The following is a 142905-nucleotide window of genomic DNA, read 5'->3' as shown; positions in this document are numbered from 1 at the left end:
AAGAGAGCTGCCAAGGCACCATCATTCCATGTAGTAAGGACCGCCCACTTTCGGAATCTTTGACAGTATAACTCTGCAGAATCCTGACCCTGGTTTAAAGCCAACAGGGTTCTCTCAGCTTGATCAACAGCATTAGGTTCATCATACAACAACCCCAAGGCTTGAAAAAATGCATCCACATTAGTCAGAATAGGATTTTCAGGTGTCAGATAAAAAGCCCAATCCTGGGGATCGCCGCGCAGCAAGGAAATGACAATTTTAACCTGCTGCGCAGAGCTCCCCAATGAGTTAGGCTTCAAGGCAAGAAATAATTTACAATTATTCTTAAAATTCAGAAATTTAGACGGATCCCCAGAAAACACATCAGGAGTAGGGATCTTAATAATAATAATAAATTTTATTTTTATAGCGCCGACATATTCCGCAGCACTTTACATTTCAGAGGTTCAGCAGCATGTGGCTGAATGAGGTAGGTGGAAATTCCCTGCACTTCAGCAGCAAGTTGCTCCACACGATCAGACAATTGCTTAATCTCCATTAGGGAGAAAAAAAAATCCTCCTACGGCCCCAGAGAAAAAGAGGAAAAAATACAAAAAAAAATTCTGATACTTTTTTTTTTTAAACAACTTTTTCCTGCTTTTGAGTACCCTAGAATCTGCGGTATTGCTGGTGATTCTGTTATGAATGGGTCACTGAGGAGGAAAAAACCTCTGAGACAGAGCAAAAAGAGGCCAGTCTAATAAGGGACAAAAAGCAAATTGGCAAATACAAATAAATTAGAGTGGAAATTCAGCACAGCCCCAGCCGGGGCTGGCTGACCACACAAAAAACTGAATAGAACAACAAAATCAAGTGTGAACATTAGCAGAAAAACTTAGCTTGAGCTGACTGGAACAGAGCTGAGAACCAAGACCTGACAAGCAGAAGGAATCACCAGCACCAGAGTAGGGCGTCGGCTGTCTTAAATCCAATCTGAGATTCCTGAGGTCCAATCGTCATCCTCATTATCAGGTGGCAGATCTCTACTGATTAAATCAGCCTCACTACCTCCTGTTACCATCAGAGGGAGCCTGGAAGGAGAACTCACAACTGGTAGACCAGAAAATGAACTCACAACAGGTGTCTGTGTATGTAGTGATGTTTGTGCCTCTGTGGTGACCTGTGTATGTGTGCATTCATGTATATGGTAACGTGCGGGTGTCTGTGTACATGGTGATGTTTGTGCCTCTGTGGTGACGTGTGTATGTGTGAATTCATGTATATGGTAACGTGCGTGTGTCTGTGTATGTGGGGATGTTTGTGCCTCTGTAGTGACCTGTGTATGTGTGCATCCATGTATATGGTAACGTGCGTGTGTCTGTGTATATGGTGATGTTTGTGCCTCTGTGGTGACGTGTCTATGTGTGCATCCGTGTATATGGTAACCTGCGTGTGTCTGTGTACGTGGGGATGTGTAGTTGCAGATCTCTGTATCCCTGTTAATGTGCAGTAAGCTGGGTGTATGCACACCAAATTTATGAACGCACTTTGTGTTCACAGTAAAGCAGCGGTGACACACGACTCTGTCAGCCATTAGCGCCAACTTTGAAAATCTGACATTTGGCAGTGTCCTACATCACTGCTACCTCACCCGTGGACATGTGTGGCGCCCCTGAGGCTCAGTCGCCACAGAGGTACTGCACCTTCTCCTAAGGTGTAGTGCCCCACCACCTAGGTAAGTTGGGAGCTCCTTTCCACACTCCAACACTCGCATCCCACACAACAGGGTAGTTCTGCACAACCACATTGCGGCTCAGTGCTTAGAGAGTCGCAGAGCACCTCTGGTGGTTCCCTGCATGGAACACTGGATGTGCTGGGAGGTGGGTGGAGTTGAGATTCATATAAAAGGTTGGGAAGGTTTAGAATTACAGATCAGTCAGAAGTCAGTCTGAAGTCAGTCTGAGGGGAGTCTGGACAGTCAGTCACGAGAGTCTGAGGACGGGTCCGAGAGGAAGGAGATCCCTAGAAGAGGGAGAGAAGAAGGAGTGCTGCAGCTGCCTCAGTGATCTGAGCCAGCTGGCACGGGAAAGGAACAAGAGAGAGAAAGACGTAGAACTGCAACCTAAGCTTCCATAGGAAAGAGAGACAAGTATGGAACGAAGGAGTAGAGAGAACAGAGAGGAGTTGTGGGTTGGAAGAGGAACCCTGCCTATAGGTTCTCAGCGCAAGGCCGGGGCCCGGTCCCCGAGGTTGTATGGACACTTATGGTTCTGCAGCAGACACCGGTGGAGTAGTTGGCTGTAAATGCACTACTCCCAACTTAGACTCGGGGCACAACAGCAACTGAATAGAGAGCCAGGACTCCGGAGAAAGGGATCCCCGACAGAGGCTACAGCTGTCTGCCAAGTAGAATTGCTAGGAACATCTGAAAGGAGGAACTCCAGAGTACCACGGTACTGGAGAGCTTCACACTAAAAGGCGCATTGGCGGAGTCGTTCAGGAAAGGTACATGTTGGCGGAGTGTTGGAGAGGAGAGCCCTGTCTTGCCCGGGAGGTTGGCTGAGTCTCTGCCTCGGAGGACACGGCATGGAAACGGGCACCAGTGTGTACCACAAACTGTGAGAAAAGCTTTGAAACTGCAAGCCCTGGTGTCCTCCATTCATTTGCGCACTAACATCTTCAGCACCGCTACACCTGGGTACCAATCCCCTCACCGCTCGTGCCTCTCCTCTAATCTTACATCCCCACTGCCCTGGGACTACAGCTCCACCTGTGGGGAGCTACACCATCTTTGCTGCACCATCTCATCAGTCCCAGTGGATCTGCGTGCAGCGTTGGCTTAACATCTTACTTGCCAAACACCACAGGTGGCGTCTTGAACTGTTCACATAAACTATATCACAAACCACCATTGATTTGGGCGCCCAGGGCCACGGACCGGGTCACCGCTGCTGTGACACATTTCCCCCTGACACCGGCCCGGTACCAAGTACCCTACGGCCCTGGGAGGGAGACCCAATTTTTGGCGTCACGAACAGGATGACGAGACCCGATACCATCGGGTTCTGTGCGCCTGAAATTTGTGAGACTTTGAACTTTTGGAAATGTGCAGAAGACACAATTTAATAGACTTTAAAATGGACATTAGAAATCGCTGCTGGCGCGGAGAAGAAGGGCGTGAAGAGATGGGAGGTCCTAGGAAACGACCGCGAAGAGTATTGGGCCTTCCCTGCCTGAATTACTATGTGACAGCGACATGGCCCACCCCCCGAGGGGTTCGTATACTGGCTTGGTATTGAGGCGCTGGAAGAAGACGCCGCCCCCGGAAGGAGGGGCAAAAGAAGCCAGTGGCGGGAAAGGGGCTGAGGCAGGAAGATTACCTGAAAGCTATTTTGGAGAGAGAGGGAAGGAGGCCTGCGGAGCGCGGGGAAACGGATCTCCCTGGCACCATGGCTGAAGGCTCCAACCCGATCTCCGGGATGAATCACCAACAGCTGGAGGACGAGATTATCCAGCTGACGCGCCGCCTGCGACTGATGCGAGAAGCGATATGGACATTGAACCTGCAGCGCGCCCAGGAGGGGCCTACACCTGTGGTACCCGCGACACCGGTACCCGCCGCTGCTGCATCGGACCTTTTCCCGGCAGACCCTGTGGAGCCTGGAGCCGCTGCCATACCACCGGCAGCGTACTCTGTCCCCCCTTTGCCGCTACCACCGGAGGAGTTGTACACAGCCCAGGGAGCTGAAGCGGAGGAAGAGAAGCCCTTGCCCGGACCTGACGTGGCTGCGTAGGTCCCGCCAGCAACCCACATGTGCAGGGCGACAATGAAGCCGGGGTGCATGCCTACAGCTCCACTGCGTATTTGGAGGGTGGTGGTAGAAGCTGTACTACTATCTCCGCCCTTTACCACCTCTTGTTTCACAGTTAGAAGATGTGATGGGCAGAGATAGAAGCACATCTCCCACAGACTATGGTTACAAGGCATCTTAAGAGGCTCCTCTTAAAGGGAATCTGTCAACAGAAAAAATTCTATCAACCTGCAGATATGGGGTTAATCTAAAGGTTAATAGCGTTCCTAACATGCCAGGCGCCTGCACTTAGCCAAACACTGCAGTGAGAAAATTTACTTTATTCTCCATGTGCCGTTCATGTTTTATTCACGGAGATGGTGCAGACACAGGTTCAGTCACCGCTCTGCAACCGCACCCTCGCATTGACTGATCCCCTGCATTGGGGAGGGCTGTCAGTCAGGGCTGGGGGCGCAGTTATAGCTATCACTCTGTATACTCAGAGCGGTGACTGAACCTGCGCCGGCACTTCCCCCACCCCGTGACTGACTGCGTTCGGCTAAGTGAGGACGCTGGGCAGGTTAGTAACACTATTAATCTGCAGATCATTCCCATATCTGCAGGTTAATAGCGTATTTCTGCAATCAGGTTCCCTTTAAACAAAACGCCACCGGAAACGGAGTAAAAAAACTACTTTTAGACTATGTACCCACGCATGCAGAAATAAACTTCTTCCCAGGAAAAACATGCGTTTTTTAAGCGTTTTTTGCACAATTTTTGCTTGTTTTTGTTTGCGTTTTTTACAGGAGCATCCTCCTGCTAATAGACTATACTTGGAAATGCGTTTTTTTCCGCAAAATTAATGAACTTGCTGCGTTTTTTTCTGCGATGCATTTTTTTTGCAGAAATTAACACATCATGTGCACAAAAATTGCGGAATTCATTACAAAGAATGGGATGCTTCTTGTATGCGATTTTGAAGCGTTTTTACCAGGAAAAACGTTTAAAAAATGCAAAAAAAACGCTTACGTGGGTACACAGCCTTAGAGATTAGATAGGTAGTGAGAAATGTAGGGTGTTGTGTAATAAAGCTCATTACGCAGTGGTTAGGGTGTAAGGATAGAAATTTACAGAGGACATTATAGGTACCTGACCATCCCACTAATGTTGACAGTGCAGGTGTAAGATTCATTAAGAGGCACACTGATCACGTAATGAATTAGGCACATCTTACCACTGGTGTGCGCCTTGCCAAAAGTCTACATTTCAGGATTAAGTTAGGCCACTAAAGTATTGTAACTTTTGAAGAATTTGGTTTACAGGCTTCGCCATACCACTTGCCGCCCATATTCTTCCTACTTTGGTGTGTCTGACTAAGACTGGGTGAAAATGGCAAAAGCCACAACTTTAACAACTTTGAGATGTTCAAAAATTTTCTGATTTTTCAAAGTGTATTATGCCAGAATTCTAGCAAAAATACTTTGATGAATTGTGGCCTAAGTGTATTAGTGGATTCAGTACACAAGTAAAAGTAAAGTGTCTTAGGCATTTGTCATGTCTGTATATCAATCTTACATTATATGTGACTGTGCATACTGGGGTGTTACTGCAAGGACGCATGTGATTATAAGCATAAACAGGTTAAGGCTGACATCCCAGGTAGCATTTGTTGTATGTAACACTTTACGGTATGGCTGTTAAGTAGTAGGGTTGAGCAAATATGTTCGGAATCGATCACCGAATCTGAGTTTGCCATATTCGTGCCATAATAGTACCAACATATTCAGTCATTTCTACTCCCATTGACTCCAATGACGTTTGGCTGTGTTCAGCGAATATTGCAAATACAATATTTGCCGCTGATCATAATCGGAACCGAATTTTGATATATTCGATCAACTCTACTAAGACAATTTAAGTTTAGTATGTATGAAATGGTTTCTTATCAGTTGCACCTTGGATGCCCACTGCTCATGCTGAATGGTATGTGAGACCTTAGACTCTTTAACAAAAAGATGGGCCACCACTCCTGGGCCAGTGCTTTGTGTTTGCCCCCCAGGCTAAAATTTGCCAACCAGCCCCTGGTGGGGGCTGGGGGGATTAGACAGCTAGTATTAAGGGGAGAGGATATTCTGAAAAATGATGAGCAGTGTGATGGGGGACCATATTAAAATATTGAGTTGGAATGTAAGAGGCCTATCAGATAGGACCAGACGATCAGCGGTTTTACAGTATGCTCGAGATCAGAGGGCCTCAATGATATGCCTGCTTGAGACACACTTGGTACGTGAGAGGGTTGACATTTTACATAGGAACTGGATACAAAAAGCATATCATTCTACCTTTTCTACGTATTCGAGGGGAGTGTCAGTACTGATCTCTGCGGGGGCACGTTATGAGGAAGTGGAGGTGCATGTAGATGTGAACGGACAATATGTGGTGGTAAATTTAGAGTGTTTGGTGTGTTGAGGTGTTTGGCAGCCATGTACATTCCACCTCCCTATTCCAGCAGGAAAATTAGGGAAGTGTTAGAGTTGGTTGGACGTGGGGGGGTCGATGCCACTCTTAATTATTTGGGACCTTAATAATATTTGTGATGATTTTTGGGACAAGAACAAAAACACGGAGATTAGGACCAAATGTCACGCTACTGCATTCGGTACATATGTTCGGGAAATTGGCATGATTGATTTATTGAGAGTGCGACATGTTGGAGAGAGGGGATATTCTTGTTATTCACCTCCCCATGATACCCTATCTAGAATAGATATGGCGCTCGGCAACGTAATGATGGACACGATGGCGGGGGATGTGAGGTACCTGCCACGGGCTGTTTCGCATAACAGTCAGACAGAGGTGGAGCTGCAGCCGGCTGGGACACATGCCATGTGCAGGGGAGAGTGGAAAATACACCCCAATTGGTTGCATAGTGTAGATTTAGAGAGTATGGAGGAGTTTTTTTTATTTAATAATGGGAGTGCAGATATATCCACTATATGAGAGGCCATGAAAGCGTATTTGAGGGGTTTACTGTTTAGAGATATCAGTAGGTGTAAGAGGCGGGCAAAACAGGCAGAGAAGGTAGTGGCGGAAAGGCTGAGAGTAGCGGAAGATGAGAGAGATGGCTTTACTTGGTACCCCAGAGGCCGGGAAACGGTTAAAGGAAGCTCGGAATAATATGGATCAAACTCTTTTGGAAAGGGCGTAGAGGAAAGAGAGTTTCAGCAACTGGCTTATTACCAGGAAGGGGAGAAGGTGGGCCACATGCTGTTGCTGATTGCTTCTGCCCAGAGGGCTACCTCGTTTGTGCATTCATTGGTTTCAGGAAATGGCACGAAGGTGTCGGAGACCCTTGACATTTTAGGGGTCTTCATGGACTTTTATGCAGATTTATACTCCTCTCGGGAGGGAGTGGGTCGCCCTCCCAGGGCTGCGGGGTACTCGGTACCGGGCCAGTGTCAGTGGGATGTGTCACAGCAGCGGTGACCCGGTGCGTGGCCCTGAACGCCCAAATCAATGGGGAATGTAAATGTGGCATGTAGTTAATGGAATAGTTTGTGACGTCACCTGTGGTGTTCGGCAAGTAGGATGTTAGGCCGACGCTGCATGCAGATCCTCTGGGGCTGGTGGTGTGTTGCAGCCTAGATGGTGTAGCTCCCCCCACAGGTGAAGCTGGAGCCCCAGGGCAGCGTGGATGCAATGGAAGAGGAGAGGTGCAGGCGGTGTGGAGAATGGTACCCAGCTGTAGCGGTGCTGAATGTGTTAGTGGGTCGCCCTCCCAGGGCCGTGGGGTACTCGTTACCGGGCCGGCGTCAGGGGAATGTGTCACAGCAGCAGTGATCCGGTCCGTGGCCCTGGGTGCCCAAATCAATGGGGGATTGTAGTTAATGGAATGGATTAGTTTGTGACGCCACCTGTGGTGTTCGGCAAAGGAGGTGTTAAGCCGACGCTGCAAACAGATCCTCCGGGACAGATGGTGTGGTGCAGAAATGATGGTATAGCCCTCCACGTGCAGGGCTGTTGTCCCAGGGCAGTGTAGATGTGGGGACACTTAGGTGGTGTAGTGTCCGGCGCAGGGGATGTAGCAGTGTCAGGCAGACGGACGCAGGAAGGAATGGAGGACACCAGGGCATGTAGTTCCAACGCTTTAATCACAGTCAGTAGTGCCCGCTTCTGTGCCGTGTCCTCTGGGTGAGGGACCCAGTCAACCTCCAGGCAAGATGGAAAGTTCCCCTCCAACATTCCGCCAACCTATGTGCCCTTCCTGAACGTCTCCTCTATAGCGCCTTTAAGTGTGAAGATCTCCAGTACCGTGGTACGCTGGAGTTCCTCCTGACAGATGTTCCCAAGAACTCTACTCGTACTGCAGACAGCTGTAGCCTGCTTCGGGGACTCCCTTCTCCTGAGTCCCGGCTCTCTATCCAATTGCTGTTGTGCCCCAAGTCTTAGATAGTAGTGCATTTACAGCCAACTACTCCACCGGTGTCTGCTGCAGAACCATAAGTGTCCATACAACCTCGGGGACCGTACCCCGGCCTTGCGCTGAGAACCTATAGGCAGGGTTCCTCTTCTAACCCACGTCCTCTCTGTTCTCTCTCCTCCTTCGTTCCGTACTTGTCTCTCTTTCTTATGGAAGCTTAGGTTTCAGTTCTACGTCTTTCTCCCTCTCTTCCTTTCCTGTGCCAGTTGGCTCAGATCACTGAGGCAGCTGCAGCAATCCTTCCTCCATCCCTTCTTCCAGGGATCCTCACTCCTGTCTGGGTTACTTCCTACCCGACTGACCTTCTGTCAGACTGAAGCACTTAAGAAGCATCATTGTCAGAAGCTCCCTGTCCTCTCCAACAGCTGCAGGAACCTTTCCTTGCAACCAGAAAAAATGTAAAACCTGTCCATTTATAATGACCACGGACAAGATAAAGATCCCCAACTCACATCAGGACTACAAGATCCCAGGTACTTTCACCTGCATTACATCTAATGTGGTGTACTTAATTATTTGTACTAAATGTCCAACTGGGGGTCTGTATGTGGGGGAGACAGGGCAAAAGCTTAGAACAAGGATGAATGCTCATCGTCACACAATAAGAGAAAAAAGAATGGATCTACCTGTGGCAAAACATTTCTGTATCCCTGATCACAGCAGCGTAGATATGAAATTACTGGTATTGAAAGGTAACTTCAATTCTCAGAGAGAGAGACGAGTTTGGGAGTACAAATTTATGACGAACTTTGACACTCTCAGTGCTGAAATGAATGTGTCGCATGGATTTATGTCTTTTTACATCAATTAAGGAATTTCCTTTTAAAACCGTGTGGGGGCATCACAACACAGAACTAGACCCCAATCAGAGGACCATAAAACATCCGGACTCCTAATCTATGAACTGGTCCAATGTTTATATTTATGTTTCTCCCTCTCCCATATTGATAGTTCTGCTTCACGTCACTTGTCTTATCTATTGCATTTTTTCTGTGCTGTATTGTGCATAAATATGTGACTTCAGATTTTGTATTAGTCTAGCCTGATGAAGAGACCTGAGTAGTCTCGAAAGCTTGCAATGTATTAACATCTTTTCAGTTAGCCATTAAAAGGTATCAACTACTGAGGACTCTCAATCCTGAATATTTTTAGATGCTCATAAGGCTTTTGATAGCGTGGAGTGGGGATATTTGTGGCAAGTTCTACGCTGTTTGGGCTTTGGTCCACAATTTCTGTCATGGGTTCAACTGCTGTATGTGCAACCGTTAGTAAAAATCAGGGTGAATGGGGAGCTATCCCAAACTATAAAGTTGCACAGAGGGATGAGACAGGGGTGTCCACTCTCCCCTCTTTTGTTTGCTTTTGTGGTGAAACTGCTGGCAGTGGCCGCAAAGATTCGACAGTCTACCGGGGTGTCTGGGTTCAGATATGGGTCAATAGAGGAAAAGATAGCGCTCAATGCGGACGATATACTATTGTTCTTGGGTGATCCACACACTTCTCTGGGGAATGCCATGCGGCTTATTGAGGAATTTGGATCCTTGTCGGGGCTGGTGATAAACTGGAATAAATTAATTCTGTTTAAGGTCGATGATGTAGTGGATGAGGTGAGGGACGCCACAGGCGGGGGCAGACTTAAAGTGGCAGATCAATTTAAATATTTAGGGATATGGGTCTCTATGCCGGTTACAGACTATTTGCATAAGAATCTGACTCCTGTACTGGGCGTTCTTAAGGCGAAGGTGGGGGCCTGGACTAAGCTACACTTGTTGGAAGTTGGACGGGTCAATCTCATCAAAATTATTCTGATGCCTAAGATAATATACACTCACTGGCCACTTTATTAGGTACACCTGTCCAACTGTGTGTTAAGACTTAATTTCTAATCTGCCAATCACATGGCGGCAACTCAGTGCATTTAGGCATGTAGACATGGTCAAGACAATCTCCTGCAGTTCAAACCGAGCATCAGTATGGGGAAGAAAGGTGATTTGAGTGCCTTTGAACGTGGCATGATTGTTGGTGCCAGAAGGGCTGGTCTGAGTATTTCAGAAACTGCTGATCTACTGGGATTTTCACGCACAACCATCTCTAGGGTTTACAGAGAATGGTCCGAAAAAGAAAAAAAATCCAGTGAGCGGCAGTTCTGTGGCCGGAAATGCCTTGTTGATGCCAGAGGTCAGAGGAGAATGGGCAGACTGGTTCGAGCTGATAGAAAGGCAACAGTGACTCAAATTGCCACCCGTTACAACCAAGGTAGGCAGAAGAGCATCTCTGAACGCACAGTGCGTCGAACTTTGAGGCAGATGGGCTACAGCAGCAGAAGACCACACCGGGTACCACTCCTCTCAGCTAAGAACAGGAAACTGAGGCTACAATTTGCACAAGCTCATCGAAATTGGACAGTAGAAGATTGGAAAAACGTTGCCTGGTCTGATGAGTCTCGATTTCTGCTGCGACATTCGGATGGTAGGGTCAGAATTTGGCGTAAACAACATGAAAGCATGAATCCATCCTGCCTTGTATCAACGGTTCAGGCTGGTGGTGGTGGTGTCATGGTGTGGGGAATTTTTTCTTGGCACTCTTTGGGCCCCTTGGTACCAATTGAGCATCGTTGCAACGCCACAGCCTACCTGAGTATTGTTGCTGACCATGTCCATCCCTTTATGACCACAATGTACCCAACATCTGATGGCTACTTTCAGGAGGATAATGCGCCATGTCATAAAGCTCGAATCATCTCAGATTGGTTTCTTGAACATGACAATGAGTTCACTGTACTCAAATGGCCTCCTCAGTCACCAGATCTCAATCCAATAGAGCATCTTTGGGATGTGGTGGAACGGGAGATTCGCATCAGGGATGTGCAGCCGACAAATCTGCGCCAACTGTGTGATGCCATCATGTCAATATGGTCCAAAATCTCTGAGGAATGCTTCCAGCACCTTGTTGAATCTCTGCCACGAAGAATTGAGGCAGTTCTGAAGGCAAAAGGGGGTCCAACCCGTTACTAGCATGGTGTACCTAATAAAGTGGCCAGTGAGTGTATGTACTTCACAATGCACCTATTTGGATACCACGTGGGAAATTTAAACAGATCAACTCTTTATTTATGAGTTTGGTATGGGGGAAGCAGCATCCCCGTATTAGGTTGGAGGCTGTTGTGAATTCTCTTTCTGGGCTCCCTCTGTTGGTTATTGAAGGTAGTGGAGCTGGTCAGATTGACAGATGTGTTGCGAGTTCTCTTTCTGGGCTCCCTCCAGTGGTTACTGGAGGTAGTGGAGCTGGTCAGAGTGACAGGGACTTGCCACCTGATAATGATGACGACGATTGGAGATCTGGGGTTTCTGACTGGAGTATTTAAGACAGCTGACTTCCTTCAATCCCTGCTGGTGATTTTCTTCCTGTGCCTTCTGAGGTCTGATGTCTCCTGCTCTGTTCCTGCATGGTTCAGCTAAGTGGTTCATTTGCTAATCTTTTTGCATTTTATCTGGTTTTGTCTATCTCTGCTTTGTGTGGGTCAGCTTGCTCCTGCTGGGGCTGTGCTGGATCACCGCCCATATGTTACTGCTTGTGTCAGTTTGTTCTGTCCCCTGTTATATTGGTCTGTTTGCTTTGCTTTCAGTATACCCCAGAGTGCTGATATAGTGGGGGCGAAGTCGTGTGACTTCAGTGTTTTTTGTGCATCAGACGTGTTGGTTTTTTCAGGGTTTTTTGGTGATTGCAGACAGTGTCTTTCCTTTCCTGTCCTGTCTAGTCAGTTTGGGCCCCATCATTTGCTCAGTCTATTTTTCTGCCTGCGTTTGTGTTTTCATCTTGTCTCACCGACAATATATGTTTGGGGGCTATCTATTCCTTTGGGGTCTGCTCCGGGGCAGTTTAGATTTCACCTTTCTTGCTTTAGGCTGAGTTAGCTCTCCAGCTGTGCAGAGGCGTCTAGGGCATCGTAGGTACGCTCCACGGCTACTGCTAGTTGTGTGTATAGGATCAGGGGTCTGCAATCCGCTTAGTTACCAACCTCTCTGGTTTTCTGGTGGCTTAGCCTGGTCCTGCTATCCTCCTCGGTGACCCATTCATAACAGGAGACACTTCAGCGGCCTAAGGAAGAGGTGGTATTGGCTTTGCCTAACCCTGAAATATTTTTTATTGCGGCACAGTGCCAGCATCTCGGGGTTGGGCGGGTGAGGAGACCTCCAGCGTGGTACAGCATTTGATAGAGGGGCTGACGAAGGGAAGACCGGCGGTTCAGTGCTTGGCGGATGGGTTACTGGGGGCACTTGGGAAAATCTACCCAACACTATTTCTGATACATAAAATATGGGGAGGATCAAACAAATTTGGGGGTCACCTGTCTAACTAGGTTTTTGTCCGTAATGGCAATCTTCCGGAGTTTATGAAGTTGGGATGTTTGTCGGAATGACTGGCCAGGGGGATACGGTATGTCTTTCAGATATTAGAGCAGCGGGAGTTGAAATCTTTTTCCAACCTGCAGCTGGAATATAGTCTTAAGGCCTCCGGGGAATATCAATATGCTTAGATGAGGCATGTGTACAGAGCTCAAAACAGAGATGATTGCCTTAAAATTCAGGGTGACCTAGTGCTGGAGTATGTGTGTGTGTGGGGGTCTACGAGGGGGGTCATCTCCTCTATATATAGAGATCTAATACATACTAATTTACTTGGATATCCAATCAATGCGAGGGCTAAGTGGGAAAGAGAGCTGGGTCACTTGGACGATGAAACGTGGGAGTCGATTCTGGAGTGGATACCAAAACTGTCACTCAGTGAGCCGTATAGACTCTCTCAGTTTTATATTTTGCATAGAGTATATAGGGCTCCGGAAGTTATGTATAGGGCTGGATTACGGTCTAACTCTGAGTGTTCTTGGTGTAAGGCTGGTTTCACACTTGCGTTTTTTTGCGCTGTATTTTAGCGCTAAAAAATACATGCGCTTTTTTTCCCTATATTTTGCATGGGATGCGCTTATGTGCGCATACACATGCGTTTGTATGCATTTTTACGCACATGCGTTTTTTTGTGGTGTGCGCTCGGGCGCACAAAATGCATCCTGTTGCATTTTTTGGGCGTCCGACTTGCCTCAAAAAAACGCATGCGCACGCAATGCGTTTTTTTACAGCAAGACACCAATTATAAGTCTATGGGTGCGCATATGTGCGCATTGGAATGCTCATGTATGCGGTTTTTTACGCATGCGTTTTTTTGTTGACCATTGGTTAGACAATGGAAATTAGGGGTTTGGGTTAGAGTTAGGGTTAGTTAAGGGGGTTTAGGGTTAGGGTTTGGGTCAGGGCCGGACTGGGACTAAGATTCAGCCCTGGCATTTGAAGTTACACAGGCCCACTAGTCACATGGTGACTGTATAATATCTTTGTACACTTGTAGTTTACAAGAAGTGAGAGGAGATTAACACGACTATATAACATGTAGTCATAGCTGTGCCCAGTATTTCAGCTCAGTCCTATTTATTGCTTTTAGGTACAGTACTCCTCCCAAATCTCTGTCCCCTTTTGTATGCATGATTACAGAATTCCTGGCAGAACTGCTCCCTATTGGGCAACCAGACCCCCTGGTCATAGCCGCTCCTATCATACCTCCCAACTTTTGAAGAAGGGAAAGATGGACAAAGACTGCGGCGCGCGCAGCGTGCCGCTGCAAATTTTGGCCACGCCCAGCCACACCCATTTCACAACTAGTCACACCCATGTGCACACCTAATCGCACCCATTTAGCACTGCTGATCACACTGACTGGTACTGAGGGCACAGTGGCTGGCATTATGGGCACACTGACTGGCACTAAGGAAGAGAGAAAACAGAGAGAGAGAGAAAAAAGAAAACAGAGAGAGCGAGAAAGAAAGGGGAAAGAAAGAAAGAACAGTGAGAGACAAAGAAAGAACAGAGAGAGACAGAGAAAGAACAGAGAGAGAAAGAAAGAGGTGAAAGAAAGAACAGAGAGAGACAGAGAAAGAACAGAGAGAGAAAGAAAGAAGTAAAGAAAAGAAAGAAAGAACAGAGAGAAAAAGAGGAAAGAAAAAGAAAGAAAGAGGGGAAGAAAGAACAGAGAGAAAGAAAGAACAGAGAGAGAAAGAAAAAGAGAGAAAGAAATAAAGAAAGATTCTACAAAGATACTATAGCAGCCCGGCTCCCATTGTAGTGCCCACCTGAGCCTCCCGGTGCACGACCTATCATGATCCGCTCACATGGCCGGCATCCCCGATTCCTAGGCGATCCTGCTGTCTGCGCTGTCGGAGGAGGACACGGTGATGGATCTGAAGCATTCCTAGTTCCGTCACAATCTCCTCAAGAAATTATCTCATTTCCGGTCAGCTTCCAGCACATCACTTCAGGTGGAACGTCATGTGTGTGTTTTAAAATGCTCCTCGGGGCTCCGCCGTGTACTCCTGTGTCCGTGGGAAAAGCACACTTTGTATGCTTTGTACACACTTGGCTCCGCTCCGTACATCCCGTACACATATGGCTCCACTCCATACACACGGCTCCACTCTGTCCACCTCGTACACGCGTGGCTCCTCTCCGTACACCTCGTACACACGGCTCCTCTCCGTACACCTCATACACACACGGCTCCTCTCCGTACACCTTGTACACGCGCGGCTCCTCTCCGTACACCTCGCACACACGCGGCTCCTCTCCGTACACCTCGTACACGCGCGGCTCCTCTCCGTACACCTCGCACACACGCGGCTCCTCTCCGTACACCTCGTACACACGGCTCCTCTCCGTACACTTCGTACACACACGGCTCCGTTCCGTACACCTCATACACACACGGCTCCTCTCCGTACACCTCGTACACACGACTCCTCTCCGTACACTTCGTACACACACGGCTCTGCTCCGTACACCTCATACACACACGGCTCCTCTCCGTACACCTCGTACACGCGCGGCTCCTCTCCGTACACCTCGTACACACGCGGCTCCTCTCCGTACACCTCGTACACACGCGGCTCCTCTCCGTACACCTCGTACACACGGCTCCTCTCCGTACACCTCGTACACACGGCTCCGCTCCGTACACATCGTACACACACGGCTCCGCTCCGTACACATCGTACACACACGGCTCCGCTCCGTACACCTCGTACACACACGGCTCCGCTCCATACACCTCGTACACACGGCTCCGCTCCATACACCTCATACACACGGCTCCGCTCCGTACACCTCGTACACACACGGCTCTGCTCCGTACACCTCATACACACACGGCTCTGCTCCGTACACCTCTCACACACGCGGCTCCTCTCCGTACACCTCGTACACACGGCTCCTCTCCGTACACTTCGTACACACACGGCTCTGTTCCGTACACCTCATACACACACGGCTCCTCTCCGTACACCTCGTACACACGACTCCTCTCCGTACACTTCGTACACACACGGCTCTGCTCCGTACACCTCGTACACACACGGCTCCTCTCCGTACACCTCGTACACGCGCGGCTCCTCTCCGTACACCTCGTACACACGCGGCTCCTCTCCGTACACCTCGTACACACGCGGCTCCTCTCCGTACACCTCGTACACACGGCTCCTCTCCGTACACCTCGTACACACGGCTCCACTCTGTACACATCGTACACACACGGCTCCGCTCCGTACACCTCGTACACACACGGCTCCGCTCCATACACCTCGTACACACGGCTCCGCTCCATACACCTCATACACACGGCTCCGCTCCGTACACCTCGTACACACACGGCTCTGCTCCGTACACCTCATACACACACGGCTCCGCTCCGTACACATCGTACACACACGGCTCCGCTCCGTACACCTCGTACACACACGGCTCCGCTCCATACACCTCGTACACACGGCTCTGCTCCATACACCTCATACACACGGCTCCGCTCCGTACACCTCGTACACACACGGCTCCGCTCCGTACACCTCGTACACACACGGCTCTGCTCCGTACACCTCATACACACACGGCTCTGCTCCGTACACCTCGCACACACGCGGCTCCGCTCCGTACACCTCGCACACACGCGGCTCCGCTCCGTACACCTCATACACAAGCGGCTCCGCTCCGTACACCTCGTACACCCACGGCTCCGCTCCGTACACCTCGTACACACACGGCTCCGCTCCGTACACCTCGTACACACACGGCTCCGCTCCGTACACCTCATACACACACAGCTCTGCTACATCCACACTGTAAATCCTGACCCCACACATACTTACCTCAACCAGCACCATGACAACAGCAAAGCAGAGTCTTGCAGATGGTAGAGGCAAGGCTGAGCGCACAGGACCTGTGATGAGGTCACAGGAGGGGCGGAGTCAGGGGTGACATGATCGGGGGTATGGACAAAGGCTCCTGATCATGTGACCCCCTGACTCCTCCCCTCCTGTGACCTCATCACAGGTCCTGCGAACAGAGCGAGCAGGCAAGCGAGTGCGACGCTGTGAGTGGCTGCGGGGGAGAGGGGGTCTCATGCTAAGGCGAGGATGGGGTGCGAGGGGGGGTGTGGCGGCTTATCTCCCTGCAGTGCGGGAGGAACTTGGAAACTATCACCGCCGTGCCCACAGAGGGCTGGCAGCAGGAGCAACAGTGGCCGCAGCAGCTGGCAAGCGGCCAGATGATTGGGCGGTGCCGCCCGCGGCCCACGTGACAGCGGCCCAGCGGGAAAATGCCCGGTTGGTTATATTGCCAATCCGGGCCTGGTTTGGGTTAGGGTTAGTATGGTTTGGTTAAGGGTTAGGGTTTAGGGTTAGTTAGGGGTTAGGGTTTGGGTTAGGGTTAGTAGGGTTTGGTTAAGGGTTAGGGTTAGGGTCAGGGATAGGGTTAGGGTATGGTTTGGTTAAGGGTTAGGGTTAGGGTATGGTTTGGTTAAGGGTTAGGGTTAGAGTTAGTAAAGTCATGGTTTGGGTTATTGTGAGGGGCTAAGTAATGTTGGAAAAAAACGCAAATGCGGTAAAAACGCACTAAAATCGCATCCAAACGCATAAAAACGCTGCGTTTTTTTCATGGATGCTCATAAAAATGCTTGAAAAAAACGCGTCATTTGTATCCGTTTGTATGCGTTTTTTCCATGCGTTTTCTTGCGGGAAAAACGCCCTGCAAAACAAAGCAAGTGTGAAAGTAGCCTCATATTGAAAATGCTGGATTATTTCATATGCTGTGGACGTGTCCAAGATTGGCTGCTTTTTGGTTAGTGATCCTGAGTCGTGTGGAGGTGGCTTATAGGTGTGTGGTCCCAAGAAAGGCAGTGGTTTTCTTGCTGGGATATGTGGAGGAGATAAAAGTCGAAAACAATCTGAAAGTGGCAATTGCTAGATTACTATATATGGCTTGAAAGGTATTAGCGAGGAATTGGATAAAGGAGGATCCACCTTCAAGGGGAGAATACCTTGCCTATGTGAAGCAAGTCCTTAAGCTGGAGAAGGGGGTCTACAAGAAAAGGGGAAAACTGGTGATGTATGACAAACTGTGGACGCCTTGGATGGAATTGGGATGAGAGGATAGGTGAATGAACGGTCTCGGGGGTATGTATATGCGGGTTGTTTGTCTACACTGCTATAACAGATGATGTTGTATAATGCAATTCTATATACATGTACAGGTGGTGTTAAAGGGATAATACGAGCTGTCTAAAGGGGGAAGGGCTGGGGGTGGGGTGAGTTTGCATTGTTGAGGGGGGTTTATGGGAAAATTAAAAATGGTTGTACTACTGTTGTATGAATACTGTGATGTTCTTCTTAATAAAAATCTATTTGAGTTAAAAAATAAATAAATAAAAAATGGTGATATTCCCAGGCCTCAGCGATGCTCCCATCAACTCCCGTTCCCAGTGATGCCTTGCGACAATGACCTTTGATGCAGTCGCGTTCTCACGATACCGTAGCGGTCATCACAGGTCATTGTCGCAAGGCATCACTGGGAACGAGAGTTGCCTGGAGCATCGCTGAGGGCGGGAACGCTGCGTGGGACGCCAGAAAGTGAGAATATCACCATTTTTTTAAAAATTATTTTTAACATTTATCTTTTACTACTGATGCTGCATAGGCAGCCTCAATAGTAAAAAGTTGGTCACACTAGTCAAACACTATGTTTGACAAGTGTGACCAACCTGTCAATCAGTTTCCCAAGCGATGCTACAGATCACTTAGAAAATGCTAGCATTCTGCAAGTTTATTACGCTTGCAAAATGCTAGTTTAACAGGGAAATCCGCGGGAATTATGCATGAGGAATTCTATCACATTTCCCGCAGCAGGGAGTTGCACAATTCCCGCTGAAATTTCCACTGCAATTCTGCAACGTGTGCACATAGCCTTAAAACTCAAGATCTACCTAAAAATAAAAGTAATTTGAAGGAAACATGTGAGTGTTTTGAAGAAATCAGAGCACTTAAAGGCTGACAGAGTCTAAAAAGCTAGAATGAATCTGCTAAAATGCAAAGAAAATGTGTACACTGCTAAACATGAAGAAATCCATCTTCTGGATTGACAGTGTTAAACTGATTGAAATGATACCTGGGGTGAAGAAATCCGTCTTGTGGTTCTTGTGTAATCAATATTAGAAGTTTGCAGCTAATGATATGCTTGTGCTCCAGGGCGGGATTGTAGGCAGAGTCTTGTATTCCTGCTTTAGTCTGCTCTAAGCCAGAGAAACCAAGGAAAGACCTGCCCACAGACCACCCTGAAGCACAAACAGTCTCTCTCTATGTCTGTAAGATGAGGAACATGTTTATGAAGACAACAAAGGATGCATTAAACGTGCATGCAGTGAGAACCAAACACATTGACGTTAAACGTCATCACCTACGTGAGTTTATAGAACATGCTATAATTGAATTTGTTTATTGGGAAACTGACCAGATGATAGCTGTTGTTATGACAAAGCCACTTCCAAGAGCCAAGTTTGAAGTACTCAGAACCACTATGGGACTAACAGCATAAGTAGTACTTCAGTGGGGGTGTTGGAACAATGCTTATTATTGTATAAATTGCATAAGCAACTATTTACTACTGTTTAATAGTACAGAGTTTCTGTCTCCGGAAATAATGTTTTATTACCAATAATACATGGTTAAAAAAAAGCAAGAAGTTCCTGTTCACTCACTGTGTGTAACTGGAGCACACTATTTGCAAGCTGTGTTTGGAGCACCGGCGTCTCTGCCTGCTGCCCATTTTCCCTGGCAGAGACTTACTCACCGTTGCTCCCGTCCCTCACTTCTTTCTGACACCTGGGGTGCATGCAGATCCCTGCTTCGAGCGCTCATGGTCTCGTCCTCTTAAAGGGACAGCATACGCTTTCCTAAAGTATCCCCATCCAATGGCTGGAATACACTCATTTAAGGCACCTCCACCTTAAGGGAGGTGCACGTGTAATGTAAGTTTGTTGCTAAACAAACAATACCTGCCTATCAGCCGTGCCCACCTGCCTGTCTTCCAGCTGGTCCAGCCTGCACCTGCCAGTTCTCATATCTACATTATTCGGTCCAGCCGCACTTGCTAGAGCTTATCTTTATGCCAGCTTGTCCAGCCACACTTGCTACTGCTTATCTCTACGTCAGCCAGTCCAGGCAAACTTGCTATTGCTCATCTCTACATCGGCAGGTCCAGCCGCACTTGTTAGCGCTTATCTCTATGTTAGCTGGTCCAGCCACACTTGCCAGTGCTCATCTAAGCATCAGCTGGTCCAGAGGCACTTGCTAGAGTTTATCTCTAGGTCGCACTTTCTAGTGCTCATCTGTAGGTCAGCCGGTCCCTTCTGCATCTGTGGGTTCTGTGTTCTTACAGCGCCTGTCTGCATCTACTGGACCTTCCTTCAGGCCATCCCAGCTACCCATCCCTAGGGCATCAGCTGCCATCTTCCCAAGGTCGGTCCTGGAGTAGCACCTGGTCCACTTTCTTAGTCTTTTCTGATATCACGGCATTGTATGTCGCTGTGTATCCAAGGTCAGAATTTGTGAGGCTCCTAGTTACGCCCCTCCAGGCTTTCCTTAGTTCCCGGCTCAATGGTTTCACCACCCAACCTTTTACAGTGTTATAGTCATGACTCGGTTGGCAGGTGACCCAAGACTATGGGCTCCTATTCTGTTCCTAACACTAGGGGCACCTAGCTCACCCTATTCCCCGGGTTACTTCTGAATGTAAAGATGCCGGGGCCACCAACCTTGCCTTGTCTCCTGTATCTGCCCTCCATCTGTTCCGTTCCCCCACCCAGGAAGAGGGGAGCTACTGTGCACTGCAGTACTCCAACCAGATGAACAAGGCAACACGAACAAGGGCAACTGAAAATACCAGGCATTCAAATATTCACTCACATATAACAGAGGAATACTCCGGGAAGTGGAGGATGGGAAAAAAGCAAAGTAAGAGGAGGAAAGGGAATTATCACACTTACAAACCCAAGCAACAGTCAAAGATAAATCCACCAAACTCCTTCTCATATAACCTCAAAACAACTCTCCATAACCTAGCTCTGACAATATGTTTCAAATAGCACTCAGATTATAGGGCATAGGAGTGGTTAACCGTGCAGAGTTGAGAGCTCAGACTCCCAGAGCTCCCAACATGGCCGATTAACCCCTGTACTGCCAAAAGAAATTAACACCATTTAAAAAAGGTGAAGTCCTTCTTTTCAGTGCAGGAGTAGGAGCAATCAGACGCTGCAGTCTTCTGGCTCCTCTTTGTTGCGGTAACCCCATGATAGTTATCTTTGTTCCTGAATAAATATATTGTATATTCACTGTTGAACAGCTGGAAAGTGCAGAGATTAATCCACTGCCAACACTACTCTACTACTATTACTTTTGAAAGTTAGATATAAGCATGAATATTTAGCTTCTGGATGTAAACAAGATTGTCGCCATCAATTGAAAGCAAGCACAGATTTTGAATATTATGGAAAAGCAGGTTTACAAAATGAACACATAAACACACCTTATAATACTCAGGCTGTATTTGCACAATGGCAAATTAAGTCATCAACATGGTGTTCGCACCACTTTTTTTGGAATTCCCCCAGACTATTAATTACTGGAGATTATTATTTTCAGTGCGTTCTGGCAGCTTCTGACCTGACTAATTTACCTTTTAAATCCTTGGTGTCTGCATTTACCATATAAGAAGTGATTTTCCTACTTTATTTCGCTTCTCCTGGGATTATAGGTTTCCGTATAAATGAGTCAGGTAAGCTCATTACTAGATTTGAATTTTTTTCCTGTGGGCAGAAAATAGCAAGTGATGCACTGTTTTAGTTTGTCACGTGTGTAATAAATATTCTGCTGTAAGAAAAGTCACATTGAGTTGTTGATCAGATGCATATAGTTTATAAACGACCATTTGCGGGGGCGACATAGAAATACCTGGCTCATTAAGAAGATAGGTCAGAAGTTAGAATCCATGAAGAAATCAATACTTAAGACAAAAGGAACCACAACTGGAATCTTCATGACCTTCGTTATGATCCTGTTAGTACAAGGTGAGACTTTTACAGAACCATGAATAACATGCTGTTAGCTAGAAACACGAGTACCTGGAATTCTGAAATTTGAATAAGTACATCCTTGCATGAAGGTGTGAGCGCAGTTAAAGAGGTGTCACGCTTAGGCTACGTTCCCACATTGAGCTTTCAGTGAGTTTTTTATCGTGCAGATTTTCTGCAACATTTCTGCACCCATTAAATAAATTAGGTTACTTGCATTTTTTTAAATTGCCTTTTTGAGTGTTTTTGTTAAATGCATTTTTAGCGTGTTTTTGCCTCTTGTTGGTATATCATATTTTAAACTGCTGCTTTGTTTTTGTGCTTCCTGGTATTTGACTTTGACAAAACTTTATTGATACAGTAATGTGTAGTGGATTACATGCGTTTTTGGTGCGTTTCCATGGCGGAAAAGCACTAAAAACATATTTGTGCTTTTTACCTGCGGATTTTCCACATCTAATGGAAGTTTATGGGAAATAATCTGCACATAAAACTTAGTGTATACACAATACAGGAAAGATGTATATCTTTGTACCGTATACGCAATAGAAATTGATTTGAAACATGCAACACGGATCAATTTATACTGAGTTAGAAAAAAGTGGGCATGGGATTTCTATAAATCCCATCCACTTTGCTGGAACTGTAAGACACTGCGTTTTTGATGCAGTGAAAACTGACAGCATAGAATTTTTTTTTTACCAAAAACACGTTGTGGGCACACAGCCTTGGGGCTAGTGCAAACGAACATATTTTCCGTCCCAGTACAATCCGACAAAACATTGGATGAAGCTTGGACCAAGGTTATTCTATCAAAAATGGTGGATCCGGTGCTCGAAAAAGCAAGTTTTTTTTATTTTAAAATTTAAAAACTTTTTTTTATTGAATACATATTAAAAAATTCTGGTGTGCAGATGACCATAACTAACATTAGTTAGCCGCATGTTGCATAGGCGATCCTACGCGTTTCAGCATAGCGCCTTAGGGTCCCATTTCACTTAACGACGCACCAGCGATCCCGACAACGATATGACCTGGTAAGGATCGCTGGTGCGTCGCTAAATGGTCGCTAGTAAGCTGCCAATCAGATCTCTTCAGCGACGCATCCTCGGTGGTCGTTGGTACCTTGTCACACAGCAGCTTTTCTGACGATTCCCTAAGTTCTGCGTCGCCAACGAGGTCGCTCGTCGGGGTCAAACACAGCAATGTGTGCTGGCCAGCGGGACGCCGACTATGAAAAGATGGCCCAGGTCATTCGAGCATGATCAGCGATATCCAGCAGGGGGGCCGGTCGCCGCTGCGTGTCACATGTAGCAAGATCGCTGGCGAGGTCGCTGTTGCGTCACAAAATCAGTGACACTTCAGCGATCTCGCTATGTGAGACGGGGGCTTTACTCATGGATACAAAGTGAATGCCACAGTATGCTTTAAAAAGAAATGTGATAGCGTAGAGTTCAGAGAAAATTGCCTGAGGAATACACCCGAACTAGTTCTTGAAAAAACATACCCATAGTTAAAAGCTGCTAAACTGCTGACATTTAATATACAAATGCAATATGTGCACCAGAGGAAAAACTGTCAACTATGAATGGAGAAAAAAAACCCACCCAAAAAAACACTGTAATCCGTAGACTCAAATATACATTCGCATTAAAAATATTGTTTTCTTTGAAGAATCAATTATATTGGAGAATAATGTCCTGTCTTATATTAAGGCCCTTTGGGGCACGTGTACCCAGCTTAAAGATCCAGAACGATTCACGGTTCAGGATCTTTCTCCTGAAATCGCCTCACCTGGATGTTTTAAAAACCTTCTCAATGCCCCAAAACTTGAGGGCACTAATGTCTGTGTTGTGTATAGAGACAAAGTGTTCAGAGACTGCAGATAGATTTAATGCTCTTGGGTTTAATAACTGATATCCAAAAATTTGATTGGGATTCTAAAACATTTTCTTGCTTAGCATACGATATTATTGCGCTTTATCCTTCTATACCACACAATGTAGCGCTAGAATGCTTGAAAATATTTTTGTCCAAATATAGTTCTTATCTTCTCAACACACATAATTTTGTAGTTTCAGCAGTTCACTTTTTATTAACGCACACTCCACCCTATCAAATTTCTTTTTAAATCATGCTATGGCATTCACTTTGTATCCATGAGTTTGTGCTACATGCGGCTAACTAATGTTAGTTCTGGGCGTCTGCACACTAGAATTTTTTAATATGTATTCAATAAAACATTCTTTGAAATTTTAAAATGAAAATTTTTTTTTCGAGCTCTGGATCCACCATTTTTTATTCCATATTTCTGCCTGGGCCTGGGCAGCTACGTGAGCTGGGTGTGGACCCATAGGTTTTCCTCAGAACAAGGCAAGTAATGAGCAAAGCTGGATGAAGTTGCGTGGAGCATTTCCTTACATCTCTCAGGAATAAGGTAATCCCAACTAAGCTACACTGGGTTAGGTCGGGATCACACTACAGTGTGTAATGCGAGAAACTCGCAAGAGTCTCTCGCATCAACACCCGGCGCTGCAGCTACATAAGAAATACATGCCTGAGAGTTGGCGGCAGCGCCAGGTGTTGATGCAAGAGACTCGTGCGAGTTTGTCGCATCACACACGGTAGTGTGATCCCGGCCTTAGGCCGGGGTCACACTAGCGATTAAAACGGTCGAATGCAATGCGATAAAAAATCGCATTGCATTCGAACCCATGTTATTCTATGGGCAGCTCACATCATGCGATTTTTTATCGCATCCGATCCTCAGACCGAGACAATCGCAGCATGCTGCGATTGTGACTGATTTTCGGATCGGATTCCCCAATGCAAGTCTATGGATGCGATAAAAAAACACATGGAAAACGCACCAAATGTGTGACTTGCGATTAAATCGCACAACTTCTCCAGGTCTACAGGATAGGGCATCAGGCATTGGCATTGGATGTCAATTTGATGCTTAGATGCGATTAAAATTGGTTCCTTGCCGGAAAATGGGATGACAGACGGATATCTGGCCAAGAATTCTTTGTGCGATTTCGTACCGTTAAAATGGGACGGATTTTTTAATGGTTGTGTGTGACTCCAGCCTTACAGTCTAATATGGAACAAGCAGCCAGGAGACCATCTTTACACTGATGGGATAACTCCAGGATCTGCAGCATAACTGGTTTCCCTACCGAGGATTGCACAGAAAAGAATTTTACAAGGATTTACCACACTGTGGTGCCCATGCCTGCTATCTGGTTTTCCAGCAGACTGCTTTGAAATATACAAGTTGCCATAGAGGATCCTCTGAATGGGTGAGCTGAAATTTTTATTTTCTCTAATGTTATTCTATGGGGACATGCACATGTCAGTCTGTCGAAGGAGAAAAAAAATCGCAGTATGCACAATTTGCATCTTTTAAATTGAATCACACTTGACCATGCAAGTCAATGGGTCCATCAAAAAAATCAGTTGGAGTCCAATTTTCACAGACAGAATGGAGAAGATCAGAGTGTGATTAGCATATTCGGACAGATTTTTTCTCAAATGAAAGAAATATGGTCTTGTGACCCTAGCTGCGAAGAGATTCTCCAGATGAACTTTTCTCTTTGAAGAAGTTAAAGGGAACCTGTCATCAGTTTTAGCCTATACAAGATAAGGCCATCACTTTTCAGGGCTGATATACAGCATTTAGAATGCTGAATACGTGCCCTCAACCCGACCTGTAAGAGAAGAACAATAACTCGCTTGGTCCAGCGCCTCCCATCTTTATGCGATGCCATCCTCCTGCTTGCTTCATGTGGATGACGCAGTGTCCTAAGCACCACGCTCCTGCGCAGGCGTACTTCTCTGCCCTGTTGAGTGCACAGGTGCTGGGAAAAGTCAGAGAGGCCCAGCGCCTGCTCACTGCAGTACTTTCCTCTGCCCTCAATGGGGCAGAGAAGTACGCCTGCCCAGGAGCTCGATGCCGGGAGACTATCAAAACCAAAGTCAAAGTTTCCAGTTTGTGTTTTTATTTTACTCCCTCTGCTTCCTTCTTCAGTACTCTATTTTTTCTGCTAGTGCTAGTTTTTATGGTCTTTATTAAGGGGGCAGTGCTCGCATTGTAATAATGTAGAACAATCTAAAGGCACACCCCTAAATAATTTTGTTAGCCATGCCCCCATAAAACTAGCATATTGGCTGCAATAAATAAGCAAAGCAATAACATAGATTAAAAAAAGAATACTCAGGTGGAGCAGTGGGAATAAATTCAGAGCACAAGTCGGCCACCTATGACCAGACAAAAAGTCCTCTTTAAACAGTAAGGAAATTAAATCTAGGTCTGCTATCAATATAAGCATAGTTTTTTTTCTAACATTTACACTATTTTCATGCTGAATGAATAATCATTCCCTTTTTTGGTGAATTTTTAAATTTGTTCACTTAAAGGCATTGTCGCGCAAGACATATTTTTATCACCTATTTATAAGATAAGTAACAAATACAAAAGCACAGAATCCGCCAGCACGCCCTATTCCATGATAGTTAATCCTTGGCACGGAGAGATACGCACTCCTGCTTGACTCATGATACAACCATAATACTCACTACTGCTATCGCTATTCCCACTTTAGGACCACTAGGTCCTCTATTGTGGCTTTGGCCAGCCATTCTGCTGATTTTTCCTGAGATTTATAGCAGGAGTCTAAACTTTCAGGGTCGCTCTATCAGTGCCAGGTCATCAGCTCCAGTGTCAACAGATCCGAAGAAATTTTCAGTCTGCTGCAATAAATCATCCTATACCTCAGTGCGACCAAAAAACACAATACATAATTCAGCACTGGACTCTATGATACCCCCACCGAGAATTTTTCCACACACAAAGTATGATCACCCTATTGTACCCCACCTTTACTCCCCTGGCAAAGAATGGTGACCCCAACACTCTATGATCCCCCCAGCTGTGACACCCAAACAACCATCCATGCAGTATAATGTGCATTCATACAGTATAATGGCCCCACACCTCACCACACTGTAATAGTCACCACTAGTCCTCCAAACAGTATAATGGCCCCACACAGCCATCCACACAATATGATGGACTCAACACAAACCAGTAGGTTTAAAAAAAGAAATCAAAAAAGCGACATTCATAGGTAACTAATTAGTTTCTATATACTTATGTGTGACCACCATTACTCAAGACATACATTTTTATCAAGAGAATAGAAAAGCACAGCGTACCTTGCTTACTACACCTCGGAAAAAGTATACTCTGTTTAAAGCTAGTCGCACATTAGTATAGGTGTGCTACTGACTACTACGATTCAACTCTCTGCAGAGCGCTACCTTTCAGTGCCTTTTTTAACATCTGCTCATTTGGCTGATGCTTAGATTGTAATGAAGATAACCACCTTAAGGTAAGTGCGCACGTTTAGAGATGAGCAAACATCGTCAGCTCCCTGTTTATTTGGAAAGCTATAGCGCTTACCAAATAGCTCCATCAGGAACCCGGATACCTGGAGCGCTCCCGATGATCAGCTGTTTGGCGCCGCAGCTGCATGTGTCGTGGCTGTTTCACTGTCAAAACACATGCATGGAGAGCCTGTTTGTTGTGACTGTCACACAGCCATGACACATGCAGCTGCGACGCCAAACAACGGATCAGCCGGCGCGCTCCAGGTATCCACTATCCAGGTTTCTGATGCAGCTTCTTCGGTAAGCGGTATAGCTTGCCGAATAAGGAGGGAGCAGACGAAGTTCGCTCATCTCTACACACATTGCATTTTTGCTGCACTTTCCCCAAGTTTTTGCTGCAATAAAATGCAGCAGTTTTACAGTACCAGCAAAGTGAATGAGATACATGAAATGTCATGCACTTTTTAATTGTATATTTGAAGCAAATCAAATCTGCAGCATGTTAATTATTTCAGCTCTTTTTTTTTGCACATTCCAATGAGTGGGGGAAAAACACAGAAAAAAGCTGCATTAAAAACGCATGTATTTTGTGCAGCATTTTTCCTGCCATGCCTCATTTTTTACATTTATTTTTGTTTAGTGTTTTTCCCCACTAATAGTATGGGTTAAAAATGCTTCAAGAATTGACATGCAGATCTAAATATGCAAGGAAAAAAATAAGAGACGTGTGCATTCACTTTGCTGAGACAACAAAACACTATATTTTCTGTGCAAAATTTGTGCTGAAGAAAATGCGTCAAAACTGCAACATGTGCACACAGCCTTCAACAAGATTTTCATCACATTTTTGAATGCATACAGGGTTACTGCAATGAAGGTGGCTGGGAACCTCACGTGCCTCCTCTCCACTCGACACTGTTCACTCGATTACCTGAGGCACCTCATTGTTATTAATGTGTAGTGTAATGTTTATGTACTGTGATGTCTTGTATATGTTTAGGATTAGGGATAGAAGTTAGCATAGAGTTCAGGGGCCTTTACACATAGCGATATCGCTAAAGCATCACCGATTTTGTGACACAGCAGCGATATCGCTATATGTGATACTTACCTCCGACCGGCTCCCCCACTGATTATCGCTGATTGCGCGAGATCGTCCAGTTCCATTTCTCGTCGGGCGCTTCCTGCTGTGCTTTCTGCTGGCGCCGATGAGCAACGCGATCGCCGCGTCTGAAAGGTAAGTAACTAACGACCGCTGCTGTGTCGCTACATCGCTGTGAGATCTGTCTCTGTGACAGCTCACTAGTGACCATTTAGCGATGCACCAGCGATCCTGACCGGGTCGTATCGTTGTCGAGATCGCTGGTGCATCGCTAAATGTAAAGGGGCCTTTATACGGGGTTAGAATAGAGGGGGCACATTAGAGATAGAGAATAGGATAGATAATGGTGTTAGTTTAGGCACAGGCAGCAAGGGGTTATTTAGAGGTGAGGAGTTAGAGCAGAGCAGCATAGAGCAGGCGGATATAGGAATGGCACTTCCTGTTTAGGATCAGATGCCTCGGCGGTCTGCCCAAGGGCAGGATGTATGCAGTGGTCAGTAGCAAGCTGTGGGAATAATTCTGTGGATGGCAGTAAAGTGCCCCCAGCTGAAGAATAGTGTAAATGGGCACCAGCTTAAAGGAATCATCCCCAGGAAGGATTTGGGGTCTAAGACTGGGGCGGGAGTAGCTGTGATGGCATTCCCGGCACCTTTCCCTATTGGAACCGGACAAGGGGCTTACAGGGACCTGGTGATGCTGAAGGTACAGATGGGTGATGGACTGTCCAATGGGACTAGAAAAAATTGAACCAGCTCACCTGAGGCTGCATGTGGTGTGAGGAAGCACTGACTTCGTGTCGTTTCCACAGACAAGCATGAACAAAAAAAAAGTGTTTCTCCAGCTTCCAAAACAGTCCAAAATTTATTGAAACATGAATAAAATCAAGTCAGGGCCAAAGAGAGTTCACATAAGTGTATGTGGCAGCTACATGTTTCGAACACAATAAAATGTTCTTTCTCAAAGCTACAAATAGACAACATCAGTATGGTAATATACCAACAACAACAATGGAAACATCACATATGGTCACATGGAAATAGTAATAATTAAAACCACACTTTACAAAAAAAAAAATGCAAAAAAATATATATATGAATAAAAAATTGAATACGCATACACATAGCTGATCACTAGTAATGAAACATAATTTCCTTGTGGACATGAAGTCTAGCGGGATAGCAGGTTCCCAAACAGAAGATAAAATAAGCCTCCCGCGTCATCAAGCGTCTCTTCATGTCTCCTCCCCTCCGTGACGTCATGAGTCTCTCAATACTGGTAACTCTCAAAGTTGACGTACTCCTATGATGGTGAGTCCAAAGTGCTTGGAAGCAAAGGACATCGTGCGACTTGTACTACTAGCAGGAGAAACAATATCAGTGATATGTTCTGAAATCCTTATCTTAAGATTGCGAGTTGTACAACCTACAAAACTCAAATTGCATTCCATATATTTAATCAAATAAGCGATATTCTCAATAGTTACAGTTTAGAGAATGTTGGATTCTATATTGTTGAACATTGCTACTGTCAGAGAATGAATGAGTTACTACAGGGTGTACATTTTATCATGAATCATAATTAGCAAACAGGCCAGTAAAAGCGATACATCACTGGAATTAGGGTTTCTTACTCCATATTATGTTGCTCTTAGATTTCAATGCAAAAACTTGCTGACAGATTCCCTTTAAATTTTCTATTCTTTAATTCTTAGTTCAGCCCCATTATATCTTTTACAATCAGTATGTCAATGTATTGCATGGTTTGGCTTTTAATATTTGTATAATTCCGACTTCTACTATGAAACTCCAGACACCTAATGAATATGTAATGCCATATAGATTTTTATGATTCATAGATGTCAGTTACTCATCAACTGATGAGATCGGAGAACATATTGCTTGGGCGAGGAGAAGAATGGTGATGGTCAGTGGGATAAAATTAAGCTTGAGTAATAAAATGACTCAATGTTTTCCTAGAATGTAATTAATGTATGTGAACTTAGGCTGTTTGCTTTATCTGGGCTGTATTATCTGGCCTAAATATGTGTAAGATAAAGGAAATTCTGCAGAATTGACATTTTTGTAAATTGATATTGTTTTAAATAGGTCTTTATAATTAATTATTGTGCACCAGTGATCTGACTAGAAAGTGTGATCTACAAGTAATAAATTAAAACCCAGGGCTGTGGAGTCGGTAAGCCACAGTTGCGACTCCGACTCCGACTCCTGAATTTTATCAGGCTCCGGCTCCGACTCCGACTCCGGCTCCGACTCCGACTCCTTCATAAATGGCCAATTCATAACAACAAATTTACTGTTGTAAAATATTAAACATCGTGCTTATTCAGTTTCTCACCATCATATAAGTAATCAGACCACTTAGAGCAAAAACTACATTTATTAGAATACAATTAGAATATAGCAAATAACTTTTATAAACTTTTCTAAACTGTAAGTAAATATGCAATAAACACTTTTATGCAGTTAATAAGAAGAAATCTATAAATTTGTCCTCAGAAAAAGTATTGCCTCTGTCAGATCCTCCTTCATGGATGCCCTCAAATCTGATCTAATTATTTTGAGAGCAGAGAACAACCTCTCTACACTAACTTGTGTTGGTGGCAAAGCAGTAACCACTCGGGCAACATCTCTGACAATGTCAGGATACAGAGGAATCGCTTGTTGCACTGTTATTTTTGATGAACGGTCAAATTTCTCAATTTCTTTTAGTGCACATGAAAAATTCTGCTGAAATGTACTGGCTGTGTTCCTTGATGGGGATGACTCTTCTTCTATGCGCGAACGCTTTGCACGGTCCTTGTGATCCAAATATTTTTCGAAATTAAATTCTTCATCAGTTGATGATGAGGGTGAAGATGTGGCAGGACGACCAAATTCTTCTTGTTCCTCCTGACTGTTCTGCAACCCTTTCATCCTTACTGCTATTTCAAACAGAGCTTCTTTTCCTTTACTTAGCTGTTGATCATCTAGAAGAATCCGATGCATTGGGTCTACATAAACAGCTGCCAAAAGAATGTTATTTTGTAATAGTAGCTCCTCTCTCCATTTCATTGATGCAGCAATGCCACTTGCAATTAACCCTCCTCTTTGGGACAGGCAAAACATCAGGTTCTTCCACTCCTTTAAGAAAATACCTGGAGTTAAGTCCTCTGCTTGTAATTTTTTAGTCACTGTAAATGGGTGCTCTAGCAATTTTTCCAGCTCAGTCACCTGATTCCACTGACTTTCATTTAGCGTCAGTTGAGGGTTAGCCATGTCTACAAGAAAGGTTTTCAGTTCAACCAAGCGCTGAATCATTAAGTAAGTACTGCCCCATCGTGTTGCTTGATCAATAATTGCCCCTTTTCCAGCACGTCTCTTCAAAATTGAGTCAACTTTAGGGGTTCTGGCAACAGTAGCCAATTTTCTCACCTTGCCAATAAGTGCAGCAGCATGTCCTTCTTGCAGACTGTCTCTTATAGCCAGCTGTAGCGTATGCACAACACAGCGCATGTGATGAATGAAAGAACATATTGACACAGTTTCAACAAGATCATCTAAACTATCATGTTGCTGTTCATCTGAAGCAACTTCAGTTTGCTCCTCAGTTACAATACTGTGTTCCTCTATTTCAAACATTTCTGTGTCTGTGGACCCAGAATGTTCTTCTAGCTGCTGGTCACCATCATTACTCTCATTCATTAGCTTAATAGTACTTATCATATTTGAAGCATTGTCAGTTACGACAGAAAGAACTTGCTCTTTTTTAAGTTCATAGTCTTGCAGAACCTTTTCCACCAAGACCTGGAGAAACTCACTGGTGTGATGAGCTTTGGTGTCTTTTACTGCCAATGTCTTGGTAACTATTTCATTTTTGTCACAAACAAATCGGACATTGATGGCAAAATAGTTCACTCTGTGACGTGTGCAGGCATCCATTTTAAGAAACAGAAAGCGTCCCTTGAGAGTTTTTTTAAGTTCTTCCTTTTGTTTAAAAGCTTCTTCGATTACTAATTTTCTAATACTCTCTCTCCAGAGAAACACCAAGCTTGCGGGCCATTTCCCCATTCAGACACATAAAAGCTGGTCGTGAAAATAATGAAATAGGCACACTATCCTTTACAACAAGCTCTATGATCTGTTTTTTAAATGTATCTACTGTCATTGTCACAGTAACTTTGTCACTGACAAAATATCTTGCAACTGATGGCTGCAAAGTTCTCTGCTCCTTTGTTTGGCTGGAAGAGCTGGGCACTGGTTCATTGGTTTGGATGCAGTCTTTCTCATCCACTGCTTTCAGTACTTCTGGATGAAAGCGCTGTAAATGTCTCTTTAGATTAGAAGCTCTGGTAGGAGCATTTTTATCTTTGCCTGAATATGCACTCATCTTGGCTTCACAGCATTTGTTTTCATCTGGATCATTTGTCATACACTGACAGACATAATGTTTTCTATCTTGAGTGATGGTGAAATGTTCAAATACAGCTGATTTAATGTGATGCTTCTTTTACATTCTCAGGTTTTTAATTCTGCATTCACAATCCAAATGACAATTGTTTTTCCTAAAAACAATTGTACAAAATTATTGCCAGGTCGTACAACTGATATAGTGGTCAGTAATACTGTTATTATTCCTCATGTACTCACAGTTAACTGATGCAAAGTTTGTTGAAAGGATAATACTTCTTACAGTCTTCCTCTTCTGAGTAGCAGGCAGCTGTGAGATGCTTGGAAGACACACACCTAGTATGATCTAGTCTAGAGGAGGAGCTTTACTACTAAGAATTTGCAACACATTTTCACTTTCAGTTTCATACATTGTAAGTAGGGGGGTTGGGGCAGCATGAGGTTAACCAAGTATAAGATTAGATAAGGGCAGTGGAGAACAGTGACACACAAGCAGTAAGAAATGTCTCTATCTCCAGCAGAACTGCTTATCACTGTTGTTCATAGTTTGATAGAACATATATATTTGAGTATCATTTATAAAATTCATATGAAAGTTCAATTATGAAATATTAATACATTTTTTTTAAAGCTGGAGTCGGAGTCGGTACATTTCTACCGACTCCGACTCCGACTCCAACCAAAACTATCTCCGACTCCGACTCCACGACTCCGACTCCACAGCCCTGGATGGTATGCATACAATTTGTAGGAGCATGCTCACACTGGCCATTAAGCAGACTTTCAAGGAGAACAGCCAGGGGGGGTTGCGCAGATCCCACCTCATCCACTAATATGTCACAGGTAACATCAGGCAGATCCCACTGCAGTCACCAGTTTGTAAGGTAGACATCTCTGCTGCCTCCAATCATCAGAACTAATTACGCAATTGACTGACGAGTGATGGACGAAGCCACAACTGCTTCCACTAGTAAGCCGGTTATTGGATAACTCACAGTGAACGAGTGGTATAAAAACCTCAGATTTCAATGCATGGAATATATACAGTGTGTCCGTAAAGTCATGGTGCACTTTTGACCAATCACAGGAAAGTAAACAAGTATACCACGATCCCCGGATCTGACGCCCTTAGACTTTTACTTTTGGGGTTATGTGAAGCAACATGTGTACATTGAACGTATAAACGACATTAATCACTTAAAACTGAGAGTCACAGACGTTATTCACTCTGTTACACCAGACGTTCTTACTCATGTGTGGCAAGAACTTCACTATCGTTTGGATGTGTGTAGGGCAACAAATGGAGCCACATCGAACTGCACTGAATAGGTATGAAGCTGGGAGAGTTTTTGTTTTATTTGGAGCAGATTTCACAATTCTATAGTTTTTTGTTGCTTTGCAGTGACTGGTCAAAAGTGCACCATGACTTTACGGACACACTGTATATACTCTATACTCTACCTCAGTACGGTCACTGACAACTCAACAAAATGAACTTGTAGTTGCCACCACCAATCATTTATACAATTTATACAGGCTGTTTGGACACCAATTACAGGTAGCGAATTGCTTCAGTGATGTGGTTTACAGAGCAAGATGAACACAGCTGTTAAATTTTACATATTTAAGCAGGAAAGGTGGGCAGTGTTTATAACAAATATATAAAGATGTTACAAAATGGGAACAAAACAATTCTGTATATACAATTACATACAGTAGATTAAAAAGGAATAAAGAAAGAGAAGTACTAAACCTGCTGTTGCAGGAATAGCTGTTTTATCTAGTTTGTGAACTTGAACAGGAAACCGAACATACAGTAAAAAGTCCATGTTCAGGGTTTGGTACCGAATACTAAGTGTCCGGTATGGACCCTGAACTTTACCATTAGGGTTCGCTCATCCCTACTCTTATCTTTATGGATGGAACATTTATCTGGAAATGGAACACTCTCACGACAAAATATGTCTTCAAGAATGAACAATGACAGACACCCAAACTCTCATTTTCATTACTGTAGATCAAGGTTACGCCCACACAATTTTCCTGGGTGAACTCATATGAGGGCTGCTTGTGTGATGTGCTAGGTCTGTTAAAATATTATGAGATCACTAACTGTCAGGATATCTTCACCCCTGCAGGTCCTAGGCGGTAGATATTGCCGTCATGTTTCCTATTGCAATTTTACTTTTCTATAGAGATTAATCATGATATGGATAGCATCATCCATCTGAACAATAGTAAGTTGGAGGGGATAGAATGGTCTTATGATCATGTGAGTGAATGTGTTATGTTTGTGCCTTCACTACAATGCCAAAAATATATCTCGCATAAACATCAGATTAATGCAAACCCCAAAATTCATCACTGACCACTGGCTACAAAGTGTCTTAGACAATTCTGTGAAGGAAGGAAGTTGAGTCCTTTGAACAGAGGAAGTCCCTGTACATCTCTGCCTATGTTTCTATAATAATAATAATAATAATAATTTTTATTTATATAGCGCCAACATATTCCGCAGCACTTTACAATTAAGCGGGGACATGTACAGACAATAAATTCAATACAAGTTAAGACAATTCAAACAATGACATTAGGAGTGAGGTCCCTGCTCGCAAGCTTACAATCTACAAGGAAATGGGGGGACACAGTAGGTGAGTAGGATTCTATGAATCCTAGCTTTTTTTGTCTGGTTCTCATCAGATTCATTTTTGTAATTACCTGGTCACTGTAGGAGTCTCCGACTCCAATGAAGGGTGAAGTGTCAGATCTCATTTCCCCAGTTAAAATTAGTTTCTCACTTCCCCGTTATAATTAGTTTCTCACTTTCCCAGTTATAATTAATCTGTAGCACACATGGCAGTGGAAGCACTTTGCCGTGGACCGATAAGAGCCTGGAGGGGCATGACTAGGCAAACACCTGACACCACTGATGGTCTGGTTAGACTTGGCTCCAGATGAATGCCAGATGCTACTCCAGGTCAGACCTCGGACACACGGCAGCTGACCCCCCGAAAGGAGTAGGAAGCTGGAACGGCCTGGAATGGATGGCGCAGCAGGCGCTGGATGGTACTGGCAGACGCGGCTGGCTTACAAGTGGTCATGGCAGGCACTTCTGGTATAGAAGTGGACGAGTCAGCAGGCACAGCTAGTATACAGGCAGGCACGTCAGGTGCTGGCAAACACTGCTTGTATACAGGCAGATGTAACGATAATGTAAAATATGACGTAAGATTCCCCTGATTATGACATGGCAGAATCTTCTATTCGCAGACTAAACACTGCTATGTCAGTGGTGGGGGCTTGACCCCCCTTCCTTTCCTTAGTCTGTCACAGCTGCAGCTTTTTCTTTCTCTGTCTGACCGTAATGTGAAACTCCAGTGTGTGAGCCACTCACTCTTTCCTGTCCCTCCTCCTCCCTCAGGAATGTCTTAATTAGCAGAAAGAATTTTCTTTGTCCTCCAAAATGTACTTAGCTACTCTCACAGACAATAATGAGAATATAATCATTTGGTCATAAAAAGCTGCCAGATTATTATAGAACTATGAAAATTACAGATTGGGACGTGCTATGATCGAGCTTCACTACAGTGATTCTTGCTAAATTCTAGCACCAACAGAAACAGAAAAAAGAATTTCTCCTGAACAGAGCGGAATAGACAGCTAGTGTTTGATGTCATTACAAAGCTAATTTCAATATAAGATGAATGATGGTTCTGCTGATATTCTGCTAGGTTCTCAAGCCAGATATGATGGTTAGAAGTTTTCAGAACGCAAATCTGTACTTTGAGAAAGGGGAGGACTGTCACAAGTCAACCCCTTTAGTGATGTCACAAAGCCAAAGGTATAAGGTATTTTCCCCTACCCCTCCCTCATTCTAGCCTGGGATGCGGTGACAATAAGATCTCAAATGAATGGTGACGTTTGGCTCCCCCCCACATGGTTCTGCCTGAAATGACCTAAGCAATATGTAAGTTTATCGCTGTTTTTTTAAATCCCTTTTGTTTGCAGTTGCATTGTACAGACTGTTATTGTCTCATATCGTAAAACCGTTTTATTTTCTGTAAACACTGCCCATCTTTTGGGAATAAACTATAAAATTTATTAGTTCTGTCTCTTTGCTCTCTGACAAATTCACGTGTCTGTAAGCTAATTACGCTACTGATTTGGGTTTGCTTCGTACCCCTCTATTAATTTTACATATTAATAAGAGAAATCTGAAGCTGGTGGCAGCGAAGTGTGCTCTGGGCTAGGTGGGTAGCGCTGGCAGTGACTGAGCGGGTTTTATAAGCTGATTTGTCTGGCTGCAGCCAGGACTAGTTATAACTCCCTCACTGCAAGTGGGCCTAATAGCCATTGCACAACAAGTAGCCCATCCGGCGACTAATTATCCTAGAGGCATTTCTCTGACTGACCTGAGGGTAAGGGGGGCGCCGGCGAGCTGCGAGTTCCAAAGTGGAACTGAAAGTGGGATATTCATAAATCCCATCAGCTTGTAACATATTGTGGCAGTGGTGGGATAATTAAAATAAACCCCCCTGCGGTAAATTGTTAGGGCAAGACTAGCTTGCTGTTTTCGTCACATGGTTGGCAGCGGTGGGATAACTAGGATAAGCCTCCTGCACATGTGATAGCCGTGTGCGGCCAAAGGTCACTCCCCCTGATCGTGACAGCAGACATGGCTGGTATACAGGCAGATTCTGATAGACACAGCTGGTTGTAATGAATGGAAGCGGAGGCAGAGATGGTGAAGTTCACATTCGTTTTTATTTTTTAAGTGGAACCTCGGGACCACGGTCCGGGGGGCTCCGAAGAGGGTGTGACTAGTGAGCCCCGGGTACCCGTAGTAAAGCCCCTCAGGCAGGGCCAGAATGGAATACCCGGAGGACACAGCTGCTACCTCCAGTTAGACCCCGAACACGTGGAGCTGTCCCAGCGGGACCAAAAGGGATAACAAAGGTTACAGCAGAGTCCATAATGAGACGGGTCCTGGATCTGGGTAATTGGAAAGGAGTCGGTTCCAGTGACCTTCACACAGTCCTTGGACTCGGAAGGCTGTTGGCGGAACTGGATGGCTTAGGCCCAGATGGTTGCAGATATAACCAGGTAACACAGGATACTGATATGCTGTGGAGACAGAGAGCATTAGACAATGCACAGAGACTGCAGATGCAGCGCAGACAGGTTAGCATGAGAACCGGATGTAGCAATGATAAGATACTCGCTGCTCCGATGCTCCCCCTATGGAGAGGCCAGAAATAGCAGCCAGTGCACTGCCATTGGTTAATTGTATTTTTTGAATAATGCGCGCCACCCCTTTAAGAAGGCAAGAGAGCGGGCAGGCGTGCCCTAATAGCCTTAGCTACAGATCTCCTCACAGGACGCCAGGAGGAGGAGGCAGGAGGGAGGCCAGAACAAAGAGCAGCAGCATGAGAGGCTCGAGGTGAGTGCCCAGAACGGAGAGCAGCGGCAGGCCTGGACGCAGCGCCAGGACGGGGGCCAGGTGTAACAATGGTAGACCTGGGCGCAGCGCCAGGACGGGTACCAGGTGTAACACTGGTAAACAGAAAGGCAAGGCAGGTGCTGGCGGACACGGCTGATATACACGGATACAAGCACATGGGACCTGACAACTTGCAAGCATCCAGACAAACTGTCAAATCCATTGCTCAGACACCTCCCAACAGTTGGAGGTGCCTTAAATAGTAAGTGTCTCCCAGCTATTGGCTGTGGACACTATAGGACAGTGCATGTTGTCTTTTCAAGAGACTTGGAGTGCTCATGCCCTAAGCTCAGTGTCTGGGTATCTGCCAGACGTGCAGACATGGGAGACTGCAGCAGCAGGAAGAAGCACAGGTTGAGTACCAGAGTGGTGAGTGAGTTGGAGTCCCTGCCGGGGAAGAGGAGGATGGTAATCGTGCAGGGATGCCGGCGCTACATAATCCCATATGTTCACTGTGAGGGTGATATGTCGCCTCTCTGAAGATGTCTTTTATTGTAAAGTGAGATTTATAAGTAATAAATTAAGCCTCATTCAGACATCTATTGTTCAAGTATGCGTTCAATCTATGATTTTCATTATAATCTATGGGGATGTTCACCTGTTCATGTGTTTCTGAGGACCATGTCTCCGCAAAAAAAAATCACCGAGACATGTCTGTTTTTTATCAGCACAACAGTTGAAAATTACACTTACAAGACAATGGGTCTGTGAAAATCACGGTCAGCGCACAGATGCCATCTGTGTGCTGTCCGTAATTAACACTGAAATATATAGGAGGTGTGTAAATCATTTATTTATCAATACATGAAAATCACTGATGGCAAAAACTGACACACTGACCAAACACTGATGAAAGCCACATCAAAAAAACAATGATGACACTCGTATAATTTTTTTTTTGCTTACTTGAAAAATTACTTATGTCTGAATGAGGTCTGGATGTCTTCAAAATCTAAAATGTATCTGCATTTTTACATCTTTTCCTTTTTAAGCTTATTAACCATATTGTGATTTTTCAAGTTCAGAAAAATACAGTGCCAGTGTCAGCAGTTTGATTTAGTCCCAAGTTTTTCATCAGTGTTTGGTCAGTGTGTTAGTTCTTTACCATCAGTGTTTCATCAGTGACTTTAACATCTGGAACATGAACATCTGAATGAGGCCTAAGGAAAAATTAATTTAAACAGATTTTCTTCAGAGTGTAATGAGATTTTCATCAGTTTTTTTCACTGGCGAGAAATTTTTTTTCCACTTTCTTCTATTAGGCAGTGAAAAATAGACATCACATGGAAGGCATCTGAATGCTGATTTTTTTTTCACTGACCCGTACACTGGCATTGCTGATTTTGATCAATATTGAACATATCGCTGCGATTTTGCACAGGCCACTTAGGCCACATTCTCACTTTAAGTATTTGGTCAGTATTTTACATCATCATTTGTAAGCCCAAACCAGGAGTGGGTGATAAATCCAGAAGTGGTGGCGTGTTTCTATTATACTTTTCCTCTGATTGTTCCTCTCCTGGTTTTGGTTTACACATACTGAGATAAAATACTGACAAAATACTGAACGTGATATTGAGGCCTTTGTCCGAGGAGAAAAATTCTTACATGTGAACAGCCCCACAGACTGTCATAGGCATGTGTTCTGTCCATGAAAAACATGTATAGCACTTGTACGTGAAGAATTGACGTGTGAATGAGGTCTTAGAGTTTGTTTTTGCTTTCTATACTGACTTCATTTATGGGGAATGCATTTGTTGTCTACCAGGCACTGAAGTTGTGGGTCTGTTTCATTGTGCTGATCGCACTGCAGAAGCCTTCCATGATACATTCCAGCAAGTGTTTTTAAAGAAGGCTTTCCGTCCATCGGGAGATGCTAATTCCCCAACGTCGGTAAACCTTTCCATCACACTGTACGCCATCTTAGGAGTGGTATGTATGATGCGTGTAAATATTTGCTGTTCTGTTTTACAATACTCATACAGTGGGTACAGAAAGTATTCAGACCCTTTTACATTTTTCGCTCTTTTATTGCAGCCATTTGGTAAATTCAAAAAAGTTCATTTTTTTCTCATTAATGAACACTCTGCATCCCATCTTGACAGAAAAAAAAAACTGAAAATTTTTGCAAATTTATTAAAAAAGAAAAACTGAAATATCACATGGCCATAAGTATTCAGACCATTTGCTCAGTATTGAGTAGAAGCACCCTTCTGAGCTAGTACAGCTATGAGTCTTCTTGGGAATGATGCAAAAGGTTTTTCACACCTGGATTTGGGGATCCTCTGCCATTCTTCCTTGCAGATCCTCTCCAGTCCCGTCAGGTTGGATGGTGAACGTTGGTGGACAGCCATTTTCAGGTCTCTCCAGAGATGCTCAGTTGGGTTTAGCTCAGTTTTGCCTAACTACAATTATCAGAAAAATTTTGTGACATTTTACGCCAGAAAACTGCCAAAAACGTCTTGATGAGTGGGGTCCATTATGATTTCATCTGCGTGTTCTGACCTGACTTAGACTGTCTGACAATTTTTACTGCAGTGGAATATCAAACTTGGTTTATAAATTTGGAACATGCTTGTGACACAGTGATACTAGGGAAACCTTTCAAAACTAGCGGCAGGTATTTTATAGATAGAACATCATTATTGTTACTCATATAAGCTGTCTGATAGTTTACATATGCCCCATTTAGTGATGGAAACAGGTTTGATAGACCCTTATTACAAATATTAAGATTAGGCCACCATTCTGGCGCTGAGCTCAGGAATATACAGATTTGTAACATTTGTGGCTTGTAATGATGCAGAAGCTTTTCAAATCCAGAGCGTGCCCTATCAGATTTTTGCAGGTGATTTTATCATTGTTAAACCAAATCTTCACACTCACATCCAAGTCATCATCAAAGGCCACAACAAAGTGAACATGTAAAAAATGCTTATTTTCATTGCAGATGTCTTACGCTTTGCTATTATACACTGCATGTGTGATCCCAGACCTCTTTCTAAGGCTACATTCATACAACCATATTTTTTTTTATCTGAGTGCTGGTCATGGAAATTACAGACAGCACTTGTCCAAAGTTATTGAATAGGGCTGTTCAGATGACTGCCATTTTTTATCATGTACTATATAACCACACGGAAATAATCGGAGCCTGCACTGTACCTTTTAAAATCTTGGATGAGACTTGCCTATTCAAGTTTATAGACGTTGAAAAAAAAAAAAATTGGATCCCATACATCAGGGTTCCCCAACTCCAGTCCTCAAGGCCCACCAACAGATCATGTTTTTAGGATTTCCTTGGTATTGCTCAGGTGATAATTGCATCACCTGTGCAATACAAAGGAAATCCTGAAAACATGATCTGTTGGTGGGCCTTGAGGACTGGAGTTGGGGACCCCTGCCATACATCAACAGTTTAAAGACGAATACCACACGGATGCCATACAAATAGCATGTAGCTAGCATTCGGATGAGAATACAGATGAAAAAAATCATCTGTTAAAAGAACAATTAGCCAAGTTAAGACAAGTGTATGTAAAATTATCTTTTTTATTCATATTGTCATCCGTATGTGGAACGCTCGCCAGGGCAGTGGGGTTACTCGGTACTGGGCCGGTGTCTCAGAGGGATGTGTCATGGTGGCGGTGACCCAGTCCGTGGCCCTGGACGTCCATGCAAAAAGGGTGAAACGTGGCTGAATAAAGTTTATAGGTGGATGATACGTGACACCACCTGTGGTGCTCGGCAATGAAGGGGTTAAGCCGACGCTACAGGCAGATCCTCTGGGACAGATGGTATAAGGCAGCAAGATGTAAGAGCTCCCCACAGGTAGAGCTGTAGTCCCAGGGCAGTAGTAATAGGTGTTGAGGAAGAGGGTGTAGTCTTAGGCACAGAGATGTAGCAGTACTGAAGGGGTTGCAGGAAGAAGGCAATGACACAACAGGGTGCAGTTTCCTTTACCTTTACTGTGCTTTGTAAGTGCAGTCCAGGATCCAGTTTACAGATGGAACAGAAGTTGATCAGCCTGGGAGCAACTTAGGAATCTCTCTATGCAGATGGGTTGTGTAGTCTGCTTATCTGAGGCACTTGCGGTACTGAGTTACACTGAAGTTCCTCTTGCTTGCTCTCTTTAGAACTCCGCTCGTATGGCAGATAGTCGTAGCCTACTTTTTCTGGATCACACACACGTTGCTGCTGTGCCTCCGAGTCTTATGTGGGAACAGAGCACTTACAGCCTTCTGTTCCTCCGGTTTCTGTTGCTGGAACATCAGCATCCATACAACCTCGGACACTGGACTCCGGACCAGGCGCTACAGCTAGAAGTGAGCCTGAATTCTTCTCAATCCTCCAGCTTCTCTCTCCACCTCTGCACTCTTTTCCCTCTCAACAGGAACTGAACTAACTTCCCTTTCCTGGCCCCAGAGAACAGCTCCTCCCCCAGTTTGGTTCAGAGCTCCCTCTGCTGGCCTGGAGTGGGAACTGTGCTGTGTACTGGATTTACCTGACAGAGAGATCCTTCATTGCTTCCAAGCATGACATCACACTCCCTAGGAGGAAGGTAATGCCACTGTGGCGACCATACTCATGGGGGCGCCACATATGCAGTCTGTGTGTCTGTTTTTATATTTGTATGGCATTCACTTTTTACATGAATAATTTAATAATAAAAGGTCAAATACAGTTTCCTATATTAAAAGGAATCTGTCAGCAGGTTTTTGCTACCTTATCTGAGAGCAGGATGATGTAGGAAAAATGATCCTGATTTCAACGATGTATCACTTAGTTTACTGCTTGCAGCAGTTTGGACACATCAAAGTTTTTAGATTTAGCAAGAAACAGAGCTGAGAACGCTAACCCAGCCCGCACCAGGCTCTATGTACATTGTGGCAACACAGTGGCTCAGTGGTTAAAACTGCTGCCTTGCAGCGCTGGGGGTCATGGAGTTCAAATCCCACCAAGGACAACATCCTCAAGAAGTTTGTATGTTCTCCCCGTGTTTATCGTGTCCCCCGATAATATCCTAGTGATAAAACCTTCATTGTAAGTAAACAACAGCTTGATAAGTGACACATCGATGAAATCTGTGTTTCAGCCCCTATCTCCTACTGTCTGTAGAGTGCATAACAAAAATTTGTTCACAGATTCCCTTTAATAATTGTAATAGAAAACACATGACATATGGAGAGTAACTTGTATGTGAACCATTTTTGCCCACCCATTGACATATAACGGACGTATCTTTACCAGAATAGTAGTGAATGTAGTAGTGCATTCTGCGATAATTTACATGCAGACCATCAGTCTGTGTGTAAGACCGGGATCACACATGCGAGAAACACGGACGAGTCTCACATGTTAATACCCGGCACTGCCGCCGGCACTCAGGAGAGGAGCGTGCGGCTGCATGTATTGCTATGCGACCTCACACTCCGATCCGAGTGCCGGGTATTAACATGCGAGACTCGGCCCTGTTTCTCGCATGTGTGATCCCGTCCTAAAAATGTTCATGTGAACTACCATATAAACTTCCATTGGTCAATGTGCTTTCCCTATGGAAATAGTTTTGCATACAGACAGATTACGTGCTCGTCTGAGCAAGCCAGTAAACGCATGGAGCTCCTTGTCAAAGGAAATGCATCCAATGCAGAATTCCGGCAGTAGAAAATCTGCAGTGAAACCTGTGGGTTGCAGAATTGCTGCAGATTTGCCATGCATTATACCGGTACTTTTACGCTGTAGATATTGTTGCAGAAATTTCACTAACTGAAAATCATTTCCTTTTGTCTGAATAGGGTTATTTCAGATGAAAACAACAAAATTACAACTTTCTACAACAAATTCTGCAGAAAATATGCAATGTGTAAACTTACCGCATTTCAAAGGCTGAAATCCACGGTGAAGTCGACAGAATAAATTGCCATGCTGCGGATTAAAATTTTTCAAAATGTATTGGGGATTCACAACATTGCGACTGTAGTACGCAAAGGATTTTCCGTCCTGAAAATCTGGATGAAAAATCCTCTGTCTAGACTACCAGTGTACACATACCCTAATAATTAGAAACATTTCTAGTCATCACTAGCAATATTGAACAGAAGTCTCTCATGTGCAGATTATCTCATGCTAAAACTATTTTATTTCTCTTTTTTAGAATGAGAAAGAACAACTACTAACAACCTTTCTATCAATACGTATGGTAAGTGAGCAGAAAAATCTTGAAAAGGGATTCTGTCATCCCCAAAACTTGATTTAAACTACTTCTACAGCCCTATAGGGGACCCCCTATAAAACTCGTTCCAGCAGTATAGATTTCCATTGATTGTATAAAAAACTGTTTTTTTCCTTATGCTCCTTGGTGCACCCTTGGTGTGGCAAAGGGTTCAGTGCTCCATTCTGTCCCTCCAATCATCATGCCACTCACCTCCCCTCAGCTTCATTGATTGATAGGGATCAACTGTGTAATGAGAGCTGCCTGATTTCGGTCCACAAACCTACACTGAGCACTGGCACCATAGGATCCCAACAAAAGCACCCACACAGTATCAATGCTGGTGCCCTCTCTTCACTATCCCTGTCTGTAATGTCTGCTCGCAGCACACTACTGTGTGATCCTGTGTGTAACGCACACAGCTCACAAGATCATGCAGCGGCAAAGACATACTAATTCCTCTTATGTTCATTACCCGAACCCAATATTTAGCCTTATCAAAAATGAATCCTTTGAGATGTTTCACCATCGCCTAACAATATTTTATATCTTTTTTTCAGCTGTGGTTTAATGATTTTGCAAAATGGGATCCAGAAGAGTGTGGTGCTATAAAGGAGATCACAGTGCCCATTGAAAAGATGTGGGTTCCAGATATATTTATCCAACAGTTGTGAGTATCCAAAGTATAAGGGCTCATACTCACTTGCAAGAGACTCGCACGATTCTCGTGCGAGTCTCTCGCATGAAAACCTGGGACTGCCGCCGGCACTCGGACCGGAGCGTGCGGCTGCATGAAAATACATGTAGCCGCACGTTCCGGTCCGAGTGCCAGCGGCAGTGCCAGGTTTTCATGCAAGAGACTCACACGAGAATCGTGGCCGAAACGTTTTATTCTGGCTGCATTAAAAAATCATCAAAACTCATCTTAAAGTTGAGTGCCTAGGTTATGATAACTCATATATGGTGTGGAAACCTACTAAGGCACCTACTCTAGTAGTGCACACGGTATTTTTTCACATATAATTTTCATGTCCTACAATATTATTCTTAATTGCCCTCCTGATATTTTCATCTTTCAGTGTTGATGAAGACAGATATGAACATCTCTCTTATCTGACAGTGGATCACACCGGACTAGTTAGATACTTGAAGCCAATGAGAGTTGTTAGTTCTTGCAATCTTAACATATTTCAGTTTCCCTTTGATATTCAAAATTGTTCCTTGACATTTGGATCATCATTGAACACAGGTGTGTACAATTTGACAGACAAGTCTATCATTTGATAAGGCTATGTTCACACTTCATATGTCCGTATTTTCAATCTGAGTGTTGTTCATGGGAAAACTGACGGAGAAAGCACAAGGACCATTGTTGTTCAATGGGGCTGTTCATATGGTGGTAGCATGCACTAGTGTCTTCCATATTTTGGATCACGCTCACCTATTCAAGTCTATGCGTCTGCAAAGTATAATGTATCCCAGATGTATTAACCGGATAACATCCTGTTTTATATTGCCATTACCTAATATAGGAACTGTTTTTAACCTTAGAAATTTTATTCACTGCTCATATATAAAAATGAATGTCATAGAGATGCCATAAGGCTTCCAATCCATATACTGTATGCACAGTTGTGTGAAAAAGTGTTTGCCCCCTTCCTGATTTCCTATTCTTTTGCATGTTTGTCACACTTAAATGTTTTAGATCACCAAACAAATTTAAATATCAGACAAAAATGACACAAGTAAACATAAAATGCAGTTTTTAAATTAAGGTCTTTATTATTAAGGAAAAAAGCAATCCAAACCTAAAGTGATTGCCTCTCCCCTCCCTTAAAACATAAATGAACTGTGGCTTTGCCATGCCTCAGGATTCAATCCTGCAGTCTTGTGTTTGTCTGCTGGCATCTCTATCCGCTGAGCCACTGGAGATACAGTTGCTATCTGGGTGCTGATTACTCTTTGTCTTTTCATCCACTCCTTTCTTACTACAGGTGTTTTCTGTCTGCTATTTGGCCTATCCTATCACTCCGCAGGGGCTTATATTTACACCTCACTGCTTCCTCTATTCCCTACTGGTAATAGCTTACTACTACCCAGTTTGGTTGGTGGTGAAGGAGTAGTTCTTTTTCGTGTCAATTAGTTGTTAACTCTAGGGGATATCTGCGTGATTTTGGTTGTGTGTATTTCCTTTTCCTCTCCCATTTGGTTGGTCACTCCTATTGTTCCCTTGTTCTCCACGTTGTGGTTTCATGAGCTTTTTTATGTCATTGCAGTTACCTTTTATTCCCATCTATCTGGTTTATGCTCTCCGTTTCACGTCTGTCCCATACCTCCCTGTCACGCAGTAACAGTCTTTGGAAAGGAAGAGGGGCCTCAAACTGTCCCTAGAACTGGGTCCCTAACTATCTCTGTCCCGGGGATACTCTTGACGGTATAGAGGCTCCAGCCTCTGACCTTACTATACTCCTTTCTTTTAGATGTCTTGTTCCTTATGACACTTTTTTGTGGTCACCATCTGTTCTGTGGAGGTCCAATATTTTACATCATGACATCTGCGTAAACCAATATCCTGCACCTAAAAGTTGGGAGACTGACTTCAATCAATTTGTGAAATGAAAATTATTTGTTTTCCCTGCTTTTAGGGCTTGATCAACCTACGAGTACTCCGTGGATCTCGTTGAGCAATGGACGTGTGGGCTGTTTGGGTGTTTTTTACATTTTGTTGGCACCCTTGGCCATTAGATATATGATGTGATTTTTTTATTAATATATATATATATATTTTTTATGTATTGGTATAATTATTTGCTGATATATTCTTTTTGGTGATATGGTATGGTGGGTTGCTATAATTTGTCCTTTGAATATTTTTGGTAATTATATTATATGGGCAATCCACCATTAAGAGGATGAAACTTAAAACTTCTATCCGCCGTTATTTTGTAATTTATGATCTACGTCTATACTGAATGTCTGCGGAGGTTATATCTATATTAATAACCCACCATTTTGAGGATTCAATTGGGTGTTTTTCATCCGGCGTTACTTTAATGCAAATTTTTTGCCATTATATATATAAATAAATACATTAAAAATTTTCTGGCCATGTTGTATACAACTATTGTATGCCCACGTTCTATATTTATATTATTTTTTTCTTATTTTTCTCGTAATTTTTCTCCCTAACTTCTGCCCTCTTTCATTATGGCCGTTTTTGCATCTTTGTTCTGCGCACGCGCGTAGTCGGTCGCCATGACCACGCTTTCCGTCTCTTTATGATGCCAGATCACGTGGGGCCCGCGTGTTTCCGGCGTTCACTGGAGCGGAGGCGTGGTCTTGGTTTGACTGACTACAGACGCGTCTGCGGGACTTCCGGTTGGCGCGCTATATAAACTCATACAATGCGCCTTCTGGACACGCCCCCTGAGGAAGGAGCATAGCGCTCCAAAACGCACGTCGGGGTGACGCTGGTACATCTTCTCATCTCCTCTCCCTATTGCCGTCTGGCTAAACTAGGTATGTTTAATTATACATGTACTGAGAGCTAATAGAGTGCCTCTGCATGTCAGCACCGCCCTGTGCTATTTCATCTAATATTATGATCTATTTATTAATGACATGGGGGTGCTTAGGTGTTTGTTTAAACACTATATTTTTTCGCTGTGATTTACACTCTATTAGAGATGTTTGAAGTATGTGTCAGCGTCTTGGGCTTTTAGCCAATTTTCACATTGTGGTGATTTGCTCTTTTCATCTGTATGCTTTTTATAATAAAGAATCTTTTTATGTATATTTCATAATAATTTTGGACTTGTTGTCGCTCTTTTTTCTGTGTGGTTTGTGCTTACTATACTCCTGTTAAACCCTGATCTGTCCCATCCTGAACCCCATGAGCCATAGGGCAGAAATGTAAGGTAAAAAAGGCACAAAGACAAAACAGGGATAACAGAAAACCTATATCATATAAAAACACTAACCAACAATAGGGAGGAAGATAGGGACAGGGAGGAATAAACAAGTGAACTACAGCGAAACACAGAAGCCTACTACAACAACTCTACTCCAACCACTTAGCTTTAGGACACCGTACAGGAAGAACAATCTTTTACCGGTAGGCATAAGAAGGTCTGACCATTTTTAATAGGAAGAAGTAATGACCAGATCAGAAGCAGCTGAAATGGAGCTGCATGTTTCTGACCAGCATAGAAAGGGTCGTTAACCTCTTTAACACCAAAGGAAACCAAATCCATTTAATATGGGACACAACATACCATCTCTAAAGAAGACCTGTGATTCATTACTGGACATGACCATCTAACTCCAGATCTTCCAGGGAGACATGACACCCTCGTGACAGTCCCTAGGTGGGGGAGGTAATAGTCTCAAGGTGCATTCAGGAGCATAGAAAAGTTGGAGACCCAGGCCACTTTACCTTTAAGAATACCCCTGGTACAGGGACAGTGAGGGCCCTAGCTCCAAGGAGAGATGCACCGCCTCTCTCCCTTACTTGTAACTGGCATATCGAGACAGACTTATCATATCTTTGGGAAACTGAGTTAAAATTCCCTAGGCACACCTAGGCCTGATTACTGCCTCACCTGTTCTCAATCAAGAAACCACTTAAATAGTACCTGCCTGACAAAGTGAATTAGACCAAAAGTTCCTCAAAAGCAAGACATCATTCTGCTATCCAAAGAAATACTGGAACAAATGAGAAACAAAGTAATTGAGTCTGGAAAAGTTTATAAAGATGTTTCTAAAGCTTTGGGATGCCAGCAAAGCACAGTGATAGCCATTATCCACAAATGGCGAAAACATGGAACAGGTGAACCTTCCAGGATTGGCCGACTGACCAAAATTACTGCAAGGGCGCAGTAACAACTGATCCAAGAGATCAAAAAGACACAACAACAACATCCAAAGAACTGGAGACCTCACTTGACTCAGTTAAGATCAGTGCTCATGACTCCACCATAAGAAAGAGACTGGGCAAAAATGGCCTGCATGGCAGAGTTCCAAGATGAACTCACTGCTGAGCAATAAGAACATAAAGGCTCATTTCAGTTTTGCAAGAAAACATTTTGACGATACCCAAGACTTTTGGGAGAATACTCTGTGGACTGATGAGATAAAAGTTGATCTTTTTGCAAGGTGTATGTCCCATTACATCTGACGTAGAAGTAACACAGCATTTCAGAATCGGAACATCATGCCAACAGTAAAATATGGTGGTGTTAGTGTGATGGTCTGTGGATGTTTTGCTGCTTTAGGACCTGCAAGACTTGCTGTGGTAAATAGAACCATAAATTCTGCTGTCTACCAAAAAATCCTGAAGGAGAATGTCCGGCTATCTGTTCATGACCTCAAGCTAAAGCACACTTGAGTTATGCAGCAGGCAATGATCCAAAACACATCAGCAAGTCCACCTCTGAATGGCTTAAGAAAAACAAAATGAAGATTTTGAAGTGGCCTAGTCAAAGTACTGACCTTAATGCGATTGAGATGCTGTGGCATGACCTTAAAAAGGCGGTTCATTCTCGGAAACTTTCCAATGTGGCTGAATTGCAACAGTTCTGCAAAGATGAGTGAACCAAAATTCCTCCAGAGTGTTGTAAAGAACTCATTGCCAGTTATCGCAAACACTTGATAGAAGTTGTTGCTGCTAAGGGTGGCCCACCTAGTTATTAGGTTCAGGAGGCAATCATTTCTTCACACAGTACCCTGTAGGTTTGGATTTCTTTTTTCCCTTAATAATAAAAACCTTCATTTAATTAACTGCATTTTGTTTTTACTTGTGTTATCGTTATGTAATATTTAAATTTGTTTGGTGATCAGAAACATTTAAGTGTGACAAACATGGAAAAGAATAGGAAATCAGGAAGGGGCAAACACTTTTTCACACAACTGTATATGGATGACAACACCAATTAAAAATCATTTGTTGTTTTTGGATGAAATTCGGATCATCCATCTACACTCATGTAAACTAGGCCTAACAATCACATACAGTGGCATGTAATAGTTTAGGCAGTCCTGGTCAGAATTACTGTTTTTGTGAACAGCTAAGCAAGTTGAAGATGAAATGATCTCTAAAACACCTAAAGTTAAAGATGACATATTTCCTTTGTATTTTAGGCACAAATATACATATTTTCATCTTTTACATTTTAAAAATTGTGAAAAGGAAAATGGGCCTATGCAAAAGTTTAGGCACCCTGCATGGATAGTACCTATTAGCACCCCCTTTTGCAAGTATCACAGCTTGAATACTCTGTTTGTAGCCAGCCAAGAGTTCTTGTTTGAGAGATTTCATCTCTTCTCTCTTGGAAAATTCTTCCAGTTCAGTGATATTTGTGGATCATCTTGCATGCACTGCTATGTTGAGGTCTAGCCCCAGAGGCGTATCCAGGGGGGGAAGCCGGAGCATTTGCCCCGGGCGCAGCTGGCAGAGGGGAGCAGCGGGCCACCTAATGCGGCGGTCCGCACTGTCTTCCCCCCGCGGCTGCATTCTGCCACCCCCCGTCCTGTGAGTCAGCGGTTTTCTGTGTCAGCTGTCAAGCTGACAGCCGGCACACAAAGGCTGTGCGCGCCGGCTCACAGGGAGCAATTGTACTGGCGTCTATACAGACGCCAGTACAATTGAAGCTCTGACCGCCGGGTCAGAGCGACGTCAGCAGTGTGATCATGTCATGTGATCACGCTGCTGATGTCATTCCCTGGCGCCCAGAGCGAACGCTGGTGGTAAGTGTGCTCCACTGTGGAGCTGAAGAACCACCGAAGATGGGAGGAGGGGGGAATTTGGATAAGAGGAGGAGGATGACGAGGAGGAGGGGGGATTTGGATAAGAGGAGGAGGGGGATTTTGATAAGAGGAGGAGAAGGATTTGGAGAGGAGGAGGAGGATTTGGAGAGGAGGAGGGGGGATTTGGAGAAGAGGAGGAGGGGGATTTGGAGAAGAGGAGTAGGTGGAGGGGGATTTGGAGAAGAGGAAGGGGATTTGGAGAAGAGGAGGAGGAGGGGGATTTGGAGAAGAGGATGAGGGGGGGATTTGGATAAGGGGGGGATTTGAAGAAGAGGAGGAGGAGGGGAGGATTTGGATAAGAGGAGGAGGGGGATTTTGATAAGAGGACGAGGGGGATTTGGAGAGGACAAGGGGGATTTGGAGAGGAGGAGGGGGGACTTGGAGAAGAGGAGGAGGAGGGATTTGGAGAGGAGGGGGGTGTACATAATGTATGGGGGGATTTGGAGTGGGGGGTGTACATAATATTTGGGGAATTTGGAGTGGGGATGACGGGTTACTTTATGTGTGGGGGGATTTGGAGTGGGGGGGTGTTCATAATGTGTGGTGGGATTTGGAGTGGGGATGGGGGATACTTAATGTGTGGGGGGATTTGGAGTGGGGGGTGTACATAATGTGTGGTGGGATTTGGAGTGGGGATGGGGGATACTTAATGTGTGGGGAGATTCGGAGTAGGGACAGGGGTTATTTAATGTGTGTGGGTATTTGGAGTGGGGATGGGGGGATTTAATGTGTGGGGGATTTGTAGTGGGGATGGGATTTAATGTGTGGGGGATTTGGAGTGGGGATGGGGGGATTTAATATGTGTGGGGAGATTTGAGGAGACAAAATGAAGAGTATGCATGTATGAGGGCATGTATGAGGAAACAGTATGGGAGATGGGTGCAGACAGTATGGGGAGCGAACGGGTGAATATATGTGGGCACAATATAGGGAGTGAGGGTGATGGGATGTGTGCAGACACAGTATGGGGAGTCGGGTATGTGTGAGCAGACAGTATAGAGAGTGAGGGGGTAAATATATGAGGAGACAGTATGGTGAAAAGGTGGAATGTTAGAGGAGACCGTATGAGGAGGGAGTGGAATAGTGTGAGGTGACAGTATATTGCAGATATTTTTATTTAGGTGCATTATAATGACACTTCTATCTTTAAGGGCATCGTGTGGAGATTTGTTGCAGAAGACCGGAGAAGATGGAAGTCTGCAGAGACGAGATGTGGGTGAGAAAACTCATCATGGGGTCTGGACAAGAAGAAGAAAAGAAGAACGACTCCAGAAACAACGTCATCTATAAGGTACCTGGATGTAAATTTTATTTGATACTGACTTATTCTCATGTTTTTATTTATGTTAGGAACATTAAAGGTGTTGTCCAGGTTTGTGCGGAGTCTGCAGTCATTCTATGTGACTGCAGACTTCTGAATTCTCACAGTGCTCACTGAACACTGTTAGGATTCTCTCGTGCCAGTAATTTACATACATGCGGTCACATGCTGACTAGACATGTGTGGCCTCATTCAATGAAAATGAATAGAGCGAGGCCGGACACATCTAGTCGGAATGTGACCAGAAGTATACAAATCACATGCTTGTGCTGACATGACTGTACATCAGCAAGGGAGAATCCTAAATGTGTGCAGTGCATTAGTTGTGAGAATTCAGAAGCCTGCAATGTCAGGATTCAGCTCTGCAGGTTCCAGTAGTCATCATATGGACACTTCAGTCATATGCGATTTTCATACTTATGGTCCTGTGACAACGAGCTTCTCTTCCTGCTTCTTTTCAGTTTTTCACTGAACATTGAGAGCATTAGGAAGAGCAGCTCCTGGGTACATGACTAAGTGTGCAAATTGCATGTGTGCTGGGGGGGGCGCCAAACCGAATTCTTACCCCGGGTGCCAGAAAGCCTAGATACACCTCTGTCTAGCCCCACATATTTTCAATGATGTTCAGATCAGCGGACCGTGAGGGCCATTGTAAAACCTTCAGCTTGTACCTTTTGCGGCAGTCTATTGTGGGTTTTGGCATTTGTTTAGGATCATTTTTTTACTGATGGTGTTATGTTTGCATCATGAATTTGATGAATTTTCATTGAATCCATTTTTCAATCTACCCATGAAATGTTCCCCGTGCCGTTGGCTGGAACATATCCGCAAAGCATGATTCATGCATTCCTATGCTTAATGGTTGGTGAGATGTTATTTTCCTGAAATTCTGTGCCCTTTTTTCTCCACACATACTTTTGATCATTGTTGCCAAAAAGTTCTACTTTAGCCTCATCTGTTCACAGGACTTGTTTCCAATATGCATGAGTCTTGTTTACATGTTCTTTTGAATACTTCTGATGCTAATTTTATGGTGAGGATGCAGGAGAGGTTTTCTTCTGATGACTCTTCCATGATGGCCATGTTTGTGCAGGTGTCTCTGAACAGTAGAACAATGTACTACAACTCCAGAGTCTGCTAAATCTTTCTTAAGGTCCTTTGCAGTCAAATGGGGGTTCTGATTTGCCGCTCTAGCAATCCTACGAGCAGCTCTCACTGAAATTTTGCTTGGTCTTCCAGATATTATCTTGACTTCCACTGTTACTGTTAACTGCCATTTCTTAATTACATTTCAAACTGAGGAAAGAGCAACTTTAAAAATCCTTGCTATTTTCTTATAGCCTTCTGCTTTGTGGACCTCCACCATTTTCATTTTCAGAGTGCTATGCAGCTACTTGAAAGAACCCATGGCTGCTGTTTTTTGGCACAAGGTTAGAGGAGGATGGGTTTTTATAAAGCTGGGACATTTGCATCACCTGGCCTTTCCAAACGTTGATACTGAACAAACCATAACTTTAACAGGTTAATTGAGGTCTGAAACCTGGGTTATTATCTGAGCACACAACTCTCCAAGGGTGCTCAAACTTTGCATCTACTCATATTACTTTTTGTAATTTTTTAAATGTAAATTTTTTTTTTGGCCTAAAATACAGATGAAATATATCTTCTTTAACTTTAGGATTTTAGAGACCTTTTTATCGCCAACTTGCTTAACTGATCACAATAACAGTTATTTTGTCCAGGGGTGCATAAACTTTAACATGCCACTGTATATATGCAATCTGAGTAAGATTATGGCATAGTTTTATTTACTTTAAAATCTGCTTGCCTATTTAATTTGCCAATACTAATATACGAATATTAAGGATCTTAAATAACAATATCCCTTTTTCCAAGCAATTGTAGAACACTAAGATCTCCTCATTCTTGACACTTACTAACATTATTAGCATCGGAAGAGGAGGAGAGTTGCGCATAAATGACATTACATAACTCGGATAGATCCAGAATGTGAAATCTAGGAATAATACCTGTATACCTGGAATAGTTCCAGAACTTTATATCTGACATGCTGCTCACACAATCATGTTCATCACTGCTCGCCCTTGCAGCTCTTTTCGTCTCAAAGGGCTGTCTTGTCATTACAGCAGTCTCTCTTCAACATAACAAGAGTCCATCTTGACAGCCACCATTATTATAGTGTATTTCCTAGGCAATTCAGCATGTCCCCTAGCATGACTAATTAAAAGTGTAAAAAAAATTCAAAATAATTCAAAACGATTTAAAAGAAAAAACAAATACTGCTTTTTTTCAGTCACTATATTTCCCCCCAAAAATGCAATTAAAAGTGATGAAAACAACATATCAACCCCAAAAATGGTAACAATAAAAACTATAGGTAAATATGCAAAAATCAATCCCTCACCTAGGCCTTCCTACAGAAAAAAATGTAAAAGTTGCAGCTCGAAATAAAATGGCAATATAAACCACATATGGTACTTTTTTTTACATTTGTACATTTTATTTACCCACTAAAATAGATGTATAAAAAAACTATATGTATGGTATCAATGCAATAGTACTGACCTGAAAGAATCATGCTGTCAGGATATTATTGCCGCACAATAAAAACCATAAAAACAAAACTCCAAAAACTATAGCAGAATTACGTTTTTTTCACCACACTTGCAATTTGTCTTTGTGTACATTATATGGGAAAATGAATGGTGTTATTCAAAACTGTAACCGGTCCCGTAAAATAAAAAAGCTTAAATACAGCAATGTCGAAAACATTTTTTGAAAACATTACAGCTCTTGGAAGAACGGGAGAAAACAACAGGAATGCAAAAATTAATAACTGACAGACTTTAAAGGGTTTGTCCAGATTTGGCACAAAAGTCTACAGTCACTATGTGTGACTGCAAACTTGTGAATACTCACAACTCGCATAGCGCTCTCTGTCAGGAATCTACATTGCCAACTTCCTAGACCAGGGGTCCCCAACCTGTAGCTCGGGAGCCACATGTGGCTCACGGTCCTATGACTTGTGGCTCGCAACTGTCTGCCAGCTTGGTGCATTAGCTCCAGGTCTAGCAAACGGGTATGAAGAGAACATCTCAAAATGGTGGATTTTGTGTGTAGCCCAGCACAGAAGAGCAGATCTGGATGCACATACAGTATACTGTCTTGGGGTTTAGAGATGTTTTAGGTATGGTACGCTGGAGGATGGTACTACCTGTTAGAGGAGGTGCTCAAAGCTGGATGTGACAGTATGCTAGGAGTACTTGATGGGAGAATACTGAATGGGGCTTTTGTGGGAACCCCTGGATCTCAGTGTACTGCTTTGGAGTGATTTATGTGGAAAAGCTTTGGTTATGATTACACCTGTAATGGGGCTCTGGTTGATACTACTTTGAGGGGGATGGGAGCTGGATGTGGCTCATGGCCCTCTCCAAGTCCTGAATGTGGCTCGCGACCCTCTCTCTAAGCTGAATGTGGCTCTCAAGGTCAGAAAGGTTGGGGACCACTGCCTAGACAATAAATCGTCTACCATTTTATTCTAATGAGCAGGGGCGGACACTGACAGCTTGGGGCCCCTGTGCAAGAAACGTGTCTGGGCCCCCCTCCTTTTATGGCATCAAAGCTACATACAGTATATATAGCCACACACACATACATGTGTATATATATTACATAGTCTCCTTTATTATGTATATTGCTGTCCCTTACACAGTGCCCTCTCTTGCTATGTACAGTACCGTCCCTTACAAATTGAATTATATAGAGCCCTGTTTTTTATTACATACCATCCTGTCTTGTTAGCTGTGTAATGCAATGATGGCTGATGAAGCATGGTAAAGCTTCCTTTCTAATGGAGGAGCTGATGGACTAGTAGTTTGGTCACCGGCTCCTCGATCAGCAGTTATTCTTCCTTCAGGCACGCTGACACGATGTGCAATCCAGCATACAGTATAAACCATAGCTCTGTCTTCCAAAATAAGCTGACTGTTCTCTGTAGTCTAACTTGTTTATGTGTGAAGAGTATAGAACATGCGCGGTAAAACAGATATGCTTTAGCCGGGAAGTGACTCAAGTAGAGAAGTTGCAGGAAAAACAAAGCTTACACAGGAGGACAAAATAACATGCGCATCCTATGAGATCCACAGAAGCAAAATGGCCCTTTTTCATCCCAGAATACATTGCTTCCTTCCCACAAAGCACTGCTTTAATCCCATAGTGCATTGCTTCTGTTAAAGTCACAGGCTTTATAATGCTATTGAAGACACTGCTATAAATTCAGCCACCACTAGATGGTGCTATAATTAACCCAGCAATAATAAAACATTCTTTGCCCTATTAAGAGGGCAGAACAGCAGTCATTTTATATCTAAAAAGAGAGGGGACTATGTAATAAAAGAGGGCACTGTAAATAACAAAATTAACAATAATACACTATGTAAGAGACAGCACTATACATAACAGCAGAGGAAGCTATATAATAAGGGATGGCACCATATATAACTAGAGAGGATGGTACGTAATAAGGGATCGTGTTATACATAATAAAAGAGGAAACTATGTAACTAAAGATGATGTTATACAGAATTAGTGAGTACACTATACTAAGAGACTGTGTTAGACATAGTGAGTGCACTATATACTAAGGGACTGGGTTAGACATGATAAGCGATAATAATGTCTTCCTCCACCTCCCCCTGTTCCTAAGGCCATTATAAGTCATCCTTCCTCCCATCCCAATCCCCCACACCCCTCATTGTCCTCCTCCCCTCGCATTCCATTATTGTCCTCTCCCCCACCTCCATCATTTTCTTCTCCCCCAGCACTATCTTTGCTTTCTCCCCCACCACTCCCATCATTGTCCATTCCACTACCTCCATCATTTCCTCCTCCTCCACCACCCCCATTTATTGCCCTTTCCACCACCACCATCATTGCATTCTCCCCCACCACCCCATCATCATTTCTTTTTCCCCCACCACCCCATCATTGCCCTCTCCATCACCCCCATCATTGCCTTCTCCCCATCACCCCCATCATTGCCTTATCCCCATCACTCCCATCATTGCCTTCTCCTTCACCCCATCACTGCCTTCTCCCCATCACTCCCATCATTGCCTGCTCTATCACCCCATCACTCCCATTATTGCCTACTCCCCATCACTCCCATCATTTTCTACTCCATCACCCCCATCCTTGCCTGCTCTATCACCCCATCACTTCCATCCTTGCCTGCTCCATCACCCCATCACTCCCATCATTGCCTGCTCCATCACCCCATCATTGCCTTCTCCCCATCACTCCCATCCTTGCCTGCTCCATCACCCCCATCCTTGCCTGCTCCATCACCCCATCACTCCCATCATTGCCTGCTCCATCACCCCATCATTGCCTTCTCCCCATCACTCCCATCATTGTCTTCTCCATCACCCCATCACTCCCATCATTGCATTCTCCCCATCACTCCCTTCTCCCCACCATTACCATCATTGCCTTCTCCATCACCCCATCCCTGCCTTCTTTCAATCACTCCCATCATTGCCTTCTCCCCATCACTCCCATGATCCCATCAATGCCTTCTCTCCATCACCCCCATTATGGCCTTCTCCCATTACCCCCTCATGGCCTTCTCCCATTACCCCCTCATGGCCTTCTCTCCCCATCACGGTCTTCTCCTCATGTCCCCATCTCCTCCAGGGCCAGGCTAACCTACACAGACACAGACATACACACATGCATACATACACACAGACAGACAGACATATACACACACACACAGACATACACACACACACACAGACATACATACACACACACAGACATACATACACACACACACACAGACATACATACACACAAACACAGACATACACACATACATACACACACACACACATACATACATATACACACACACAGCACCTCTCTCCTCTCACCTGTCCGCAGCATCGCCCGCGCTTCCTCGCTCTGACACGCAGCGACCGCTGAATGATGACGTCATCCAGCGGCGCTCCTCTCAGTGTCAGAGACAGAAAGCGCGGCCTCAGAGCAGGAAGCAGGACGGATCCTTGCAGCTCCACTCCTGCTATTCCCTCTTGCAGGCAGCGGAGCTGCTTGGATTGCTCCCTGCCCGCCGCTACACATGAGGGCAATCTGGACAGGGGCCCCCCAGAGCCTCAGGCCCGACGAAAACGGCCAGATTGCCCTCATCATTAGCCACCTTGAAGGGCCCCATGGAGGCTCTGGGCCCCGATGCAGTGCACCGGTTGAACGGGCAGTATGTCCACCCATGCTAATGAGGCATTTCAGAGTCCCATTTTCTGGTTCGGAAAGTTATTAATTATCCTGTCCAGATTCCCAAGTTGTTCAGACAATAGGAAAACATTATACAAATGCAAACATTCTATATAGCATTGTAAGTAGAGACCACAGCATCTAAGTAATTATAAAGAGGGTTATGCCCACTTTGTAGCCCAATAGTTTCCTTTCCAACCCGACAGTGGGATATATTGTTGGAAATGAAGACCCCTGAATCTGCCATCTTTTTACTCATAGGAAGGACTATCACAGAGCATTATAAGAGATTGCGAAATTTATAATACACTATTATGACTCTATGACTGAAATCTGGAGCCTGCTGGGAGGAATAAAGTTAATTTCCTCTGATAGCCGGGCTTTTAGTGCGGCAGCTGCACAGCTTTAAAATGCTATTAAACTACAGATTAACCCCATATCTGCTGCTTAATTGCATTTGGGGACATGACAAGTACTCTTCAATATATTAAAATACACTGACCAGTCTTCTTAGCCTTCAAAAAAATAAAAATCTGCAACATGGCCTATGTCTCTGAAGAACGCTTGGAGTAAAACCAGCTGTAATCAGACAAGTGTTATCAAATGATAATAAGTATATTTTCTGAATTGTAATATGACACAGTATCCATACATTATTATGCTCTGTAAATTAGAAACTGGTGAATCTAATACCATAAATCCATGAAGTTCAATTTGCAAAAACTCAGGGGAGGCAGAGGAGGGTAAAGAAGTGTGAACAAGGCACATCTACTATCACCTGCACAACCATTTATATCTTGGATTTCTTATATTCACAGCTCAACACATTATACTTGGTCTTCTTAAGACAAATGGCAGCGTTGAGCAAATTTCTTCAGAGGGCGAGGGTCCACAGGGTGAGTGGGAACTTGTCCAGATAGAACCTTCTGATCCTGGAAATATGCAGAACATGGTGGCATTTAATGTAAGTAAAACATTGAAAGATTTTCCCCCTCCTGTAAGGCTATGTGCACACGTTGCGGATTCTGCTGCGTTTCCGCAGCGTTTTTGGCCCTGCGGAAACGCAGCAGTTCCGCAGACATGGTACAGTACCATGTTACCCTATGGCATTTCAAATCCGCTGTGCTCACGCTGCGTTTTTTTCCGCGTGGTTTTGCTGCGGCTTACAAACCGCAGCATGTCAATTGTTTGTGCGGATTCTGCAGCGGTTTCACACCTTTAACATAGTAGAGGTGTGAAACTGCAAGGCAAAACCGCAGGCTAATCCGCAGGAAAACCGCAGGTCACTTTACCTGCGGTTTTATCTGCGGATCCGCGCGGAAAAACCCGCAGGTGAATCCGCAGCATGTGCACATAGCCTTAAAGGGAACCTGATTGCTGATGCAGGCTGCCCGATCCACGGAAAACATGTATCAGACTTTGACTGCAAGATTTCAGCAGCATATGTGTAACTGTGAAACACAGTGACATTTCAGAGACGAACATTGATTAATAACTGCTGTGGACCGGTATGCATGGGAAACTAGTCAAACAGGCAGGTCCCTGTCTTGCTTCTTGACTGACAGGTCTTTCCCTGCATGCATGTATACTTTAGGAAGAGACCTATCACTTCAGGGCAGTAGGTGGGGAGAGACCGCTGGGGACCAGCCTGTCCAATTAGTCCCATGCGGCTTGGTTGTTAAATTTCAGAGTCCTTTATGACTGAGATCATACAGACAGTGACTGATACATGCTGACCATGGATCGGGCAGCATGTATTCCACGGGGGCAGCATGTAGCCACTGTCAGGTTCCCTTTAATATTTTATGCATATCTGCAGAGTGAATAAATATTGTATCATGTGAGTAAGACTATTGCTAGGTTGAGGGACCATTTTTATTCCTCCAGTAGGCAGATGGTGATGAGAAAGAGTAAAAGATTATGGTCATTCAGATATTGTATTCAGGTGTTGTAAGTGGTGGTTTCGTACAGTCAATTCTATATTTAGGGATCTTGTGTGGGGGGGGGGGAAAGGAGGATTAGAATGGAAATATTACAGATACCCAAAGATGATGGGGGGTCTGGCACTCCCGAGCCCGTGGATTTATTATCTAGCAGCTCATGGCCAACAGTTGAGGGGATGGAGAGAGACAGACGGCAGGGGTTCGACGTGGCGGATATTGGCTCAGGTGCTGGGAAGAGACTAATTGGTTCAAGGACTGTAGGCAGGTAGTTTTAGGAAACTGGGACTTTCATGCCCCACTCTGGCCCTTGTACACAAGGTGTGGGAGGAGATTCAAAGGATTAAGGGAGTGGAGGCCCTGAAGAATTATTCCCCTATATGGCAAAATGAAAAACTGATGGAGTTTGACAAAATGGGGGAATTTAGAAACTGGACGAGGAAAGGAATTCAATACATGGAGCAAATACAGGACTCGCAAGGACTGTTAACTTTTGAGAAACTACAGGAGGAATATGAGTTACCTGAGATCTGTGGGTTCCAGTATAGACAGCTCTGTCACGCTTACATAGCGCAGAGTAAGGCTACTTTCACACTAGCGTTTCCTGGAGCTGCGGAGGGATGCGCACGGCCGCCGTGAAGCTCCGCCCACGGCAGCACCTTCTCCAGTCAGCTTCGCCTACGGGTGCATGATGCTGCATACGACCTGCGTACCCTATCTTTAGTATTGGGTATGCAGACCATGCGTAGGTATGCATTTGCCGGCACATGCGTCCTTTTGACGGTGCGCTGCGTGCACCAAAATGCAACACAGTGCGTTTGGCGCAGGACGTGAAAGTAGCCTAAGACGGTTTCTATGAGGGTCCAAAAAGACATAGTGGTGAACTATGTGTGTAGTGATGGGGGAACAAAAGAAGTTATGTCAGGTATTTATAAGGACTTAATGCATACCTTTTTAACTTATTACTCGATTAAGGCTAAAGAGAAGTGGGAAGATGAATTGGGGCCGATAGAAGAGGATAAGTGGGAGGCAATTATGGAATATATACCCCAATTATCACTGAGTGAGCCAGGTAGACTCTCACAAATATATGTGCTCCATAGAGTATATAGGACAACTGAAAGACTAGGGCAGGACTGAGACAGACTTCTGGATGCCCTCAATGTCAGGCTGATGGGGCAGTGTTGAGAATGGGTCACCGAGGAGGAAAACAAGACCAAGCTAAGTTACAGAAAACCAGAGAGGTTGGTAACTACGCGGATTTCAGACCCCTGATCCTAACCACACAACTAACAGCAGCCGTGGAGCGTACCTACGATGGTTCTAGATGCCTCGTCACAGCCGGAGGACTAAATAAGCCTTAAGCAAGAAAAGGGGAAATCTAAACTGCCCCAGAGCAGACCCCAAAGGAATAGACAGCCCCAAGACAAGATGAAAGCACAAACATAGGTAGGAAAATAGGCTGAGCAAACGATGGGGCCCACACTAACTAGAAAGGACAGGAAAGGAAAGATACTGTGTGCAATCACGCCAAAAACCCTGCAAAAATGTCCAACACTTCTGATAGCAAAAAATACCCTGAAGTCACTAGACTTCTCCCACCAGATCAGCACTCTGGCATATTCTGGGAACAGAGCAAAAAGAGGCCAATCTAATAAGGGACAAAAAGCAAACTAGCACATACAATGACATAAGAGTGGAAATTCAGCACAGCCCGAGCCGGGGCTGGCTGACCACACAAAAAACTGAATAGACCAAATCAAATCAAATGTGAACATAAGCAGAGAACAACTTAGCTTGAGAAGGAAGGAACTGAGCTGGAAACTAAGACCTCAGGAGGCAGGAAAAAATCACCAGCATGGGAATAATGAGTCGGCTGTCTTAAATCTAGTCTGAGACTCCAGATGTCCAGTCCTCGTCCTCATGATCAGGTGGCAGGTCTCTGTTAATTAGATCAGCTTCACTACCTCCTGCCACCACCAGAGGGAGCCCGGAAAGAGAACTCACAACTCCTCTGTCAGCACAACCAGCTCCCTCACCAGAAACCAGAGGCAGACCAGAAAATGAGTTCACAACAGGGCAGGATCTTACACATGTTGTGGCAGTGCTCCAGACTGGACTCATACTGGACAGCGGTTATTAACACTATAGAGCGAGTGTATGACTGTAGAATTGAGAGGGATCCTGTGTTCTGTATTATGGGTTATGTCGAGGAGATTCAGATTCAAAATCAGTTCAAATTGGCGATAGCCAGGTTGTTATACATTGCACGTAAATTAATAGCCAGGCACTGGATAAATGAAGAACCGCTGACGATACAAGAATTTATTAGACAATCAGACTTTATTGTAAATATGGAAAAAGGTATTTATGCCAAAAGAAAAAAGGGAAAAAATGTTCAATTCATTGTGGACATCGTGGGTGGAGAGACGATGATCCCGAAAGGAGGATGTACTTCTGAGTAAATGTTGCTGTTTTTTCTATAAGGGGGGGAGGGACGGGATGCGCTGTAATTGAGAATATGTGATCTTGTTGGACATTGTAATGTCTGGACTTTGTTCTCTGTTTGAATTCCGTTAATAAAAATTTATCTGATTAAAAAAAAAAGATTATGGTCACAGATGTGCAGTACAGTGCATGCAAGGCTATCATCATATACTGTGGTGTACAAGAAACACAGAGCATATGATAACTGTGCAAATACTTCATAGATGCATGTCATATACCCCTAGGATCCAGGAGATACAGTTGTGCTCAAAAGTTTACATACCCCGGCAGACTTTTTGCTTTCTTAGCCTTTTTTCAGAGAAAATGAATGATAACACCAAAAATTTTTTCTGCACTCATGGTTATTGGTTGGGTGAAGCCATTTGTTGTCAAACTACTATGTTTTCTAATTTTAAATCATAATGACAACCCAAAACATCCAAATAACACTGATCAAAAGTTTACATACCCTGGTGATTTTGGCCTGATAACATGCACAGAGGTTGAGACAAATGGGTTTGAATGGCTACTAAAGGTAACATCCTTCTCACCTATGACCTGTAAAAAATGCCAGGAAAAATGGTCGGAGTGCAAAAAACCCCCACAAATAACAACCGCTAAAATACTGGACTCTCTGAAAACTAGCGGCGTGGCTGTTTCAAGACGCACAATAAGGAGGCACTTGAAGAAAAATGGGCTGCATGGTCGAGTCGCCAGAAGAAAGCCATTACTGCGCAAATGTGACAAAAGTATCTCACTTACAATACGCAAAACAGTACAGAGACAAGCCTCAAAACTTCTGGAACAAGGTATTTTGGAGTGATGAGACCAAAAATGAACTTTTTGGCCACAACTGTTGTGAATTCTCTCTCTGGCTTCCCTCTGGTGATTACTGAAGATAGTGGAGCTGGTCAGATTGAGAGTTCTCTTTCTGGGCTCCCTCTGGTTTTTACCGGAGGTAGTGGAGCTGATCTGATTGACAGAGGCTTGCCACCTGATAATGAGGAAGACGATTGGAGATCTGGGGTTTCTGATTGAGATTTAAGACAGCTGACTCCCTCTATCCCTGCTTGTGATTTTTTTCCTGTGCCTCCTGAGGTCTGATGTCTCCTGCTCTTTTCCTGCATGTTCAGCTAAGTGGTTCATTTGCTATTCTGTTTGCATTTGATCTGGTTTTGTTTATCTCTGCTCTGTGCGGGTCAGCTAGCTCCGGCTGGAGCTGTGCTGAATCACCGCTCATATGTTACTGCATGTGCCAGTTTGTTTTTTCCCCTTTTATATTGGTCTCTTTTTGCTTTGCTTTCAGAATATACCAGAGTGCTGATATAGTGGGGGGCGAAGTCGTGTGACTTCAGTGTTTTTTGCATCAGACGTGTTGGACTTTTGCAGGGTTTTTTGCGTGATTGCAGACAGTGTCTTTCCTTTCCTGTCCTGTCTAGTCAGTGTGGGCCCCATCGTTTGCTCAGTCTATTTTTCTGCTTGCGTTTGTGTTTTCATCTTGTCTCACCGATAATATATGTTTGGGGGCTATCTATTCCTTTGGGCAGGGGCGGGCTGGGCCGGGTGGCAGGGAGGCATGTGCCCCCTGGGCCGCTCCCCCAGCTCCTCTACAGGAGGAGCCGACATGTACCAGACATGTGCGCGCTGACATGTACCAGAGTCCGGACCCGAGTCGAAGCAGAGAGGCGCTGCTGGGAAGAGGGCGGCTGTGAGGTAAGTATGGCAAACTTTTTTTCCTTTATAAAATGAATTAAATGTGTGAAGGGGTGCGGGGGCTGCAAATGATGAATAGGGAGTGAGTGGGGCCACACATGATGAAGGGGGGTGAGTGGGGCCGCACATGATGGAGGGGGGTGAGTGGGGCCACACATGATGGAGGGGGGTGAGTGGGGCCGCACATGATGGAGGGGGGTGAGTGGGGCTGCACATGATGGAGGGGAGTGAATGGGGCCACACACGATGGAGGGGAGTGAATGGGGCCGCACATGATGAAGGGGGGTGAGTGGGGCCGCACACGATGAAGGGGGGTGAGTGGGGCCGCACACGATGAAAGGCGGTGAGTGGGGCCGCACACGATGAAGGGGGGTGAGTGGGGCCGCACACGATGAAGGGGGGTGAGTGGGGCCGCACATGATGACGGGGGTGAGTGGGGACGCACGTGATGAAGCGGGGTTAGTGGGGCTGCACACTATGAAAGGCGGTGAATGGGGCCACACATGATGGAGGGGAGTGAATGGGGCCGCACATGATGAAGGGGGGTGAGTGGGGCCGCACACGATGAAGGGGGGTGAGTGGGGCCGCACACGATGAAGGGGGGTGAGTGGGGCCGCACACGATGAAGGGGGGTGAGTGGGGCCGCACACGATGAAGGGGGGTGAGTGGGGCCGCACTTGATGACGGGGGGTGAGTGGGGCCGCACGTGATGAAGCGGGGTTAGTGGGGCTGCACACTATGAAAGGCGGTGAGTGGGGCCACACATGATGAAGGGGGGTGAGTGGGGCCGCACATGATGGAGGGGGGTGAGTGGGGCCGCACATGATGGAGGGGGGTGAGTGGGGCCGCACATGATGGAGGGGGGTGAATGGGGCCGCACACGATGGAGGGGGTGAATGGGGCCACACACGATGGAGGGGAGTGAATGGGGCCACACACGATGGAGGGGAGTGAATGGGGCCACACATGATGAAGGGGGGTGAGTGGGGCCGCACACGATGAAGGGGGGTGAGTGGGGCCGCACACGATGAAAGGCGGTGAGTGGGGCCACACACGATGAAGGGGGGTGAGTGGGGCCGCACACGATGAAGGGGGGTGAGTGGGGCCGCACATGATGACGGGGGTGAGTGGGGCTGCACGTGATGAAGCGGGGTTAGAGGGGCTGCACACGATGAAGGGGGGTGAGTGGGGCCGCACACGATGAAGGGGGGTGAGTGGGGCCGCACATGATGACGGGGGTGAGTGGGGCTGCACGTGATGAAGCGGGGTTAGTGGGGCTGCACATGATGGCATGGGGGAGTGGGGCTGCACATGATGAAGTGGGAGTGAGGCTGCACTTGATGACGGGGGTAAGGGGGATTGCACATGGTGACTGGGGGGTAAGGGGGATTGCACATGATGAAGTTGGGTGAGTTGGGCTGCACATGAAGTGGGGGGAGGTCGGCTGCACATGATGAAGTGGGTGGAGTGGGGCTGCACATGATGAAGTGGGGGTTAAGGGGATTGCACAGGATTAATTAGGGGTAAGTGGGAATGCACATGATGAATTGGGGGTTAAGGGGAACTGCACATGATGAATTGGGGGTAAGGAGGACTGCTTATGATGAATTGGTGGGTAAGGGGGACTGCACATGATGACGGGGAAGTGGGGCGGCACATGAAGTGGGAGGTAAGGGGGACTGCACATGATGAAGTGTGTCTGGGGGGGACTGCACATGATGAAATGGAAGGGGGATAGGGGGCTGCAAATGATGAAGGGGCACTGCAGATGAAGTGAGGGGGTGATAGTGGACTGCAATGGATGAAGTAAGGGGACTTCAAATTAAAGTGGGGGGACTGCAAATGATGAAGTGGGGGAGAGGACGGGGGACTGCAAATGATGAATTCAGTGTGAGTGACGGGGCACAGCAATTTAATTGAAGGTGGGGAGTGAGGAGAGCAAATGATAAATTGAAGGTGGGGGCTGGGGAGTGCAAATGATGATCTATGGGGAGAACAAATAAAGAATTTTGAGAGTGGGGGAGTAAATGATGTTTTGAATGTGGGGTAGAGCAGTTGATGATGAATAGAGGGTGGGAGAGAAAGACATGACAATGAATTGAGGTGGGAGGGGCATGTAAATATAATGAATCGGGGTAAGGGTTAGAGCGGGAGGTACATAGTGGGGGGCGTTGAGGATTAAGTGCCTGGTAATGAATTGTGGGAAAGGGTACAGGTGCTAATTAATTTATATATTAAATGGGGAAAGTGGCTATTTATCGTTAGTGGGTGCACAGTGGCGGATTATAATTTATATTTGGAATGATGGGTAGCATAATAACCAATTATTTTTTGATTGTGGGTGCACATCTGTATTCAGATGTGTAGTGTAGAAGAAACGGAAAAAGTGGGGAATGTGCTCTGGAAGTGGTGCTCTAGTAACTGTGTTATTTTACACATGGTAGAGTCCTGGCTGGAAGAAGTGATGGCGGTCTGTGCTTGATGAAAAAGAAAAGCAAAGATGAAGGACTTCAGCTAGAGACGTGTCATGATCCATGCTGGATCATGACAGATAAAATGCACTAGTAACCTTTTTTTTTCCTTAAGCTGTGGTGCTTAAAGATAGTTTTGCCCCGGTGGCTATTAGGGTCATTGCACTGTGGTGGTTTCAGTTCTAGTTTTGCCCCCGGTGGCCATTAGGGTCATTGCACTCTGGTTTCTTTAGTTTAGTGCATGTGATTATAAAGAAGGTGTGATTGCTCTGGCTCTGCTATAAAAGAGTGTCAGGTGTTGCAATCACTGTTGGTGATAGTGGTCATTTCCAACCATCCATGGTGGAGGAAGGAGCTGGAGAGAGTTCCTTGCAGCACAGTCAGAGTTCTGGTGTGGAAGGAGTCACAGAGGGGATTTCCTTGCAGCTCTGACAGAGCTTGGTGGCAGCTATTCAGGAGGAAAGCTGCATTCTGGTGGTGGACTCTGTTGCTGGGAGCAAGAGCAACAGAGCAAAGCTAAGTGGTGTTTCCCTGTTTGTATTTTTCCCTGGTTTGTATTAGTACAGCGGTGGGGCCAGTGCCTGCACCACCCAGCTCCCTAGCAAGGGATAGGTGTAGGGTGTGCTAGGGTGACAGGTTCCGGCTCGGCGACAGGTGAGGAGCCTGTATAAGGAACGTTAGGAGTGTGAGGGACACTGACTCAGGGGAGTGCAGGAGATCTCCACGTCCCCTGTTGTGAGTTCATTCTCTGGTTCACCAGTTGTGAGTTCTCCTTTCAGACTCCCTCTGGTGGTAATAGGAGGTAGAGAGGCTGATTTGATCGGTGGAGATCTGCCACCTGAGAATGAGGATGACGATTGGATCTCAGGAGTCTCAGATTGGATTTAAGACAGCCGACGCCCTATTTAGTTGCTGGTGATTCCTTCTGGCTTGTCAGCTCTTGGTTTTCAGCTCTGTTCCAGTCATCTAAAGCTAAGTTTTTCTGCTAATGTTCACACTTGCTTTTGTTGGTCTATTCAGTTGTTTGGTGTGTTCAGCCAGCCCCGGCTGGGGGCTGTGCTGAATTTCCACTCTTATTTATCAGTATTTTGCCAATTGGCTTTTTGTCCCTTACTAGTTCGGTCTCTTTTTGCTCTGTCTCAGAATATTTCAGAGTGCTGATATAGTGGGAGAAGTCTAGTGACTTCTGGGTTAATTTTGCTATCAGAAGTGTTGGACATGATTTTTGTAGGGTTTTTTTGCAGGTTGCAGACAGTGTCTTTCCTTTCCTTTCCTGTCTAGTTAGTTTGGGCCCCGTCATTTGCTCAGCCTATTTTCCTGCCTGTGTTTGTGCCTTCATCTTGTTTCACCGTCAATACATGTGTGGGGGCTATCTATTCCTTTGGGGTCTGCTCTGGGGCAGTTAGTTTTCCCTTTTCTTGCTTTAGGCTTATTTAGTCCTCCGGCCGTGACGAGGTGTCTAGGAACATTGTAGGCACGCTCCACGGCTACTGCTAGTTGCTGTGGTAAGATCAGGGATCTGCAATCTGCATAGTTACCAACCTCTCTGGTTTTCTGTGACTTAGCTTATTCTGCTTTTTTTCTCCTCGGTGACCCATTCATAACAGTCCCCATTCCCTATCGCAGGGCCCACCGTTGTAACTGTTTCCCCTTCCCCCGTGTCTTGTTTTAGTACCGGCCTGCGGGTCGTGTCACACAGGACAGTACACGTGCCGTGTTTTGTTGTTTCAGTTACTGGCCTGTGGGTCGTGTCACACAGGACTGGTCCACGTGACAGACGTCACTGGTGAGTCAGTGTGTTACCTGTACACTGACACTATACACTGTATACTATATACAGAGCTCCTGTGTATAATGTCACTGGCAGTAGTGATCACTGTATTACTTGTACACTAACGCTATATACAGAGCTCCTGTCTACATTATCATCGGTGATCACTGTATTACCTGTACACTGACACTTTATACAGAGCTCCGGTGTATAATGTCACTGGTGATCACTGTATTACCTGTACACTGACACTATACACTGTATACTATATACAGCAGTCCTGTGCATAATTTATTATCACTTAGGCAAAAATGTACGGAAGCAACTATCATTTAGCACCTTAATATTGCTCTAGCTCTTGTGTGAACTGTACTAGCCCTGCCCACCCCCTTTTTTGGTGGAGAGATGTGCAATTATATTACATGGGTCTCACATAGGCGTGATATAGCTGCATTTGTAGTTACTTGAACAATTTTTGATGTGTAATGTCTCCCAGATGACGTGCATGGAGCTAGCACCGAGCACACTATCTTTATACTGCATATGACTTTGTGGTGTTACATTGGATATTCATCTCCTTTTAATCTTGTACATGTTTGCGTCTTTTGTATTGATGACTAATAAAAGGGTAGTATTTTTTATGGCTATATGCTTCCGTGATCTCTTTGGATGATATTTGTGTTGGAAGAGCCACTTGTTGAGGCCCATCTTTTTGAATTCTCTGTGCATAATGTCACTGGTGATTGCTGTATTACCTGTACACTGACACTATAAACAGAGCTGCTGTGTGTAATGTCACTGGTGATCTGTGTATTACCTGTACACTGACATTATATACAGAGCTCCTGTGTATAACGTCACCAGTGATCACTGTATTACCTGTACACTGACAGTAAATACAGAGTTCCTGTATACAATGGCACTTAGTATTGTGTTTTTTTATTAATGATCTGTATTGTAATATTCAGTCAATATGTGAGGGTAATATGTGGTCTGGTCATGGTGTGGCACTATTTGTTCCTTGTATGTGGTATTATTTGGTCACTATGTGGTGGTAATATGTGGTCTGGCCAAGGTGTGGCGGTATTTTCTCCTTCTATGTGGTATTATTCAGTCACTATGTGGTGGTAATATTTAGTCTGGCCATGGTGCGGCGGTATTTGTTCCTTGTATGTGGTATTATTTAGTCACTATGTGGTGGTAATATGTGGTCTGGCCAAGGTGTGGCGGTATTTGTTCTTTGTATGTGGTATTATTCAGTCACTATGTGCTGGTAATATGTGGTCTGGTCATGGTGTGACGATATTTGTCCCTTGTATGTGGTATTAATGGTTGTTTAAAAAAAAATGTAAATGTATGTGACTCATTCCATTAAAGAAAAATACATAAATGTATATTTATTTTTAATAGTTTAGAGTAGAGTAGGGCCCAGCCGAAAGAGTCTACCGTGTCGTGGTATCAGGTTAAAAATTATTTTGGCCAGAACAGAAGCTGCTGGTTATGAATGTGATCTGGTGTTTGATAGGAACTGTCAATATCTGATCGGTGAAGATGTGGTGGTGAAGTTGAGTTTTTCCAAGAGTGGGCAGTGGGACGGTGGAGGCGGAGCTGGTGTGGAACCTTGGTGAAGTCTCAAGGGAACCCAAAAATTTTGCCAGTATGGGACCCCGAAATTCCTAGTTTGAAGCCCTGGTCTGTCTCATAAGCTGCAGACCGCAGCTTTCTGAGACTTCAGTGTGCTCACGCAGGCAGCTTGATTACATTATTGTCTCATGCCGCTCTGCGAACTGGAAGAGAAAATGGAGGCTGCAGTGCCGGGAATCAGGACGAGGTGAGTATAAATGTCTTTACTTTTAATATGGAGAACAGGGGCCATCCTTCTATATATATGGGAGAACTGGGGTCTATTATACTATATATATGGGGATAACTGGGCCGTCATACTATACAGTTGTGGTCAAAAGTATTGACACCCCTGCAATTCTGTCAGATAATACTCAGTTTCTTCCTGAAAATGATTGCAAACACAATTTTTTTGGTATTATTATCTTCATTAAGTTTGTCTTAAATGAAAAAGCACAAAAAGAATTGTCCTAAAGCCAAATTGGATATAATTCCACACCAAACATAAAAAAGAGGGTGGACAAAAGTATTGGCACTGTTCGAAAAATCATGTGATGCTTCTTTAATTTGTGTAATTAACAGCACCTGTAACTTACCTTTGGCACCTAACAGGTGTTGGCAATAACTAAATCACACTTGCAGCCAGTTGACATGGATTAAAGTTGACTCAACCTCTGGCCTGTGTCCTTGTGTGTACCACATTGAGAATGGAGAAAAGAAAGAAGACCTAAGAACTGTCTGAGGACTTGAGAAACCAAATTGTGAGGAAGCATGAGCAATCTCAAGGCTACAAGTCCATCTCCAAAGACCTGAATGTTCCTGTGTCTACCGTGCGCAGTGTCATCAAGAAGTTTAAAGCCCATGGCACTGTGGCTAACCTCCCTAGATGTGGACGGAAAAGAAAAATTGACAAGAGATTTCAACGCAAGATTGTGCGTATGTTGGATGAAGAACCTCGACTAACATCCAGACAAGTTCAAGCTGCCCTGTAGTCCGAGGGTACAACTGTGTCAACCCGTACTATCCGTCGGCATCTGAATGAAAAGGGACTGTATGGTAGGAGACCCAGGAAGACCCCACTTATAACCCCGAGACATAAAAAAGTCAGGATGGAGTTTGCCAAAACTTACCTGAAAAAGCCTAAAACGTTTTGGAAGAATGTTCTCTGGTCAGATGAGACAAAAGTAGAGCTTTTTGGGCAAAGGCATCAACATAGAGTTTACAGGAGAAAAAAAGAGGCATTCAAAGAAAAGAACACGGTCCCTACAGTCAAACATGGCGGAGGTTCCCTGATGTTTTGGGGTTGCTTTGCTGCCTCTGGCACTGGACTGCTTGACCGTGTGCATGGCATTATGAAGTCTGAAGACTACCAACAAATTTTGCAGCATAATGTAGGGCCCAGTGTGAGAAAGCTGGGTCTCCCTCAGAGGTCTTCCAGCAGGGCAATGACCCAAAACACACTTCAAAAAGCACTAGAAAATGGTTTGAGAGAAAGCACTGGAGACTTCTAAGGTGGCCAGCAATGAGTCCAGACCTGAATCCAATAGAACACCTGTGGAGAGATCTAAAAATGGCAGTTTGGAGAAGGCACCCTTCAAATATCAGGGACCTGGAGCAGTTTGCCAAAGAAGAATGGTCTAAAATTCCAGCAGAGCATGGTAAGAAACTCATTGATGGTTACCGGTAGCGGTTGGTCGCAGTTATTTTGGCTAAAGGTTGTGCAACCAAGTATTAGGCTGAGGGTGCCAATACTTTTGTCTGGCCCATTTTTGGAGTTTTATGTGAAATGATCAATGTTTTGCTTTTTGCTTCATTCTCTTTTGTGTTTTTTCATTTAAGACAAATTAAATGAAAATAATAATACCAAAGAATTTGTGCTTGCAATCATTTTCAGGAAGAAACTGAGTATGACAGAATGGCAGGGGTGTCAATACTTTTGGCCACAACTGTATATATGGGCAAAACTGGGGCGTTCATTCTATATATATGGGGAGAACTGGGGCCATCATACTATATATATGTGAGGAGAACTGGGACCATCGTACTAGATATGTGGGTAGAACTATGGCCATCAACCTATATATAACTGGGGCCATCGCACTATATTTATAGTGGGAACTGGGAGCATCGCATTATATATCCCATATCTCTATAGTAAGCTCGGTTCTGCTCCTATATCTCTGTAGTAAGCTTGGTTCTGCTCCCTTATCTCTGTAGTAAACTCTGCTCTGCTCCCATATTTCTGGAGTAAGCTCAGTTCTGCTCCAAATCTCTGTAGCAAGCTCGGTTCTGCTACCTTATCTTTGAAGTAAGCTCGGTTCTGCTCCCATAATGCTGTAGTAAGCTCGGTTCTCCTCTCATATCTCTGTAGTAAGCTCAGTTTTTCGCCCATATCTCTGTAGTAAGCTCCGTTCTGCTCCCATATCTCTGGAGTAAGCTCCATTCTGCTCCCAAATCTCTGGAGTAAGCTCTGTTCTGCTCCCATATCTCTGGAGTAAGCTCCGTTCTGCTCCCATATATCTGAAGTAAGCTCCATTCTGTTCCCATATCTCTGGAGTAAGCTCGGTTATGCTCCCATATCTCTGGAGTAAGCTCGGTTCTGCTCCCATATATATGCAGCTAGCTCCGATCTGTTCCCATATCTACATACCAACCTATTTTTAAAGCCTGTTATCTATGCTGCTTTAATTGAATGGCCAGAGATAAGCAGGGAAAAAGAGGGCCACCGCAACTCGAGGGCCACTGCCTTGTGATTGCCCTCAAGGCTGAAAAGTGCCAGCCAGCCCCTGCCTTTGGGGTCTGCTCCGGGGCAGTTTAGATTTCCCCTTTCTTGCTTTAGGCTTAGTTAGCTCTCCAGCTGTGCCGAGGCATCTAGGATCATCGTAGGTACGCTCCACGGCTACTGCTAGTTGTGTGGACAGGATCAGGGGTCTGCATCCGCTTAGTTACCAACCTCTCTGTTTTTTGTGGCTTAGCCTGGGCCTGCTATCCTCCTCGGTGACCCATTCATAACAGAATCACCAGCCTAACTGTAGACTCTAGGGTACTCTAAAGCAGGAAAGAATTTAAAAAAACAAAAGTGTCAGAATTTTTTTTTCATATATTTTTTCCTCTTTTTTTTCTGGGGCTGTAGGAGGATATTTTTTTTTGTCTAAATGGAGACTAAGCAATTTTCTGATCGTGTTGAGCAGCTCGCTGCTGAAGTGTGGGGAATTTCTGCCTATCTCGCTCAATCATCTGCTGTTGAACCAAAAATACCTACTCCTGATGTGTTTTCTAGGGATCGGTCTAAATTTTTGCATTTTAAGAATAATTGTAAATTATTTTTTGCTTTGAAACCTAACTCATCGGGGAGCTCTGTGCAGCAGGTTATAATTGTCATCTCCCTGCTACCCGGCGATCCCCAGGATAGGGCCTTTTCTTTGACACCCGGAGATCCTATTCTGGCTAATGTGGACGCGTTTTTTCAAGCCTTGGGGTTGTTGTATGATGAATCTAATGCTATTGATCAAGCTGATAAAACTTTATTTGCATTGAACCAGGGTCAGGATTCTGCAGAGTTATATTGTCAAAAATTCCGAAAGTGGGCGGTGCTTACTAAATGGAATGACGATGCTCTAGCAGCTCTCTTTCGGGAGAGTTTGGCAGAAACCGTAAAAGATGTTTTGGTGGGATTTCCTGTTCCCTCTGGTCTTGACCACTCTATGTCATTGGCCATTCAAATTGATCGGCGTTTACGTGAGCGTAAAACTACATGAGAGGCGTTGCTGCCTTTCGAACGAACTTCTGAACCCATGCAATGTGATAGGGCTTTGTCTAGGGTGCAACGTCAGGAGTTTAGAAGGCGTAATAAGTTGTGTTTTTTCTGTGGGGACGCCTCTCATACTACTGCTGTCTGCCCTAAATGAGAAAAGCGTTTTGCTCACACATTTGCGGTGGGTAGTGTACAGCCTAAATGTAACAACCCTGCTGGCATCACTGCATGGCTTCCCATCCCCGCACACCAACTTACTCATTGCTCCAGGTCATGCGGTGATTTCTGTCTGTTGCCAGCTTCATGCGCTATGCCTCTTGTTTTGCTGCTTTCTCTCTTCATGTTACCTGACTGTGTGTATAGGGGGGCGGCACCTGAACTCTCTGCTTCTTATGCAGTCAGGGTGCACCGGTCTAAGCTGTCCCCGACCAATCACCTGGAGCCCTTTACTATATAGGGTCACCACATACACTAACCCATGCCTGTGCAATGTCTAAAACTCAGTTAGTGTTTTGCTGCTGAGGAAGCCAGGCCCTGTTCTGTGTAACTCCTTCTCTGGAGGAATACTCCTAGCCTTGCTTTGTATTTTTTGTCTGCCCTCCAGGAGGCTGCATATCCTGGTCTCTGTGTCTTGGTCCTAGCTTCGTGTTTGGTCCTTGAGTCTTTGTCCCTGTACCTTGTCTTGTACTGTCTCCTTGTCTGTGGCTTCCTTCCCTGCTGTGCCTTTCCTTGTGTCCTCCCTGTCTGTGCTCTGCACCTTTGCAAGCTCTGTCTGTGCCTCTGCACCCTTGCAGCTCTGTCTGTGCCTCTGCTCCCTTGCAGCTCTGTCTGTGCCTTTGCAGCTCTGACTGCTCTGCACCCTTGCAGCTCAGCTTACTATGCTGCTGCAGAACCTCTTGCTGCAGCTTCTTTCCACAGACCTTGTGGTTCAGCTTGCTCTGCTGCTGCAGAACCTCTTGCTGCAGCTTCTCTCCACAGACCTTGTGGTTCAGCTTTGCTCCACTCTTGCTGCCGCTGCAGAACCTCTTGCTGCAGCTTCTCCCTGCAGACCTTGTGGTTCAGCTTTACTCCGCATTCCTGCGGCTCGGCCTACTCCGCACTCCTGCTGCTCCACCTACTCCGCACTCCTGAGGCTCGGCCTACTCCACACTCCTGCCTGTATCCATACCTACACCTCCTGTGTGAACAGGTCCAAAACCTGTTCCTTCATATTCCACTCCTTCCTGTCTATACCGATACCTGCACCTGCTGTGTGAACAGGCCCCTACCTGTTTCTTCTCATACCATGCCAGCCTGTCCTGTGTCTCCAAGCCGTGCCCACCTGTCCTGTGTCTCCAAGCCGTGCCCGCCTGTCCTGTGTCTCCAAGCCGTGCCTGCCTGTCCTGTGTCTCCAAGCCGTGCCTGCCTGTCCTGTGTCTCCAAGCCGTGCCCGCCTGTCCTGTGTCTCCAAGCCGTGCCCGCCTGTCCTTTGTCTCCAAGCCGTGCCCGCCTGTCCTGTGTCTCCAAGCCGTGCCCGCCTGCCCTGTGTCTCCAAGCCGTGTCCGCCTGCCCTGTGTCTCCAAGCTGTGCCTGCTAGCCCTGTGTCTCAGCCTACCTGTCACTTGCACCTGACCAGGTGTCCTGTCCCCGAATGGGATCAGAAGCCACAGCCAGACGCCACCCTGGAGTGGCACCCGGCAGCTACCTGCCGCACAAGCCTGACCTCACCATCAGAGACTCCAGTGAAGACTGAGGTAGCTGTCGTAGTCACGCCGCTTCCAGGGTAGTCTGGTCTGTGGCACAATGGGGCTACAACCCCCGGCTCATGCCCATCAGCCAAGGCGCGAGCGTGACAGTAAGTTCCTTTTGGCGATTACCCTGATCTGCTCCTTATCTACATTTTCCGCTAAGGCTTTTGTTGATTCAGGAGCAGCTTTGAATCTGATGGATTTGGACTTTGCTAAACGTTGTGGTTTTCCCATAATACCCCTGCAGACTCCTATCCCTTTGAGGGGTATTGATGCTACTCCCTTGGTGGAGAATAAACCCCAGTTTTGGACACAGGTGATAATGCGAGTCGCCTCGGACCACCAAGAAAATTGTAAGTTTTTGGTGTTGCACAATTTGCATGATACTATTGTTCTGTGTTTCCCTTGGTTGCAAACTCATAATCCTGTTCTAGATGGAAATCTGTGTCAGTGGTGAGTTGGGGTTGTCAATGTGTTCTTAGTGACACTCCTGTTTTCTCCACCTCTCCCCAGTCTCATGATATTCCTGACTATTTGGCTGATTTTTCTGATGTATTCAGTGAGAGTAAGTCTGCGTCTTTGCCTCCTCATAGGAGTTATGACTGTGCAATTGAGTTAATGCCCAGGTGTAAAGTTCCCAAGGGTCGGCTTTTTAACTTATCAGTACCCGGACATAATGCTATGCGATGTTATATCAAGGAGTCATTGGAGAAGGGTCATATTAGACCATCCTCTTCTCCTTTAGGTGCTGGGGTTTTTTTTGTGGCCAAGAAAGATGGTTCATTAACGCCATGTATTGACTATCGTTCCCATAACAAAATTGTCACTGTCACGCGTGGCTGGACACAGCGCCTCCAGCAGGGCGGATTTAGATGACACGGGTGACCCTGGATACACTGCCTCCAGTTGGGCGAATTTAAATAATAAAACGTGCAGATGGATACGCCGCCTCCAACAGGCAAATTTCGGAAATACACGTATGTCTGGAAACCCCGCCTCCAGTAAGGCAAATTTAAACAATAAAAGGGAAAACCAGGGTAACAATAACAATGGTGGCCCTGCGATAGGGAATGGGGATGTGCAGACCTCCTGCACACCCCTGAGTCAGTGTCTCTACACTCCTAACTTTCCCTAGGCCGGTTCCGCACCGGGCGCCGCTCAGGATACGTTTAAACCCTAGCTCGCCCTCCACCTACCCCTTTCTAGTGTAATGGCCGGTGCGGAAACTAATCCCACCACTGCACTAAAACACACATAAGGAAAAGAGACAAAACAGGAAAACACCACTTAGCTTTGCTCTGTTGCTTACGCTCCCAGCAACAGAGCCCACCACCTGCATCTTTTCCTCCGACCGGCTCCAACACCATAGTGCAGCCTTGGAGCAAACAGAGTCCACCACCTGTGTGCAGCTGTCCAGAAACAGAGTCCAGCATATGAGTCCAGCTTTCCAGCAACCGAGTCCAGTATCATGAGTGCAGCTCTACACCGTAGCTGCCACTCCACCAAGCCATGCAAGAACTCCTTGCTGACACCATGGCTGCAACTCCACCAATCCATGCCAGCCCTCCTCGCAGACACCATAGCTGCCACTCCAGGACTCTCACTGAGCTGCCCGGGACTCTCCTTCAGCTCCATCCTTCACCCAGGCTTGCTTGTAACTGAGGACTATCACCAACCATGATTACCACACCTGACACTCTTTTAAAGAGCAATCACACCTGTTTTATAATTACGTGCACAAAACTAATGTAACCAAAGGGCAATGACCCTAATGGCCACCGGGGAAAACTAAGAAAAAGACACCACTGTGTAATAACCCTTAATGGCCACCGGGTGCAAAACCAACCCTGAGCAAACAGCTTACAGAAAAAAAAGGTTACTTGTGCATTTTCTCTGTCATATCCAACCTGGATCATGACAAAAATCACTGTTAAATATCAGTACCCGTTACCCCTGATTTCTGATTTATTTTCCAGAGTTTAAAGTGCCTGTTGGTTTACCAAGCTTGACCTCCGGGGGCGTATAATCTTATTCGCATCAAGCACAGGGATGAATGGAAGACAGCGTTTAATACTCCGGAGGGACATTTTGAGTACCTGGTGATGCCTTTTGGGCTCACAAATGCCCCTTCTGTCTTCCTGTCTTTTATGAACGATATTTTCCGGGACTTTGTGGATACGTTTTTGATCATTTATCTGGATGATATTTTGATCTTTTCCAGTGATTGGGAGTCTCATGTGGAACATGTCAGGCCAGTGTTCCGGATTTTGAGGGAAAATTCTCTGTATGTTAAGGGATCAAAGTGCCTCTTTGGTGTACAGAGGATTTCATTTTTGGGATTCAATTTGTCCCCGTCAGCTATTGAAATGGACCCGGCCAAGATACAGGCCATTTATGACTGGGTTCAGCCCACTTCTTTGAAGGCACTCCAGAAGTTTTTGGGTTTTGGTAATTTCTACCGTAAATTTATAAGCAATTTTTCTGGTATTGGTAAACCACTGACTGATTTGACCAAAAGGGGTGCTGATGTGGTGAATTGATCTCCAGAGGCAGTTTCAGCATTTCAGGAGCTTAAGCGGAGATTCACTTCTGCTCCAGTTCTACGGCAACCTGACGCCTCACTCCTATTTCAGGTGGAGGTAGATGCTTCTGAGATTGGTGCAGGAGCCGTTTTGTCCCAAAGTGATCCGGTGACTTCTAAGATGAATCCCTGTGCCTTCTTTTCTCGAAAATTCTCCCCATCTGAACGTAACTATGACATGGGGAATCCAGAATTGTTGGCCATGAAATGAGCATTTGAAGACTGGAGACATTGGTTGGAGGGAGATAGACATCAAGTTGTGGTCCTCACTGACCACAAGAATTTGATTTATCTTGAATCAGCCAAACGATTGAATCCTAGACAGCCTAGATGGGCCTTGTTTTTCATATGTTTTAATTTTGTGGTCTCTTTTCTTCCGGGCACTAAGAATGTTAAGGCAGACGCCCTTTCTAGGAGTTTCTTTGCGCATTCTCTTGATGTGACCAAGCCTACTACCATTCTAAATGAGGGTGTAGTTCTTTCCGCCATCTCACCCGATTTGAGACGTGACCTGGAGGAATTTCAGGAGGACAAACCTGAACGTTGCCCTATGGGAAAATTGTATGTCCCTGACCAGTGGAGGAAAAGAGTAATGTCTAAAATTCATTGCTCCGCGTTGGCTGGTCATCCAGGTATTTTTGATACCAGAGATTTGGTGAGTCGGTCTTTTTGGTGGCCTGCCTTATCTCATGATGTCAGGAATTTTGTGCAGTCCTGTGGGAATTGTTCTCGGTCCAAGCCCTGTTCTTGTTCTAGTGGGTTGTTGATGCCCCTGCCGGTGCCCAGGAGGCCGTGGACTCATATCTTAATGGATTTTATTTCCAATCTTCCTGCCTCTCAGAGAATGACTGTTATCTGGGTGATCTGTGATAGATTTTCTAAGATGGTCCATCTTGTACCACTCCCAAAGTTGCCATCTTCTTCTGAGTTGGTGCCCTTGTTTTTACAACAGGTAGTTCGGTTGCACGGGATTCCTGAGAACATTGTGACAGACAGAGGAGTCCAGTTTGTTTCCAGATTTTGGAGAGCTTTTTGTTCCAACCTGGGAATTCACTTATTTTTCTCCTCTGCATTTCATCCTCTGACCAATGGGCAGACTGAGAGAACAAACCAGACTTTGGAATCCTATTTGAGATGTTTCATATCTCCTGATCAGGATGACTGGGTCTCATTTTTGCCCATGGCCGAATTTGCACTAAACAATAGGGCTAGTTCTGCCACTTTGATGTAGCCCTTTTTCTGTAACTTTGGGTTTCATCCTCGATTTTCTTCATGGCAGGTGGAATCTTCGGCCTGCCCAAGTGTGGATTCTGTGGTAGAGAGAATGCAGAAGATTTGGGACCAAGTGGTGGATAAGTTGGCCCACTCTCAGGAAAAAGCCCAACGGTTTTCCAACCGGCATAGGACCATTGGTCCTCGGTTTAAAGTGGGTGATATGGTTTGGTTGTCTTCAAAGAATATTCCTATGAAGGTTGCGTCTCCAGAATTTAAGCCAAGATTCAATGGACCTTATAAGATTTTGGAAATCCTTAATCCCGTTTCTTTCCGTTTGGTGTTGTGAGCTCATTCTCTGGTTCACCAGTTGTGAGTTACCCTTCTGGACTCCCTCTGGTGGTGACGGGAGGTGGTGCGGCTGGTTTGATCGGTGGAGATCTGCCACCTGAGAATTAGGATGACGATTGGATCTCAGGATCCTCAGATTGGATTTAAGACAGCCAACGCCCTATTCAGTTGCTGGTGATTCCTTCTGGCTTGTCAGCTCTTGGTTTTCAGCTCTGTTCCAGTCATCTAAAGCTAAGTTTATCTGCTAATGTTCACACTTGATTTTGTTGGTCTATTCAGTTTTTTGTGTGGTCTGCCAGCCCCGGCTGGGGGCTGAGCTGAATTTCCACTCTTATTTATCAGTATTTTGCCAATTGGCTTTTTATCCCTTACTAGCTCGGTCTCTTTTTGCTCTGTCTCAGAATATTTCAGAGTGCTGATATAGTGGGAGAAGTCTAGTGACTTCAGGGTTAATTTTGCTATCAGAAGTGTTAGACATTATTTTGTAGGGTTTTTTGCAGGTTGCAGACAGTGTCTTCCCTTTCCTTTCCTGTCTAGTTAGTTTGGGCCCCATCATTTGCTCAGCCTATTTTCCTGCCTGTGTTTGTGCCTTCATCTTGTTTCACCGTCAATACATGTGTGGGGGCTATCTATTCCTTTGGGGTCTGCTCTGGGGCAGTTAGTTTTCCCTTTTCTTGCTTTAGGCGTATGTATTCCTCCGGCCGTGACGAGGCGTCTAGGTTCATCATAGGCACGCTCCACGGCTACTGCTAGTTGTGTGGTAAGATCAGGGATCTGCAATCTGCATAGTTACCAACCACTCTGGTTTTCTGTGGCTTAGCTTGTTTTGCTTTTTTCTCCTCGGTGACCCATTCATAACAGTTTGGCTCTTCCAGTTACGTTTAAGATTCATAACGTGTTCCATAAATCCTTCTTCAAGAGGTTTGTAGAGCCACTAGTTTCAATGGTGGTGCCTCCTGACCCTGTATTGGTTAAAGGTAATTTGGAGTATGAGGTAGAGAAAATATTGGATTCTCGTTTGGCTAGACAAAGACTCCAGTACCTGGTCAAATGGAAGGGTTATGGCCAGGAGGATAATTCTTAGGTCTCTGTTTCTGACATTCATGCCAAAAGATTGGTTCGTGCTTTTCCCCGGGCCCATCCTGACCGGCCTGGTGGCGTGGATGAGGGTTCGGTGACCCCTCCTCAAGTGGGGTACTGTTGTGGATTCTCTCTCTGGCTTCCCTCTGGTGATTACTGAAGATATTGGAGCTGGTCAGATTGAGAGTTCTCTTTCTGGGCTCCCTCTGGTGGTTACTGGAGGTAGTGGAGCTGATCTGATTGACAGAGGCTTGCTACCTGATAATGAGGAAGACGATTGGAGATCTGGGGTTTCTGATTGGGATTTAAGACAGCTGACTCCCTCTATCCCTGCTGGTGATTTTTTTCCTGTGCCGCCTGAGGTCTGATGTCTCCTGCTCTTTCCCTGCATGTTCAGCTAAGTGGTTCATTGCTATTCAGTTTGCATTTGATCTTGTTTTGTTTATTTCTGCTTTGTGCGGGTCAGCTAGCTCCGGCTGGGGCTGTGCTGAATCACCGCCCATATGTTACTGCATGTGCCAGTTTGTTTTGTCCCCTTTTATACTGGTCTCATTTTGCTTTGCTTTCAGAATATACCAGAGTGCTGATATAGTGTGGGGCGAAGTCGTGTGACTTCAGTGTTTTTTGCATCAGACGTGTTGGACTTTTGCAGGTTTTTTTGTGTGATTGCAGACAGTGTCTTTCCTTTCCTGTCCTGTCTAGTCAGTGTGGGCCCTATCATTTGCTCAGTCTATTTTTCTGCCTGCGTTTGGTTTTCATCTTGTCTCACCAACAATATTTGTTTGGGGGCTATCCAATCCTTTGGGGTCTGCTCCGGGACAGTTTAGATTTCCCCTTTCTTGCTTTAGGCTTAATTAGCTCTCTGGCTGTGCCGAGGTGTCTAGGATCATCGTAGGTACGCTCCACGGCTACTGCTACTTGTGTGGACAGGATCAGGGGTCTGTATCCGCTTAGTTACCAACCTCTCTGGTTTTCTGTGGCTTAGCCTGGGCCTGATATCCTCCTCAGTGACCCATTCATAACACACAACCAAAAACGTTACATTTGTAGAGAGGTTAGCAAAGGCCTATGATGAAAGAAACACCACTCCTAGAGTAAAGCACGGAGGTGGATCGCTGATGTTTTGGGGATGTGTGAGCTACAAAGGCAAAGGAAACTTGGTCAAAATTGAAAGAAAGATGAATGCAGTATGTTATCAGCAAATACTGGAGGCAAATTTACAATCTGCCCGGAAGCTGCATCTGGGACGTACTTCAACGTTTCAACATGACAATGATCCAAAACACAAGGCCAAGTCAACCTGTCATTGGCTACAGCTGAACAAAGTGAAGGTACTGGAGTTGCCATCTCAGTCTCCTGACCTTAATATCTCTGGGGAGATCTCAAGCGCGCAGTTCATGCTAGACAGCCCAGGAATTTACTGGAACTGGAGGCTTTTTGACAAGAAGAGTGGGCAGCTTTACCATCTGAGAAAATAAAGAACCTCATCCAAAACTACCACAAAAGACTTCAAGCTGTCATTGATGTTAGAGGGGGCAATACACGATATTAAGAAATGGGTATGTGAACTTTTGATCAGGGTCATTAGGACGTTTTGGGTTGTCATTATGATTTAAAAAGAGAAAACACAGTAGTTTGACAAAAAATGGCTTCACCCAACCACTAACCATGAGTGGAGAACAAGTTTTGGTGTTATCATTCATATTCTCTGAAAAAAGGCCAAAAAAGCAAAAATTCTGCCGGGGTATGTAAACTTTTGAGCACAACTGTAAGTATTAATAATGGAGAAAAAAATATTTATTATCCATTTTATTAATAATTAAAGGTAGTGTGTATTATCACCTCAGATTATCATCAAACGACGCCCAGTCTTGTATGTGGTCAATCTACTGCTTCCAAGTGCCTTTCTGATGTTAATAGATATCTTCAGTTTCAACCTTCCACCACACGGTATGGACCGAGCCACCTTCAAAATGACCTTGCTGTTGGGCTATATGGTATTTATTCTAATCATAAATGATTTGCTGCCTGCTACATCCAGTGGAACACCACTTATAGGTAAGAGTTACAATGATTGTCATCTTTTTACCTTTTGCATTTTTCATGTGTTACTTTTTTCAACTGTAACATGTTTAATGTGAACCTGGCAGTTTATTCATGTTATCCAAACACGGGAAACATGAAGCAGACACTGAATGCTTTATTGCTGCAGTGTAAGGGAAACTGTCAGTATGATAAACCAATCCAAGCGGTCTATATTGGTATGTGGGTCATAGGAAGCTGAATAAAATGGTACTTTAATATCTGCAATCCAATGTATTATTCCACGGTAATTCACATTTTTCTTAATATGCATATTAGCTTTTAATATCTATAGGTTGTACATAAATCTCCCTGAGAATTTGCCTCTAGAGCTTATTTTAAATGAAAGTGGGAGTTACAAGTGAAATACCAAAAATAGAAATATGCACTCCCAAACAACAGAGAGGAACACCAGGGAGAGGATGAAGACTTACTCAGCCAAAACACCAAGCAACAGTCACAGATCAACACTCCAAACGTCTCTACCAACAATTGACACTTCCACTCCACACCAGGCAGTACAAGAATAACACTGGCAATCCAGATTGCCAGAGGCAAGTACATATAAGAGAGGGGAATGGCCAATACTGAACAGCTGATATCATCCAAGCAGGAAAGCTACAGAGACTCAAAGCTGAACAGTTTAACCCCTGCACTGCTAACAGAAAACTGCACCGTATAATATGAAGAAGTACTTCTGTTCAGTGCAGGAGTGCGGGAAATCAGATACTGCAGCCTTCTGGCTCAGCTCTGTCACTGTCCCATCTTAGTGTTTCCCTTTGTTTTTGGATTTCTCGGTGTTTGTCTCAGCTTTGACTCTGACCTGATTTTGTCTCTTGCATCTGGTACTTCTGCTTTGGAATGGTATTGACCCTCTGGCGCTCCACTGACTCTGTGCTTGTTTTTTCCCTTTGTACTGCGTGACGGTCTAGGTTTTGACTTGGCTTGTTTGACTCCTCTGCTGCCACATGGTGGTAGCCTCATTGCAGCGCTGCAGGTCTGCTCTTGCAGACTTGCTGTTCTCCTTCCACTCTATTGCCATCTAGTGGAGCTTGCAGCTACCTGCATAGCTGCAGCATGAAAGAAGATATGTAATTCCAGGTCTTTTCCACACCCAGCACCGCCTCCTCCTGCTTGAGTGAAAACTTCTTTGCTGTGTGACTTTAGGCAAAGGAACCGTCAGTCAAGATGGAAGAGGTGGCGCTGTGTGCAGGAGAATAGAGCTGGAGTGACAGAGGATTCGGATCTACAGATATGTCCCTTCAGTCTCATTTGCATATTGATTACAGTGCTGATTTCCCTGTAACAGAGGTATGGACTGGCCATGTAAAGGTATTGCTGGACTTATCTTTGAGAGAGCTACATGCACATATAATTAGTCTAGGGGGGGGATTCTGCTGACAGATACCCTTCAACGTTACCCAATTGAATAAATGTATGCATAACAAAAACTATCCTGTGTAATATGTATGTACCACTTTTTATTCTTTCCTATAGGTATTTATGTGTCACTGTGCCTGGCCTTACTGGTTATTGGATTGTTAGAAACTGTCTTTATTATGAATATTTTGTATAAAGGTTCCTTGACAAGTCCACATGCGCCAATCTGGTTACATACATTAGTCCTTCACTATATTTCTCTTGTGGTATGCTACAAAACACAAGCTCTTTTTGACACAGAACAACAGCAGAATACCATATGTAAAGCTGCAGGTATGTATGATTTTCTGTCAGAGTGATAGTCAATTATTAAATAAAATTTACATTTTGTTAAGATAAATATTGTTCTGAGATTATTTTAAGTAAGAAAAAATATATCATAGCTTGGATAAAACAAAATGTCAGTATCACTTTCTAGATAAATATTAATATTTTGAGTATTCAATACTTCTCAGCCTTTACAAATCAAGTCCTATCAGTTTAATTAAACATAGCTGGACTCCAGTGAAAGAGTAGAACCATCTCAAGGAGAATCACAAGGAAATGGACAGCATGTGACTTAAATATGAGTGTCTGAGCAAAGGGTCTGAATACTTATGACCATGTGATATTTCAGTTTTCTTTTTAATAAATGTGCAAAAATTTCTACATTTCTGTTTTTTTCAGTCAAGATGGGGTGCAGAGTGTACATTAATGAGAAAAAAAATGAACTTTTTTAAATTTACCAAATGGCTGCAATGAAACAAAGAGTGAAAAATTTAAAGGGGTCTGAATACTTTCCTTTTTCAAACAAACTTTATTAGGTTTTTAGACACATATTTATACAGGAATAAATTTGCTTATTAAGCTTAATAATAAAAATAATTAGGGGGGAGAATAAAAGGAAAAGGAACAAAAATAAAACAAAACTAAACTATAAACGTAACAGTAGAATTTACAGTCTTTTAAATGCGGATAGGGATTTACACTTATATTTCAAGTACAATAAAACATTTTTCGTGATAGGAGAGAGATAGCATTACTAATTATCAAGAGGTAAAGCTAAGCCAGGGTTCCCATCTCTTATAATAAGTTTTATAGTAATTATTGGCTATTGCATGGCTCTCTTCATAGGAGTTATGTAAAGTGATCTTGTCAACAATATCACACAGAGCAGGTACAGAATATTCCTTCCACAAGGCCGCGATTGCGTTTTTAGTAAACAGAATATATGTATTATTATAGGTTTATTTGATGATTAAAGACATCGAGGTCTAGTGAAAGCAGAGTCATTTGAGGTGTTAGGACAATATTCTGTTTAGTGATTTTATTGATCATTGTATAAATTCCTTTCCACATCGAATTACGGTTTGGACGTTCCCAGAATATATGTAACTAGATGGTGGCTCGATTATAACGCATTGGGTATTCTAGAATATGTATGTAGTTTATTTATGAAGTTTTAATAATAATGCAATAATGCACCCCCCAATCCTGATATGCATGGTCCTCTCACCCCCCAATCCTGATATGCATGGTACCCCTCCCCCCTATCCTGGTATGCATGGTCCTGTCACCCTCCAATCCTGATATGCATGGTCCTCTCACCCCCCAATCCTGGTAAGCATGGTCCCCCTCTCCCTCCAATCCTGGAATGCATGGTCCCCTTACCTCCAATCCTGATATGCATGGCCCTTTCACCCCCCAATCCTGGTATGCATGGTCCCCCTCACCCCCCTTACCTGGTATGCATGGTCCCGTCACCCTCCTTTCCTGGTATGCATGGTTCTCTCACCCCCCCTTTCCTGGTATGCATGGTCCCGTCACCCCCCTTTTCATGGTATGCATGGTCCTCTCACCTCCCTTTCCTGGTATGCATGGTCCCGTCACCCCCTTTTCCTGGTATGCATGGTCGCCTCACCTCCCTTTCCTGGTAAGCATGGTCCCTTCACCCCCCTTTCCTGCTATGCATGGTCCCCCTCACCCCCTTTCCTGGTATACATGGTCCCATCACCCCCTTTCCTGGTATACATGGCCCCGTCACCCCCCTTTCCTGTATGCATGGTCCCCCTAACCCCCCTATCCTGGTATGCATGGCCACCTCACCCCCCTTTCCTGGTAAGCATTGTCACCCTCACCCCCTATCCTGGTATGCATGGTCACCCTCACCCCCCTATCCTGGTATGCATGGTCACCCTCACCCCCCTATCCTGGTATGCATGGTCACCCTGACCCCCCTATCCTGGTATGCATGGTCACCCTCACCCCCCTTTCCTGGTATGCATGGTCACCTTCACCCCCCTATCCTTGTATGCATGGTCACCCTCACCCCCCTATCCTGGTATGCATGGTCACCCTCATCCCCCTATCCTGGTATGCATGGACACCCTGACCCCACTATCCTGGTATTCATGGTCACCCTCACTCCCCTTTCCTGGTATGCAAGGTCCCCCTCCCCCCATTTGCAGGTATGCAAGGTCCCCAACCCCCTCCCCCCATTGCTGGTATGCATGGTCCCCCGCCCCCCATTGTTGGTATGCATGGTCCCCCTCCCCCCATTGGTAGTATGCATGGTCCCCCTCCCCCCCATTGCTGGTATGCATGGTCCCCCTCACCCCCCTTTGCTGGTATGCATGGTCCCCTCACCCCCCTTTCCTGGTATGCATGGTCCCGTCACCCCCTATCCTGGTATGCATGATCCCCCTCACCCCCCTTTCCTGGTATGCATGGTCCCCTCACCTCCCTCTCCTGGTAAGCTTGGTCCCCTCACCCCCCTTTCCTGGTATGCATGGTCCCCCTCACCCCCCTTTCCTGGTATGCATGGCCCCCCTCACCCCCCTTTCCTGGTATGCATGGTCCCCCTCATCCCCTTTCCTGGTATGCATGGTCCCGTCACCTCCCTTTCCTGGTATGCATGGTCCCGTCACCTCCCTTTCCTGGTAAGCATGGTCCCCTCACCGACCTTTCCTGGTATGCATGGTCCCCCTCACCCCCCTTTCCTGGTATGCATGGCCCCCCTCATCCCCCTTTCCTGGTATGCATGGTCCCATCACCCCCTATCCTGGTATGCATGGTCCCCCTCATCCCCCTTTCCTGGTATGCATGGTCCCCTCACCTCCCTTTCCTGGTAAGCTTGGTCCCCTCACCCCCCTTTCCTGGTATGCATGGTCCCCCTCACCCCCCTTTCCTGGTATGCATGGTCCCCCTCATCCCCTTTCCTGGTATGCATGGTCCCGTCACCTCCCTTTCCTGGTATGCATGGTCCCCCTCACCCCCCTTTCCTGGTATGCGTGGTCCCCCTCACCTCCCTTTCCTGGTATGCATGGCCCCCCTCACCCCCCTTTCCTGGTATGCATGGTCCTGTCGCCCCCCTTTCCTTGTTATGCATGGTCCCCCTCATCCCCTTTCCTGGTTTGCATGGTCCCGTCACCCCCCTTTCCTGGTATGCATGGTCCCCTCACCCCCATTTCCTGGTATGCATGGTCACCCTCACCCCTCTATCCTGGTATGCATGGTCACCCTCACCCCCATATCCTGGTATGCATGGTCACCCTCACCCCCCTTTCCAGGTATGCATGGTCACCCTCACCCCCCTTTCCTGGTATGCATGGTCACCCTCACCCCCCTTTCCTGGTATTCATAGTCCCCCTCCCCCCATTGCTGGTATGCATGGTCCCCCTTCCCCCCATTGCTGGTATGCATGGTCTCCCTCACCCCCTTTGCTGGTATGTATGGTCACCCTCACCCCCCTTTCCTGGTATGCATGGTCCCCCTCACCCCCCTTTGCTGGTATGCATTGTCCCCCTCACCCTCCTTTCCTGGTATGCATGGTCCCCCTCACCCCCATTGCTGGTATGCATGGTCCCCCTCACCCCCCTTTGCTGGTATGCATGGTCCCCTCACCCCCCTTTCCTGGTATGCATGGTCCCGTCACCCCCTATCCTGGTATGCATGATCCCCCTCACCCCCCTTTCCTGGTATGCATGGTCCCCTCACCTCCCTCTCCTGGTAAGCTTGGTCCCCTCACCCCCCTTTCCTGGTATGCATGGTCCCCCTCACCCCCCTTTGCTGGTATGCATGGTCCCCCTCACCCCCCTTTGCTGGTATGCATGGTCCCCCTCACCCCCCTTTGCTGGTATGCGTGGTCTCTGATAAAAAAAAAAAAAGTTATATACTAACCTTCCGACGGCCCGCGATCTCCACTCCACGCGCCTGGCCTCGCGGTCCCAGTAATGCATTGCACGAAACACCGCGATGACAAGTATACACAGTAAATGGAGGGCACCACCAGAAAAATTTATATTTATATGTAAGAGCAAGAGGTCTCACCAGGGTATGCAAGTAGACATGTAATAGAGCAAGAAAAAGTCAAACCCATAAAAGGGAGCACCTCAATTGCATAAGAAATATATATATACCAAATATATGTGTAATACAAAATTTGAATTTTTATTATTCACCAAAAAAATACATACAGAGACAAAACAAAACACATATAGTATAAAAACAATTAAAATTGCATCTGTGTGCAAAGGAGACTCAAGACCATATGCCACACCTCAGTATAAAGGCAATGGCAAACCACAGCAGGCTCCCAAAAAAGGCACTGAATGAATACATATAACTGGCTTTAGAAATGTATGCCTACAAATGTACAAGCATGTATCACAAAAAACTTATATAAATATAATATGCGCAAAAAAATTGCATATATACGTAGAGAGTGACAAATGACACAATGTAACAATGAGTATACAATACCAAAAGAGGGTCCAACAGCATTTGTGATCAAAAATTAGTTTTAAAAAAATCCAGTTGCTAATATGAAACAATGGTAACCCCTTAAAGGGGGAAATTTTATCACTGAGTCAAATGTGAAGGACTATATGAGAAATGTCCAAGAGATGGTAAGACTGAATGAGGCTATGTGCCCACGTAGCGGTTTATTCCGGACACTAAAAACCGGACTCCTACCCAGAAATTGCACATTTTTTTCCGCGCGATTTTGCAGCGATTTTCGCGTGCGATATTCAAGCACTTTCCAAGCGATTTGAAGCATCGCTTGGAAAGTGATTGACAGGTTGGTCACACTCGTCAAAGATAGTGTTTGACAAGTGTGAGTAGCTTTTTACTATTGAGGCCGCCTATGCGGCCTCAATAGTAAAAGATAGAATGTTAAAATGCTAAAAAAAAATAAAAAAACCGGGGTATATTTACCTTCCGGCGTCACGCGCTGCCTTCCCGGCCTCAGCGTTCCCAGTAATGCCTTGCGCGACCTGTGATAACCTTGGTCTCGTGTTGCTATAGCGATCTCGCGAGACCACGTCATCACAGGACCTTGCCGCAAGGCATTACTGGGAACGCTGAGGCCGGGAATGCAGTGCGGGACGCCGGAAGGTAAATATACCCCGATTTTTTATTTTTTATTCTTTTTTTTACAGGGGTATGGTACCCAGGGCCTGGAGGACAGTCTCCTCTCCTCCACACCGTGGGTACCAACCGCACATGAGACGCTTAACTTCCCGCATGGTAGGCATAGCCACATGCAGGAAGTAAGCGATTCTCATGCATTCCTATGGGTGCGGAATCGCGGCAATTCTTTGCGATTCCGCACAAAAGAATGAGCATGCTGCGATTTTTTCCGCGATGCGATTCCGACGCGGAAAAAAGCGCAGCATTAGCACAGCATGTGCGGAATGCCATAGGAATGCATGGGGGGGGTTCTGTACACGATTTTTAAACGTTTTTGCGCCGAAAATCGCGGCAAAAATGCTTAAAAATCGCTACGTGGGCACACAGCCTAAGTGTGTAAAAACACACTAAGGTGCAGAGAAGCTGAGAATCAGGGCAATGGTTTGTCCCAGAAACATGAAAAAAAGCCAGCAGCGCCACCAGGGATAAGGGGAGCCAGTGTGTGGGATGAGATCCCATGCGTATTGCCACACAAGAGGTGGCTTCCTCAGGGTAAAATAGCATGGTGTGCTTAACGTTCTGAAGCCATATATACTTTTTTCTGTATAATTAGCACATGGCTCACCTGTGAGGAGGAGGAGTCGGCATTCAAGGTGCACAATAGCACATATGCAGGAGAATGACCGCAGCCATCTTGTGCATAGGGAGATGATTGAAATAAAGTTGAATAAAAAAAAACCCTTTCCTGGTATGCATGGTCCCCCTCACCCCCCTTTGCTGGTATGCGTTGTCCCCCTCACCCCCCTTTCCTGGTATGCGTGGTCTCTGTTAAAAAAAAAAATAGTTATATACTCACCTTCTGACGGCCCACGATCTCCACTCCATGCGCCCGGCCTCGCGGTCCCAGTAATGCATTGCGCGAAACACCGCGATGACATCGCACTCTCGCGAGAGTGACATCATCTCCGGTCTAAGGCGCAATGCATTACTGGGACCGCGAGGCCGGGCGCATGGAAAGAAGATCGGAGGCCGTCGGAAGGTGAGAATAACATTTTTTTTATTTTAATTCTCTTTTTTACAGATTAAGGCCTTCGCCCGACTGGCGGCCGTGACCAATCAGCGGCAGGCACAGCTTAGCATTACAATCAGCTGCACCTGTCGCTGATTGGTCAGCGACCCACGATTTCGGTTACAGACAGACAGATATGATAAGACGATTATATATATAGATAGGTCACCTTTTAAACCACATCCACTCCAGCAATTCGGAGATTTATCAGGGAATATTCTAGCTAGTTTAACAGGAGTAAAATACCCTCTAGACACTTTTTGACTTCCAGCGAAGTTTGTTGTTGGGTTACACAGTAATAAGCCAATAGGTTCCGTAATAAACAATTTATTTTTTAAGAGATTTGGTATAGGTTTTTTTAATTGAGTTGGACACGAGAAATCTTCGTTAGAAAAGCCATTTTGAGTTACTAAAATTCCTTTATGTTTGAAATTTTTTTTGTCATATAAATCTTTTATCTTAAGAATTTTTTTATATTTCCAAGTGTCCGGAATTTCCTTTTTTCAATGATCATTTCAAAAATTTTTAGAGGTATATCTTTAACTTGATCATATCTAAGATCTTTTTTACTCTGAGTATGAGTCTTTGCTAGGTGCTTCCAAGCCAGTAAAGTAGCCGAGAGAGTAGGAGAAGATGGAAGATCTGATGAATGCTTTCCTTACCCACTGTATATCAAAAGAATGAGGACCCTTGGAGACTTTGACTTGACTGTCTCATTTTCCCACATAGACCTGAATTGAAATAGCAGCAGAATTTGAATATCCATTCAAAAGGAGTTTTCAGTAGTTAGACATTAGTCAGCAGATACCTCTCCTAGTGTATCTACTGACAATATATAGCCAACTTTGGAAACTTTGCTTTGACAGCAACTTGGTTGCTTTTGCTCTGTCTTGTTCAGCTACTTTCTCTATACAGATCAATCTTACCAGTGGCTATGGTATAGATACAAGAGGAAAGCTAAAGTGTGCACCAGGAGGCAAATAAAATAAATGAAGGTCTGTATTTAAAACTAAATTGAAGGTTAACACAGAGTTTTTTAGGGTAATATTTTTTCTAACTGAAAACTCCACATCTGAAAACCAAATTGTAAAAGACACGTTTATTTTTGGGGTGTGTTTTGTAAGAACTTGTGTTTTTTGAAGCCCTTCTCGCAAAAGGACATTGCATTCACGTCCTGGGAAAGGATACTCAGAGGAAGAGGTTCAGGAGCTGAACTCCTTCCACACGTGGCAGATACTGACTACATTATATAGCCAGCATCTGTCTCTAGCAGCCACGGCTGACGATGAGTTCCGTCTGCAGCTATTAACCATTTAAGTGCCGCTGCCAATCTCTGATAGTGGCATCTAAAAGGAAGGTTTGTCAGTGCCAACGCGCACCAGCTGCCATTGCCCCCTTACATTGCGTAGTACCTTCATTTGTCCACAAGATGGGGGCATTTCAGTACACACAGTTCTTAGATTAATAGATAAGTCAGGACATGTTTAGCTTAGGAGGGGCTTGCCCTAAGTTAAACTGCAGGATTTCCTGTATTGAGTCAGTCGGGCTAGGGAGCTGGAGCAGCTCAATTGGGGCCAGAGAGCCCCTCATCAGGGGGCTAATGCCCTGGGGACAACGCAGTGCCCCCGTAATGTTTGAAGCTTAAGTGTTATGAATGGGCACCGAGGAAGATAGCAGGCCCAGGCTAAGCCATAGAAAACCAGAGAGGTTGGTAACTAAGCGGATGCAGACCCCTGTTCCTGTCCACACAACTAGCAGTAGCTGTGGAGCGTACCTACGATGATCCTAGATGCCTCGGCACAGCCGGAGAGCTAACTAAGCCTAAAGCAAGAAAGGGGAAATCTAAACTGCCCCGGAGCAGACCCCAAAGGAATAGATAGCCCCCAAACATATATTGTCGGTGAGACAAGATGAAAATACAAACGCAGGCAGAAAAATAAACTGAGCAAACGATGGGGCCAACACTGACTAGACAGGACAGGAAAGGAAAGACTGCAATCACGCAAAAAACCCTGCAAAAGTCCAACACGTCTGATGCAAAAAACACTGAAGTCACACGACTTCGCCCCCCTCTATATCAGCACTCTGCTGGTATATTCTGAAAGCAAAGCAAAAAGAGACCAATATAAAAGGGGACAAAACAAACTGGCACATGCAGTAACATATGGGCGGTGATTCAGCACAGCCCCAGCCGGAGCTATCTGACCCGCACAAAGCAGAGATAAACAAAACCAGATCAAATGCAAACAGAATATCAATGAACCACATAGCTGAACATGCAGGGAAAGAACAGGAGACATCAGACCTCAGGCGGCACAGGAAAAAAAATCACCAGCAGGGATAGAGGGAGTCAGCTGTCTTAAATCCCAATCAGAAACCCCAGATCTCCTATCGTCTTCCTCATTATCAGGTGGCAAGCCTCTGTCAATCAGATCAGCTCCACTACCTCTAGTAACCACCAGAGGGAGCCCAGAAAGAGAACTCTCAATCTGACCAGCTCCACTATCTTCAGTAATCACCAGAGGGAAGCCAGAGAGAGAATTCACAACACTTAAGTCCAGCCATCCAGGGCCAGTGGGAAGAAGACTGCAGCAGTGACAGCAGTGAGAGCAGTGTCAGTGCAAGGAGAGGCCGGTGCTCTAATTGTGGACACAGCAGAAAGGACGGGAAGGTCACTCACCATGTGGCAGATCTCATCCTGGGTGCATTCTCTCACAGCCGGGGCAAGACGGCTAAGGGAACCACCAGTGAAAGTGAGTCTGGACAGGGAGGATGCTGAGGGGCCTTGTGTCACGGTCCAACTCGGGTACGTGCTGTGTGACAGTGAGAGAAGTACAGGGAAAGTGGAAGATATGTACTGCTTGAAACATGATGTTAATGCTGTAACAGAACGGGATGTGCTGTGTTCTGAAGTGAGTAAAGTTGTTAAAGTTGGCATGAGCTGTGTCTCAATTCTTGCAAATCTGCCTGGAGAGGTCTCCTGCAGCAGAGGGAAGATCCTGAAGGAGCTGGACCTGGAGACACAGGTATGCTGATTAATGGACATTATTTTCATGTAAGAGGAGGTCAGGGCACAGAGATGAATAAGTGTGCGGCCATGACAACAGCCCTGGCCCTCCCTTACAATGGTGTGAAATGAACAATTGTAAAATTTGACTAGTAAAACAGGTGTGAAAATAATTGTTTGCTACACTCACACTTTGGGAGGTAGACAGTCACAGTTCAATGTTTGGAGTTTGGAAAATTTTCTTTTATAGTTTAAAAAAAAAACAATTATTCTCTTCTTCACAAAAAAGAATTGCACAGGAAATGCAAAAACTCAGTACAGTCGTACTCATTGACTTGCATGGCCAAGTGCGAGTCGAATATCTGATCAAACTTGGACATGCAGCTTTTTTTTCCATGGACTGGCTCGTTCCAAGGTAAAAATCTGACATGGGCATGGCCCCATAGAATAATATGGGGATGAGTGCTACACTTCAAAACTACGGATAGCACTCATCCGAATATTACGGTTGTCTGCACAAGCCCTAACTCTGCTGTCGACTCCCACCCTATCTCTTTCTCCCCCTATAATTAAATCTCTATCATTTGCGGACTACTACTTTCATCTTCTTCACTGCTCCAATTGTTCAGTACATTACTGTCTGGAGTATTTCTCCAATGTTTAAGGGTTTTCCCTTCCTGTATAGCTATTGCTGAGCTGTGAGCACTGACATCTTCTCACTTTGTTAAATCACCCTGAAATTACTGCTGCATTCTCTGCCTAGTCTTTTATACAGGCCATGATTGTCCTTCCTAACTGGCTGTGCTATATCATGTGAAGTGATAACTGCATGGCATTATGGAGAAGCCTGTGCGGTCAGGCCTGAACTCATGTCAGCCTTCTATAACAGATTTAATCTGCATTGTGCAAAAAAGCAGCTGGCATTTGTTTGACAATTTGTGCAAATTAAATTACAGACTGTTTCATTTTATTGGTACCTACAAATTTCCTAAAACTCTATCTAATCGATTTGCTCATCTCTCCATGTTTTATTAGTACACACACCACGGATTAATGACACTTCCAATTGGAAAATATGCTTTATTCAAACCATATTCAAAAATATGTTCCACATGCTAGTCCAACTAATGCATTTCTAGCAAACAGACTAAGGTGCCGCGTGCGCTCTAAATGCGTCAGTTTTATCACTATGTGGAACTTTTTTTAAAATATGGAGTGAACAAAAAATGTATCATAATTTTAACCTTGATAGTGCTATGAATCCTTGGTGTTAGTGGAAATTTGTTGTGGATGATGTCAAAGCAACAGCACAATAACATTCTTGTAAAAAGCGTTTGGAAATGATGTCACTGTCTATTGTTTGTTCTTGACTCTGGTTTCATATACAGGGGATAAGTATGATATGGAAGCCTCACAAGAAACATCTATACACGGAAAACAGCCCCAGATATTTCTAAGCAGCATCTCAGACGATCTGCACACTATAAGGCAGCAGATGGAAGGTCGTAATAAAAGTCGAAAAGTAGAAGAGCAATGGCTGCAAATTGGGCTTATTCTGGATGCACTGGTTTACCGGCTCTACCTGTTCTTCATGGTTGTTTATGCTGTTGTACTTGGAGCTATATGGGCGACATGGTATCAAGCATGAATTATGGAATGTTTTCTCATGAAATAAATATTATATAAGTATAACGAATTTAAGTCAGAAATGTTGAGAAACTGATAACTCAGCTTAAGCTACTGGAGCTTGAATATTTGTATTCTGCTATTAAACAGTCCAAACATTATGTTTAACTTGTATTTTTTTATTAAAGCAAAATGGAAAAAAGTTGAGAAAAAAAGATTCACGCATAGTCTGTTGCAGGCGGACTAGAGCCCTGCATACCTCTTCCTACCTGGCAGCATCCCCAGCACCTCTTTTGTTTAGTAGACCCGGCGTGACATCATTGCGCTTTGTACAACAATGTTGTTGCGAGGGTCCTGCAAGTGTGAAGGAGAGAATCACTAATGAAATCAATTATTAAACCTTATATAATCAGTTCAGATATGATGTGACAAAGATGGCGTCAGTATCCTGAAACAGCACCCTGGAAGGAATCTTTGAAATGCGAAAGTTAAGACACACTGAAGAACATATATGGAGTGGAGTTGGCATCGACCTATCATAGACTGACACTGGCTGTTCAGAAGTTGTGCAACACCTACTTCCTGTCTGTTACATGATTCTTTGTCCGAAGAATAAAGTGCAATTGTGTGCCAGCTTTCGCTGGAAAAAGAGTATGCATTTGATTCTGTATCCGATGTCTATCTTCTAAGTGTCAGGAACACCGCACTGCACTTGCTCACTGTGGAGCGGGGCAGCAGCGGTGAAGATGTGTGCTTCAGGCAAACCGGACCTGAAGCACATGACTGCTGGGGGCGTGGCCTAAACTCCAGAGAGCTAGGAGCTGTAGGAAAACTCCTAGAAGTGCAACTATGGGACAAAATTACCAAGGGGCATAGACAAGGACATAAACCAGATCAGGCTGGGGTCAAAGCACGAGATAGCACGACAGTACCAAAGGATTAGACAGAACGGATAGTCAGGATGTAGAAATAGATCCGTAAACCAGAACGGGCAATAGACGGTACAACAGGGACAAACTGTAACGGAGTAACGATAGCCAAGCCAGGAGGTCAGAACCAGAGAAGACAATAGTACCACAACGTGAGACAGAGAACAGAATGAGTGGACAGACCAGGTCATACATGGGAGGCAATCAAACAAAGCAGTAAACACACACACCAGGGGTCAGACACACAGCCAGAACAGGGAATCCTAGTCTGGAGTGAGTATAAATATCCCTCCCAGAACCAAAGGGAGGCCAGCAAAAGTTAACCCTGAGAGAGCAGGACATTAACCATGTCCTATATCATGACAATAAGCATGCATCCAACTCATATTTAGGTCAGGAACAGGCAATCACCAAGATCTCATTTTAAGAGATCATCCCAACACATGTCTTTTTGCTAAAATATAAGCTAAGCATAATTTTGTCTTGTAAGTAGACTATTGTAAGTATACTGTAATTTTCTTTGTTCATTTCAAATAATGTAATACAAAGATACTGTGATTTCTTAACATTTTACTTAGGGTAGTGCCACAATATTGCAAAAGAGCAAACTTTCCATAGGTTTCTACATAAAATATCACCAATGTAAACAAACATTAGCCGACAACCCTACAATAGAAGGATGAACGTTCTAGTCCAATGACCCAATTGGAACATAAACCGTCAAACGAAAAAAAGGAACAGTATTCCCTCCAGGTGATTGAAAATTTCAAAAAGACTTTATTCTGCCATGATGCAATGTTTCGACCTTTGCGTGTCTTTGTCAATCATACACAATTCATAAAATGGCGGCCTTATATAGTGTGGTGGCACATGCACACCAGTCACTCACAAGGTACCGCCCACTACAATCAAATACAAAGTATATACATAATAAAGCATCAAATCTCACAATATCATATTCATGATTTAAAATCACTTCAATTTAGTACATAATCCACCAAAAATAGAAAAAAACAAAACATAAGAAATTACAAACATCATTGAGATCTAAAGAATATCCAATCAGATGACATAGCATAATGTGTTGGTATAGCAACCAAAATCCAATCGTAACTCACCCCACAGTGTATTTACTTTGTTGGCTAATCATCATTCATTTCCCCTTTGGCGCCCAAACCGCTAATGCCTGTGGCAAATCTCAATTGCTGACAGCGCTATATCATCTGTAACAGAGGACGCCATTCGTCAATCAGCCCCATGAGCCCAGCGCATGCGCAGTGGAGTGCTGACATCAGCGGGCGGCCATATGACCAAGTCACGTGACCACTCACAGTCACAGCAATCCAAGCGTCAATGTAAACAAGTTTAGGTAGACAACAATGAAAGTTAAGTCAAGAATAAGCAAACATAAGAGCACCATCCGGACCAAGTTATTAGATCTACCTGTATCAAAGCACATTCATGAGTTGAAGCATTCTGTGATTTGTTGTCTGGGATGGTGGATATGAGGACCTCCTTGGTTTGCAAAATGAAATGGTGCGGTTACATGTATTTCTATGCAGCCGCATGCTTCTGTCCGAGTGCCGGCGGCAGTCCCAGGTTTTCATGTGAGAGACTCGCACGAGAATCGTGCGAGTCTCTCTCAAGTGAGTATGAGCTCTTATGTGTTAAATGTATTTTTTTGACTATGTTTTTTCCAATACCATAATCTATATTAAAACTAAAAAATGGAAATCTTTCATTGTTCACACTTGCCACTGGGACTGTTTTGGGCTAATGTCCTGTAGTTTCAGGAATCAACACATGGACAATAGACATAATGGGGGCCCAGGGAACCTGAGCATTCCCAGCCAGTCACCCACGATGGTACTGGTCAGGCCTCAAACTGCATAACGTCTGAGATCTGACGAGGGCAGGCACGTTCAGTTTAGCATGGCCGACAGCAGCCATACTGAACAGAATCTGACACTATCTTTTATATTGAAGGATTTAAAGAGTGTGTACAAAGGTCATTGTGAAGAGGAGGAGCACGGGGAGCGATGATATTATTATTGTGATTGGTGAATCCTGTGTTATCAGCTGTATATGGAGGTATTACCTGTCATTGTAATTAGGCCCCAGCTTGCTGAAAACTCTTCCATATAGGACAAGAAGTAGGAATGTAAATTTATTCTCTGGTGGTAATTTTCTTTAATAATAAAGATTATAATATGAAAAAAATACATTGTGGATAATAAAAAAATACATGTAAGCTAAAAACCTGATTTAAAAATAAGTCATTTTTGGATTATAGCTTCCCTTTGAAAAACCATGCATATTAAGAAAATATGAAAAATATTGGACTGTCCTAAAGATGGGACATTAATTCTATGTTTGCTCATTACAGGCATATATTTGTATTTATATTTGTGTCATTTTCTGTCTTTGTAAATGATAAATGTGTCAAAGTTTTATTAGTGTATTCTAAAAAAAATCCAGCTCAACAAGGATAAAATGTACAAATGATACTGAAATGCTAAAACTTCACAATCCAGAAAAAAATGTATAAAATAAATCAACAAGTCCATGAAAAACACGTACAGCACACAGATGGCATCCGTGTGTTGTCCATGTTTAACATTGCAAAATATAGAAGAAGCTTTGTAATTTATTACTTTCTTTATTCATACAGGAAAAACAACTGATGATGACACAATGATGGTAAAAACATATACACGAATGACAAACTGATGACACACTGATAGAAAACACTGATGATAGCGCTACCCTTTTTTCACATACAGTGGGGCAAAAAAGTATTTAGTCAGTCAGCAATAGTGCAAGTTCCACCTCTTAAAAAGATGAGAGGCGTCTGTAATTTACATCATAAGTAGACCTCAACTATGGGAGACAAACTGAGAAAAAAAAATCCAGAAAATCACATTGTCTGGTTTTTTTTCATTTCATTTGCATATTATGGTGGAAAATAAGTATTTGGTCAGAAACAAAATTTCATCTCAATACTTTGTGATATATCCTTTGTTGGCAATGACAGAGGTCAAACGTTTTCTGTAAGTCTTCACAAGGTTGCCACACACTGTTGTTGGTATGTTGGCCCATTCCTCCATGCAGATCTCCTCTAGAGCAGTGATGTTTTTGGCTTTTCGCTTGGCAACATGGACTTTCAACTCCCTCCAAAGGTTTTCTATAGGGTTGAGATCTGGAGACTGGCTAGGCCACTCCAGGACCTTGAAATGCTTCTTACGAAGCCACTCCTTCGTTGCCCTGGCGGTGTGCTTTGGATCATTGTCATGTTGAAAGACCCAGCCACGTTTCATCTTCAATGCCCTTGCTGATGGAAGGAGGTTTGCTCTCAAAATCTCACGATACATGGCCCCATTCATTCTTTCATGTACCCGGATCAGTCGTCCTGGCCCCTTTGCAGAGAAACAGCCCCAAAGCATGATGTTTCCACCACCATGCTTTACAGTAGGTATGGTGTTTGATGGATGCAACTCAGTATTCTTTTTCCTCCAAACACGACAAGTTGTGTGTCTACCAAACAGTTCCAGTTTGGTTTCATCAGACCGTAGGACATTCTCCCAAAACTCCTCTGGATCATCCAAATGCTCTCTAGCAAACTTCAGACGGGCCCGGACATGTACAGGCTTAAGCAGTGGGACACATCTGGCACTGCAGGATCTGAGTCCATGGTGGCGTAGTGTGTTACTTATGGTAGGCCTTGTTACATTGGTCCCAGCTCTCTGCAGTTCATTCACTAGGTCCCCCCGCGTGGTTCTGGGATTTTTGCTCACCGTTCTTGTGATCATTCTGACCCCACGGGGTGGGATTTTGCGTGGAGCACCAGATCGAGGGAGATTATCAGTGGTCTTGTATGTCTTCCATTTTCTAATTATTGCTCCCACAGTTGATTTCTTCACTCCAAGCTGGTTGGCTATTGCAGATTCAGTCTTCCCAGCCTGGTGCAGGGCTACAATTTTGTTTCTGGTGTCCTTTGACAGCTCTTTGGTCTTCACCATAGTGGAGTTTGGAGTCAGACTGTTTGAGGGTGTGCACAGGTGTCTTTTTATACTGATAACAAAGTTTAAACAGGTGCCATTACTACAGGTAATGAGTGGAGGAAAGAGGAGACTCTTAAAGAAGAAGTTACAGGTCTGTGAGAGCCAGAAATCTTGATTGCTTGTTTCTCACCAAATACTTATTTTCCACCATAATATGCAAATAAAATGAAAAAAAAACAGACAATGTGATTTTCTGGATTTTTTTTTCTCAGTTTGTCTCCCATAGTTGAGGTCTACCTATGATGTAAATTACAGACGCCTCTCATCTTTTTAAGTGGTGGAACTTGCACTATTGCTGACTGACTAAATACTTTTTTGCCCCACTGTATATGTGTGAAGGAGGCCTTCGTCATGGCATAAGTTGCACGTCATGCGCTCTCAAAGTTAATTTTCTCAGCTGAAAATATCCGTGCAAATATAGTAAATGTCTATGATTTTTTGAGGGCAGAACACAGCTTTAAAAATTCCTCAAATATATGAACAGCTGACTCTAATTGTTGCTAAAAATATTGATTATTATCTCATGTGAACTGCACTTATGGAAGTGGATATTTTGAGACATTCTACACTGCAATGACTCTGAGACACTGTGGAAAGACACAGGAATGATCCACATGGGCTCTGTGCTGCTGCATTATTCAGGCAGGCTGTATGCCTTCCACAAGTTGCATTTATAGTAATAAAACATTTTAGAGAATACTTTACTTAAAAGCCATCTATCCACCATAATCCGCAGGACATTAGTACAGAACCATTTACTCTAGAACATTGTAAAAGTACCAGGACTACATAAAGCAGCAAAACCCAAAAGATGTACAGTAGTTCTGGGATGACAGCCACTGAAATCAGTTGTTGAGAGTTGCCCCTTCATTGGGATCTGAACAAACTGGCAACATTTCAAACAATCCTCCACCATAGATCTGAAACATGACTACATTTCTCACGTAAAGTCACCCTTTCTGATGACCCCATTTGCCTGCCGCTGCCTACTCTGCTCAGACTAATTATCCATTTTTCCTGCTTCCAAGATGGACTCTAGAGAGCTAAGTATAATGTATGCCTTCCCTGCCTTTTCTTTCTGTGCTGTGAAATAGGAAAATACGGGAGGTATGGCTTTAAGTTATCTCTGCAGTCAACGATCTTGGAAGCAGGAGAAACCGATATCTGATAAACTGTATCTGATAAATATAAAGTCTCAGGGTGTGGAGTCACTACTTAAGAACACTAAACAAAAGGTGTACAAAACATTAAAAAATATTCCAGAAATCTTTTAAAGGGCTTGTCTGATCATAGATCATAGAATATTCATAACCTATAGTTAAAAAGAGAAGGCTGGTAGTGCAATAAGAGACTGCGCTGCTGTGGTAGAATTCAAGATATCTTTATTGCCAACGCCTTTCCTGAGGCATCATGCCCTGGTGAAGTGAGCTGGGACTGGCTCAGGAAAGGCGTTGGCAATAAAGATATCTTGAATTCTACCACAGCAGCGCAGTCTCTTATTGCACTACCAGCCTTCTCTTTGTACCAAGTCCTTGGACCTCATGCAGACTGCTGCAGCTGTTTTATGAGATTATAGGTGTTGTGACTCTCACAACCCTATCAGGTGAGCCTAACACTTGCTGTGCACTCATCTACTTTCCATACAGACCTACGCATTGGAAGCGCCCTGTCTCCCCCTTTTCTTAATTTATACTTAAGGTAGCAGCAGCCTGATGTAAACATATTGAACAGTGCCACAACATACCACTCCATTCAATATGTATCAGCCACTGCAGGGTACTGCAGAACACCTACTATTCTCTTGAATGAGATCTGTAAGACCACCCACCACCAATGTATTATTACTGAACTGGTCTTTAGGATAACCTAAAGATAGGATATCAATATCTTGTGACAAAATATACTCTTAATCTCCTCCTTTTCTTGGATCTTATTTTTTTCATCTCCTTCCACACCTTGTCGACTATGTCTCACACACTTCTTCTAGGTCTCCCTTGGCTACGGACTCATGAGCCAACCATGGACTGGCGGTCGGGCGATATACTCCCCTGGGGACCGTTCTTTCAAGAGAAGAGCCTGTTGCCCGTCCATCCGATGAATCCTGCCTATCCGTCCTCGGCACCTACAGGTCTGCCGTCGGCCTACTGGTCCTTTGCAGATGTATTTGACAAAAAGGAGGCCGAGACTCTGCCCCTCCATCGGCCATACGATTGTCTGATTGACCTCGTTCCTGGCTCTACTCCTCCAAGGGGTAGAAAATATCCACTATCTCCTGCTGAAACCCAAGCCATGTCTGAGTATATCCAGGAGAACCTTGCCAGAGATTTTATCCGTAAGTCCTCCTCACCCGCAGGGCTGTGGAGTCGGTAAGCCAAACCTGCGACTCCGACTCCTCAATTTCCCTTCCACCGACTCTGACTCCACGACTCCGACTCCAACATATATTGCTTATATTTAAGTGAAAAATTTATTGTAGTACAATGTGAAAATCAGACATTTAATCATTTTTATGATACAATAATCAAGACATTTAGATAGAACATAATATATATTTATTGGAATACAACTTTAGAACACAAAAAAACTGTAATAAATTGTAAATATGTATATACACTATGTAATATCGATTACATATATATATACACATATAACACTATGTAATAAACTATGTAAGTGGCAAAAGACAGTTTTCAACAAAAACATACTAAATAACATTTGTGCAGTCTATGAATTTGTTCTAAGAAATAGAATTGCCTCCATCAGATCCTCCTTCATAGATGACCTAAAATCTGACCTAATAATTTTAAGGCCAGAGAACAACCTCTCTACACTAACTTGGGTTGGAGGCAAAGCCGTAACCACATGGGCAACATCTCTAACAATTTCCAAGTATAAAGGAATTGCCTCATGCACAGTCAGTTTTGATGAACGGTTGAATTTTTCTTTTTCTTTGAGAGCAAGTGAAACATTTTGCTGAACTATGGTCAATCTGCTTGCTATAGGAGACGGAGTGAAATCTTTTTCCTTGCAGCAACGCTTTGCCTGCTCCATATCATCCAAATACTTGTCAAAGTCAAACTCCTCATATGATGAGGATGAAGATATGGCAGCAATAGCACTATCAGGACCCAAGTCCTCTTGCGCCTGGCAGTCCTCCTGTAGGCCACTCATCCTAACTGCTACCTCAGTCAGAGCTTCTTTTCCTTTAGTAAGCTGTTGATCATCAAGCAATATACGATGACTTGGGTCCACATAAACAGCTGCCAGAAAAATTTTATTTTCCAATAGCTGTGTCTCTCTCCGTTTCATTGAAGCAGAAATGCCATCTGCGATTAAATCTCCTCTTTGGGACAGGCAAAATAGCAAGTTCTTCCACTCCCTTATGAAAATGCCAGGAGTTAAATCCTCAGGTTGTAATTTTTTAGTCACAGTAAATAGGTGATTAAACAATTCCTTCAATTCAGCCACCTGTGTCCATTGACCTTCATTTAGGGTTACCTGAGGGTTCGCCATATCTATAAGAAACGGTTTTAGCCAGGATCAAAACTAGGGGGGGCAGAACCTCATACTGTTCCGCAGAATCTCATACTGCACACCTCAGCTGCTGCAGGACCTTATACTGCACACCCCTACACTTGAAAATAAAGCCTGCACCTTAAGATGTGAATGCAGTCTATTTATTCCAACTATCAATTGATGTTGATGTGTTACTGAAGACGAGCAATGCCTGTCCTGGGCGTCCTTTTGGGCAGCTATGAGGTGTACCTAACTGGTGCTAAAAAAAAAAAAGGAGTATTAGTCTGTGTGCTACCCGGCTTTCATTCTTTTTGGTACAGATAAGATATGGATAGACAGATATGGATAAATGGATAGATAGAGCAGATTTCTAATCTGCTTTTGCTATTGAAAACATTATCTATGAGCTCAAAAACCTTTCAGGTGATGCGGTTTTTTAAAAAGCTGATCTGCTTTTGCAGCTGAAAAACGTATCCTCAAAAAACGCAGCAAAAATGCTGTGTGTGAATGTAGCCTTAGATCAGGAATAGAACAGCCATTTATAGGACATTTCATAACTTTCCCAAATTCCTATGAAAAAATATTCAGCACATTCTGCATTGAACTACTGTACCCAATTTATTATATATTTTAGGAGTCGGACCATTTTATACCGACTCCGACTCCACCAAAATGAGCTCCGACTCCACGATTCCGACTCCACAGCCCTGCTCACCCGCAAGAATGGAATTTTTCCTTGTCAAAAAGAAGGACAGCTCCCTCCATCCCTGCATAGACTACTGTGGGCTGAACAATATCACGGTCAAGAACTAGTACCCATTGCCATTGATCCCAGAGTTCTTTAACCGGCTTAGAGGAGCTCGAATTTTCACCAAACTGGATCTTCGTGGGGCCTACAACTTGATACGTATTCGTTTTGGTGACAAGTGGAAGACCGCCTTTAACACCCGAGACCGTCACTACGAGTACTTGGTCATGCCCTTCGGCCTCTGCAACGCCCCAGCGGTATTCCAGGAGTTCGTGAATGACGTCTTCTGGGATATGCTGTACTCCTGCGTGGTAGTCTATTTGGATGACATCTTCGTTTTTTCTCCAGATCACTCTGCCCACAGAAAGAACGTGCGTCAAGTCCTCCAGCGCCTGAGGGAGAACCACCTTTACGACAAGCTCGAGAAATGTGTCTTCAAGCAGACGTCCCTTGCCATTCTTGGGGTACATTATCTTGGACTCTGGTCTACGCATGGAACCGGCAAAGGTGTCCGCCGTTCTTGATTGGCCACGGTCCCATTGGGTGAAGGCAATCCAACGCTTCCTTGGTTTTGCAAACTACTACCGACAGTTTGTTTCCCATTTCTCCTCGTTGGTTCGCCCCATCTCATCCCTTATCCGCAAAGGAGCTAACCCAAATGCTTGGCCCCCTGAGACTGAAGATGCCTTCCAGTCCTTGAAACAAGCCTTCGCCTCTGCTCTGGCGCTTCATCGTCCTGAGGTTAGTAAATCTTTCACTCTCGAGGTGGACGCATCCTCTACCGGGGCCGGCACAGTCCTTCTGCAGAAATCTTCTTCTGGACGCTTAGTCACCTGTGGCTTCTTTTCTAAAGTATTCTCCCCAACTGAGAAGAACTATTCTATTGGCGACAAGGAGCTATTGGCCATTAAATTGGCCTTGGAGGAATGGAGATACTTACTGGATGGTGCCATACATCCGTTCAAGATCTTCACGGACCATAAGAACCTGGCGTACAACCAGTCCACACAGAGGCTCAACCCTGGGCAAGCCAGGTGGTCCTTGTTCTTCGCCCGCTTTGACTTTGAACTACATTTTCGGCCCGGTGATAAAAACGTTAGAGCGGATGCATTATCAAGATTTTTCCTGTCATCTGATACTGAAGAGGAACCTTCTCATATCATTGACCCGTCCAAGGTAATTACTGTGGCTCCTATCAAGTTAACCACATTACCTCCGAGAAGAACCTTTGTGGCTGAGAACAACCGAAAACGAGTGTTAAACTGGGGACATTCGTCTAAGATTGTCGGGCACGTTGGTGTCAAAAAGACTTTTTCCCTAATCTCTCTCTACTATTGGTGGCCTTCCCTTTCCCAGGATGTTAAAGACTTTGTGGCATCTTGCCCTTCCTGCGCCCCTAACAAGATGCCCAGACAACCACCGTCCGGTCTTCTGCTCCTGCTTCCTGTACCGTTGGCTCCATGGCAGCATATAGCCATGGATTTCATTACTGATCTGCCTCGTTCCTCCGATTGTACTGTGATCCTAGTGATTGTAGACCAATTCTCGAAGATGGCCCATTTCATTCCTCTTCCCGGTCTACCCTCTGCTCCTGACTTGGCGATGATCTTCATTTCCCACATCTTCAGAATTCACGGCTTCCCTGAAATGTTCCAACCAAATCCTTACATTCTATCTTCGGCTCTTTTAAAATGCTCATCAGAATTATACGTCAGACGTGTTGGATTTTTCAGGGTTTTTTGCGTGATTGCAGGCAGTGTCTTTCCTTTCCTGTCCTGTCTAGTTAGTGTGGGCCCCATCGTTTTCTCAGTCTATTTTCCTACCTGCGTTTGTGTTTTCATCTTGTCTCACCAACAATATATGTTTGGGGGCTATCTATTCCTTTGGGGCCTGCTCTGGGGCAGTTTAGATTTCCCCTTTTTTGCTTTAGGCTTATTTAGCTCTCCAGCTGTGTCGAGGCATCTAGGATCATCGTTGGTACGCTCCACGGCTACTGCTAGTTGTGTGGATAGGATCAGGGGTCTGCAATCTGCTTAGTTACCAACCTCTCTGGTTTTCTGTGGCTTAGCTTGATCTTGCTCTCCTCCCCGGTGACCCAGTCATAACAGAATTCACAACAGGCGTGACTAAGACAGCTGCCTTGGTTTTCACTGGAGCCTCTGATGGTAAGGTCAGGCTTGTGCGGCAGCCAGCTGCCAGGTGCCACTCCAGGGTAGTGTCTGCCTGTGGCTGCTGATCCCACTCGGGGAGATGGTACGGGCGACAGGCACGAGTAGCAGATGGACAGGTGAGCACAGCGGACACGGCTGAGACACTGGCAGGCAGGCACGGCTGAGACACTGACAGGCGGGCACGGCTGAAACACTGGCTGGCGGCCATGGCTGAGCTGAGACACTGGCAGGCAGGCACGGCTGAGACAGAGGGCAGGCAGGTACAGCCAAGCACAGGGCAGGCAGGCACGGCTGAGACACAGGGCAGGCAGGCAAGGCTTAGACACAGGGGCAGGGACCAACTGGAAAGGCACAGGGACATGGGCAGAAAGGAGTGGTGTATGGAATAGGTAGGGTCCGGTTCACACAACGGGTGCAGGTACTGGTACTGACAGGAAGGAATGGTGTATGGAGGAACAGGTAGAGACCTGTTCACACAGCAAATGCAGGTACTGCTACAGGCAGGAAGAAATGGAGTATGAAGGAACAGGTTTGGACCTGTTCTCCATAGCCTTGCGGTTCTCCTCCTGTGTGAAGAGTTGTAGAGCTGCAAGAGGTTCTGCAGCTGCAGAGCCAGAACAAAGCAGAACTGAAAGAGTACGGAGCACAGGCAGAGCTGCACAAGTACGGAGCAGGCAGAGTCGCAAGAGTGCGGAGCACAGGCGGAGCCGCAAGAGTACGGAGCACAGGCAGAGCCGCAAGAGTATGGAGAACAGGCAGAGTCGCAAGAGTGCGGAGCACAGGCAGAGCCGCAAGAGTGCGGGGTACAGGCAGAGCCACAAGAGTGCAGAGCACAAGCAGAGCCGCAAGAGTGCGGAGCACAAGCAGACAGAGGACACAAGGAAAGACACAGCAGGGAAAGAAGCCAAAGACAAGGAGACTGACAGACAGAAGTAGAACAGAGTTCAGATAAGGTAACAGTGCAAGACAAGGTACATGATCAAGGACACAGGGACCAGGGTATACACAGGTACAAGGCAAGGCTAGGAGCAATAGCACAGAGACCAGGATATTCTGCCTCCTGGAAGGCCGCAAGACAGGTACAGGACAAGGCTAGAACAAAGACACAGAGACCAGCATATTCTGCCTCCTGTAGGGCAGACAGACAAGTACAAAGCAAAGCTAGGAATAAAATCTCCAGAGACGGCGAAACACAGGGCAAGACCTGGCAACTCAGCAGCAAGACACTAACTGAGTTAGAGCATTGCACAGGCAAGTTCCACTGGGTGGAGCTGCCCTAAATACCAGTGACTTCTCGACGATTGGCCGGGAGCACAATAGGCAGGTGTACACTGATTCCATAAGAACAAGAGAGTGCCGGCGCTGCCCCCTATGCACACAGCCAGGATGCATGCAGAGAGCAGACAGGAAGCAAGAGGCACAGAGCATGGAGCTGGCAGCAGACAGAGATCACAGTATGACCTAGAGCAGTGAGTAAATTGGTGTGCGGGGGATAGATGGCCATGCAGTGATGCCAGCAGGGTTGTTACAAAAGCAGTGATTAAAAATCTTGGTTATTCCACAAAATATTGATTTATGAGCTCTTCCTGAGTTAAAACATTAGTATTGCTGTTTCTAAATTATTATGAACTTGTTTTCTTAGCATTATTTGAGGTCTGCAAGCACTGCATTTTTTTGTTATTTTGACCATTTCTCATTTTCTGAAAATACTGTAAATACAAAATTTAGTGCTTGGAAATTCAAAGACATGTTGTCAGTAGTTTATAGAATAAAAGAGCAATTTACATTTTACTCAAATATATACCTATAAAGAGAAAAATTAGAGAAACTGAAAACTGTGGAGTTGTCTCTTAATTTTTGCCAGAGCTGTATATGTTAAAAAGAAGATCGCCCTATAATGACCCCTGTGGAAGCCAATACTCATAACTGTGACCCAATCCAAGTGTGTTTCATTAATGACCACCATTTGTTTCCGATCACTGAGCCAGTTGTTAACCCAGTTACACATATTTTTCCCTAGTCCCATTATTCTCATTATATACCAACATTTTGTGTGGCACTGTATCAAACGCTTTGAAAAGTCCATATAGACAATATCCACTGCGATTCCCTGGTGCAGTCTGGCACCTATCGCCTCATAGTAGCTGATTGTCATGACTCGGTTTGGGGATTCGATTCAGTAACCTGTTGCTGCATGGTCAGTTTCTCTGTCTGCTGAGTTATTGCCCTTTCTTCCCAGTCCAAATGCTTATGGTTTCTATTGTCTTTGTTTTCCCTTCTTGTTTGCTCCTCTCCAGACGTATTTTCATTTTCCCATGGTTTGCTCTATCACATTCTGGGTGGGGTTTTAATATGTTCACCCTTCACAGCATTTCCTTGCTGGCTATGCCGCTTGGTGGATGTGTGTTCAGGAGTCCCAGTCCTTCAGCCAAGGGGTTTACCTTGTTTGGTAAAATCCAGTTGTATTCCTGCAGTGAATTTGTTTACGTTGCTGCCCAGCACCTCTTCCGTTTACTACTGTTAGTTTTCTGGGATGTTATTTGTTCCTTTTACTTTGGTTCTCCTTAGTTGTCCCTCACTACCCCATATGAACCTGTTTTAGTTTCTCACCCTGGGTTTTTATATTGTACGTCATGCTTTCCTCTTCCCTTGTTTGCTGTGTGCTGCACCCTCCCTCTGGTTCCTTAGGAGGTACCATAACCATATTAAGGATACAAAACCCATTAAAGTAAATACATTAATTATATAACATACACTAATAAACAATCATACATAATGGGTTTTTTTAAATGGATATATACGGACAATCGCAAAAGACATGAAAATTGTCACAAAGAAAAGAGGCGATTAAAAAAAGTCCAAAAGACTAAATATTTACCAAAAAATATATAAAATTAAAAAATCTTTATTACAATATAGACAGGAAACAAGCAAACAGGGGAATTGAGTCAGACATGACCATGATAGCACAAAGGCAAACAAGTGGGGCATACATAGGGTAAGATGACCAAAATGGGATAGAGGTAACTTTAACATCACTACGATGGCATAATTAAATATATATTGCACCTATCCCAAATTGAAATAGTAAAACCAGACAGGATTCATGGATGTAAATGTTAACATTACAAGAAAACATACAAAAGGAAATCTTTACCTGGCAGGATAGTGAATAGAGGTCCACCCGGGTATGACCCCCCCCAATGTACGTTTCGGCGAACGGCCTTTCTCATCCATGAATCCTGTCTGGTTTTACTATTTCAATTTGGGATAGGTGCAATATATATTTAATTATGCCATCGTAGTGATGTTAAAGTTACCTCTATCCCATTTTGGTCCTCTTACCCTATGTATGCCCCACTTGTTTGCCTTTGTGCTATCATAGTCATGTCTGACTCAATTCCCCTGTTTGCTTGTCTCCTGTCTATATTGTAATAAAGATTTAATTTTATATATTTTTTGGTAAATATTTAGTCTTTTGGACTTTTTTTGATCGCCTCGTTTCTTTGTGACAATTTTCCTTAGGAGGTACGCAAAACCCCTCGACGACCTTTTAAGGAGTTAGGTCCGAGGTGGTGTTTTTAGTTGTGGGACTAGGGTCCTTCCAGTCTGTACAGGGGCTAGTTAGGTGTAGGTATGGCGTTTCCCTGTAATTGAACTTCCTTTTTCTGGTACCCTAGTGTGAGTGTGTACACGTTCATAACGTTGATCAGATTAGTTTAGCAAGACCAATCCATCATTAAACCCTGCTGATGCTGGGTCGAGATTATTCTTATTGAGATACTCCAGGATAGCATCTCTGTCACGATTCATCCTCTCAGTGTGTCTTGGATGCAGTGAGTGACAGCTCAGTCATCCAATCTAGTGCAGGGGCGTGCCAGCTTTCAGCATTTTGCTAGACAGCTCAGTCATCCAATCTAGTCCCGGGATGCTCTGAGTTGTCAATATTTTGATAGACAGCTCAGCTGTCCAATCTGAGACTCGGAGGTACTGAGCTTCCTTCAGGTGTTCTAAGCGATTACCCAGCTACTTAGCTATCTTGTCAGTCCCAGATATCTGCCAGTTGTAGCATTTGTTTGGTGGTGCATGTTTGTATTGTATTCATGTGTTCTGTTCATTGATCTATTGCTGCCTGGCTTTGGACCTTTTTCTGACCATCCGTTTGCCTAGCCCCTTTACTCTGATCCGCTACCTTCCTGGTATTCTGACCTCACACTTTGACCTGACTACGCCTTTTCATTTCCCTTTAGTTTATGACATGCTCTCTTGGTTACTGACCCTGGAATGTCTGATTACCCTGACTCATGGCTTATTCATGAATAGTGACTAGCGTCACAGTATAACTGGCCATATATTTTTGTTTCCATCAATGGATCCAGTTTGCACACTCTGATCAAGTGGTGAATCTAACCCAGATGGTCCAGGATCTGGTCAGTGAGCATCAGAAACTAGAATCTTCACAGTCCTAGCTGCACAGTCAGTTTTCTAGTACTATAGGTGCTTTCCAAAGCTCTCCGCTACCTACTGTAGTAATGACTTTTGTGCATTCTGACATGCAGTTGGGGTCTCCCTAACCAGTAGTAGTACTCTTGATAAAGTTTTGAGGGAGAAAGACCAGTTTATGGTATTCAGGGAGAGCTCTAGACCATTTTTTACCTTACGACCACAGTCTCCAGGGGATGAGTCCCAGCGGGTGGGAATAATCATGTCCCTACTGTGAGGAGGGTCTTCAGATTTGGGCATTTCCTTTATCCCCAATAGCCCCAGAATGGTCTTCTGTTGACATCTGTTTTGATGTCTGAGGGATGATCTACAGTTGTGGCCAAAAGTATTGACACCCCTGCAATTTTGTCAGATAATACTCAGTTTATTCCTGAAACTGATTGCAAACACAAATTCTTTGGTATTATTATCTTCATTTAATTTGTCTTAAATGAAAAAACACAAAAGAGAATGAAGCAAAAAGCAAAACATTGATCATTTCACACAAAACTCCAAAAATGGGCCAGACAAAAGTATTGGCACCCTCAGCCTAATACTTGTTTGCACAACCTTTAGCCAAAATAACTGCGACCAACCGCTTCCGGCAACCATCAATGAGTTTCTTACAGTGCTCTGCTGGAATTTTAGACCATTCTTCTTTGGCAAACTGCTCCAGGTCCCTGATATTAGAAGGATGCCTTCTCCAAACTGCCATTTTTAGATCTCTCCACAGGTGTTCTATGGGATTCAGGTCTGGACTCATTGCTGGCCACCTTAGAAGTCTCCAGTGCTTTCTCTCAAACAATTGTCTAGTGCTTTTTGAAGTGTGTTTTGGGTCATTGTCCTGCTGGAAGACCCATGACCTCTGAGGGAGACCCAGCTTTCTCACACTGGGCCCTACATTATGCTGCAAAATTTGTTGGTAGTCTTCAGACTTCATAATGCTATGCACACGGTCAAGCAGTCCAGTGCCAGAGGCAGCAATGCAACCCCAAAACATCAGGGAACCTCCGCCATGTTTGACTGTAGGGACCATGTTTTTTCTTTGAATGCCTCTTTTTTCTCCTGTAAACTCTATGTTGATGCCTTTGCCCAAAAAGCTCTACTTTTGTCTCATCTGACCTGAGAACATTCTTCCAAAATGTTTTAGGCTTTTTCATGTAAGTTTTAGCAAACACCAGCCTGGCTTTTTTTATGCCTTGGGGTAAGAAGTGGGGTCTTCCTGGGTCTCCTACCATACAGTCCCTTTTCATTCAGACGCTGACGGATAGTACGGGTTGACACTGTTGTACCCTCAGACTGCAGGGCAGCTTGAACTTGTTTGGATGTTAGTCGAGGTTCTTTATCCAACATCCGCACAATCTTGTGTTGGAATCTCTTGTCAATTTTTCTTTTCCGTCCACATCTACATCCACAGTGCCATGGGCTTTAAACTTCTTGATGACACTGCGCACGGTAGACACAGGAACATTCAGGTCTTTGGAGATGGACTTGTAGCCTTGAGATTGCTCATGCTTCCTCACACTTTGGTTTCTCAAGTTCTCAGACAGTTCTTTGGTCTTCTTTCTTTTCTCCATACTCAATGTGGTACACACAAGGACACAGGACAGAGGTTGAGTCAACTTTAATCCATGTCAACTGGCAGCAAGTGTGATTTACATATAGTTATTGCCAACACCTGTTAGGTGCCACAGGTAAGTTACACGTGCTGTTAATTACACAAATTAGAGAAGCATCACATGATTTTTCGAACAGTGCCAATACTTTTGTCCACCCTCTTTTTTATGTTTGGTGTGGAATTATATCCAATTTGGCTTTAGGACAATTCTTTTTGTGTTTTTTCATTTAAAACAAATTAAATGAAGATAATACCAAAGAATTTGTGTTTGCAATCATTTTCAGGATGAAACTGAGTATTATCTGACAAAATTGCAGGGGTGTCAATACCTTTGGCCACAACTGTATGATGAACCTGACAGGGTTCAGGTTGCAGAGGCAAAGATCATGAACCTGGCATATGGGGGCCGCACTTCTAAGGATTATAGGTAAGGAGAGAAAGTGGTCTCCAGCGATGAAAGGCTCAACTTCAGAGGTAAAAGTAAAAAACTTAGCTTTTAATTAGTCCATTAAAATGATATAGCCAGTGTTGGTAACAATAAAGATAGTCCACGCGGATGAAACCGACGCGTTTCAGCAACAAGCCTTAATCATGGTGTGTAGGAGAGTGAGATCAGGGCTCTAATATATCCTGTCCATGTGTAAATCAGGTGGAGAAAATTAAGTAGATAATCATTGGAAATTTAACCCCAGAGTGTCCCACATAGAGAATATATAGAGCCGCATATCAAAAAGACGAATACATAACCGCATATTACTAAAAACATTTAACAAAACAATTTAAAAACACTAAAAACATCAATATCTATACGAAAAAGTTAGTTATACAGTAAGATTAAATCCTGCCTGGAATTTATGCCAACTGGAACCCTCGAGTGCAATTTGTAGATCCAGAACGATTCCCTATTTAAGATTTTTCTTTTGAGGTCACCTCCTCTTTTAGGTTTAAATACTCTCTGTATGCCACAAAACTTAAATGCACTAATATTCCCATTATGTTTATAGGAGAAATGTTTGAAAACCGCTGACATGTTGAGAGCTGTAGAGCTAACAGCATCATACATGTGCCTTCTATTGCCCTTTTTTAACGATTATAGTTCCCAGTTCCGGTAATGATAATCTGCAGTTCTGTGGAATGATGCAGCTCTTTGGTGCCAGTTCCACATAGATCTTCCTGACACTAAAGGATGCTCTGGCTCTGCGTACTCCACCTTGTTACTTGCGGAAGCCATGAATCAGGCCATTCAAATGGATCAAAGAATTTGGGAGATACGTGATGAGACACAGGGGGTTTCAGTCTTTCTTCCCGAGTCCGTCCACTTACCTGAGGTGGAACCAATGTAAGTAAGAGAAGACGTCATTGCAATATCTGCCTCTATTGTGGTCATGCTGGACGTTTCTTTAAGGACTGCTCAGCACACCGTTGTACTAGATGGATGACTGAGCTGTCTAAGAAAATACTGACAGGGGCAGACGCTGACAGCTTGGGGCCCCTGTGCAAAAAATGTGTCTGGGCCCCCCTCCTTTTATGGCGACAAAGCTACATACAGTATATATAGCCACACACACATACATACAGTTGTGGCCAAAAGTATTGACACCCCTGCAATTCTGTCAGATAATACTCAGTTTCTTCCTGAAAATGATTGCAATCACATATTCTTTGGTATTATTATCTTCATTTAATTTGTCTTAAGTGAAAAAACACAAAAGAGAATGAAGCAAAACATTGATCATTTCACACAAAACTCCAAAAATGGGCCAGACAAAAGTATTGGCACCCTCAGCCTAATAATTGGTTGCACAACCTTTAGCCAAAATAACTGCGACCAACCACTTCCGGTAACCATCAATGAGTTTCTTACAATGCTCTGCTGGAATTTTAGACCATTCTTCTTTGGCAAACTGCTCCAGGTCCCTGATATTTGAAGGGTGCCTTGTCCAAACTGCCATTTTTAGATCTCTCCACAGGTGTTCTATGGGATTCAGGTCTGTACTCATTGCTGGCCACCTTAGAAGTCTCCAGTGCTTTCTCTCAAACCATTTTCTAGTGCTTTTTGAAGTGTGTTTTGGGTCATTGTCCTGCTGGAAGACCCATGACCTCTGAGGGAGACCCAGCTTTCTCACACTGGGCCCTACATTATGCTGCAAAATTTGTTGGTAGTCTTCAGACTTCATAATGCCATGCACACGGTCAAGCAGTCCAGTGCCAGAGGCAGCAAAGCAACCCCAAAACATCAGGGAACCTCCGCCATGTTTGACTGTAGGGACCGCGTTTTTTTCTTTGAATGCCTCTTTTTTTCTCCTGTAAACTCTATGTTGATGCCTTTGCCCAAAAAGCTCTACTTTTGTCTCATCTGACCTGAGAACATTCTTCCAAAACATTTTAGGCTTTTTCAGGTAGGTTTTGGCAAACACCAGCCTGGCTTTTTTATGTCTCGTGGTAAGAAGTGGGGTCTTCCTGGGTCTTCTACCATACAGTCCCTTTTCATTCAGACGCTGACGGATAGTACGGGTTGACACTATTGTACCCTCGGACTGCAGGGCAGCTTGAACTTGTTTGGATGTTAGTCGAGGTTCTTTATCCAACATCCGCACAATCTTGCGTTGAAATCTCTTGTCAATTTTTCTTTTCCGTCCACATCTAGGGAGGTTAGCCACAGTGCCATGGGCTTTAAACTTCTTGATGACACTGCACACGGTAGACACAGGAACATTCAGGTCTTTGGAGATGGACTTGTAGCCTTGAGATTGCTCATGCTTCCTCACAATTTGGTTTCTCAAGTCCTCAGACAGTTCTTTGGTCTTCTTTCTTTTCTCCATGCTCAATGTGGTACACACAAGGACACAGGACAGAGGTTGAGTCAACTTTAATCCATGTCAACTGGCTGCAAGTGTGATTTAGCTATTGCCAACACCTGTTAGGTGCCACAGGTAAGTTACAGGTGCTGTTAATTACACAAATTAGAGAAGCATCACATGATTTTTCGAACAGTGCCAATACTTTTGTCCACCCTCTTTTTTATATTTGGTGTGGAACTATATCCAATTTGGCTTTAGGACAATTCTTTTTGTGTTTTTTCATTTAAGACAAATTAAGTGAAGATAATAATAACAAAGAATTTGTGTTTGCAATCATTTTCAGGAAGAAACTGAGTATTATCTGACAGAATTGCAGGGGTGTCAATACTTTTGGCCACAACTGTATGTATATACATTACATAGTCTCCTTTATTATGTATATTGCCATCCCTTATTATACAGTGCCCTCTCTTATGTACAGCACCATCCCTTACATATCGGATTACATAGCGCCCTGTTTTTTATTACATACCGTCCTGTCTTGTTAGCTGTATAATGCAATGATGGCTGATGGAGCATGGGAAAGCTTCTTTTTTAATGGAGGAGCCGATGGACTGGTTATCTGGTCACTGGCTCCTCCATCAGCAGTCATTTTATATCTAAAAAGAGAGGGGACTATGTAGTAAAAGAGGGCGCTGTGAATAACAAAATTAACAAGAATATACTATGTGAGAGACAGCACTATACATAACAGCAGAAGAAGCAATATAATAAGGGATGACACCATATATAATTAGAGAGGATGGTACGTAATGAGGGACGGTGTTATACATAAAAAAAAGAGGAAACTATGTAACTAAGGATGGTGTTATACAGAATTAGTGAGAACACTATATACTAAGGGACTGTGTTATACATAATAAGTGAGTACACTATATACTAAGGGACTGTGTTAGAAATAAGTGATAATAATGTCTTCCTCCACCTCCCTCTGTTCCTAAGTCACCCTTCCTAACCATCCCAATCCCCCACACCCCTCATTGTCCTCCTCCCCACATCTCATTATTGTCCTCTCCCCCACCACTATCATTGCTTTCTCCCCTGCCACCCCATCTTTGCCCATTCCACCACCTCCATCATTTCCTCCACCACCCCATCTTTGCTCATTCCACCACCCCCCATTATTGCTCTTTCCACCACCATCATTGCATTCTCCTCCACCACCCCATCATCATTGCTTTTTCCCCACCACACTATCACTGCCTTCTCCCCTACCACCCCATCATTGCCCTTTCCACCACCTCCATCATTGCCTTCTCCTCCACAACCCCCATCATTTCCTTCTTCCCCACCACTCCCATCATTGTCTCTTCCACTACCACCATCATTGCCTTCTCCCCATCTCCATCATTGCCTCCTCCACCATCACCTCCATCATTGCCTCCTCCCCATCACCCCCATCATTGCCTTCTCCCCATCACCCTCATCATTGCCTTCTCCCCATGACCCCCATCATTGCCTTCTCTCCATCACCCCTATCAATGCCTTCTCCCTATTACCCCATCATTGCTCTCACCTCCACCTACACACACACAGACATACACAGCACCATTCACCTCTCTGCACATTCCCCCGCATCACTACACATGCATACACACACCGCTCATCTCTACACACACACACACACGTACATACAAAACACACACATGCAGCACTTCTCACCTGTCCGCTCCGCAGGCACTCCCACAGCATCACCGGCATCTGCGCTTCCTCTCTTTCCCACAGCTGGCCGCTGAATGATGAAGTCATCCAGCGGCACTGCTGTCTGTGTGAGAGAAAGCACGGGCGCCGGGCAGGAAGCAGAACGGATCCATGCAGCTCCGCCGCTATTCTCTCTTGTAGGCAGTGGAGCTGCAGGGATCACTCGCACATGAGGGCAGTCTGGCAGACAAACAGGCCAGATTGTCCTCATTATTAGCCGCCCTGCAGGGACCCCCCTCCACCTCTGGGCCCCGATGCAGCCTCACAGGCTGCACATGCGGTATGTCCGCCCATGCTTACACCTCAGCATGCCTCTGCACTAGATTGGACAACTGAGCTGTTACACACTGCATCCAAGACACACTGAGAGGAGGGATCATGACAGTATCCCTTCTTTTTAGAGGGCCAGCCATCGGACAGCTCACTGCTGAGATTACAGACAGAGAAGGCAGGTCATTCACAGACCAGAGGCAGGTGGAGAGGCAGGGGAATCACAGATTGGGAGGAGAAGACCCAGGTTATAGTCCGGCCCCTATGCACCGAAATCTAATTAGCAGAAGACTTTAAATGATGATTAAAGAAGAACCACAAAGCGGATTTCTTGACCAAAGGTATCAATTTAATCCGTTTCTCAGCACTATTACAGCCATGTCTTTACTTTACATTATAAAATCGTGCTAACATGTTTTCTTTAAGCAATCTTAAAAAAGTAACAATATAAAGAATATTGCAATGGGTTTAAAGTGCTCATTTTTTCTGTTAAGTTTAAAATACGTTTTCACACTTTCCAATTGGCTGACTTTGTAGGTTGTATAGCTGTAGTGACAATTGTGTGACCACTGGGACTGTGAAATTATTATATAGCTTAAATGAATATGGAGCAACGTCAGTGACCTTTCTCTCACTTCTAATAAATCCATGGAGAAAAGAGAGAAGAAACAAAAACTGAAATTGAACATATTGAATAGCATTATCTGGAACTGCCCACCTGCCTTTCTCTACTTATAGAATTGCAAGAATATCCAAACTCAGTAGACAGCTAGAGTCATAAGTTACCTAAAAAAGTAGAGAAGAGATAGTGCCAAAAAAAAAAGTCATAGAGCTAAAAGCAGGCAGGGACCTCAATGTTGGCATCATATGGAGACTATTACTGGAGGTACAAGAACTGTAAGAAGATCTGCATAGATAAGCTGAGCGGAAGAGATTTAACAGCAGCATACTTGGAGACCTGTAACACTCATCTAGTCACTTTATAAGGGCAATAACTGGAGACATGAAGGCTATTCTTTTTGGTATCATCATCTGGCAAGTTTTAATTTATGGTAAGAAATACTAAAGACTTCTGTAAATGAAAAAGAGAAACTTGCGCTTGGATTTGTATTGACATTTGGCACTTGCCTGTGACAAATTTTAGCTTTTCGCCACTTGCTTTTATTTGTCTTAGTTCACCATATTGCAAAATAAATTAGGAGCATTTTCTCCTTTACAACAAACAATCTACAGGATTTGCAAGTTTTTGGGGTCCAACAATTTAGATAAAAGTTGGCCAAACCTGCTGATTTTGGCAGGATTGCCCAACTAGCAAATACTTATAGGGGTCTCATGACTCCTTACAGGAGATGTTTGGGAAAAGAAGGATTATGGACCTGCCAAACATTATTAACTTTTTTACACAATCACACATTGTAAGAGCATCTATATCTATTTGTAGACATTTTTGGATACATTAATAGGAATGGTTTGAACTTACAGGTTAAGTCTTCTCTTATTTATTGTCACATTTTTACATCAGTTTCAGTCTGCAGATGTTGGTTGTGTTGTGTCCAGTAGGTTTAATGATCTTGCTGTTGTGGTGAAGAACCACACCCTATTTAAGCTCAGAGCATTCTGCTGATAGTTGCCATATGCTTCCAGTTGCTTGAAGCTCCCTGTACTCTAGTGTTCTGCTTACCTGATATCATGTTACTGACCCAACTTTTTCCTGACCATGTCTGATCTGTAATCCCTCTTGACTAGACTATGACCTTGGTTTGGTTGACTTTGTTTGTTGTCTGTCCATCTAGTTACTCACTTTGGCTATTCTAACAATGGCTGTTCTAAGTATTATTATTCTGTCTCAGTTTTGTACCTTTTCATACTGACCCAACTTCATTTGACTTCTCTCGCCTCAGGTTTGCTCCCCCGGCCAATCTTGGGGACCCCATTTTAAGTCTAAAGCCTTGCAAAGGAGTTTAAAGGGTGTCTAACAGACATTGGAGTGGTGACTAACCCTTTTCTTTGCTGTCTGACTCAGATTATCTCTTTCCAGCATGACTCAATAATGCCTCAGAAAACAATAGTGCCAGATAGATAGTGACTCAAACTGTAATATTGAACTAGATGATAATAGTCACCAGCACTAGTACAAAATACATCTGTTTTGCACCACACATTAATAATGCTTCCTTAAGATCACCCCCAAGGTACAGTGAGTCCTTGATTGTGCACCACACAATACCACACAATAATAGTGCCTCTTTTTAGGCCCCACAAAGTGAAGGGTCTCTTTTTAAGCCCTACACACTAGTAGTGTCTTTTTTAGGCTCCACACACAAATAGGGCCCCTTTAAAGCCCAGCTTAGATATTGTGCACAATTTCGCTGCAGAGGAACATTTCTTCTGTGCCTTGTATATAAAGAATGAAAGCTCTAATTGTAAAGGAAAATTAGTAAACAAATGTAGTGCCTCTCCCCAGCTCAGTCCCCACCATCCTCTCTGCAGAATTCAGATTTCGTCTCCTGAGTTCTAGATAGTCAAACAATACAGCTAATAGGGTTTCTTCTAATCTGAATGTACAAATGACAACCATTTCTTCATAGTGTTGTCACTGCCAAAAAACCTAAATATCTTTTGGTATTAGTCAGACTTAATCTACTTTTGTAAAGGTTTGAAGAATTACATCCACCTCCTCCGACAACTCTATCTCCTTTGCTCCTTTTTTCTGCTTCATCCAAGTGGAATTTTTAATAATTCCTACTGGACATCTCTTTTAAGCCATCTTATTAATGCAGCAAGAGCTTGGAAACCACCTTCCCTAACACTATGGATTCTAGAAAGCCTTTAATTACATATTATGTATTACGGTATTTTTGTTGGGTCTGTGTGTAAAGGCCCCGTCACACACAGCGAGATTGCTGATTTTGTGACGCATCAGCGATCTCGCTGTGTCTGACACACATCAGCAACCGGCCCCCCCACCAGGTATCGCTGATCGTGCTTGAACGCCCTGGGCCATTTTTTGATAGTTCGTCTCCCGCCGGCCAGCACGCATCGCTGCGTGTGGCAGTGGGAGACCGACAATCAGCGAGCTCCCAGCACTGTAAGCAGACGCTGGGAGCTGGTATCTAAGGTAAATATTGGGTAACTAAGTGCGCGCGTCACTTAGTTACCCGCTGTGTACCTTAGATACCTGCGTGCTCACGCTAGGACGCTGGTATCCAAAGTAAACAGCGGATAACTAAGTGCAGCACAGGAAGAGGATTAGAACTCTAGTGCCACCTATAACTTATTATCAACTTATTGGTGTAAATTCTGTTCTTGAGGCCACAGATTACCTTATTTTAACTGCACTTGCGCTTATCCGCATGTGAATTTAACTGTCAATCAATAGCAGAAATCCAAATTTCAGCTTCAGATTTCTATATCAACTGATTTTTCCAAGTGAGTATCCTGACCATTTGTCCACAAGGGTGGCTTAAGGGAACCCATAGTCCAAGGCTGTCCAGACTGTATCCCTCTCCTGCACCTGGCTCCCTGAAGTGTCATGTGGCATTTGACTATACAGAGGCACCACTTAATGTAATTAACAAAGGAGGACACTATTGATGGCACTATATATAATACGTGAAGAGAGTGTAATAATGGACGGTGATATACTGTACTTGGCATTAATGGCACTATATAAATAAGTAAAATAAATAAATATAGCTCTATCATATCCTGGTTTTTCCATATAGACGTACTCTACATTTGTTACCTATCCAATTGTTTCAATATATACATATATATATTATAATAAATCATGTTAAATAACCATTGATCATATGCTATATAAAGAACAATTAAAACCAAAAACTGAGCTGGACTATAAGCTGTGTGAGGCAGTGACCGGAGTCATATGCAAGGGTCGCTTTTTGTCCCCCAGGAAGCGCTCAGAAGCATATTATATCCACTGGAATGCCTTGTGGTCTCAGCAGGTTGCCTGTGAGTCACAAGGCAGAACAAAAGTAAAGGCCCCGTCACACTAAGCGACTTACCAGCGATCCCAACACCGATATCAAGGTGTCAGGATCGCTGGTAAGTCACTATGTGATCGCTGGTGAGCTGTCACACAGACAGCTTCACCAGCGATCAGCACAGCGATGCCGAGCGCCCGGCATCGCTTGCTATCGCTGTAAAAAATAGAATCAAAATAAAAAATATAGTTATTCTCACCTTCCGACGTCCCGTTCAGCCATCCTGCCTCTCTCCACGCTCCGGTCCCAGTGATCCTTTGCACAAATGACCGCGAGACTTTGTTGTCCCTCGAGACCGTGACATCTCGCGGTCATTCTCGCAAAGGATCACTGGGACCGGAGCGTGGAGAGAGGCAGGATGGCTGAACGGGACGTCGGAAGGTGAGAATAACTATATTTTTTATTTTTTTATTATTTTTTACACCTGATCGCTGGTCTCCCGCCTGTCACACACAGCAATGCGTGCTGGCCAGCGGGAGACCAGCGACCAAAGAAATGTCCAGAGGTTTCTTCCAGCGATCAGCGGTACCGGCAGGGGGGCCGCTCGCTGATCGCTGTCACACACAGCGATCTCGCTGGTGAGATCGCTGTTACGTCACAAAAGTTGTGACTCAGCAGGGATCTCGCTACCGAGATCGCTTAGTGAGACGGGGCCTTAAGTGTGAACTTGGTCAAGTTATGTGACCAAAGAATTGTTCATGAAAACCTGGCATGGTCTTTTAATTTTTAAACGGACTGCAGGAAGGTAGTGGGGCCGGTCCGTTTCCTCCAGCCCAAATCTTATAAGTGGCACTCTGCAGGAAGAGTTTTGGGTGTGCCAGTTTTGAGCTTGCTGGGAGACAGAGCAGTCGGTCTGAAGAGTATTCCCTGTGTGAGTTAACTCAGGGCCAAGCGGAGCCAAAAGGTCTGGAACCCCCAGCGTACACGGCAGTGCCGTCACTCACGCCAGCAGGTTCTGGACTGTATTTGATTTTCCCAGCTGCGATCTGGAGGATACAGCGTGCTGTGCACTGTGTGAGTTTTCTTTTTCGACATTAAACATGTTTTATTTTTGAACCTGCTTGGGTCACTGCCTCATCACTGCACATCGTGGACACGGCTGCACTACAGCACGTCCACACTGTAGAAATTTCATACACTGATGGGTACTCCTTGCCGTGATGGGATGGCATTTTATGCCTTTTTGATCAAAACGGCATTAGCTACTGTAAGTACTCTAATATCCCGCTCTATGGACCTTATATCCTGCCTTCTACTGGGGCTGATGGAGTGCTCCTCTTTTAGGCAACTTACAACTATTACGGAAATGCATGGTGTGCGCCAGCGTGGAGAACACTGCTGTGTATTACTGTAGTTGATACGGCCGACTCCTCGTGACGCCACAGAGGACCCAGTTTCAGAATGTGATTGGTTCAGGTGGAACCTATCGCATCCGTCTCTGGGTGTGGCATCACTGAAGGGGCGTGCTTATGATCTTAACTGTCCGGCATCCAGTCGACGCCACACTGACTATATAACTTTTGATAAGGATGCACGTGGACCATGCTCCCCACAGAGATGTTATACACTGAACACGTATGAATATGCCTGATGAAGACACCTGAGTAGTCTTGAAAGCTTGCAATTTGTTACTATCTTTTCAGTTAGCCTTTAAAAGATATCAACCACTGAGGACTCTCAATTCCAAATATTTTTCTATCTACTGGCTAACACAGTACAAAGATATATAACTTTCCTGTATACACTGAACAACCACTCTAGGGATATCAGCTATCAATGCCAGTGTGAGCATAGAGACAGCATAAGCTATTAGAATTTTGGCATGTCCGGAGAGGAGGATAGCCTGGCATTAACACACTGACATTATGATTTAGATCTGTTATGGCGAGATTTGTATATACCATCAGCAGCGTCCAACAAGTAGCTTTGCTGTGACTGGTCAGGGAATAAGTGCAATATCATGATGAGGACTGGGGATGTGTGCAGTCATGATATTTAGTAGATCAGCATGATCATTATGAATAAGTGCTCATTGTAGGATTGTGGGCTGCTTTGAAAGGGAGTGTAGTAAAGGACTGGTGGTCTGCACTACTGACTCACAGCTACTATATATAATTATTGGTTTAGTTCCTATAGGAAAAACAATTATGCTGTATCCCTGGATAATATAGTTTGTTGATGAACCACTAGTGGAGTCTTTCCTGAGTATATGGGATCTCCAAATCTGAGGTCATCTCATAGATATTTTGGTGATTATTCTGGGATTACTTGTTTTTAGGGGTTTTTACAATATGGGTCAACATATGAGAAGGTCTCCGGATGAGTCGTCCAAGTTCTGAACGAAGAAACGCGTAGAGACAATATACTGGAGAGTGAGTGCGGACTGCCACCTCACCCTATATATATTGTTGAGGCATTGGGTTTCTGTTTGTTGTTTTTTTGTGTGTGTATTAGTCAGTCTCTGGATAATTTCAGAGGGTAAATTGTTATTTTTTGGATTAATAAAGTTGAATTCCATCTCTTATCAGTGATACGTATAAAGAACAAGTAGATGAATACAGCAGAAGAAAACTAATAGTTTGGCAGGCACCATAACGTGAACAAATATATTTAGGGAGTGCTCATCTACCTATGTAATACACAGATGGAAAACACACTAAAAATCAGTTGACTAGTGAAAAGATGGCACATGTAAGTGACAAAGTTAGGTATCAAAACTTAGAGTATATTGAAGAAAATTAGCATTGGTGCTCCCTTAGTTAAATTCTTTTGTGAGAATAAGTCTGAAGATGTCTGATCCTAGTCTGGACTACAATAGTGCCTAACCTTCCAGCTCTCAGGCCACTCTGCAGATGGAACTCAAGCTTCAGTATCACCAGCGTTGTGGCATGTTAAATCGATGAGTCAGCCTGGCCAGCAGGAAAGAACATATTTTTCTTTTCAAGGTACAGCATGGTCCACACCATCTCCAACTCACTGGTACGCCACTGACTTTGTAGCTGTTCCTGGCTCCATGCATGGCTTCACAGTCAGGTTATCATGTGGACAATTTAGACATGGGCCCCCCTGAGGCTTGGGCCCTAAATGGTAGCCCTGATTACTATCATTATAACTATTATTACAATTATTATTACCACTGCACAACCAGCTCTACCCTCATTTATCCTCACCCACTCCTTGCAGATTGTGGGCCCTCGTGGACAGGGTCCTTTCTCCTCCTGTAACAGTCGGTGACTTGTATAGTTCATGGTTATTGTATTTGTTTTTTTATTATGTATACCCTTTTTGATATGTAAAGCGCCTTGGAATAAATGGCGCTATAATAACAATTTCTGCTAAAATGCTATTTACAGTATTTATTAGAACATTATCTCATCAGGAGGGCTTTAAACTAGAAGAAGAGGGGATGGGAGGAAAAACAGCAGACAAGAACATGCAGCAGAAGGACAAACTAATCAAGGATACTAGATGTGGTAAAGAGGACCCAAGACAGGGTACTCAGAAGGAAGCTAAGAAAAAGGAAGCAAAACTTCTTTCCTGCATGCTGACCAACACAAGAAGCCTGACCAATAAGACTGAAGATCTGTAGTTGGTAATGTATGAGGAAAAATACGACATAGTAGGAATAACTGAGACATGGTTAGAAGACAGCTATGACTGGGCGGCTAACTTGCAAGCATATGATTTGTTTAGGAGGGATCGTAAAAAAAGGAAAGGGGGTGGAGTCTGTCTATATATAAAGTCCACTTTAAAGCCCACACTAAGAGAAGACATACAAGAGGGAAATGAAGAGGTGGAGTCTCTATGGGTGGAAATACAAGGAGGGAAAAGTAGTAAAATCATCATAGGGGTTTGTTATAAGCCACCAAATACAACAGAAACCACTGAAAATGTATTATTGAAACAAATAGACAAAGCAGCAAATCACAATGAGGTGATTATTATGGGGGACTTCAACTACCCCGACATAGACTGGGAAACTGAAACCTGCGTATCTCAGAAAGGAAACCAATTTTTGTCAGTGACCAAGGATAATTATCTGTCACAACTTGTGCAGTGCCCAACTAGAGGGACAGCCCTTCTGGACTTAATTTTAAGCAACAGGCCAGATAGAATAACAGAAGTATGAGTCGATGGGCACCTAGGGAACAGTGACCACAATATAATACAATTCCACTTGTCCTTCAGTAAGGTGCCCTGGAAGGGGGATACAAAAACGCTGAATTTCAGGAAAGCAAAGTTTGATCAGCTTAGAGAGGACCTTCGCCGAATTGATTGGGACAATGTCCTCAAAAATAGGAGCACAGAAAATAAATGGGAAATATTTAAATCAGTTTTACACACCCACTGCGAGCTAGCCATACCGTACAGAAATAAAAGGGCTAGGAACAGGAGAACACCAATGTGGCTAAATAAGGATGTAAAACGGGCAATAAATAACAAGAACAAGGCATTTAAGAAGCTAAAACAAGAAGGCAATGAAGAAGCATTAAAAAGTTATAGAGAAAAAATTAAAATGTGTAAAAAACAAATACATTTAGCAAAAGTGGAAACTGAGAGACTCATTGCTAAGGAAAGTAAAACAAACCCCAAACTATTCTTTAATTATATAAACAGTAAAAAGATTAAAATTGATGGTGTTGGCCCTTTAAAGAACAATGAGGGTGAAATCATTGAGAGCGATGTGGGAAAAGCAAATGTTTTAAATACTTTTTTCTCAACAGTGTTCACACAGGAAAAGGATTTGCCAGGGGAAATGCAGAGTGATAATGTAAACTCCCCATTAAGTATTACCTGCCTAACCCAGGAAGAAGTGCAAAACCGCCTTAGTAAGATTAAAATTGACAAATCACCAGGCCCTGATGGCATTCACCCTCGGGTATTAAGGGAGTTAAGTAATGTGATAGACAGGCCTCTATTCCATATATTTAAAGACTCTATAGAAACAGGGTCTGTTCCTTTTGATTGGCGGCAAGCAAATGTGGTACCAATATTCAAAAAGGGGTGTAAAAGGGAACCTGGAAACTATAGGCCGGTAAGCTTAACATCTGTTGTGGGTTAAATTTTTGAAGGGTTTCTAAGGGATACCATTATGGAATATCTCAATGTTAATAAATGTTTAACTCCATATCAACATGGATTTATGAAGGATCGCTCCTGTCAAACTAACCTGATCAGCTTCTATGAGGATGTAAGCTCTCAAATGGAGCAAGGAGAATCATTGGATGTCATTTATTTCGACTTCTCTAAAGCATTTGACACTGTCCCACATAAAAGATTGGTAAGTAAGATGAGAAAGCTTGGACTAGGGGAAAATGTGTGTAGATAGGTAGGTAGCTGGCTTAGTGATAGAAAGCAAAGAGTGGTTATTAATGGGGCATACTCAGATTGGGCCAGGGTTACTAGTGGGGTACCACAGGGTTCTGTATTGGGCCCCCTACTATTTAATGTATTTATTAATGATCTCGTGGATGGCTTACACAGTAAAATATCAGTATTTGCAGATGATACAAAACTATGTAAGGTAGTTAACACAAAGGAAGACAGTTTGCAACTACAGACAGATTTGAGTAAATTGGAGAATTGGGCTGAAAAATGGCAAATGAGGTTTAACACAGATATGTATAAGGTTATGCACATGGGAAGGAGAAACAGATGCTACAATTACTTACTAAATGGGAAACTGCTGGGGAAATCAGACATGGAAAAAGACTTAGGCATCTTAGTCAATAAGAAGCTAAATTGGAGTGCCCAGTGTCAGACAGCTGCCACCGAAGCAAATAGGGTCATGGGATGCATTAGAAGAGGTCTGGGGACACGAGATGAAAACATAATTCTCCCTCTGTACAAATCACTCGTCAGACCACACTTGGAGTATTGTGTGCAATTTTGGACGCCGGTGCTCAAGAAAGACATTACTGAACTTGAAAGGGTTCAAAGGCGGGCTACTAAAATGAAAAATGGAGTTGGTTCACTACAATACCAAGAAAGGTTATCAAAATTAGGTCTATTTACTCTAGAAAAGAGAAGACTTAGGGGAGACCTAATATATATGTACAAGTATATCAGAGGGCAATACAGAGATCTCTCCAATGAACTGTTTGTACCAAGGACTGTGACAAGAACAAGGGGGCATTCACTTCCTTTGGAGGAAAGACAATTTCTGCACCAGCATAGAAGAGGGTTCTTCACGGTAAGAGCAGTGAGGCTTTGGAATTCTCTTCCTGAGGAAGTGGTGATGGCCAACTCACTGAATGAATTTAAGAAAGGAATGGATGCTTTTCTTGTGAGTAACAGTATAGAAGGTTACGAATAACATACAGTAATATTATGGGTAGATGGTTGACCCAGCTTAGGGGAAAGAATTTTTTTCCCTATGGAGAAAACTGGCTTCTACTCTGTGGGTTTTTTGCCTTCCCCAGGAAAAACAATGCAGAACAGCTGCACTAAAAATAGGCTGAACTATATGGACATAAGGTCTTCCTTCAGCCTTCAAAACTATGTTACTATGTTATGTGAAAATGTAAAGTTTATATAAGATGCATCTTTTATCAAAACATAAAATGGAAAACAGAGTTATTCAGTGCCAAAATATTATTGTTAGGTTTTGTATAACCATATTCCGCATAGGGATCAGAACTGCATTGCTATGGAAATACATTGGAATGTACAGATTACAATTGTTTTAGTCTATGGCACAGGAAGTTTACAATTTTTTGCCTACTGATGCTCCTAATTAATCTCTTACATACTGTACAATACATATGGATCTGTTTTTAATATACAATCATGGCAGAAAGTGTTCACACCCTTGAAACTCCAAAAGTGGACCAGACAAAACTGATGGCACCTTTTCAAAATTGTGGGTAAACAACTTAGTTTCAAACTTGTGATGCTTATTCAAACTCACCTGTGGCAAGTAACTGGTGAAAATCACACATGACACCAGATAAAAAGGAGAGACGTTGACACAATCTTTGCATTGTTTGTCTGTGTATGCCACACTAAGCATGGACAACAGAAAGAGGAGAAGAGAGCTGTCTGAGGACTTGAGTACCAAAATTATTGAATAACGTCAACAATCTCAAGGTTACAAGTCCATCTACAGAGATCTTGATGTTCCTTTATCCACGGTGCACAACATAATCAAAAAGTTTACAACCCATGCACTGTAGCTAATCTCCTTGGATGTGGACGGCAGAGAAAAATTGATGAAAAGTTGCAACGCAGGATAATCCGGATAGTGGCTAAGCAGCCCCAATCAAGTTCCAAAGAAATTTAAGCTGTCCTACAGGCTCGGGGTGCATCAGTACCAGCGTGAACTATCCATAAACATTTGAATTAAATTAAATCATATGGCAAGAGATTCAGCAGGACCCTACTGCTGACACAGAGATATAAAAAGCTAGATTGCAATTTGCCAAAATGTACGTGAGTAAGCCAAAATCCTTATGGAAAAGCATCTTGTGGACACATCATTCTACTGTTTACTGATACCCGAATGAGGCCTACAAAGGAGAAAGTACCTACAGTCAAATATGGTGGAGGTTCAAAGATGAGATGTTTTGGGATTGTTTTGCTGCCTCTGACACTGGGTACCTTGACTGGGTGCAAGACATCATAAAATCTGAAGATTACCAAATGATTTTGGGCCACAATGTAGTGCCCAGTGTGAGAAAGTTACATCATAGGTCTTCCAGCAGGACAATGAAGGCGCCCTTCAAATATGAGAGACCTGGAGCAGTTTGCAAAAGAAGAGTTGCTCAAAATTCCAGAGAGGTGTAAGAAGCTTAATGATGGTTATAGTAAGTGATTGATGGTAGTTATTTATTCCAAAGAGTTTGCAACAAAATATTAAGTTGAGGTTTTATGTCAAATTATGTCCAATTTGTCTTTTTTTTCTGTTTTTTTGTGTTGTTCCAATACGTACAAAGGAAATACACATGTGTATAACAAAACATGTGTAATTGCAATAATTTTCTGTGAAAATATCATCATTTCCTGGGACAATTTAAAGGGTGCAAACACTTTTGGCCATGCCAGTACATTTGCATGCACTATAAATGTAAAACACGTTTTTATGGTAGTTAAGACTAAGAATACTGACTGCTGACAGACTGTCCATGTGTTGGTGCCAGTCCTTTTAAAGCAGTGGTGTCCAACCCACAGCCCGGCCAGCATGGCTGTGCATGCGGCCAAATACAAAAGTGCAAGAGAAGACTGTGGTAGGGTCAAACCAGGTACAGACTGGCCAATTGCCCAGCCAGGCAGATTCCCAGTAGGTGGCAGTGCTAGATTGCATAAGGGAGGTTGCTGGACCTTTATTTTTTTGTTGCAGAGAAGGACAGAGGGCGTGCATGCATGCATGCAGCATTCAATACTCAACACCACAAAGCTGGATTAAGTAAGATGCTGGCCAGTATCAACCTCATGATATTCTTTGTGGGAGGAGTTTGAGCACTGTGCTCACCTGTTCTGCTCCCACCATTGTAGCTCTGCAGCCATAAGCTGTCTGAGCTGAATCGGCTCTTAAGTGCAGGATGAAATATTACCCGATCTCCAGAGACTGGGTGAGTTACTGAGATGGGGCCTATGCAATGCATGCAGCAGCGTCTCAGTGTCTCCTATTTGATGCATGCAGCAGCCTCAGGGTATTCTATGTGATGTATACAGCAGTCTCAGTGTATATTTTGTAATGTATACAGCAGTCTCAGTGTATTCTATGATTTGTATATGCATCAGTCTCAGTATATCCTGCAGTACGTGACATATACAGCTGAATCTCAGTGTATCCTGTGTAATGTACACAATGTCAAATATCCCACTAGTTTTGTAATCACTAACATAGAAAATATAATCACTAACATATAAAGCAATAAAGCATCTTTGATTACTTTTTAATATTTTTTATTGTAAAAGTAAGAAAAGAGGGCAACTTAAAAGTAGTCACTAGTTTTATGTTGATATTTTTTCTTTTATCTTTATAATAAAAAAAATTAAAAAATTAGGTTTCATTACTTACCGTATATACTTGAGTATAAGCTGACCTGAGTTTAAGCTGAGGCACCCAATTTTGCCACGAAAAGTAAGCTTATTGACTCGAGTATTAGCCAGGTATGCATTGTCCCCTCATCCCTGTCCTGATATGCATGGCTCCCCCGTCCCTGTCCTTGTATGCATAGCCCCCCATTGATATCCTGGTATGCATGGCTCCCCCATCGCTGTCTTTGTATGCATGGCTCCTTATCCCCTATCCTTGTATGTATGGCTTACCCATTGCTGTCCTGGTATGCATGGCTCCTTATCCCCTATCCTTGTATGCATGTTTCCTATTAAAAAAAAAAATAAAAATCCTACTTATCTTGCCTGTGCGCCCTCGATGCATCTCGTTCCGGCGCCAGCAACTCTTCCTGCCGGGCGACACGTGGCCCCGCTCATTAAGGTAATGAATATTCACTACACGCCTATGGTAGTAGAGAGACGTGCATATTCATTACCTTCATGACTGGGGCCACGTGATTACTCGGCCAGAAATGCTGCTGGTGCCGGAACCAACGAGATGCAGCGAATGCACGCAGGAAGGCGATTCGGATGTCTTCTGGAAGCTGGCAGCTGCGGGTGTCACTGTGTGCGCTACAAGAGAAATGAATATTAATTTCTCTTTAGCAGAGGGCACAGTTACAGCTGCCGGATCCTGCCTCCTGTGACCCGCTGCTGCGCCGCTCCCCCTTCCCCCGGCCAAGGGACAAGTGACTCGTGTATAAGCTGAGGGGGGCGTTTTCAGCACAAAAAATGTGCTGAAAAACTCGGTTTATACACGAGTATATAAGGTAGATAAGTATGTTTTCTATATTAGTGATCACAAACTTGGGACCTGCTCGACGATTTTAAAGGACTCTCTGCATAATTAAAATTATGATATGAGGCATTTTTTGCTCATCAACTTTTATTGGTCTTGGTGACAACTTTTCTTCTTCTAAAATGGCCTGAGGATAACAAAAGGTTGGACACTGCTCCAAATAACATTGTTGTGCAAGGCCTGTACATCCAAGGGATGCAGTCGTCACACATGGTTACATAGCAAAGGTACACTGCTAAAATTATAGGCCCTGTCCAGTTTCCCAAACTATGTGTCTGTTATGCTTGTGTAGCAACTCACTCGGAACATTAGTTAATGTTAGGGTTGCGGATCTCGCTAAATATAAAATATAAGGAAGTGCGAGCGCAACCCGGGGTCCACCATGCAGAAATGGAAAACTGCTGCTCAGTAATGGCAAAGCACTAACTAAACACCGGCGGGTTAACCACTGACCCGGTGTGTACAGGAGTGAACTCTGTTACCTCGCAGAGCTGCTGGGATAAGTGCAAGAGCCTGTTTATCCTCACAGGACTTAGCAGGGGAGCGCTAGTGCAAAGACACAGGACTCTGCCCCAAGGACACAGGGTTAGAGTCCCTCTAGCCCCACTAGCGCTCAGCACCGCAACAGCGATGCCTGGACAGATGCTTATAGAATGCTGTGCCCTGTTAACAGTCACAGGGTGCAGCTAATAGTTGCTTACCACACTAAGTGCATACAGCGCATCTCTGGCGGACACCACTAACCAGCCTAGGTGTTGTGAGTTCATTTTCCCCTTCGTCACTCAGGTCTGGTGAACTCCCTATTCTGGTAAAGGAAGGTAATGAGCCTGATTATCAGGCACCTGAGCCTAATGAGGATGACTGGCTGAGTGGAGTCACGGACTGGATATAAGGCTGCCGACGCCCTTCTGCCCTGTGGGTGATTTCTCTGTGGACTTCTAGGACACCAGTCTGATTCCTGCTCCTCTAAAGCTAAGTTTTCTGCTTTGCCTGTTAGCATTTGTGTTTTGCTTTTGTTTGCCTTGCTTTTCTGGATTCTGCCATTCCCTGCTGGGGTGAGCTGAATCTCCTTTTGCCGGTTGCTCTGTCTTCAGAATATTCCTGAGTACTGACATAGCTTTTTTGAAGCCTAGCGTCTTCAGGGCCTTTTTCACTGTCAGTCTGTTGGCTCTTATTTTCATAGGGTTTTTCACGGATTGCAGACAGCAGCCTTCCTGTCCTTTCCTATCTAGTTAGCTTGGGCCCCGTCTTTGCTCTGTCTATCTTTCTGTCTGTGTTAGTGTTTTCATCTTGCTTCACCGTCATTATATGTTGGGGGCTGCCTATTGCTTTGGGGTCTGCTCTGGGGCAGTTTAGATTTCCCTTTCTTTCTTTAGGCCCATTTAATTCTCCGGCTGTGATCGAGGGGTCTAGGGCATCGTAGGAACCCCCCACGGCTACTGTTAGTTGTTGTGGATAGGATCAGGGGTCTGCAATCCGATAGCTGCCAACCTCTCTGGTTTTCTGGACTTAGCTAGCATTTCTGTTTTTGCCTCCTACGGTGATTCAATCATAACAGAATCATCCGCCATACCGCAGATCCTAGAGTACTCAATAGCAGGAAAGAATTGTGTTTAAAAAAAAAAAAAAAAAGTTTGTATATTCTTTCCTCTATATCTCTGAGGCCGTAGGGGGAATTTTTTTTTTCTCTCAATGGAGATAAAGCAATTGTCTGATCGTGTGGAGCAGCTCGCTGCGGAAGTGCGGGGAATTTCCGCCTACCTTGCTCGTTCGCATGCTGTTGAACCAAAGATCCCTACACCTGATGTATTTTTTGGGGATCGATCTAAATTTTTGAGTTTCATAAATAATTGTAAATTATTTTTTGCCTTGAAGCCTAACTCGTCAGGGAGCTCCGCGCAGCAGGTTAAAATTGTCATCTCTTTGCTGCGTGGCGATCCCCAGGATTGGGCGTTTTCTTTGAAACCAGATGATCCTATTCTGACTAATGTGAACGCATTCTTTCAAGCTTTGGGGTTGTTGTACGAACCTAATGCTATTGATCAGGCTGAAAAGACCCTGTTGGCATTGAACCAGGGTCGAGATTCTGCAGAGTTGTACTGTCAAAAGTTCCAAAAGTGGGCGGTCCTTACTACCTGGAATGATAATGCCTTGGCTGCTCTCTTTCGGAAGGGTTTGTCAGAAGCCGTAAAAGATACTATGGTGGGATTTCCTGTTCCCTCTGGTCTGGACGATTCTATGTCATTAGCCATTCAGGTTGATCGGCGTTTACGTGAACGCAGGATTGCACGAGAGGTGTTGCCACCGGTTGAACAGACGTCTGAACCTATGCAATGTGATAGAGTTTTGTCTAAGGCGCAACGTCAGGAGTTCAGAAGGCGTAATAAGCTGTGTTTTTTCTGTGGAAATGCCTCGCATATTATTTCTGTTTGTCCTAAACGAGAGAAACGCTTTGCACACACGTTTTCTGTTGGTGGTGTTCAACCTAAGTTTCTTCTGGCAATTACTCTTATCTGCTCCCTGTCCACATTTTCCGCCAAGGCTTTTGTGGATTCGGGAGCAGCGCTAAACCTAATGGACTTGGGTTTTGCTAAACGTTGTGGATTTCCGATGACACCTCTGCAGACGCCTATCCCTTTGAGGGGGATTGATGCTACTCCTTTGGCTAAAAATAAACCTCAGTTTTGGACCCAGGTGGTCATGCGGGTCGCCCCAGACCATCAAGAAAATTGCAGATTTTTGGTGTTGCATGGTCTGCATGATGCCGTTGTTCTGGGGTTTCCCTGGTTGCAAATTCATAATCCATTTTTGGATTGGAAATCTGCATCTGTGGTGAGTTGGGGTTGTCAGTGTGCCTTTAGTGAGGCTCCGTTTTTTTCCACCTCACCTCAGTCGCATGATGTTCCTGACTATTTGGCGGACTTTTATGATGTATTTAGTGAGAATGAGTCTGCGTCCTTGCCTCCTCATAGGAGTTATGACTGTGCAATTGAACTAAGACCGGGGTGTAAATTTCCCAAGGGTCGGCTCTTCAATTTATCTGTACCCGAGCACGAGGCTATGCGGTCCTTTATTAAGGAGGCGTTGGAGAAGGGTCATATTAGACCAGTGGTCCCCAACCTTTTTTGCACCAGGGACCGGCTTGAACCAAGACCATTCTTCCATGGCCCGGCAGGGCGGGGATGGAGGTGTGACAGGGGCGGGGCTTTGGTCATAAGGGGGCGGGGCTATGGATGCGGTTGTAGTTTAGCAGTGCATATTTATCATTTAATTATAACATTTTTAATGTGACTCAACTCACCATAGGTTTTGAATGAGTGGGAGCACCTGGCTTGTTTCTGTTTCAGTGGGAGCACTGGGCTACTTCTACTGATGACCGTCACTGCTAATGATGATTGGAACCTACAAGGAAATGGAGCATTGAGCACTTAAGAACAATTGTACTGGAGTACTGTACATGCTGATTATTTTCTAATCATCAGAAAATGTATGTGTGGTCCCCCCCGTCCAGCTCTGTGTGGCTCCCCCTGTTGTATGCATGGCTCCCCTGTCCCATCCTGTATACATGGCTCTGCTCCCACTCTCCCATCCTGTATGCATGGCTCCGCTCCCACTCTCCCTCCCTTGTATACATGGCTCCGCTCCCACTCTCCCTCCCTTGTATACATGGCTCCGCTCCCACTCTCCCGGCCTCCCTTGTATATATGGCTCCGCTCCCACTCTCCCGGCCTCCCTTGTATATATGGCTCCGCTCCCACTCTCCCGGCCTCCCTTGTATATATGGCTCCGCTCCCACTCTCCCTCCCTTGTATATATGGCTCCGCTCCCACTCTCCCTCCCTTGTATATATGGCTCCGCTCCCACTCTCCCTCCCTTGTATATATGGCTCCGCTCCCACTCTCCCTCCCTTGTATATATGGCTCCGCTCCCACTCTCCCTCCCTTGTATATATGGCTCTGCTTCCACTCTCCCTCCCTTGTATATATGGCTCTGCTTCCACTCTCCCGGCCTCCCTTGTATATATGGCTCCGCTCCCAGTCTCCCTCCCTTGTATATATGGCTCTGCTCCCATTCTCCCTCCCGTGTATATGGCTCCGCTCCCATTCTCCCTCCCCTGTATATATGGCTCCGCTCCCATTCTCCCTCCCTTGTATATATGGCTCCGCTCCCATTCTCCCTCCCTTGTATATATGGCTCCGCTCCCATTCTCCCTCCTGTGTATATGGCTCCGCTCCCACTCTCCCTCCCCTGTGTATATGGCTCCGCTCCCACTCTCCCTCCCTTGTATATATGGCTCCGCTCCCATTCTCCCTCCTGTGTATATGGCTCCGCTCCCACTCTCCCTCCCCTGTGTATATGGCTCCGCTCCCACTCTCCCTCCCTTGTAAATATGGCTCCGCTCCCATTCTCCCTCCTGTGTATATGGCTCCGCTCCCATTCTCCCTCCCCTGTGTATATGGCTCTGCTTCCACTCTCTCTCCCTGATATTTATGGCTCCGCTTGGCTCCCCCATCCTCCCCATCATACTTACCCTCACGTCGCTGAACTTCCTTCCCGTCGCTGCACGTCCCTGCATCTCGCGGCGCTTCAGCTTCTTCCTGTGCGGAGCGGTCACGTGCTACCGCTCATTAAGGTCCATGAATATGGACGCCACGCCTATGGGAGATGAGTGGCGTCCATATTCATGACCTTAAATGAGCGGTAGCACGTGACCGCTCAGCGCTGGATGAAGCCGCCGCTGGATGAAGCCGCCGCGGGATGCAGGGTGAGTATCAGCTGCTGCACCGCCCCGCGGCTCCCCTTGTGTCCGCGAACCGGCAAGGGCACTGCAACGGCCCGGTGCTGGGCCGCGGACCGGCGGTTGGGGACCCCTGTATTAGACCATCCTCTTCACCCTTAGGTGCCGTTTTTTTTTTGTGGCCAAAAAGGATGGTTCTTTAAGGCCTTGTATTGATTATCGTGCCCTCAATAAAATTACTATTAAATATCAGTATCCGTTACCCAATTTCGGATCTATTCTCTAGAGTTAGAGGTGCTTGCTGGTTTACCAAGCTTGACCTCAGGGGAGCGTATAATCTTATCCGCATTAAGCAGGGGGATGAATGGAAGACGGCGTTTAATACTCCGGAGGGACATTTTGAGTACCTGGTGATGCCTTTTGGGCTCACTAATGCCCCTTCTGTCTTCCAGTGCTTCATGAACGATATTTTCCGAGACTTTGTTGATAAATTTTTGATTATCTATCTGGATGATATTTTGATCTTCTCCAAGGATTGGGATTCTCATGTGGAACATATTCGGACTGTGTTCCGGATCTTGAGGGAGAATTCCCTGTATGTCAAAGGATTGAAATGCCTTTTTGGAGTACAGAGGATTTCATTTTTGGGATTTATTTTGTCTCCGTCAACTATTGAAATGGATCCGGCCAAGGTACAGGCCATTTATGATTGGGTTCAGCCCACTTCTTTGAAGGCCCTCCAGAAGTTTTTGGGTTTTGCTAATTTTTATCGGAAATTTATAGCAAAATTTTCTAGTATTGCCAAGCCATTGACTGATCTGACTAAGAAGGGTGCTGATGTGTTGAATTGGTCTCCGGAGGCTGTTGCTTCCTTTCAGGAGCTGAAGTGAAGATTTACCTCCGCCCCGGTTTTGCGGCAACCTGATGTCTCACTCCCGTTCCAGGTAGAGGTGGATGCTTCTGAGATTGGTGCAGGAGCTGTTTTGTCCCAAAAGGATCCTGTAACATCTAAAATGAATCCCTGTGCTTTCTTTTCCCGAAAGTTCTCTCCATCTGAACGAAACTATGATGTGGGGAATCGGGAACTGTTGGCCATGAAATGGGCATTTGAGGAGTGGAGACATTGGTTGGAGGGAGCTAAACATCAAGTTGTGGTCCTCACTGACCACAAGAATTTGATTTACCTAGAGTCGGCTAAACGCTTGAACCCTAGACAGGCTAGGTGGGCCTTGTTTTTTTACACGTTTTGATTTTGTGGTCTCTTTTCTTCCTGGAACTAAGAATGTCAAGGCAGACATTCTAGGCAGACTCTAGGAGTTTCTTTGCTGATTCTCCTGTGGTGACCAAGCCTGCTACCATCTTAGGCGAAGGGGTAGTTCTTTCTGCCATCTCGCCCGATTTGAGACTTGCTCTGCAAGAGTTCCAGGAGGACAAACCTGAGCGTTGTCCCAGTGGAAAGTTGTATGTTCCTGACCAGTGGAAGAAGAGAGTGATGTCCGAAGTTCATTGCTCTGCATTGGCTGGTCATCCAGGTATTTTTGGTACTAGAGATCTGGTGAGTCGCTCTTTTTGGTGGCCCACCTTGTCTCATGATGTCAGGAATTTTGTGCAGTCCTGTGGGACTTGCTCCCGGTCTAAATCTTGTTCTCGCTCTAGTGGGTTGTTGATGCCTTTGCCGGTCCCCAGGAGGCCATGGACCCATATTTCAATGGATTTCATCTCTGATATGCCGGTCTCTCAAAGAATGACTGTTATTTGGGTGATTTGTGATAGGTTCTCTAAGATGGTTCATCTTGTACAACTCCCTAAGTTGCCATCTTCCTCTGAGTTGGTGCCCCTGTTTTTGCAACAGGTGGTTCGCTTACACGGGATTCCTGAGAACATTGTGTCTGACAGAGGAGTTCAGTTTGTGTCTAGATTTTGGAGGAATTTCTGTTCCAAGCTGGGAATTCAGTTGTCCTTCTCCTCTGCTTTTCACCCTCAGTCCAATGGGCAGACAGAGAGAACAAACCAGACCTTGGAGTCATATTTGAGATGTTTTATTTCCGCTGATCAGGATGATTGGGTTTCATTTTTGCCCTTGGCCGAATTTGCTTTAAATAATAGAGCTAGTTCTGCCACTTTGATGTCACCTTTTTTTTGTAACTTTGGGTTTCATCCTTGATTTTCTTCAGGGCAGGTGGAGCCTTCTGCCTGCCCAGGTGTTGACACTGTGGTGGAGAGAATGCACCAGATCTGGGACCAAGTGGTGGATAAGTTATCTCTCTCCCAGGAAAAGGCCCAGCGGTTTTCCAATCGACATAGGACCATTGGTCCCCAGTTTAAGATTGGTGATATGGTGTGGTTATCATCAAAAAATATTGCTATGAAGGTGGCTTCTCCTAAGTTTAAGCCTAGATTTATTGGACCCTACAAGATTTTGGAGATTATTAATCCGGTCTCTTTTCGTTTGGCTCTTCCTGTCACATTTAAAATCCATAATGTGTTCCATAAGTCCTTGTTGAAGAGGTTTGTTGAACCAGTTGTTCCTGGGGTGGCACCTCCAGACCCTGTATTGGTTGAAGGTAACATGGAATATGAGGTAGAGAAAATACTGGATTCCCGTCTGGCTAGACGGAGACTCCAGTATTTGGTTAAGTGGAAGGGTTATGGTCAGGAGGATAATTCCTGGGTCTCTGCCTCTGATATTCATGCCAAAAGATTGGTGCGTGCCTTTCATCGGGCTCACCCTGATCGCCCTGGTGGCGTGGTTGAGGGTTCGGTGACCCCTCCTCAAGGGGGAGGAACTGTTGTGAGTTCATTTTCCCCTTCGTCACTGAGGTCTGGTGAACTCCCTATTCTGGTAAAGGAAGGTAATGAGCTGATTATCAGGCACCTGAGGCTAATGAGGATGACTGGCTGAGTGGAGTCACGGACTGGATATAAGGCTGCCGACGCCCTTCTGCCCTGTGGGTGATTTCTCTGTGGACTTCTAGGACACCAGTCTGATTCCTGCTCCTCTAAAGCTAAGTTTTCTGCTTTGCCTGTTAGCATTTGTGTTTTGCTTTTGTTTGCCTTGCTTTTCTGGATTCTGCCATTCCCTGCTGGGGTGAGCTGAATCTCCTTTTGCCGGTTGCTCTGTCTTCAGAATATTCCTGAGTACTGACATAGCTTTTTTGAATCCTAGCGTCTTCAGGGCCTTTTTCACTGTCAGTCTGTTGGCTCTTATTTTCATAGGGTTTTTCACGGATTGCAGACAGCAGCCTTCCTGTCCTTTCCTATCTAGTTAGCTTGGGCCCCATCTTTGCTCAGTCTATCTTTCTGTCTGTGTTAGTGTTTTCATCTTGCTTCACCGTCATTATATGTTGGGGGCTGCCTATTGCTTTGGGGTCTGTTCTGGGGCAGTTTAGATTTCCCTTTCTTTCTTTAGGCCTATTTAATTCTCCGGCTGTGATCGAGGGGTCTAGGGCATTGTAGGAACCCCCCACGGCTACTGTTAGTTGTTGTGGATAGGATCAGGGGTCTGCAATCCGATAGCTGCCAACCTCTCTGGTTTTCTGGACTTAGCTAGCATTTCTGTTTTTGCCTCCTACGGTGACTCAATCATAACAGTCCTTGCCTTTCCTGGACTATATCATCTTCGCCCAGGGATTGGTCATGGAGCCTGCCAAGCTACAAGCGGTGATGGATTGGCAGGAGCCTCATTCCCTTAAAGTGGTGCAGCATTTTTGGGGGTTTATCAACTGCTACCGCCAACTTATTCCCCACTTCTCAACTTTGGTAGCTCCCTTGGTTGCCCTCACCAAGAAGGGAGCAAATCCTAAATTGTGGTCGGAGGAGGTCTCCAAGGCTTTCCTCTCTATTAAGTCTCACGTCCCTAGCGCTCCCATTTTACATCACCCCGATGTGGATAAACCATTTATTATGGAGGTGGATGCCTCATCCGTCAGTGCTGGAGCAGTCCTGTTCCAAAAGGATGCTCAAGGTCGGAAGCATCCATGCTTCTTCTTTTCTAAGACCTTCTCACCGGCGGAGAGGAACTATTCCATCGGGGACAGGGAGTTGCTAGCCATGAAGTTGGCCTTTATGGAGACACCTCCTGGAGGGGGCTCGCTATCCCTTCCAAGTCTACACCGACCTCAAAAATCTGGTGTACCTACAAACGGCCCAGCGGTTAAATTCTCGCCAAGCCCGATGGTCTCTCTTCTTCTCCCGGTTCCACTTCACCCTATATTTCCTTTCTGGTGAGAAGAATGTCCGGGCCGATGTACTCTCTCGCTCCGTGGTGTCAGCGGAGGAGGAGGACCCTCAGTTATTTGCACCATCTGAGAGCCTGAGGACAGTGGCTCCAGTCGCCGTTTAGTCTGTACTCTCGGGCAAGACCTTTGTCCCTGCCCGTTTGCGTCTGGAGGTCCTCTTTTGGTCTCACGCATCCAGGGTGGGTGGACACTTTGGTACTAAGCGGACAGTTGAGCTTTTGGCGAGGACATACTGGTGGCCGCATATGGCCCAAGACGTCAGAGACTATATTCAGGCGTCCATCTCCTGCGCCAAGAATGAGTCTTCCCGGCAACAACCTGCTGGGTTACTTTACCCCTTACCTATGGTGGACAGACCCTGCGAGATGGTGGGCATGGACTTTGTGGTGGGTCTAACCAAGTCCAGTGGCAGCACAGTTATTTGGGTCGTCACCAACCATTTTTCTAAAATGGTGCACTTGGTGCCTCTCTCTCAGCTACCTTCCGCACGGGGCCTAGCAGTGTTGTTCATTAAACACGTTTTCTGGTTACACGGCATGCCAGACAAGATTGTCAGTGACCAGGGTCCCCAGTTTGCGTCTCGGTTCTGGAGAGAGTTCTGTCGCTTGCTCAGTATTGAGCTGAATCTCTCCTCGGCTTATCATTCCGAGACGAACGGGTTGGTAGAGAGGGCCAACCAGACCCTGGTCACATATCTCTGACATTTTGTCTCGGCCAGGCAGGATGATTGGGCATCCTTGTTGCCGTGGGCAGAGTTCGCCTTGAACAACACTGTTGCCGATTCCACCGGCCAGACCCCAACATCCTCGTGTCCCTATGCCCATGCCCGTGTCATCCACCGACTCTAGGGTGGCAGACTGGGCGGTGGAGGCACATGGTATTTGGGACCGCACCCAGGATGCTATTTGGGCCTCTAAGGAGAGAATGAGTGTCTCCGCGGACGCACACCTGCGTCCTGCTCCAACCTTCTCCCCTGGCGACTTAGTGTGGCTCTCCACCCTTAACATTAGGCTGCGAGTCGAGTCCACTAAGATCGCTCCTCGCCACATTGGTCCCTTTAAGGTCCTCGAGCAGATCAGCTCTGTGGTCTATCGGCTGGCCCTTCCACCATACTTGGCTATCTCTGACACCATCTGCGTGTCCCTCCTTAAGCCGGTCCACATGTCCCTGTTCTCCGAGACATCTGCCGGAATATCAGACCTGTCCTCAGACGAGATTGAGGTTAATGCCATCGTGGGATGCAGGGTGGTACGTGGAAAAAAGTTTTATTTGGTGGACTGGAAGGGTCATGGTCCAGAAGCTCGGACCTGGGAGCCAGTGGAGAACATCCACGCTGCGCTTCTCATTGCGACATTTGAGCGTAGCGAGGCTCAGAGGGGAGGGGGAATGTTAGGAGTCGGGATCCTGTCGCTTTACAGCAGGAATCCCGAGCCTTGCATTCAGCAGTCTCCCATTCCTCTCCGGCCGCAGAGGAGGCTTCTCAGCAGACTCGTCAATCCCGGCACTCTGCTCAGACCAGCTCTGTGGGTTTGGTTGCTGCTGCCACCTCTGGTCCAGCTATAGCAACGCATGCTGGTCAGCAGTGTGCTACTC

At 44.7% G+C, this 142905-nt stretch overlaps 1 protein-coding gene across 3 annotated transcripts; it reads left to right on the top strand.

Annotated features, from left to right (window-relative positions):
* The first annotated feature begins 21591 nt into the window (after positions 1-21591).
* LOC141100655 (5-hydroxytryptamine receptor 3A-like) lies at positions 21592-96277 on the top strand. Of its 3 annotated transcripts, none has more exons than XM_073589269.1 (10): positions 21592-21741; positions 39912-40075; positions 42280-42468; positions 44298-44342; positions 44915-45024; positions 45434-45603; positions 59610-59755; positions 83349-83559; positions 85081-85296; positions 95879-96277. In XM_073589269.1, the coding sequence occupies exons 1-10, from the start codon at positions 21663-21665 to the stop codon at positions 96136-96138; spliced, it is 1590 nt and encodes a 529-aa protein (XP_073445370.1). In that variant the 5' UTR covers positions 21592-21662; the 3' UTR covers positions 96139-96277. The 3 variants fall into 3 exon arrangements, with proteins under 3 accessions (XP_073445370.1, XP_073445371.1, XP_073445372.1); XM_073589271.1 differs by lacking the exon at positions 21592-21741 and adding an exon at positions 23928-24181; XM_073589270.1 differs by lacking the exon at positions 42280-42468.
* Positions 96278-142905: the final 46628 nt, after the last annotated feature.

The sequence above is a fragment of the Dendrobates tinctorius genome, unplaced genomic scaffold (genome assembly GCF_039654945.1).
Source record: "Dendrobates tinctorius isolate UK_male_01 unplaced genomic scaffold, ASM3965494v1 ptg000107l, whole genome shotgun sequence".
Classification (NCBI taxonomy): Eukaryota; Metazoa; Chordata; class Amphibia; order Anura; family Dendrobatidae; genus Dendrobates; species Dendrobates tinctorius.
The sequence above is the reverse complement of the archived record's forward strand: the minus strand, read 5'-3'. Positions and strand labels throughout refer to the sequence as shown.

What these genes read in the sequence shown, in the direction of transcription:
- LOC141100655 (XM_073589269.1), top strand. Translation starts at nt 21,663, where the DNA reads ATGAAGAAATCAATACTTAAGACAAAAGGAACCACAACTGGAATCTTC. An exon ending in ACCAGGCGCTACAGCTAGAA is followed by an intron (nt 42,469 to 44,297) that starts GTGAGCCTGAAT and finishes TCTCTTTTTTAG; the next exon opens with AATGAGAAAGAACAACTACT. An exon ending in AGAACATGGTGGCATTTAAT is followed by an intron (nt 59,756 to 83,348) that starts GTAAGTAAAACA and finishes TTATCACCTCAG; the next exon opens with ATTATCATCAAACGACGCCC.